The sequence below is a fragment of the Pongo pygmaeus genome, chromosome 12 (assembly GCF_028885625.2).
Source record: "Pongo pygmaeus isolate AG05252 chromosome 12, NHGRI_mPonPyg2-v2.0_pri, whole genome shotgun sequence".
Taxonomy (NCBI): Eukaryota; Metazoa; Chordata; class Mammalia; order Primates; family Hominidae; genus Pongo; species Pongo pygmaeus.
In genome coordinates, this window is record NC_072385.2 from 66556120 (window position 1) to 66700298 (window position 144179).

At 37.5% G+C, this 144179-nt stretch overlaps 1 long non-coding RNA gene across 1 annotated transcript; it reads right to left on the bottom strand.

Moving 5' to 3' along the window:
• Positions 1–26926: 26926 nt before the first annotated feature.
• LOC129030354 (uncharacterized) lies at positions 26927–65591 on the bottom strand. The gene is made up of 4 exons (XR_008500624.1): positions 65445–65591; positions 63478–63566; positions 52931–53118; positions 26927–27117 (listed from the first exon to the last, which is right to left on the bottom strand). It is a non-coding gene; the product is annotated as an uncharacterized LOC129030354 (long non-coding RNA).
• Positions 65592–144179: the final 78588 nt, after the last annotated feature.

The window sequence follows — 144179 nt, forward strand, 5'->3', positions numbered from 1 at the left end:
ATATATGTGGGAGCTTTCTTTCTTTTCTTTTTTTTTCCCCTTTACCTTGAATAAATGATCTTCTCTATAAAAGTGCTTTGAGTTTCTCACATGAGGGAAGCAAAAGACAGCTTACACAGCAATGGCATTGAAAAACTCCTTAGCCATTCCCATCTGTCTTGGTTAGTATGAATACTTTAGCATTAAGTGGAGAAAAGGAGAATCCATCAATAGTTAATAATTGACCTTAAGATGGGAATTCAAAGTTCACCACAATTACACCCAAGTGTCAGGGAACACACATGGGACACTATCAATATATTTGAGTACAAGAGCCTGGGATGGCAAATTTAAATACCATCAGAGAAAGAACTGAGCATTATTTCATGAGAAAATATTGTTACTATGTCTGCCAGCCCATGCTCAGATACTCAGAACCAAAATTCTCAGTTAGGAATAATTGTGGGAGGTAAGCATAATCTAAAAGAGCAAGTAAGAATCAAGCTGAAATTCCATCATGTGGTGAGGTTGTAAACAAAATGTTTCTTAGATTCAAAGGCAGATTGTATTTGAAAGGTGGAAATGAGATTCAGTAAAAGATTAAAAGAAAATATGTTTGTGCTGAGAGACTCAACATGGACTGTCATCAAGGATGTGCAAATTAAAACCACAATGAGTTATCACTACACTGGAATGGCTAAAATTAAAAAGACCATCAACACCAAATGCAAAACAACTAGAATTCTCTCACACACTGTGACGCTGCTGGTGGGAGTGTAAAGTGGTACAACCACTGTGGAGAACTACTTCCTAGTCTCTTACAAAGCCAAATGCACACATATTTTACAACCCAAGTATTTCATTTCTGGGTACTTACCTTGAAGAAATGAAAAGTATATGTTCACAAAAAAGACTTGTCCAAGAATGTTCATAGCAGTTTTATTCATAATGGCAAAAATTTGGATGGGAGCCAAATGCCCATCCAAAGAAGTAGTAAACCTGGCAGCATATTTGCAGAATGAAATATTAATCGACAGTACCAAGGAATGAATGACAGATGCAAGTACATCGATAGATCTCACCAACATTATGTTGAACAAAATCAGCTAGACACAAAAGAATACATCCTTATGTGATTCTATTTAAATAAAGTTCAAGAACAGGCAAGACTAGTCAACGGTAATAGAAATCAGAATAGTGGTTCTCTCTGAGGGTAGAGGGGGACACAAAAAAGAGACAGGAGGAAAATCCCCTCGGAGGGATGCTTGATGTTCCTTGCATGGGTGCATATAGACGAGTTAAATTTTGGACTTAAGTTCAACTCATTTTATCTATTCATTAATTTATGTAATTATACCCCAATTAAAACCAAGATAAATATATATGGATTAAGAAATGTAAAACTAATTGTCTTCCCAGTGCTCACCATTATAAAGGCTTACTACTCAAACGGTGAGCCACAAGGCTGTCAGCAACATCACCTGGGTGTTTTCCAGGAATGTAGATTCTGGCTTCAGACCCAACCTATTGAGTCAGAGTGTGAAATTTAATAAGAAACCCAGAAAATTCATATGCACATTAAAGTCTAAGAAGCATGGTTATAATAGCTTTGGTTTTTACAGAAAACCACAACACCCATTCATCCCATTTCAGACAAAAGCAGTACACTTTGAGGGAGTTGCCTGAACTCCATTTGTGTAGTACAAAGGTTGCTGTTAATCAAAGTGCACCGTCAAGTCCTCATTCAGCCAAGAGGTGGACATGTCCCTTAGCTAGGCCAAGCAGATTCTCTGTCCTTAGACATTATCTCTAAATGGAAGAAAGCAAACATTGAAAAACAGCTGAAGTTCATTCATTCATTCAATGGATGGTAGCAGATGAGACAGGTGCATTGTTCTTGCTGCCACCATCTCTTCACTCTTAGATTTGTCTGTGTTAGGAGCCTGGTTCTCTATTCCTGCACTGAATTCTGCGAGTTACCTGTTATCCTTCCAATAAATTCACTTTTGGTTAGGTTAGCCAGGCTTGGATTCTTTTGTTTGCAACCTAAATCCTTAACTGATATTCTGTATTGACTCATCCAAAATATTCAAGGACGCTAAATGTAGTTTTTCATTGCATGGCAAAAAAGCTGATTGTGATTTTGTTTTCTGAAAGCTTTTTTTGTTTTCAGAAAACTGATTTATGAGGCACTATAGGCCAGTACAAAAGATCACCTTAGAATATTCCATGCCATCCCATTTTATCAATACAACCTCAAGAGACTTAAGTCCCCAGAAGGTTCGACCTCTATAAAATAATTCTACTGGGTGTGGCCATTCACATTTATTCTTCTCTGTTTTGCTATATACCTGGGAATGACAAATGGGGTAAAAATCAGTGGGAACCCTTACAAATCAACCACCAAGAGGTAAAATTAATTTGAAATTCAGAGACTGGTAAGCTGTTGCCTGGGTGGCCTGCTCACACTTTAAAATATTTCTGAAATAAATATGACATCGCCAAGTTTGGGGGAACAAAAATTAGTCTTCTGGTAGAAGATTGACTGCTGTGTAATAGAAGTCCACTTTCAATTTTTCTTATTGCATATAAAAACAATAAGAATCTTTTTGTGTTAAAAGTGAAAGCTCATTAAACTTTTTCATCCAAGTAGATGCTGACAATAGCAAAATAAACCCTTTGCTTTCTTTTTTAATCTACAGACATTAGTTGTGAAAAAATCTATTGGTTTTTCATAAATACAGTTAATTTTAAAAGAAAGACTCAACTTTTGAACTTCCTGATTTTCAATTAAATATGACTTCCTTGTTAACTTTGTGTAAAAAAAAAAACACACTAAAAATGTTTATTTTCACTTTTAATGTCATCTACAAAAGGGGATTATTTTAAAAAATATAAATGAACTTCTAAATTTGCATTGTGATAGACTATATAACAGAATTCCCCCTACTTGGTTTTCAAGGAATAAGTGTCAGGTTGGATGGGATTTGATCACCCATCATCACAGCCATGGTCACAAAATGAAAATAAATTATTTCTTTGTTTTGGAGAGACTCTTTTCTAGGACCAGGGACCATAGTACAAAAACATTTTAAATGAAGGAGAAACGGATTACATGGCAGATACTACTAGTTGCCTGCCTAGAATCTATTCCTCTTTTCTTCCTTACTAATAGGACCTGGGTTTATTCTGGGCTGCAATGTACCAGTTAAAATACTCCATTTTCTGGCCTTCTTCACAACTGTGTATGCCAATAAGATATAAACAGAAGTCATTGGGTCAGGATTCCTGGAAAGTTCCTTAAAACACTGAGTATGGAGGTGGTTCACTCTTTCATCCCCAACCCGTATGTCTCCTTTTGTGTGGAATATACATGTGACGGCTGGAGCACCTACTTGCCATCTTGAACAATGAGGAGTCTTTGAGGCTGGAGGCCTTTTGAGGACTACCAAACCTTGCTAGAGATATGAGTCTCACTCTATATGGGGCTCTTCTGTTAGGCATAGCTAAATCTAAATCTAATTCTAAATGATACAGGTGGGTATTGCTTTCTTTATGTTATATCTCCTAGTTTGTGGGTTTGTCCTTTAGAATCATAAAATGTTAGAGTTGAAAGAAAACTCAGAGAACATCTAGGCAAAATTCCTCATACCATAAGTAGGAAGAGGCCCAGAGAGTTTCAATATTTGCCTGAGACCCTGCCAGAGTTATTTATCAAGTATCCATTATAATCAGAATTTATCAAGTACACATTTTTATGCCTGTCAATGCAACACTTTCCAGGACTCAGGACATCCGTCTTCTTTCCAGGATACTCAATGTGCTTCTAAATGCATCGCCTTTCCTTGTTGAAATCTATAAAGTAGTACAGATCTAATATATACTTTAATATTAAAAATATTAGGGAGAGAAGCTTGTCTTTTTAAGCTCTACCATGCCTCCCTAATAAATATGGGCTGACAGAGAGTCAATGATCATTTTGATTCCATTCCTATGTGTGTACAAGCACATGCACGCATGTGTGTCTGTTTCAAGGAGAGAGAGTAGTAGTGTGAAAGCCATTTTTAGAGGAAGCGACTCAAACCGCTGACGGACAATGATGCCTGACAAGCATTTCTTTTATTGAATAATCCAGTTTACAAATGCATCCAGACAAAGGAGACTTGACTAGGTTGAAAATACGACAGCCACAATCAAAGCCCAGATGGGAACTGTGATGTGAATCATAAGGTTAGGACAGGGAGGTTTCTCCTCAATGAACTCAGCTAATTATAGTAGATCCCCTGGTCAAGATAAACACTGTTTTCCTCTATAGCAAAATCCTGTTCAGGTAAAAAGGAAGAGAATTGAATTGCTCTAAGTACTTTGCAAGATCTGCTACTTGTGCTTGTTTGAAAGATTTGGAAGCACCGTGGCCTGGGTGCAGGCTGACAGCTGAAAGTAAATCAAGACAGCAGTTGGGGAAAAGGCACTTGAGTAGCCAACTTGCCTATTTCATAGATCCTTACAGAGAATATAGGCATGCTGGGGCATTTTTGTCTTAGCAATTACTACTGAGATTTGCCATTGCAGTGATCCATGGGGATTCACTGAAAAGGTTAATAGCATCTATCAGATTTACAGGGTACAACAAGGAAGATGGCGCATTCCCCCAGTGTAAGGTGTAATGTCACCTGTGTGGGCTGAGCAGTCCACATTCATTACCATTCATTGTCCAAATGGCCTGGGTTTTAACCAGCCTTGGAATGTAATCTGTCAACAGTTGAGCATTCATTGCATGAGAGGTAGCAGGAGAGAAGAGAAGAGAGAAGACAACAGAACTGGCATATTGTGCTATCAGCTGATAGACCTTCTGCAAAAGTTAAGACTAATAAGTGCCTGCAGTGAAAAGTTGAGACAGTGTAAGACCAAGGTGAAAGTAAATATACAGACCTTCTAGTGCAACTCTTAAAAATAACTTCATTAACACACCCACAGGCATGCTACCAAAGCTCGGTGTAAAGCTGTTGTTTCTCATCCACTCATTCTTACACAGAATTTTCAAAAAGCTGTTCAGATTTGTGTAAATATGTGACTGTAATTGGCTTTCTGATTTCACAGCTTATCAAAGGCATAAAGGGGGGCTCACCGACATTTCAAAGACAATAAGCACATTTGATGTGATGGTCTATGATTATCCCCAGTGTTTTTAACCCGCTATTGGAGAAACAGATGGTTAGATTTTCTAGGAAGCTTAAAACAGAAGCTGAGCTAATACAAAACAGCTCAGCTATCAGACGGGGCAAATCCATCCTGTCGCCTTTTTTTATTTTTTTTTAAATCACAACCACTCAGAAGAAGGATTTAGCTTCACAGAAAGATATTTACCAGGAAGCTTTCTGCAGAAGAGAAGGACATGCTTTGTTAAACCAGATGCATTTTATTTTTCCTGGAACCAAGATTTATGAAAGCAGTATGCTCATATTTCTCCATATACAGTAATTGGAACTCATTATGCTAATTGTATTTCCATTATCACTAATTAACAATCAGAGTGACCTGGCCCACAGTCTAATTTGTCTTTAATCTGTTTTTGTATAGGGAGTTTTACCCTGTAATTTCAAGGTGATAATTCTATTCAGTGCAACTTTATGAATTACAGAAGGTAACATTTTTGATACCCCATACTATCCTTTTGTAACTGTTTGGGATGAAATGGGGAAGCAAATGTATATACCTACATGTGCCCTCTCACTGATGAGCTAGATACTTAACCCATGACATCATAAGTGCATCCTTCATGATTCTTGCCCAGATTGAACTTTCAGTCAAAGAAAGACACAGTTGTCCATACTGAAACCCCAGCTTTCAATTTAAAATATGTAATACTTAGTATGAGAAGTTAGCATTTTCTGTCATCAAGAAGCAAAATGGGTGTTTCAAGTACCTTCTAATGATTAGTTAACGCCTTACAAATATTTCCATGTGACACATCTCTTGTAAAATGGCAAAGGACAGGTTTGAATCACGAAGAAACTCCCTTCTCATAAAATGAGATATCCAAGGGAGAGAGAAGACACAGTTTGATATTCTCTCTCAGAGGATATGTTTGTTATTTGTTGGGAAAATGTATAGCAGCGGGATGGTAGAGGGGTAAGAACTGGATTTTCAGCCCAAGCTTTTGAGTTAAGTCCCATTCCGATGCTTAATCAAGAACACCACCCTTTCTGAACTTTCGCTCCTTCAGCTTTAAGACTGAGATAATATATTTGAGGTAAATGTTCAAGGTGGCAAAGAGCAGTGGTTAAGAGTGAAGTCTTGGAAATCAGACTGACTTTTAAAATTTGGACTCCATCACATATTAGCTGATGGTCTTGAGGAAAGACTCAGTTTCCTTATACATATATTTTAAATGGGCATAAAACATAGTTCCTTCTCACAGAATTCTTTTGAGATCAAACTAAATAAAGACTAATGTATTTAAAAGTTTTGCAAAGCTCCTGGCTCATGGTAAGCCTATAACAAAGGCTGGTTCTGATGTCGGGAAGAAGTCACATGCAAGTGCTGAGTAAACAGGAAGACATTTCACAGGGATGTGACAATCACTAAGCGCTAAGATATTTTGTTTCAACCTGGGGAGTGAAAATGAACATTGTGACCCTTCGCAATTGTGAAGAAAATACTTCTATTGATAAGGACAGAGAATACTATTGAGAGAGAGAGGGATTAAAGGAGACAGAGCACTATGAAAACTGCACGTAAGAAATCCATTTTAGGCCATGTGTGATGGCTCACACCTGTAAGCCCAGCACTTTGGGAGGCCGAGGTGGGCAGATCACCTAAGGCCAGGAGTTTAAGATCAGCCTGGCTAACATGGCAAAAACCTGTCTCTACTGAAAATACAAAAATTAGCCAGGCGTGCTGGCAGGCGCCTGTAATCCTAGCTACTTGGGAGGCTGAGACAGGAGAATCGCTTGAACTGGGGAGGTGGAGGCTGCAGTGAGCTGATATTGTGCCACTGCACTCCAGCCTGGGCAACAAGAGTGAAACTCCATCTCAAAAAAAAAAAAAAAAAAAAAAGATAAATGAATTTGAGAGACTATGCCTCAGCTTATCCTAAAAAACCTGAAGGCAAGCATCTGAAGCATCCTAAAAATTTCTGAAGGCAAGCATCTGATACATTTTCTCATACACTGGCTTCTAATCTGAGTAAGCAATGCCCCAAATGGCACCTAGTCTGGTAGGTTTCGTTAGATCTGGCCTCTTTGCCTGATTGGCTTGGTTTTCCTTTATAAAGTCAGCAACGATGAGTTCTTTGGGGGGGAAAAAAAGAAGCCCCTCTGTAATATCCTACCCCACTGCTACCCAGCCGTCTGCCAACACTTTAGAACCAGTTGGATCACCACACCTTTTCTACTGCACTAGAAAAAGAGTTCTCGTGTTTTCAGGGAGCCTAGGTTCTTAGTTTGGCTTCCTATGCCTTGACAGGGAGATTTTTCTGAAGCTCCCAGGGTCTCAAACAATTGTAGCTCTATAGCATACCCTGGTTTCACAGGCACGCACACACAAAAGTGATTTGCTTTTCCTTGTCCATGGCATAAATCATGAGATATCACCTAATCAACGAAATAATCTTAATCAATGCTTCACCGTCTGGCTTTCCATAACAATTCTAACTCCCCGTTGATGTTTTCCATCTTCCCTTCTGTTAGACCAGATGGTGCATGTTCTAGCCTCTTTATTATCTTTTTCTGACCATAGTACTCTGTCCAAAGATTGTTGTAAGAAACCTCTTGTGCTGTCAGCAGCAGTGGCTCTGTTCTGCCTGTGATACATCAGGATGATTCAGGCAGCCTTTGCTAATGACTCCCCATTTCTAAATCCAAGTTTTTTTTCAAAGTCACTTTCTGACTAGCCCATAATTATTTGATAACACAACCACTTTGATCTTCACGTATCCATTGTGAGCTTTCTTTTCCAGGTAGCAGCAGAGTCCAATGGGAGTACTTCCCAGCTGGCATGATGCTTTCTCACTAGAAGAGTTTGCAATCAGCATCCACCCAAAATCACAAATGTCTTCTTTCTTATTAAGAAAGCAAAAAGAGTCATTATACCTCCATGCTGAAAAAGTTGGACCCGTATATTTTTCTCACATACATCACAGCTTAATTATATTAGTCTTCCTAGACAACTATTTTCTATTTGTTTTTATGTATAAGCCATAATGCATAAGAAAAAAACCCTTGAAATAACTGACATATCTGAATATCAGTGGCACAGTGGCTCAAAAAGAAGATGATGTTGAGTCAATTAAATCTGTGGATGATTTTAAATATTAATAGCAACAATCAAACCTATCCTTTTCCTGCTCTGTGTGTATATTTGTGTATGTGTTTAAAACTACCAGCACAAAATTAATTCCCAGACAGCAATATCCTCTCTCCAGAAGTCATTTTAAAAATGATATCCCCAAACAAGCTGTTTTTCTGGACTTTTTCCTGATCTCCTCAAAACATAAATTCACGTAATACAATGGGTAGGAAACATAATGGATATATTAAGTTGAAAGAAAACATCGGTATCTAAAGTCCAAAGAATACACATCAGTCACTGAGTGGATAGATATGCTCACTTGCCACCATTTTTCTGTGGTATCTGACAGAACTGAAAATCACAGTGTGGCAAGATTTTATCAGAAAAGTTTTTCAATTTGTTCTTTAGGAAGATAGATCTGCAAATATTCCCTTTATTCCTAATGATTATAGAATGTAAATCTTGTTATAACCCTATTTCATGTACGTTTTATCTCAGGATGAGGTAGATTTCCTTTTAGGCAATTTCTTTTTTGTTTGTTTGTTTTTCTCTGACCAGCAAGCACAATATATGCTTGATCCTTGGGTTAAGATGGAGCCCAAAAATTCAAACTTTGCATGCTGTACTATCTTACCATAGGGACATATTAGCCGTATTGTCTTACCCAAACAGTGTCTATCACATTTCCAATCTGACTACATGTAAAGAATTTCCTATAGCTCCCATAATCAGTATTTGAAACTTAAAGCATCTTCCAAACCACACACACACACACACACACACACACACACAAAAGGTATAGTCACTAGGCTATGGTCGAAGCTTCTCATTTTCTACTTATCCACATGACCTTAACTTATTTACCTAAGGAAAAATAGCAACCAGGATTGGGTTTTTTTCCCCTCTCTAGAAATTTAGGACAATACTATAGAATGTAATTTTATACCAAGCACTGTATCAATAGAGGTTAACGTGATTAAACATCTTTCCTAAGCCTTAGCAAAAACTTTACATGATTCTTACTTTACTGGTGAGGCTTCTAGGATTTGGGACATTTTTAGGTCCTTCTTTTCTGTTCAAGAGGAGAAATGGAAATGTTTCATTGTGCAATTGATTATATTCTTGTTCTCCAAGTGCATGCTGCCTGATGATTTGCATGTGGGGGCAGCCAGAAGGTCTCTGAAACATTTCCCTATAAAACCGTTTTGTTGATAAGCTTTCCCATAAGCATGGCTGAGGAAAATGGGTCAGACTATATTTCTGAAGCTGTTTAAAGAAACATCTTCCAAATTGAGCAATATACTCTAGGCTTTCATAAAGCATCTGAAGTGTTCAAGTTTTCCTCAAGTCAGGCCTGAGAAAAATCCCAAATTTCTCCCCTTTCTCCTGCTCTTCCAAATACCTGAACATAGCCTTTATCCTGAGCAAACTTTATTATCTCACCTAATTACAATAGGTGCTCTTTCAAGAAGAGGGCGTGGTTATTGTCCTTCTTTATTTTCTACATATCACAAAGTGTTATTAGATATAATCTCTCCATTTTTATTTCAAGCAGAACAAAATTATTGTTAATTAATTTGCAAAGACTTCTAAAGGTTTTTTAGACATGGTCTCCAGGTTGTTTTTATCATTCCACATCTTTTACACTTTTCATGATTTCATTCCTACTTCGAATAGAAAGCAAAGCTGAATTGAGAAATTTAGCTGGAATCCGTATTGCTGCAAATTGTGCAGAGTCCTAATGTTCTGTTTAATATATTCCTTTGGAATCTTGTTTCTTGTGAGGATTTTATTCCCTCTTGCCATTCACGCTGCCTGTGAAACCTGAGCTTCCAAATTCGAAGTAGGGTGGATGTTACGTTCCTCAATAGGAATCTCATGGAATGGTGTGTGACATGATTCTGACCAGGATGGTTGATTTCAACTTCATTCAAAACTAGTTAATGCTAACTTATTTGTGCCTAATGAACTAAGGTGTTCATTTCATTTTTTTCATTCATTCATGCATTTACTAATTTAATATTTATGAAATAAGTCTCTATGTGATAACCCTTTTGTAGGCTCCTGGGATACAGGATAATTAAGATATAGTTACTGGCCCCAAGAAACACATAGTTTAGATGAAAAGACCACACCTAAATGACTAAACAAGTTTATGAGAGCAGGGATTTTTCAGTCTTAATAAACAGCTGTCATAGTACCTAGAAGTGCCTGGCACATCAAAGGCCCTCAGTGAATATTTGTTGAATAAACCAATGACTAATATGACATAATGATGGCAGAGGTTTAGTCTATCTTTTCACTGTTACATCCCCAACACCTAGAACAGCGCCTAGTTTGTACAAGGAATTCAATAGTACAAGAAATTCAATAAATATTTAGCACTAGCAATGGGACTGGCATGTGATTGGTATGATGATGACGATGATGATGATAACAATGATAATAAAGAAAACATTAACACTTACTATGTGTCAGTACTTGCACCACCTCCCAAAAAATTATTTAATCTTTGTAACCATCCTATGAGATTGAAACTGTTACTATTCCCATTTTCAGGTGAGAAAAAGTTAAGTAAGTAACGCATCTAAGGCACACAGCTAGAATTATGGAGCTGAGATTTGAAAGTAAATGATCTGCTTCAACAACACACCCTCTTCCACACTTTGCTACATGCTCAATGCATGTCTGTTCAATTGACTTATGTTCAACTACAGCCAGGCTTTTGAGAGTCAAGAATAACAGGCTAACTGGTCTGAATGTTATTCTCTTGTTTTTTTTTTTTTTTGACAAATCTCCTCAAAACATAAATTCACATAATACAGTGAGTAGAAATACAATGGATATATTAAGTTGAAAGAAAACATCGGTATCTAAAGTCCAAAGAACACGCATCAGTCACCGAGTGGATAGATATGCTCACTTGCCACCATGGACTATGTTACTCATATTTTTCTAGCACTTCACTGCTTGAACATATAGTACTCCATGGAATCCTCACTTACTGAATGTAGTTTTTGAGAAATATTTTGGAAGGGTAACTCTACCTATGGTTTGTAAAAGATGTCAAAGGAGGAAAAAACTAAAAACAAGAGAGCAAAAAAGATTCCTGAGGAAGAGTCTGAATAATGGGGACTTCTCTGAACCAAGAAGATGGTTGTAGGAGTAGAAATAATGTGCTCAATAATAGGTAGAGATTGCCTAGCTATGGCCAGCAAAGGAGAAAAAGATCATGTCAGTGGTTGAAGCACAACTAAGGGACTGGAGGTACTATTTACTGAAAATTTTAAAAAGTATCCCACCACATAGTTTGGCAAACTACAGTCCATGGACCTGATCAGGTTGACCACCTATCTTTATAAACAAAGTTACACTAAAACACAACCACATCCATTGGCTTACATATAGTCTATGGCTTCTGTCCTGTTACAGCAGCATTGTTCAGTAGTTGCAATAGAGACAATATGACCCACAAGCCTTCAATACAATACTTTCCCTGCTTACTATCTTGGATTCCATGTGCATGTCCTTTATCCGCTTTTTTTTTTTTTTAGACAGAGCCTAGTTCTGTTGCTTAGGCTGGAGTGCAGTGGTGCGATCTTGGCTGACTGCAACCTCTGCCTCCCAGATTCAAGTGATTCTCCGGCCTCAGCATCCCGAGGTGCTGGGATTACAGGTGCCCACCACCCACACCCAGCTAATTTTTGTATTTTTGGTAGAGATGAGGTTTCATCATGTTGGCCAGGCTGGTCTCAAACTCTGAATCTCAAGTGACCTGCTCGCCTCGGACTCCTAAAGTGCTGGGGTTACAGGCATGAGCCACTACACCTCTAGAGGCAGAGAGAGCCCTCTGTCTGTTCTTGAAAGGGTGCAAGGATGTTTCAAAATGTTCAATTAATTAATCGACGTTGCTGAACTCTGAAACTGAGATAGACTTGCTTTCAAAACAAATCCCCTGATAAATAAATTATGCATATATTAACCTCACCTAGGCAGATTTCCAAGGCACTCACCTATAATTGAATCAATTTAGTTCACTGCAACTCAAAAATATTTATTTAACACTTTTCTCATGGCTAAATGGGCAGTGATAAAATGAGTACAGGCAAAGGTGATAGTTCGATGGATAAAATAAAGTAGTAGTTATAACCTCACTGAGATGTTAAAGTGGTCAGACACAAGGGGTTCCACCAAATAGAGCCCATTTTCCTTCTCCTACAATAACTTCAGGTTTATTCTTTTCTTTCCTCTTTACCTACCCCTTAAGGCCACCTTTAAGTGCTGCTTTCTCTGATAAAGTGGAGTGAAAACAGCACTTCTGTGGGAAGCCAGTGACACATACTGGCTCTCTTTGGTCACTTCCTGGATGATATTACTTGTTAAACTATTTAGTTTTCTTGACATTCCTTGTTTTTTCTCTTAAGTAGTGATAATTTCCTACAAGTTGAATGCAAGGAGGAGTCCTACTTTTCTCTAGAGATCATTCCCAGGTCTAAGAGCTCTCTTTCTAAGGTTTTGGCTTCATTTGGACACCTCACAGCTCTGACTCCTTTTGAAAAGTTACATGTACATTCATACCTTATGTAGTAGCTGGATGTGTCCCCCACAAGATATGTCCACCTGGAACCTCAGAATGTAATCTTATTTGAAATAAGGGTCTTTCTGGATATAATAAAACTCTAGATTAGCATGTGCCCTAAATCCAATAATAGGTGTCCAGATAGGAGACAGAAAAGAAGACACAGGGAAGAGGCCAGGTAGAGATGGAGCCAGAGACTATTGTTATGTCTACAAGTCAAAGAGCATTAAGGATTGCTGATAGCCACTAGAAGCTGGTAGATTGGCATGGCACAGATTCTCCCTCAGAGCCTCCATAAAGGTACCCACCTGTCCAACACTTCGATTTTTTTTTTTACTTCTGGCCTTCAGAACTGTGAAAGAATAAATTGTTGTTTCAAGCCACCGAATTTATGGTAATTTGTTATAGCAGCCCTAGGTAATCAATACACTTTATTATATAATTTGTCTGCTAATTCTCTATGCTCCTAAAAATTGGGATCATTGCTCCGTGCCATATTTTCTTTCTGTCTTAGATTGCTACGATGTTTTTGGAAATTTTACAATAGGCTCTTTGTTAAGTAACAAGTCACAGATCTTGAGAAAACACAATCACCCTCCCCTCAACTTTTTAGAATTTAATGTGAGTTCTGCATCTGCCAGAAAATACATTTTTTAAGCTGAAAATAATGTTTTGAAAAATATATCCCAAAGCTTCTATTAGAAACTTTTAGAGATATATGCTAAAAAAACGAGCTGCAGACAAAGATATAACTGTTTTTAAAAATCCTATTCTAGCATATTAAACACACACTTCCTTTCAATATAGACAATTAATGCCATCTGCTTTACTTTTGGACTCTAAAACCACACGATTTGTGTGTTCAGATAATCTTCCCCCCTTGAAATTAGGGTTTTAAAATAAGGTGTCTTCCCTTTCAAAAAGTAGCTGAATGAATCACTGGCTTTATTTTGGAAATCAAATGTCTAGTATTTATGAATGCTAACTCACATTTATTAGCAAAATTTCATCAATTACGTAATGGATTGCTAAAATGTCACTCTTATGCTTTACTCTCAAAGTAACTACATGCTATATGCTTAGGAAAATATCATATAATTATAAAATAATTCTGGGTTCTAGTAGATTACTCAGTAATTATACTTAATACTGTAGTTCCAATAGTGATTACTATGAAAGCTCATTACAAAAGGCAGAAACAGTCACATATGTATTCTTAATTATATCTGCCACAATAGAAGTTAACGTTAATTGAAGTGATTTATAGTTATTATGGTAACTCAATTAAAAATATGTACTTGTAGTGATAACCAACCTTTGAAAGAACACAGCATCAGATTAGTACCAGAAAACTTAAAGGAGAGTCACCTTGGCCTAATGCTGTTTGGTTTTATTTACTTGGGAAATGCTTCTAACATTCTCGTTCTATGAGCTTATTGTTCTTATCTTCCCAGCATCAAGGACAGTACTCGGCATCTGGAAGTACAGTACCTTGTGTGTACTAAATAAATGAATAAATAACTTGAAATATTTATAATAATCCACATACAATTTGATGATGAGATCCATCTGAAATTATTCATAAGTTGATTGTAAGATTCTAAATTGGTGCTTTTAATATTTTGGGGTCATTGGCCCCCCTGGAACTATGGTATGAAAGCTCTTGCCCTTCCTTAGTAAAATGTGTGTAAACACAAAGTTTTGCAAATGCTTTCTGGAGGTTCTAGGACCCCCAGAAGCTCATTATTGAACCCAAGTTAGTATTAAATAACAGTGACTCTGGAGAAAAGAAGCATTTTATGAGCCTTACTATGTACTCTCAGGTGGTTGATGTTAGGGACTTTCCTGAAAGAACCGGTAGTATCCTATTTTCTTATTTTTCCTTTCTCTGTCATTTTAAAAAGGTATATAGGCCGGGTGTGGTGGCTCATGCCTGTAATCCTAGCACTTTGGGAGGCGGAGGAGGGCAGATCACCTGAGGTCAGGAGTTTGAGACCAGCCTGACCAACATGGTGAAACCCCATCTCTACTAAAAACACAAAAATTAGCTGGGCCCGGTGGTGGGCGCCTGTAATCCCAGCTACTCCAGAGGCTGAGGCAGGAGAATCCCTTGAACCCAGGAGGCAGAGATTGCAATTGGCGAGATCACACCACTGTACTACAGCCTGGGCAAAAAGAGCGAAACTCCATCTCCAAAAAAAAAAAAAAGTATGTAGAAAATTAAATCATTATTTCACTCATAACTAATTTTGCTTCACAAACACTTTTAAATTGTCCAATATGGGAAATTATACAAAGTCTATTCCTTTGATAGGTGGCAACAAATAGCATACATTTTCACACATAAATATACAACTCATTGAAAAGACAAGTGTGACACATAAAATTTCTGGTTCACAGGAGATATTTGGCTCTATTGCTGAAACGTTGCTCATAACACTTTCCTAAATGCAGATATTTGTAAGATGTCATTGTGGTCAGCCATCATCTAAAATGATGACTGTTTGCCCAGTTCCACGGTATACAGAATCCTGGGTCAAGAATTGGGTGGACACAGGAAGTGTCAGACAGAGGTTCCGCCCTTGAAGAGCTCATTATCACACCTAAGAAACAGTAACAATGCTCAGCAAATATGATGGGACAATATCAAAGTGCACAGTCAGAAATTCTCCTGGGATCCAGAGGACAGGCATAATGAAGGTTGGAGTAGTGGATAAACTTCAGAGTCAAGGTGGCAAACAAATACAATCTACTTTTTATCTCCCAACTTTGTTTCAATGTAGACGTAAGAATGTGAATATTGACCAGAATGAAATAATTCAGAAGGTCTGATTGAGATCTCAGTTTAAAAGCCTGAAAGTCTGAGAGACTATGATATCGATTTAGGAGACCTGAAAATCTTACATGTTTTGGAACTTTTCTGGGGACCAAAATACCTGGGACCTCAAAGCATTACTCATACCTTTCCCATTTTGTCATCTTTGTATGGCTGACTGTGGCCTCAATGTAAGTTCTGAGAGAGTTAACCTAGAACAGAACACACCTGCTATTATGTCAACAGGGGATGTATTCTCACTCTCCATTCCTCAGCCATATAGTACACTTCCTGCATCTTTCCTAATCTACATAATCACTTGTCAAGAGGAGTGATTTCTACCCACTTGTCAATGTTGCTGAGTTTTTTGACACTACCTGCAAAATTGGTTTAACATATTTTAACTGACATTCTTTTCTATGTAAGTATATACCATGGATGCAGATATTTAATAGTCATTTCTCCCTCACTATAATCCCTAAGTGAGTTCAGGGTTCATGAAATGAGCTGAATTTCCCCAGAAAGTTAACTTTATTACATTCTTGCCTCACAGACCCAGGTGATACCTGGACACACAGATATCCCACCTAGAACTTTTTCATCATACCTAGAAAATCTGTTCTGAGAAGGAAAGAGAAGTGTGTTCCCACTGACAAGCATGCTGCTTAAGATGTCTTTTCATCCCAAAGTAGAACATTTTGTAAAACCCTTCAGCTACAAAACTGCAAAGCATTAGAGAAAATAATTAATGTAAGCAAATTATGATAAAGGTATTTCCAGCCATCTCTTGACCTAGTGGTAAATTACAAGTCTCCATGCTTAAATATAAAATCCAAAGGTACTTTCTTGGCAATTGACAATGGGAGAGATTTATGCATTACATTTATAGATGCTTAAAATCGAAATAGTAAACCAAGTTCAAGCACACTTCTCTTAAGTTTTGGGATACATGTGCAGAATGTGCAGGTTTGTTACATAGGTATAGATGTGCCATGGTGGTTTGCTGCACCTATCAACCAATTATCTAGGTTTTAAGCCCCACATGCATTTTTTTTTGTCCTAATGTTCTCCCTCCCCTTACCCCGCCCCCCGCCCCAACAGGCCCTGGTGTGTGTTGTTCCCCTCCCTGTGTCCATATGTTCTCATTGTTCAGCTCCCACTTATGAGTGAGAACATGCGGTATTTGGTTTTCTGTTCCTGTGTGAGTTTGCTGATAATGATGGCTTCCAGCTTCATCCATGTCCCTGCAAAGGACATGATCTCATTCTTTTTTATGGTTACATAGTATTCCATGGTGTATATGTGCCACATTTTCTTTATCGAGTCTATCACTTACGGATATTTGGGTTGGTTCCAAGTCTTTGCTATTGTAAATAGTGCTGCAGTAAACATACATGTACATGTGTCTCTATAGTAGAATGATTTATAATCCTTTGGGTATATACCCAGTAATGGGATTGCTGGGTCAAACGGTATTTCTGGTTCTAGATCCTTGAGGAATTGCCACACTGTCTTCCACAATGGTGGAACTAATTTACATGCCCACCAACAGTGTAAAGGTGTTCCTATTTCTCCACAGCCTCACCAGCATCTTTTGTTTCCTGACTTTTTAGTAATTGCCATTCTAACTGGCATGAGATATTATCTCATTGTGGTTTTGATTTGTATTTCTCTAATGACCAGTGATGATGAGCTTTTTTTCATATGTTTGTTGGCCACATAAATGTTTTCTTTTGAGAAGTGTCTGTTCATATCCTTCACACACTTTTTGATGGGGTTGTTTTTTTCTTGTAAATTTAAGTTCCTTGTAGATTCTGGATATTAGCCCTTTGTCAGATGGGTAGATTGCAAACATTTTCTCCTATTCTGTAGGTTGCCTGTTCACTCTGATGGTAGTTTCTTTTGCCGTGCAGAAGCTCTTTAGTTTAATTAGGTCCCATTTGTCAATTTTGGCTCTTGTTGCCATTGCTTTTGGAGTTTTAGTCATAAAGTCTTTGCCCATGCCTATGTCCTAAATCATATTGCCTAGTTTTTCTTCTAGGGTTTTTATGGTTTCAGGTTTTACATTTAAGTCTTTAATCCATCTTGAGTTAATTTTTATATAAGGACACACTTCTTTTTCTTCTATTTTCTATTCTCATTTTGGAAATCTGAAGGCTGTTTTTTCTGCTCTCATTCTAATTTCATATTCTGATATACTCAGCATTCCCAAGGCTTGAAAAACATATGAAAATTGTTCAAATGTTAAAATTTTTTTAAAGTAACATATCTCTATTCAGGGATAAAAGTCACCCAGTAGAAGCAACCCTTCTTCATTTGCTCCTCCACCAAGAGACTGTCAATGTCTTCTTCAAGGAATAGTTCCCTGCCCCTGAGATGTGGCACACTGAAAAGAATATAGAAAAAACATGCAAGTAGTTCCTCCCATTCTTCTGCAAAGAAACATGATTTTTGTTTTATGGTGAGTCTGTGATGGACAGGGAGTATTTTCTAAAATTGACCCAAGGCTAGGCACAGTGCCCCACATCTGTAATCCCAGCACTTTAGGCAGCCAAAACAGAAGGATCACTTGAGCCCAGGAGTTCAAGACCAGCCTGGGCAACACAGGGAGACCGCACCTCTAAAAAATAAAAAATAAGAATAAAACACCCAGGGAGCTACACCTGATTTCCAGGTGGATTAAAAAAAAAAAAAAAAAAAAAGCTTCCAAGACATTGTCAAGTTAAAGTGGATGTTTCATTAAAAAAAATTCTCATTCCCCTTTGACCACTGATTCAATATTTATGACTAAAGCTACTTACACAGTGATAGACACTCCCTAAATTTAATCGTTCAATAAATACTAACTAGCACTGAGTTGGTGTCAAGCATTGTTCTTGGCACTGGAGGTAGAGCCAGAGGCAGAGTCTGAGGAAGGCAAGACCACCTGAATGATGAGGCTAGCCCAGCAACACTCCCTGAAAAACCAATGGTTTTGCTTTTCAAGGTCAAAGAAGACAAGGTGTTGGGGCACTTTTGTCTTCCATAACAATTTTCATATACGTGGAAGTCTGTAGCTTGTTTTAACAAGAAGCCTCAGAAACAATGGCTCTGTTGAATGTCTTCCTTTGAGAAAGTCTACACCAATCTGTACATTACAAATTCTTTCTGACTTGGTTGCTTAAGTATTCTTTAGTTTAACTTTAAATAAGTAATACTTTCACATGGTTCAAGTTTTTTTTAAGTACTTAATAAAATGCATTCCCTCAATTCATTCCACCCAATGCCTCCCTACTCACCCAAATACTCCTTCTCTTTCAAGGTATAATGGTATAACCACTGTTATTGTATATCTTTTAGAGTTTCTTGATTCATACACAAATGAATGAGAATGTATTTGTCATTTTTCTATCCCCCTTTTTTTTTTTTTTTTTACAAAAAATAGCATTCATACATGCTATTTTACTGTTTTCACTTAACATTAAATCTCAGATTCATTTTATGCTGGCACATAGAGAATTACTTCATTCTTTTTTGAAGCTGTACAGTATGTCATTATATGAATGTACCATAAATAATATTCGTCCAGCCCCAGTGGACTTTCAGGATTTTTCTAGTCTTTTACTCTTCAAAACACCACTGAAATGAATAAACTTGTACGTATGTCATTTCTTATGTATGTAGTGTATCTGTAAGATAGATTACTGCAAATGAAATTGTTAGTCAGTGAGGATATTCATTTGTAATTATGATAGATATTGATAAATTATCTTTCATAGAGTTATACTAGTTTATATACATATCATTTTGAATTCCTGTTTCTACACAGCCTTACCAAAGAGTATGTTGTCAAACTTTTAGATTTTTGTCACTCTGGTGGGTAACAATGTTACAATAGGGTCATTTTAAATGTACCTTTCTTTCTTTTTATAAAGGAAGTTAAACATCTCTTCATATGCTTAAAAGAGATATTTTAATGAACTCTTTGTCTTACTTTTGATAAACCTTTCTTTTCCCATTTTCCTACTGGATGTGTGAACATTCTCTTAATTTCTAGGAGTCCTTAAAGTTGAGAAAATTAGCCTTTAGTTTGTCATGAGTTGCAGATTTTTCCAACTTTGTCGTTTGTTTTTCAATTTTGTTTTTAAAATTTTTTTGTCTTTTAAAAAAATTTAATTTAGTATAGTTTTTACTTTTCCAAAAAATTCTGTGAATGAATTCCCATATACCCCACACTTGACTTCCCCATTATTAACATCTTATGTTAGTGTGGCCCATTTTTATTATTATTATTATTAACTGAAGTTCATACTTTATGCTGATTTGTTTTGCTAAAACTTTTTATTGATGTGAAACTTGTGTAACATAAAATTTACTATTTTATTGTATTTTATCTTATTCTATTTTAATAATTATCATTACATTTCTGTACATTAACATCTCAGTGATTATGTTAACTGAAATAAGCAATGCAATATTTTTCTTTATATAAAATGACATATTTACTATTTACAAAGCTCTTACTCAGTGTTCTGAGTACATACATGGCCAATTGAATCTTCCAATGATCCTTCACAGTAGATATTTCATACTACTTTAAAATGTATAATTCAGTGGAACTTATCCAGTGTTGTACAACCACCACCTCCGTCTAGTCCTAACACACTGTCACCAACCAAAAACAAACCTCATACTCATTATGCAGTCACTCCCTATTCCCTTGTCTTTTCAGACACTGGCATCCACCAATCTGATTTTTGTCTCTGTGGATTTCCCTATTCTAGATGTTTCATATATACGGAATTCTACAAAATGTGACCTTTGATTCTGGATTCTTGTATTTGGTGTAATGTTTTTGAGATTTATCTATGTGGCAGAATGTGTCAGTACTCAGTACTTTGTTCCCTTTTCTGGCTAATATTCTATTGTATGTATTACCATATTTTTGTTTTTCCATCATCCATTGATGGACATTTGTTTAAATTTTTGAAGAACTACCAAACTGTTTTCCACTGTGGCTGCACCATTTTATATTTCCACCACCAACATTTCAAATTCTCCACACCTTCACCAACACTTGTTATATTCTGTTGTTGATTTTTTTCTAGTAGTATCTCACGGTTTTGAGTCCCTGATGACTAATGATGTTGAGCATCTTTTCACGTCCTTGTTCACTATTTGTACTGTATATCTTTTTTGGAGAAATATTTATTCAAATACTTTGCCTACTTTTTTTGTTGGGTTGTTTGTCTTTTTGTTGCTGAGCTGTAGGAGTTCTTTTTTTTTTGTTTCAGATACTAGATTCTTATCATATACATGATTTACAAATATTTTCTCCCATCCTGTAGGTTGTCTTTTAACTTTCTTAATGTTGTATTTGAAGCAAAAAAATATATATTTTTCCCTATGTTTTCTTCTAGTTTTGGTTCTTATATTTTGGTAATTGATCAATTTTGAGTTAAATTTTTATCTGATGTAAGGTAGGGGTCCAACTTCATTCTTTCACATATAGATATCCAGTTGATCCAGCACTATTTGCTTGAGACAATTCTTTCTGCATTGAGAAATTTTGGCTACTTTATCAAAAATTAATTGAAATGGAGGGAACTCAATGGTACTGCCATAAAAACAGACACATAGACTAATGGAACAGAATAGGAAACCCAGAAATTAATCTATGTATCCACAGCCAACTGATTTTTGACAAAGACACCAAGAACACCAGGGAAAAGACAGGCTCCTCAATAAATGGTGCTGAGAAAACTGAATATCCATATGCAAATGAAGGAAACTAGAACCCTACCTCTCACCCTATACGAAAAATCAGTCACAATGGATTAAAGACCTAAATGTAGAACCTGAAACTATGAAACTATTAGAAAAAAATATATGGAAAGCACATCAGAACACTGGTCTGAGGAAAGATTTTATGAATAAGACCTAAAAGCATAGGCAATAAAAGTCAAAATAAACAAATGGAATTATATCAAACTAAAAAGCTTCTGCACAGCAAAGGAAACAATCAACAGAATGAAAAAAATGGGTAAATTATCTCAACAGACATTTAACAGAAGAAGACAGATGAATGGCCAACAAATATATGAAAACATGCTCAACATCACTAAACATCAGGGAAATGCAAATCAATACCACAATGTGGTATCATCTCATCCCAATTAGGATATCTATTATCAAAAAGACAAAAAATAACAAATGCTGAAAAAGATGTAGAGAAAAGGGAACTCGTATGCATTGTTGGTGGGAATGTAAACTAGTATAGCCACTATGAAGAGGTTGTATTTTGGGAGGTTCCCCAAATACACTACCACATATGATCCAGGAATTCCACTGCTGGGAATTTATACAAAGGAAAGGAAATCAATATATCAAAGTAACATCTGCACCCACATGTTTATTGCAGCACTATTCACAATAGCCAAGATATGAAATCAACCTATGTGTCCAACAACAGATAAATGGGTAAAAACAAATTGGTGTATATTTATACAATGAAATACTATTCAGCCATTAAAAAATGAATTTCTGTCATTCATAGCAACATGGATGGAACTAGAGAACATTATGTTAAGTGATATAAGCGAGGAACAGAAAGTTAAAAACTGCATATTCTTGATGGGACGTATCTCAAAATAATAAGAGCTATCTATGACAAACCCACAGCCAATATCATACTGAATGGGCAAAAACTGGAAGCATTCCCTTTGAAAACTGGCACAAGACAGGGATGCCCTCTCTCACCACTTCTATTCAACATAGTGTTGGAAGTTCTGGCCAGGGCAATTAGGCAGGAGAAGGAAATAAAGGGTATTCAATTAGGAAAAGAGGAACTCAAATTGTCCCTGTTTGCAGATGACATGATTGTATATCTAGAAAACCCCATTGTCTCAGCCCAAAATTTCCTCAAGCTGATAAGCAACTTCAGCAAAGTCTCAGGATACACACTCAATGTACAAAAATCACAACCATTCTTAAACACTAATAACAGACAAACAGAGAGCCAAATCATGAGTGAACTCCCATTCACAACTGCTTCAAAGAGAATAAAATACCTAGAAATCCAACTTACAAGGGACGTGAAGGACCTCTTCAAGGAGAACTACAAACCACTGATCAATGAAATAAAAGAGGATACAAACCAATGGAAGAACATTCCATGCTCATGGGTAGGAAGAATCAATATCGTGAAAATGGCCATACTGCCCAAGGTAATTTATAGATTCAATGCCATCCCCATAAGCTACCAATGACTTTCTTCACAGAATTGGAAAAAACTACTTTAAAGTTCATGTGGAACCAAAAAAGAGCCCGCATCGCCAAGTCAATCCTAAGCCAAAAGAACAAAGCTGGAGGCATCACACTACCTGACTTCAAACTATACTACAAGGCTACAGTAACCAAAACAGCATGGTACTGGTACCAAAACAGAGATATAGACCAATGGAACAGAACAGAGACCTCAGAAATAACGCCACATATCTACAACTATCTGATCTTTGACAAACCTGAGAAAAACAAGCAATGGGGAAAGGATTCCCTATTTAATAAATGGTGCTGGGAAAACTGGCTAGCCAAATGTAGAAAGCTGAAACTGGATCCCTTCCTTATACCTTACACAAAAATTAATTCAAGATGGATTAAAGACTTAAACGTCAGACCTAAAACCATAAAAACCCTAGAAGAAAACCTAGGCATTACCATTCAGGACATAGGCATGGGCAAGGACTTCATGTCTAAAACACCAAAAGCAATGGCAACAAAAGCCAAAATTGACAAATGGGATCTCATTAAACTAAAGAGCTTCTGCACAGCAAAACAAACTACCATCAGAGTGAACAGGCAACCTACAAAATGGGAGAAAATTTTTGCAACCTACTCATCTGACAAACGGCTAATATCCAGAATCTACAATGAACTCCAACAAATTTACAAGAGAAAAACAAACAACCCCATCAAAAAGTGGGTGAAGGACATGAACAGACACTTCTCAAAAGAAGACATTTATGCAGCCAAAAAACACATGAAAAAATGCTCATCATCACTGGCCATCAGAGAAATGCAAATCAAAACCACAATGAGATACCATCTCACACCAGTTAGAATGGCAATCATTAAAAAATCAGGAAACAACTGGTGCTAGAGAGGATGTGGAGAAATAGGAACACTTTTACACTGCTGATGGGACTGTAAACTAGTTCAACTGTTGTGGAAGTCAGTGTGGTGATTCCTCAGAGATCTAGAGCTAGAAATACCATTTGACCCAGCCATCCCATTACTGGGTATATACCCAAAGGACTATAAATCATGCTGCTATAAAGACACATGCACACGTATGTTTATTGCGGCGCTATTCACAATAGCAAAGACTTGGAACCAACCCAAATGTCCAACAATGATAGACTGGATTAAGAAAATGTGGCACATATACACCATGGAATACTATGCAGCCATAAAAAAGGATGAGTTCATGTCCTTTGTAAGGACATGGATGAAACTGGAAATCATCATTCTCAGTAAACTATTGCAAGAACAAAAAACCAAACACCACATGTTCTCACTCATAGGTGGGAATTGAACAGTGAGAACACATGGACACAGGAAGGGGAACATCACACTCTTGGGACTGTTGTGGGGTCGGGGGAGTGGGGAGGGATAGCTTTAGGAGATATACCTAATGCTAAATGATGAGTTAACGGGTGGAGCACACCAGCATGGCACATGTATACATATGTAACTAACCTGCACATGGTGCACATGTACCCTAAAACTTAAAGTATAATAATAATAAAATAAAATAAAATAAAATAAAAACCAAAAAAACTGCATATTCTCACTCACGCGGAAACTAAAAAGAAGTCTATCTCATAGAGCTAAAAATAGACGATACTAGAGGCTGAGAAGGGCAAGGAGAAATGAAAGTTAGGGAGACGTTTGTTAAAGGATACAAAATTACAGGTAGGTAGAAGAAATGTTTTAGTGTTAAAGACCTACTACAGTGGTAGGATGACTAAAGTTAACCATAATATAATAAACAGTTTAAGGAGCTAGAAGTAGGATCCTGAATGTTCCCAAGACAAGGAAATGATAAATGTTTGAGATGATGGATATGCTAATTACCCTGATTTGATCACTATACATCATATCAAAACATCACTATGTGCCCCATAAATATGTATAATTATATATATCAATTTAAAAAATAAATTGGCCATAGATTTATGGATTTTTTTCCTGGACTCTAAATGATATCCAATTGGTTTTTCCATGAATAAACCAATAAACCGGTTTTTCCATGAATAAACCAATAAACCGGTTTTTCCATGAATAAACCAATAAACCGGTTTTTCCATGAATAAACCAATAAACCGGTTTTTCCATGAATAAACCAATAAACCGGTTTTTCCATGAATAAACCAATAAACCGGTTTTTCCATGAATAAACCAATAAACCGGTTTTTCCATGAATAAACCAATAAACCGGTTTTTCCATGAATAAACCAATAAACTGGTTTTTCCATGAATAAACCAATAAACTGGTTTTTCCATGAATAAACCAATAAATTGATTTAATTTAAACCAATAAAATAAACCATGAATAAACCAATAAAAGGATACATGTTTATCCTTTTGCCAGTACCACACTGTTTTGATTACTGTAGTTTATAGAAAGTTTTGAAATTGATAACATATCTGTCCTCCAACACTGTGCTTTTTCAGTACTTTTTTTGGTTATTTAGGGTCCCTTGTAATTTCAAACGAATTTGAGGATTGATGTTTTTCATTTCTTCAAATAACAGGCTCTTGGAATTTTGATAGGGATTCCACTGAATCTGTAGATGGCTTTGGAGAATATTGCCATCTTAATAATATTGTGTTTCACTCTTGAACACAGGTTATCTTTCCATCTTTGGGTTTTAATTTCTTTCATCAATGTTTTATAGTTTTTAGCATATAAGTCTTTCATTTCTAGGTATTTTATTGTTTTGCCATAAATCAATTTCTTAGTATATTAATCAAAACTATCAGTATCTTTTATACTTATAGATTTTGAGTTATAGTTACAAATTCCTCCTCTACTTTAAGATTATGAAGGAATTTCTTCATGTTTCTATTTTGAACTTTTATGGCTTTATTATTATTTAAATCTTCAATTTCGAATTTATCTTGGTGTAAAATGTGAAGTATATGTCAAAATTATTTTTTTATTTGGCTTTCCAATTGCTCTAACATCATTTATTGTATCGATCTCCTTTTCCTCACTGATTAAAGATGTCACTTTAACCATTTATTAAATTCCATATATGTTTGCACTGTTTACTGGACTTTCCATTTAGCTCGTTTATTTTTATCTTTATACCCCAACACCACACTATTTTGATATTTGAGTCTTTATAATATGTTTTAACATCTGGGAGGGCTAATCTGTCATCACACTTCTTTGTTCTCACAGTTTTCATTGTTATTTTTGTTTATTCTTTTTTCTTATAAACTTATAAAATGTCAGTTTGATTGGGATCATATTACATTTAGAAATTAACTTGGAGAAATTTTACATCTTTATGACCTGGAATCTTTCTATCCAAGAACATGCCATGCCTTTTTGTTTGCTTAAGTCTTTTATGAGGCTGTTAGTAATATTTAAAATGTTTCTTCATGTGGGAGTGGCTCATTTATTGTTCTGTTTATTCCTTGGTATTTTATCTTATTCATTACTCTTATAAATGGGACATTTTCTTTCATTACATCTTCTAACAGGTTTTTGTTTGAAATGAGTCTAATTCATGAGAGCAGCAATAAGTGTTTATTCTCAGGAAAGGATTCATAAATAATTACTAACTCTTCTCACTTTGCCCACAAAGGCATATTCTAAATTATGATTTCTTGATACTAGTATAAATTCCACCTTTTATTATAATTATAATTTATGCTCTAGATTTGAATTAAGAAAGGCTTAAAAACTATAAATGAATGACATTGAAGTAATGTTTTATGCTACCTTAGTATTATATATTATCTAAATGTAACATTAACGTATATATTTATGTACATATGAATATATATGTACAAAATATACAGGCATAAATATATACTCAAACACATACAAAACCTATACATATATTTCTGGAGTGAAAATATCTTTGAATTGATGTTCCTTTAGTTTATTCTGGTAAGCATGTAATATGTCATCTCAATATTACATTTGTAGAGCGAGGACTTCTTTGGAATAACTCTGAACCTTAAAACATGAGGACTTTCCTCAGCCATATATTTCAACACCAATTGTATTTTATTGGTAGATCAGCTTATTGTATAAACTAGTTACTTCCTGACTCTCAGAGAAATGGCTGATTTGTGTCGTTCATCCCTGTAGTCCTCATGACAGATATTGTTTATTCTCTTTCCAAGTAATGTCAGCTTCATTTTTTATTCTTCTTGAAGATAAGAGAAGACTCTCCTAAACAATGAGGAAATTGACAAAGTAATTGTTAGCACGTATATTTCAGAAAAGATCTGCTTGCCATTTTTGGCCTGTTTCATTCAAAAAATTTGGAACTTAGAAATTCACTGGATATTTAACAAAGACAGTTTTTATTCATTTGTTTGCTTATTTGTATGCTTATTTATTTGTATTCACTGAACAAGCTCAGAAACCGTAACATTTAATTTTACATGTATATGTAGATGTATATATATATATACATATACACACACATATATATGCATATATATGTGTATATGAGTGTGTTCATGTATATATACATACACATATAAACTTAAATGTCTTATATATATACACACACATACATATGTATCTTACTTTATATATATATATAACTTTATGTATTATATATACACACACATTTTTTTCTGGAAGATATAAGAAATTTAAAAATTAAACAATCATGTTTAATATAAATTGGTACACAATAGATATTTGATAAAAAGTGAATAAATGAATGAATGATTCAAGTTAAGAATTCACTTTCAGAATCAATTTTCCATTTCTTAATTTTGGTTTTCTTACCAAAAGAAGGCACCTTTCTTTACTGCTGCTAATAAAATCTGGAGGGATTACAGGCATGAGCCACCACACTCAGACTTGAATTAGGCTGGTGGTGGTCAAAGAATGGCAAAGAAACTTTCCTTGACCACAGGAATATCACATGGCCCTAGATTTCCAAGGGCACAGGAAATGTCAAGCCCACCATCCATGTAGTCATATTGGGTGAATCTAGGCCAGTTCCTCTAGTGAAAAAGAGTATCATAAATGCCTAGTTCACATTTTGTCTCTGAGAAGGGGGCAAAGAGTTGAGGCAGTAGTGGAACTTGATTCTCAAAAATTCAGATCTAGTAGGGAAAAATCTGACTAATAGACAAGAGCACAATAGAGAAAATATATAATTGTTTTAATGGGTGGCCTTCTACCAACCCTAACTTCAACAATTATTCAGACATTACGAATCTTACTAAGACATTAAAAAATAGATCTACATTAGGCAATAATTTTCATGGTGGAGTTATAAATGAGAGACTTGAGATTCATGGTTTCTAAAATCCTGAATCATCCCTCCAAAATCTTGAGGTCAAGTACTAACCCACACCTACGGTACCTACAAGGCACCTGCACCAAGTACATAGCACACATTATCTCATTTAACCTCAAAACAACTCTATAAAATACTCCTTCTAATATCCTTATTTTATCAATGAGGTAAGAGAGGCAAAGAAAGACTCAGACTTTGGCCACCTGTAAATGGTTAATCTGGGATTTGAACCTAGACCTCTGCTGTATAGTCCAAGCTCTTTAGCCACTGAGCCTTTTTTTCCCTTTTTTTTTTTTTTTAACTAAAACAAATTTGAGAACTTTTAAGCAAGATGAACAAAGAGGCAGATAAGGGAACTTTCACTTGCGTACAAGTTTTATTTTTCCTTTTTCTTTATTTTTGTTCTCACATTCAGCTGAAACTCTGAAGTCTCTCCCACCCACTCTCCCATTCAAAACCTTAATACAAGTGCAACAAAACCATTTCATTACAACAACCTATAGACCATGTAGGTCAATCTTCTTACAGGCTAGCTCTACACGTGCACACAATAATGTACTATGAAAGAGGAGATCAGCTTCCCTGGGGCAGCTGCATGGATGCTGCACGCCAGGGCCTGGAGGTCACCAGCAAGGTTGTCCCTGAAAAGTACAGATGACTGATGACCCAAATGCACAAGGGACCTTGGAATGCTCTTTTATCTTAAGTCCCCCAGTGCTCCCCAGTCTTCCATTTCTTCCATACCTTGTTTTTCATTCTTCATGCCTACGGATTTACTCTTCTTCCTGGCTTTGATTAGCCTATCCCACAACCAACCTCCACTCTGCTTTCCTGTCCTCCCTAAGAGCCAAAAGCACACTGACATGAGGGAAGCACTCCATCATCATGATGGGAAGTGTCAGGTGCACAAGATAAATGCAAATTTCATGGCACCGCTGCCTCATTCAGCCAAGTTTTATGAGACTGAGAAAACTTGGAACCTTATGCTGTGGGGCCATTTGGTTGGCAGGGAGCAGAACAGACTTTATCCAGCACTGTCTGTTGGCAGCTCTGGTGCTAGATTTATACAGTGAGTTGGAGATGGCTTTGGCGAATGAGGCTGCTGCTTAGCCAGCTGGGGGCCTCTCAAGTGAGGGAAGAGTAATGGCGTGAATCCTGGGAGAGAGCGTTCCACCTAAGCACTCCCACTGGCATCTTCAGCTTCCTACTTCAGACTGGAGAGCTGGTCCCAATGAGACTAGCCTCACACATGGAGCAGTCTCCAAATTTCAAGCCACTCTTCTCTGGTGCACACCATACTAATAAAACACGGTTCCAGCAAAGCTGGAGCAAGAAAAAATTTCTCTGGTGAGAAACTAGGTCTGTTTTGTTATTTGTTTTTGAGTTTGTATTTTTGTATTATAAAGGACGTTAATCTATCTGCTTCCAAATCTATTATCCAGAGGAGGCATACACCTGGAAGAAGAAATTTCATACAGACTGTGGCAGAATGGCAAACAAAAAAACCAGCTAGGATTCTGGGGCCAGACTGCCCAGAGTTTGAATACAGCCTTCTTCCCTTACCAGCTCTGTGTGACTTCAGACATATTTTTAATCCTCTTTGCCTCTCAGTTCTCTCTGTTTAAAGTAAGCATAATAACAGCACTTATCTCATGATGTAGTTGTACAGATTGAATGAGTTAATAAGAAGCAAAAATGTAAAGCACTTAGAACAAGACATAGCCAATGGTGACTTAATACTCATTGAACTTTGGCTACTATTACTTCGGCAAATGCACTATCCCACTTCTCGCATGGTTTGGTTTTCCACCTTCTAGGAGTCAATCTGAAGAGCTGTGACCACAATGAAGAATTTCAAAGGGGATCTTCAGTACTGCCTGGATATTTTAAATGGACAACCAGATAGCACAGGAAGCAGCCCAGCTCCAGATTCTAGGCTTGCAGGTGGTGATGCTGGAAAGGGGAAAAGAAACGTGAGTATCTCTGTAATCTTTGTTTGAGAATTGCAGGAATGTGACATGTCCTCTCCACAGGGAGAAAAGACCTATGATGGAAGGTTAAGTATGTAATTATCTTTTCTAATACTCTGATATACCACAGTATATAGGAACATATGAGACCAAGACCAATTCTTTAAAAGTGGAGTGAAATTCTTTGTGGAGAGCAGTTCAGATCTTGAAGAACTTGGCAATAATTCGCAAACAAGGAAACTGACATCTAAAATGAACATGTTCCTCACCTGCCAGACAAAAGCAGAGTCAAGATTAGAACCCCAATTCTAAGCTCTTATTTCAATGTTCTTGTATTGTAGCTCTCTAGGGAGCCCAGCCTTCCAGCAGGGTAGCTCCTTTTGAAATGATGTTCTTTTCCTCACCAAAATCCTCTCTTCCCTAGGTACTGTCTCTTGACAGTGGCTAAACTGTCCAGGCATTTAGAGTCATAGGTTAGTAATCATCCAGTACATCAGCACATGTATTTAGAGAAGATGGTCTTCAAGGTCTTGGTATAAAGGGGTTATGAATTAGAGCATCAATTTTGGGAGGCGATTACAATTCACACAGTTGTTCCTCTTATCAATGGGGTGAGGCAGATTTGTTCCAGAACTCCTGCAGATGTTCAAGTCCCTTATATAAAATGGCATACTATCTGCATGCAACCTATACCCATCCTCTAATAATTTAAAGCATCTCTAGATTACTTACAATACCTAGTACAAAGTAAATACTATGTAAATAGTTGTTATACTGTACTTATAATTTGTGTATTTTTATTCTTATATTATTACTTATTATTATAATTTTTTAGTATTTTCTATTCCAGGTTGGTTGAATCTGCAGAGGAGGGACCCACAGATATGGAACACCCACTGTTTACCAGACACTCAGCTAGATATTTGGGATGCTACAGAAGAGTATCAAGAATCATCCCTGCCCTCAAGCAGCTTTTAACCATTGAGCAGACACCAGGGAAGGGCCAGAGGAGCAGAGTGGGTGGAAAAGGATGTTGTGAGACTCTGACAGAAGTAGGAGTAGGAGGGATATGGGAGGAATTGGACTTGTTTGGCCTTTTAGGGTTTTCAGCATAAATCTTTGGAATTACTGCATCAATAATTTATGTGTACTTACTTAAGGTAAACTCTATTCTGATTTTTTTCCCTAGATTTTTTGGAAAGCATGTTCAGAAAGCCTCTTATCTTCCCTAGCACAAAGATTGTTTTAACTCTAGCTTAAATAACAATAGTAAAAGTGATCAGGGTAGCTATCATTTGTTGAAAACTTACTGTGTGCTTGACCCACTGATAAGAACTGTGAGTTAACAGATGATTCATTCATGGCCCAAAGGAGCCCTGTCTTTCCTGAGTTTTCAAGTTCTATACAGAAAGGTCTCCTGTTTAGCCTTGCTAAACTTCGCGCTGAGGAGGGGGCCTACCTCAGGAGTCCCAAATGAGTGATACAAAGCACAATTCATAAACATGTCCGACAACTTCCTGAGGAAAGAGCTTTCCAGAACCCACACACCAACTCAAATAGTTAAGAAGAAAATGAGAAAAAGGTTTTAATTTAAATCAATTATACTTTTAAATTATTTTCTTCACACAATTTATTAGAAGAAGAAGAAAACCTCCTAAAGTTCTGAAGAAATATTAACATAACATGCCTGTAACTCATGCTGTGTTTAATGAGAGGTGCTGTTTTTCCTGCCATGGGGCCATAGCCCAATGAGTGATGGCTCTGAAAAGGGTCACATACATATTCATCAAATTCGACATGCACATGTAAACTGGTTTTAATAGGCCATGACAGCAGAAGTTGTGTCAGGCAAATAGCTGCATATGTGCGCCTTTCCTCCACTGGCACATTTAGCCATTAACACTCTGGTATCCATGGATGAAATATTAGCTTGTTAACTTCAGGCCGTCAGTTGTTGTTGATTCTCAGTAGCAACTGAGGGAAGAGATCCCCTCTGCTACTTTATTAAGGGAGAAGCTTGAACTTCAAGATGCTCATTTTACTTTCATGGTGTCATTAATACCATTTTGTTCCTTGAACTTGGAGTCCAGAATATACATGAAAATTGTTCTGACAAAAATTGATATTATACCCAGTTCAAACCCACAGATGGCATGGGACAAAAACTGATATTATATCCAGTTCAAACCCACAGATGGCATGGGTTTTAAAACTTTTTCTTAATACATTTCAATGCAAGATCCATTTTCTTCAACTGTCAACCATTTTGAAGGTCATCAAAGCATGCATGGTTGTTGGTTAAGTGGACATTAGCAGCAAATATGCATCCTTCTAAGACTCTCTCCTTCGTTTTTTGATGAATACATTGTCAAGTTCAGAAGTGAACTAAATTATCACAGTGCAACCGAAGCTACACTCGATTCACTTAAAAAAAGAGGACCCTCAAGTAATAAAGTGAGACGTCTATGCTTTCTAGAAGCTACCATAAAAGAACAAGACCCAAAGCCCATTATTTCAAGACACTCAGGCCCTGAGTTAACATTGATAGATTATCTTTTTGCAACCATCTGGAGGCCCCTGGCTACCTCAACCATCAACTGTTGGATACCTATATTTAGTTAAACAGAAGAATCTTTCATGGACCATTTACATTTAGCCTGTTCTGTCAGTCAAGTTTCTTCCTAGATTGAATTGGTGTTTTGTTCTACTTTCTGTTAAACAAACAGCTGTACATTTGAATCACCAAGGTATTGGGTCTAACCAAAGTGACCTTTACATAACATGTTGAGGAAGAGTTTCATAGCTTGGAAACAAATCTGTCATTCATAGTCAGTCACATTTTATTATTGCTCTCTTCTTCCTCATCCCCATCCTTTCCTGCTTCTTTTCCAAATCAGCGATGAATCTTTGCCAAAAAAAAAAAAAAAAAAAAAAAAATTCTGCCCTTTATTTACCAATAAGTGTTCCAGATCTTCACATGCTTAAAATAGGATCAACTTTAGTTGCCAAGATAGTAAACAACACAATACAATAATTTATCCACTAATAAAATTACACTATATGGTGAGAAAATACATTTAAAAAGTAATTAGTTGAATAAATTAACTGAATATTTGTCTCTTTGTCATGAAGCATATGTAGGACCCCTGTTTTTTTTTTTAGCTTCCCCATATTTAGTTGTGAATGAAGAGTACATTGGATCCAACCCTATGGGTATTATATAGGGAACAATTTTCTAAAAAATACCTACAAACACTCCAATATCAGATATTGTACTTTTCAAGTTAGAGGTGTCAGACCTATTCTGGCTTTTTCAATGGAATATATTTGTCTTCATTCTCAGACTTGGTGTCTTGGGACAAGATAATTTAAGGGAGATTGCGATTAACTTAGGCCAGCTTTCCCTTGTAATATATGAGTAGGCTCAATACAATGTATTCTAATGCTGCGTTACAATACAGTGATTTTTATGCCCCACCTTCCATACATTTAAGAGTTGTGAGTGACTTTACGTGTTTTGAGCTACTCTCAATTGAGAAGATTATCACCATGTCAATAAGTGACATAATGTGTGTTCTATATTTTCCCAGTTCTGGCTTAGGCTCATTAGACCACCACTGCCAAAGAACACAGGGCACAATTTGCTTGATTTCTGCTCTTTTAGAAAAAAAGGCCCTCCATTTCTAAATGATCTAATTACATTTCAGTGCAATTAGGAAACTCATCCCTAGAAAGCAAAGTTGCTTTCTGTGACTGGCGAGCAGAGGCAGAAAATGAAAGGCTGGCTCTTCCTTGGCACTGCTGCCCATCACTAAGAGGTAGGAATGACTGGTGCACTTGGCTGATTCAGGAAAATGCCATCTGGTATAGATTCCCTTTCAATTCATTGAGAGGAATTCAGGATCATGGGCAATAATTGAAAGCTGTTGTCTTGGGGTGATATTTTATTTAGCTCCTTTCTTTCCACTTAGTTTCTGGAAACCAGGCTGTCTGCGCTAACACACATCTACTTATTCTACCTGTATTCACAATCCTGACAAATCCCTCTTAAGCTAAGAGTGCACACCCATAAATAATGTGCAGTTTGCATTTATTCTTCTCCAAAGTGCTGTAAACATCAAGGCCTACTTATCGGAGGTATATGCGTGGTAACAGAGGGTCATTGAGAACTAGGGCCAAATGAATTGAAGTAAGCAGAATGAATGGCATTGTTGGTCATGACTGAACGCTGTGTCTGAATTGAGTCCACTCAAAGTAGATCACATATGACTTTAATCCACTGCTCTGCCCAGCTTTCTCAGAAGATAAATCTGTCTCCAGTTGTTATTTACATATTATCATTTTACTGTATGTCACTGTCATAGTTTCAGACTTGAGTAAATCCACATTTAAATAGCGATTTGTCTTCTTTTGATAGTAAATATTCTTGTAAGTGGTGGTTAGGATTAAAGGGAATTTGTCGACAGTAGGTAAAAGGGGCTATTTAGGATTAAATGAAATTATACACTCAGCCAAGAGAGCCTTCATTGGGAAGCCCAGTCCAGCAGGTGCCAGTTGTCCCACAAATTCCCCCTTTGAAGGTACAGTGATAATTGCCTGAAAGGAGAAAAAGAAAAGGAGGGGTGCAGGAAATGCATATACAAATGTTCTCAGCTCTCCAGACTCCCTGGGAGGGGGCAAATCGTGCCCCAAATAGCCCTGGAGACGCCACCACTTAAAGGTTAGCAAAGAGTTCTTTTGAGGTGACATTTAAACCTTTAATAGCTCCCAGCCAGCTTGAGCAGGAATAATTTTCTCTCTCTGAAAGCTGGAAGCCAGCACTGCTCAGTTACCTGTCTACAGAGGATGTCAGGGTGTGGAGGAAACCCAAGTGGGGCAATTTGGGAGGAGGGGGCGGAGCCCGCCGGTGTCTGTGGGCCTTGCCCTCCGCCCTAATTGCACCAAAGGCCGAAAAAAGCTTCAGGTTGCACGTTAGGCCCTTGCTGAGATTAGCAATTATAATATCAGTTTCCCCCAAACAGGGCTTACAGAATGGCTGGGGGAGCAGAGGTGACTTAAAGTTTAGTAAGTCTCAGGGAAAGTTTACTGTCTCCTACTGTTTTCTGGCCCACAAATTTGGCCTTTCTACTACCCAGCACTGGCCACAAACAGTAGGAATCCTTTTCAATCACTATTAGCAACACTTCATTTCTGTCATATTTGACCCTTGGCAAACTACACCTCAGTGAAGAACATTCTTTCCAGAAAGGAACCAGACATCATTCAGCTAGAGACGATTTACTGTGGGACATGGAGCTTATTTGCTTTTGTTGAGCCCCTGGAGCTACTCAGTCTGTTAAAATGGATTGTCCTTTTGCACAGCCCTGCCGGTGGGAGGGTCATTCCTGAGAGGCAGAGAGAGGGGTGGAGGCCAGCCCTGGTCTTTATCAACTTGTCATCTGGTCCCATTGCCCTGAGCCAGGATCTTTGGAGTGCACTGCCTGCCCAAGTAACCTATTCTGCAGCTTGTCTTGAAAGCAAGGCATATGTTAGGTAGTCAAGAACATCCCCTTTCTCCTCCATGTCAGGGCCATAGTGGTGTCTCCTCCAGTTTTTGCTTATATTTAATTTGCTTGGATATGAAGAAAGAAAATAAAAGCTAACCAAAACACAAAATCTTGAAAATGACTTCAATCAACAGAAAGGCACATTTCCCCAGCTTTTCCTTATATACTACATGAGACAGCATTTGGATTTTTAGTCTACTTTTTTTCCTCTCCCATCCATTGTCTACCATGGGAATTTCTAAGCAGTGCTAAGAGGACACTGACTCAACAGTCTCCTCTCCCATCTGGGTATCTTTCATTGTTATTAAAGAAAGTGGGTAAAGGGGAGTTACTATTTAATGGTACAGAGTTTCTGTTGGGGATGATGAAAAGTGTTGGGTGTTGATAGCGGTGATGATTCTAGCACATTGTGATTGTACTTAATGCCACTGAATTGTACACCTATGAATGGCTAAAAGGATAAATATTATGTACATTCACAATATAATATTAATGTAATGTTAATATTAATAATTAATATTAACTCAGCCCCTATATGGCTGAGATGTCTGACTGGTGCTTTCTTTCCTAGCATCTTCTCCTAGGAAGCAGGTGGTCTGCACAGTGACTCGTATAGTAAGGAAGGTTAAGGCAGGAACAAAGAACCAACCTGGGCTTGCTTCAGATGGAACTAGAAACAGAGATGGGACAGCCAGAATTAGAATGCACGTCACTGGGCAGAAACATGGACAACCCACTAAAACATGACCTTCCTGGGCATGGAACACTCAGATGGCTTACAGGCTGCAAATTAGGAAGAAGATGGGCCTAAGTAAAAATGATGGGAACTGTCTTCTCACAATAACCCACAGACATTTAAAGAGGCGAGAGATATGGATTTCCAGAAAACCACACATATTTGGGGGAAAATAGGGGTCATTCTCCAGAGGCTTTGATCCGTTAGTTGGCATTTCACAAAAGGTGGCCAGACCATGTTGATTCGACAACAGAGGTGCAAGCTGGGACCAATTAATTTACTCTGCTTCATATGGGAAAGGCAGCAAGGCCTGATATGTCCATTGCTAGTCTTAACAAAAAGTATGTGTACAATGTTAACACAGTTTATACAATTTATGAAATCAACAAGTGATTTGATCTTTTGTAAGCACCAACACCCCTTGAATAAGCTTTTTTGAATTGCCCTGGTCAATCCTTGTGACTTGTGTTTTAAGTACTCTTTTTAAGTTCAGAACAGTGTAAAATTTAAAATCCAAGCCGTATTTTTCTTTTCTTTATAAGAATTTAAGCATTGGGCTGATTTTAGGCCTGAAGTTTTCAGTGATGCTAGAGTCAATCATGAATGACTAACCTAGACCTTCCAGGAGGATTGCTAATTGGTTGCGACTCATTACCTGGAGCTATAACAATGGCTAAAAAGAAGTAGCCCCATCTGAGGAGAGCCTTCTATGGTCACTTCAGCCTGGAATTCATTCCCTTTCTCTCAACACTTAACAGTGTTTTGATTATTTATTGGCAAATAATCTGCTAAACTCAGGGGAATCTCTGAGGTAGCCCATGGAACATACTGCACACAGAGAATCTGGATTTCCCAAGGCATCAGTGTGCTTTGGGGCCATACCTAGAAGCCATGCACCTCAAATTCTGTGGTTTATAAAGTTCAATAAATTGTCTCTACCTATCTGAGATAGAGGAATGGACTAAATGTGAGGTAGACTTACAAGGGACAGGACTGCATAAGTAGCAGATTTATTTTATTCAGAAAGGGCGGCCCCTCATATATATTAGAAAAATTAAATCACTCATTTCTCATATTCCAAATACTACCGCAAATGAAAGCCGGCCTGGGCCTCTCCCTGCCCCAGTCTTCACCGAGACCCTAATGTGATAGATATGATGCACAAAGGGGTGGTAAATGGACCCCCCCTCTCCTGTGCTTATAAAGACTGATAAAAAGAATGATCTCAGAAACTGTTTCAGAACTCTTTGACCACTCAACCAGATGCAGCAGATAAAAGAGATTATAGAGGAAAGAGGATTTTTTTTCAAGAAGAATGCGGAGGATCTTTTTTGAGAGAGAGTTTCCAGTGTTGTCATTTCATCTTCCCTTCCTGTGGATGAGTGGAAGGGGGTGTTCGTACTCACATAAACCAAGTGAGCAGAGTTTCAGGAAACTACTTAGCACTTGAGCTGGGTCCCTGACTAATGCCTCACTCTTGGGATGGTGAATTTGGGTCTGCCTGTAGCCTCAGGCATCCGAGGGCCCTTTGTGATCGCAGGAATGCCAGCACCTTTCATGTGATCTGGAGAAGGCTGGCTGCCTGCATTGGTGGTGAAAGGTAGTGGCGGAGAAACTGGCCTGCACTTTCTGAGTTGGCAAGACAAGAGATGCAAGCATGTCTCCCATGAATCATGTGAGGGACGTGTGGAAGAGAAGACCAGTATGGCATTGCATTGGGTTCTGTCCAATATGATCTCCTGGAGCAATGACACACTCAGCACCCACAAGGTACAGGTGTCTCACAAGGGGCCAATAAAGTCCTTTGGGAGGCAGACTAGGTATTAAAAGTAGAATTGCTACTTTAAGAAACATGTGACAGTATAAATGTCTAATTTAATTATTAATAAACTTATGGATCAGTCTACTTTTACTATGTTTGATTCAATTTCAAATAATTTCTGTTTTTCCTGATGTGACAATTATATAATTCCATTAAAGTGTTGCAAAATAGAACTAACCTGAAATACAGCAGTTTAGCAATTTTCTTCTCAAGAAGTTTCAGTGACTACCTGGAATACAGTTTCATCCACCAGACTTAAGAGAACTTCAGGAGAAAAAGCTCTAGCGAGGAATCTCTCAATATGATAAATAGGTGCCCACAAGGAAAGAATGAGTTTAACAGTACTCCAGATCCAGAGAGCATGGTACTTCTCAGCAAAGTGGCTTTTTCTGTCCCCTTACCTCTCCCCACTCTCTGTCACTCCTACCTTCAACCCTGGGGTAGGAGAAAAGCCACAGGTGGAGGGTGGGGGAAGCTGTCTGTGTAAGCTCAGACAGAGTACAATAGAAAGACAAATTCTTCCCACATACTCACTGTTGCAGGGTCTCAGCCTTAAGCAGGTACAAGCTAGAGTTGAGAGGCAACTTAAAGGTAAGTCAGGCTTTGGAGTTCTGATGTGATTGGGTCTTTTAATTATTTTGTGACTTGGTTCTGTGACTTAATGAATTGAAGTGACCCAACAACTCTTTATTATTAGACAGTGACCAGAATTGTTGCAAGTAGCCTGAGTTTTCATTCAGAACAGAAAAAGTGAAATAAAGTTGAACGGAAACTGCCACTCCATCTCAACTTACCAGTTATTCTACCAACAGTAGTACCATTAACAAAGATATCTGTATTAATGAGGATGTTAGGGCCTAAGACAGCAAGTCAGGGTCTGACAGAAGAAAGAAAAGAAGACACAAGAATAAAAATGAAAGCACTGACCAAGCTACAAATGGCTTATAAGAAAATGTATAAAGTCGTTCAGGAGGCAGACTTGGTGTTAAAATTAGAATTGCTACTTTAAGAAACATATGAAGGTATAAATGTATAATTTAATTATTAATACATTTATGGATCAGTCTACTTTTACTATGTTTGAGTCATTTTCAAATAATTTCTGTTTTTCCTGATGTGACAATTATATAATTCCATTAAAGTGTTGCAAAATAGAAGTAACTTGAAATACAGCAGTTTAGCAATTTTATTAGTGCCAGTCGGGTACTATTCAATAGTCAACCTGCCAGATCCAAGTGACAATAAGCATGTAAAGATGATGTCTTACATGTGTATCCAGTCATCCTAACTCTATTATATGCTCTGTAAGACAAAGAACCATGTTTCATCCTTTGGCACTTAATAAATATTTGTCAAATGAATGATTAAGTAAATGAATGAATAAAATATGCAGCCAATTATGCATATCATTTTGATTCCCATTCTTTAACAAATACAATTCTACTTGTACCTAAATTACCAAATAATTGCCTTATTTTACTACCTGGCTAGTAGAACACTAGCTATAGAAATACTCTTACTTGAAATTGAATTATTTGCCAATTGTCAATTTTGTTATATTACTCCATCTGTATTAGTTAATGCCATTGAAATAAATGCAAGTCACAGAGCCAGATGAAATGAAAAGTGGGTAAATTGAGTAGCAATATACCTTACCTAATTATTACACTAAAAGTAAAAAAAAAGTACTGTAAAAACTGTTTTTATGGCTTTAAAGACTATAGCTAAATATTTTTTACTTTGTAATTTACATTTGTCACCTATAACAGAGGTGAAGGAAATGTAGGAAAATAATTCATTTTTCAAGTGACAAAGTCATCTTCCTAGTCCCAGGAAACAAATAGGAGGTCAGTTTTCCTATTCCGTGGACTAACTTGCCTCCCAGTGGGCATGGGAACCAGGGAACCAGTTGCCTCCTATCCAAACAAACCATGTATCAGAAGACTTAGTGAATAAGTTAGATTTTCAGAGAGGAATAATGTTGAGATGCTATTTTGCTTTCCCTAGTTGGATCTTCCCTACATGGATAAGCCAGCATCTCTCATTTTCCAGAACAGGCCTTTCCAGGAACAAAATATTAAAGGGTGAAAACCTGCCAAATATAATTGGTAAGAATCATTTTAGTCTCAGATATCTGTTTTTTTTTCTCTAATCTTTCTCAGTTGTAGCAATATGATTTTGTCAAAAACAACATTGGTCAGATACTCTAAGAATACTTTTGGGTCCCCATTAGTGACACTTTCTTTCCACCAAGCTTGACCACAGCAAACTGCAACCGTACTCTCAACATTCCTTTGAGAAAGCAACCCAACATTCAACTACCACAGATTTATGGTATGAAAAATGGCATTTCTAAGGACCTTTGAAAAATGTTAAAAATGAACATGGCTTTACTGTTATTTTCCACAGCAGGAATCTAAGTTTATAACTACTACTTCTAATCAATTTGGGAACTGCTCATAGAGCTAGAGAAAAAATAAGTTCACTTGCTGCACTCTTCAGTTATCATTATATATTACAACTGGCTTTCCACATCACATTGAATAGTTGCCACTGTAAATGTGTAATTTTCCACATGCTTTTGTTTTAAATTTTCAAAGGATCCTATTACCATCCTATGCCTAGGAGCTAACACATTTGTGTCCAGGGTGGAAAGCTGTTTATCTTCTTCAAAGCAATTTTTGTTGCTACGTTGTGTAAGTGTAGATGGTTTTTTGATTGGTTATTGAAAGCCAAGAAATATGTTTTAAAGCAATTTGTTTCTTAGATCATTTTGTCCGCCTCATCACAGTGATATGTCTATGAATGCTTTATTTGCAATACTAAGAAAGATAATTTATATTCTACTAGTAACTTCATCCATTGCAACCCTTTATTGCCAAAGTGGGTCAAACATTTGGCACTTGAAATGTTTAGCACTTAAAATTCCAGATAGACTAGTGATAACATGACTTAAACACAGACAGTCTTTTGAAAAAAAATTGAAAGAAAAAAACTTTAAAGTTTCAGCAACACTTCATAGACATGAAATTGATCCCCAACCCAAACAACTCTATGCTCCACTATCATAGAGTAAATTTCAGAGCTATTTAGGTAGAACATAAAGTTCAGAGAGTCATGTGACCAAAAACTCCAAGAGCAAGTAAATGCATGAGAGGTCAAAGGGCATGGAGCTGAAAGAAACATCTGGATTCCATCTTTTCAACTTTTAATGGAAACACTGATCACTTGGTGCACATCTGGGGGTTTTGACAAGAAGAAAAGGTGGGTTTTTATGTAGGGGCTTGCTGTAGTTTATCATCCTTCCCTTGTGTTGCATATTAATCTATCCTGTTAGTTATAATGCTGGTTATAATATTTGGGATATCTTAGAACATTACTGAAATTATGTTGTTTGATTATTTCTTCCACAGAGTAAGATTTTGCTTTTTTCAGTTTCTTTACTTCAGGTTTTTCTCTAACAGGAACATCCCAGAAAAAAAGTTAGGGAACTCACTCGTCTGTGAAGACTGTACTTTCCCTGGGGAAGCTGTTCTTATCCCTCAGCAGGAAGAATCATTTCTTTTTTTTTTTTTTTTTGAGACAGAGTTTCGCTCTGTTGCCCAGGCTAGAGTGCAGTGGCAGTGATCTCGGCTCACTGCAAGCTCCACTTCCCGGGTTCATGCCATTCTCCTGCCTCAGCCTCCCCAGTAGCTGGGACTACAGGCGCCCACCACCATGCCCAGCTAATTTTTTGTATTTTTAGTAGAGACGGGGTTTCACCATGTTAGCCAGGATGGTCTCGATCTCCTGACCTCGTGATCCACCCTCCTCGGCCTCCCAAAGTGCTGGGATTACAGGCGTGAGCCACCGCGCCCGGCCAGGAAGAACCATTTCAGAAAACCCAGGGAAGTGGCCTGTAGCGTCCAGCCAAGCTAGCTCACTGCCTACACCCCAGATTAACTCTCTAGGACATCTACATATAAAAAAAAAAGTCTCAGAAAAATCTCAAAGAGCCTTTAAAGCAAGTGACCTGGCTTTTACCACATTGTTCCTGGGTGAAAAATGTGTCTCAAGCACAAATAAAAATAACACAGATCCCTTTGCTGGAGAGTTGCAGGGTTTTACTCCCTGTCTATTACTAACTGGGATACCATGAGCAAGTCACTTAAATTCTTTAGACCCTAGCTTTCTTATTTGTAACATGATGGTCCTGGACTACTTGTTTCAGACTAGCTTGTTTTCAGCAGTGATATTTTATATGCATTGATCATTGTCCTGGATCTGGCACTAAAAATAGCTTTTAAAATTTCTGAGTGTTTAAGGATGTATTTTTCAATTTCTGCAGCACTATCCCATGCCTTATTTCCCTTGATCTTGTGGGCAGATGTGGCAACTATTATTCTCCCCATTTTGAAAGGAGACCACCAAGGCTTACAGAGAGATGAGGTACCTCATTAGCACCCATCTACTGGCCACAGAAAGGTGATACATTTCCTTCCAGCACAGCACTCTTTCCAGGATGCAGGGTGACTTTCATTTCCTGTGATTAACTTTATGAAAATGAAATTCCTCATCAGCAAGATCCATGCCACAGAAAAGCTTATCAACTGATGGATGTTAACCAAGGAAGTGCTCCCAGAATTCTGAGCAAAGGCAATGGGGCAACTGCTATTTTTTGAGAAGGAAATAGACAAATACACAAGAGAAATAATCAAGCTGTAATAGGACACCTTTTTAAACTGGAAAAGAGCCTAGTTTTCAGATGTAAAAAAAGGCTCACCATTAATCAGTCAAATTTAATAAAACTATGAGCATCTGAACATAATGTGCCTTTTTAAAAATTTTTTTTTTAAGTAAAGAAAGATCTTATACTTACAGGTATTAAAATAAGGGACTGTAAAACATAGGGATTAAGAATTCAGAGTTTGGGATCAGAAATGTAGCTTTGCCATTTACTCACTGTGAAACCATCAAGTTTAAAAAGGCACTAATTGGTATTCTTAATAAGACTTGTGAGGATGTTGCTTTTATATCTCAAGAGCAGGCAATCATGCAAAAGGAAAATTTTACTACCTGGAATGTTTCATTGGAGATGAAAATTATGATTCATAAATTTAAAACACATAGGATTGTGTCATCAACACATTAAATACTACTGAAAGCTGAGTAAGAGAATTAGAAGGTAAGAGGGGGAACTCTTCCCAAAATCAGAGAAAACATGAGTATATTTACATGATGAAATAAAAGATACGTGACTGAGGGCAGATATAAGAACTCCCTAAGGATTCTACAAGTGGTGAAATAGTAAATGGAGGAAAAGCAATAGACAATGAATTAATAGACAACTTTCTTGATTTAGAAAAAAAATAAAAAAATTATTTCAACAAGATGCATCAAATATTAGGTAAAATTAATGAAAAGTAATCCCCCAGTTAGCAATCGCTGAGTAAAACTGTTGATTTTTGAAGATAAAACATCCCATTACCGTTCTGTTATCTTCAAAGAAAAGATTATATAGATGATAGATAGATAGATAATGCTCACCCATATATGTGTATATAAATATATGAACTGTAATAAACATGTAAATATCACACACATATGTATGTAAAATTTTCATCAGATTTTCCCTTTGAAATACTAAATGCCCAAGGATAATTGAATTACTTCTATTTACAGGAAAGACTATAACCTAGAAATTCTAAATCCAGACAATCATTTATGTGTGTGCAATACTAACAGAAACATGTAGGAAAACAGATATTCCAACCATATGTCCACATGTAAAAACATTACTTAGTGATTGGCTTAAACTCACTGGTGAAAGTATAAAGTATCTGGAAAGGAAAATGTGAAAAAAAAACGGTAGTAAGTATTTAAGATAAATAACATTTAAATAAATGTTATTATGGTTATAAGCCAATACAAATGTCAAAATAATTCTTTATAAAGAATACACATCATATAAAAAATGAACAACCATTTATATCTAAGATTATTTAAAAAGAAAACTTGTAAGTTAGGCAGGAAATTAAAGAATATAAAAGCAATTTATTTTTAGATATCTCAAAAGAAAGCTGAATATCTACCTTTCGTTTTTGACAGGTGAAAACATGGAGCTAAGTCAGACTTTAAATATGTAGAATTTAAATTACTATATGTAAATCATTAATAGCATAAAAAGAATATATAGATTTCAAATCTCTAGAGAAAACTTAAGGGACAAACAAGCAATAGTAAAAGACATTTAAAAAATAGAAGAAGAGAGGATAATAAAATAGCACACAATGAAATAGTGGATGATATTACTTCTACTCTTTTACGCAACTACCATGACTACTACTATTATTGCCATTATCATATAATGGCTAATACTTAGTGAGTATCATGTGTGAAGGTCTTACCTAAACTCTTTGAACTGCTTATAGATATTGAGAAACTTCCCCAAGGTCGCATAGCAAGTAAGTATTAGAATCAGGATCCAAGATATAGTGTAACCTCAGAGCCTAGTTCTCAATGCAGTAAACATGCCCAAAACAAATGATAATAAAAGTTTTAAAGTACGTGATGGGTTAAAATATGCAACCGAATGCAAACTAAAAGAATACAGAGGTGGAAACACCAATGTAAAATAAAGTTGCATTTGAGAAAAAACATATTAAATGGCACACAATTTTATATTGATAGAACATATAATCTTTTAAAAATTAAATATTTTTGACACATTACAAGTGAAATTTCAATGACGGTATTAATATACGTACATAAATAACAGAAATCTAAATTCAACCAGAGAAAATCAAAAGTGACACTGAAATTTTAATATACTTTTCTCATTTTTTCACAAAACATGTACTCGGAATAAAATAATAAACTGACTTGAATGATCTCATCACTATTTTTATACCTTTGAATCTTTTAGTAATCAAGTGCCAATGGTACATATGCAAAAAAAAAATCACATTCTAGTCACAAAGAAAATCTCAAGAAGTTCTTCAAAGTAATAATTATTTATGCTTTGTTTTTTAATACCATGCAATAAAACTAGAAATTAATTGCAAATCACAATTTCAGGCACATTATGATTCTCATAAGCAGAAGAAAAGCTAAAGCATCTCATGGTTTGAAAGATTTCATGACTCATTTACCTTCAGGACATCTTTGATAAGAGTCGAAGAACTTCAGAAAATTCTGGCAACTGAGCTTGACTACAGAAAGCCCCGGAGATTTCTAAAAATACATATTCCTGGGCCTCAGCATAAATTTACTGAATCAGAATTGCTTTGTGTAAAGCCCAAGAAGCTCTACTTTTGCCAAGCTCCCAGCAGATTCTTCTGCAGCCCATTAGCACCAGCCATTGCACCAGGTATTTATTTGAGAATTACCAGTCCAGGTAACTTCTAAAGAACCAAATGGTAAATCTCAGAGGCACAGTGGCACAAAGAACTGGAGGGACTCAATAGATTGGAAATGCTCCAGGCTTTTCATTGCAGTGTTTAAATACATGGCAACTATCCTAACAAATTCCTCAATGCAGAAAGAACTAAGTTACTGCAGCCTTTCAGTCGTCAAGTCTCCTCGGGAAGGAAAAGGCTCAGTTCAACCCAAGCTGAAGTCTTCCCTGAGGGAAGCTGAAGGATTGGCTTAAGATGAGGCTGGTTTAAATTCAGATTCACAAATCAAGGGAAATGTAATGGTATGAACCCAAGGTAACTAAAACAGAGAGAGTGTGCATGAGACACTTGTGAGCTGACGTATATCCGTTTTGCCCAGCACTAAAACTATCCTTATGGTAACTTGACTGATAAATTGATGTCACTCTATAGTGTTTTCAAGGTCAAGCCGCAAATCTGGGCTGTGTGGCTAAAGTGCCAGAGTGCTAAAAAATCAGCATTTTTATTCTAGAAAGAAAATAAAGCAGGGGAAAAGTGGTGTGGCAATGGTGTTTTACATGAAAATTAAAATTCAGTAATTATCAAAGTATTTAATCTGGTAAAAATTAAAGACTGCCCATTTGAAACAATAAAAAGAAGTAGTGCATACAATTATAAAGATGAGAGTTCCCAAATTTGGAATATTACTTTTAAACTTTAAGATGTAACTCTACTGAATGAAAAAAACCAATATGCTCTCTTCCCCCAAATCAAATAAATCAATATAAGGAGCCTACAAAAGAAAGTTCTTTCCTGTTCAATTTTAGGTAACTTCATTGATATAAGTTAAATATAAATAAAAAGTTCTATAAGCACTGACATGACAGAAGGCTAACAGAGTTTGGAGTTTCCCATAATGTGTGATTGTATGCCATCTCTTGAGAATCCACAAATGTGTGAAGAAAAACCTCTTCCCTCAAGAAATGTCATTCATTATACCAGGTAGATATGATTCCCGTTTTTCTCATGCACAGGGATATTTGTCAGCTTTACCTTAGGCATAGGCACCACTGGTAACACCTGTTATGCCCAGCGTGAAGGGTAGCCTAAACCATCTTGCCAGGAGAGCTAGGTACAGATGGTGGCATTAGAGCAGGAACTTGGGAAACCAGAGCTCAGCATGAAGACATTGCTTTTCCACCCTGGGGAGGTGGTCTGGGGAAACCAGATTTCAACAATACTTGGCTTCTCCCTATTACTAGAATATACTTGTTCTTACATGCCACTGTCACCCTTCTACTCACGGTGCCCTCCCTCATCTCCTTTCTTGACCCACTACTACTCGTCCTTCCATTTTCTGTTCCAGTGTCCTTTCTCTGAGCTGTCTTCACTGCTTCCCTGGGCAGTCAGTACCCCACTCCTCTTAGCAGCATGGCACTTGGTATAGCATCTCCCATCACTCTGTGACTATTTAGGGTCTGTTCCCACTGCTAGACGGCGAACGACTGCATTGAATTCATTTGTATGTATTCCTAATCCCCAGTCAGGGCCACTGATTCCCCAGAGGAGAGTTTAGCAAGCTTCTTGGATAATGTGAGGAGGAGTGAATTGCTACATGGATGCTACTAACCAGGGACTCTGGGATAAGGTAGGCAGTGACTATAATAAGAAATGTATGTAGGAGAAAGAGAAGACAAAATATCCAGGGTGAGAGTTGGGCTGCTCATGTTGTTAGAATTCTGTAAGATTTTTTAAAACTGAAAATTCCTATGGGAAGATTTTATTTTTAAAGTACCTTGGCAGAGCCTACTATTAGAGTTTGTAGGTGCTTTAGTAATAACTGGTAGGAATTCTGGAAAAAGATTTCAGATATCTTCTAAAGAGAAATTCAGCAAACATTTATTGGACACACTTTGAGTGAACTTTAATACAAGGAAGATGTGATGAGAGGTGTCTTAAAATGAAAGAAGAAAGAAAAATTGAATGAGTTCTTTGACCTAGGAGAACTTCAAACAGACCAATGATTACTTGTTACTCATCCATCCATTTATCAAATATTTACTGAGGACCCACTATCTATCTGCCAGGTACTGTTCTAAGAGTGTGGGTAGCCCCCATCCCAGCATCCTTTTGATGTCAGGTACACTGGTAGGGGGTGATTGGTTTAAGTGTCTCGTTCTGAGACACATGTATCTAGGGAATACTTTAACCAACTTCCTTTCGCATTTTGTAGTGAAATTAAATAATCAAGTCATTTTTTTTTTTGAGATCACAGTTTGTAGAAGAGTTAGAACTAATATCTGTGCCTCCAGGTAGCAGTGTTTATTTTTTTCCGGTTGCGTCTTTTAGCTGACTCCATTTTTTTAATGATTCCATACAGCAGTCACCCATGGCTGCAGCAGAAACTGCAGACAAAAACCACAAGGAAAGAAAGCAAAGAAGGAAGAAGTAAAATTAGATGTAGAGTTGCAGTGCCTCTCTTCTAAATGCTGCATAAATGTGCATTTAGCTCAGTTTATTTTTACATACTTCATCAGAAAATGGCAAATGCAACGTCTCATTCCTCATGGTAGCTTCAGGCAAAGAGAAGGCATAAGGAGAGAAAGATGCACAATAAACAAACAAGCAACAAGCCCTTTCTACACAATGCAGATTTCAAAACTTTCACCCTGGTTCTCAGCTACAACAGTCTCAAAGATTTGCAGCAAGCTCTAGGTGATTACTAATGGTTTTTCCTGAATTCCAAATGTGAGTTGGGATAAATTTATCTCCACTTAACTAAGAAAATATAGTTTTGTTCTCAAACCTAAAAGTATATTTTTTGCACTATATGCCTTAGAAAGTCCCTTGTGATAGAGAGTCTTTGTTTCCACCCCACTGAGTTGGTTTAATCACTTACTGATTTTATTAGACTATAAGAAATATTTTCTCGTCACTTAACAAAACTGAAGCATATGTGAAGAGAAGATGGATACACCTCGACTGATTTCAGCTACCAGGCATCCCTCACAAATTTTCATTCTAGATTATTCCTTTGAACAGTCAAGACTTATAAGTGTTATTTGACGGCTTCTCTTGATGTCTCAAAGGCATGTCAAACTCAAAATGTGAAAGGCTAATCACATGGTTCATACTTCCATTTAAAAGATCCCAGAAGAATGCTTCCAGTTCAGTGAGTGAGCTACCAGCCTTCCATGTTTAGAAAACCAGGGGGCATTCTTAGTATCTCCACTAGTTCAACTCTCTTACTCAGTTCACCACTGATCCTACTGATTTTACCTCCCAGCTATCTCTTGCATCTATCCACTTCTGTATCCACTGTGATTGCCACCGTAACGCCTACTGGGGTCTCATAATCGTGAGACCAAGCCATTTATGTCCAAGCCACTCTTCCTACTGCGGTAAAACAATCTTCTCAAAGTGAAAATTGGATCATATTGTTCCTCTATTTAAATATTTTAATGACTACATTTTGTTTTTAATAGTAAAGAGGTACTCTCAGGGAGGTCTTGAAGATGACAGTCAGAACCATAACATGACCTTGGTCTGGATCCCTCCTGCCACAGTGCCTTTACACATGCTGGCTCCTCAGTCTGGAAAGCTAGCTCTTATACCCTCAATTCTTGTTGCCCTGTTAAATCCTTCCTCTCTTTATACTTCTTAATTATCCCTTATTTAGGAGGAGTCTTCCTTGACTTCTATGGACTGAATAAAATATCCCTATAATAGACCAAACATTTAGAATACTTCTCCTTCACAGATATTTCTCCTTCACAGTTTTTACTACAATAGTAATAATGTAGTATTTTTGGTCTTATTTGAGTAATGTTTCTTCTTTGCTATTCTCTAAGAGAAAGGCTCATATAAGTTTTTGACAGATTTTATATCACTAGGATCTAACTTCTTTTCTGACATAAAAGAGGCTTTCAATAAATATTGGTTTAATGGATGAATAAGTAAGTAAACAACATACCCAAAGTATGAGTAGTCAATAGGCACTATCAGTGAAGTCATTCAAAATGAGGCTAATTTTTCATGTTATGATCTGTGCAGATAGAAAGATACACATTGCAGGAGTAGTTGCCTACAAAGTCAGAACATGTGGCTTCACACTAGCATTTCTTCTTGGTCACTTAGTGGCCTTGTGCAGGGGCCTGTAAGTGCCTGATATTAGTTTCTCATCCATAAAGCCAGGGAACAATCCATTCACTGGGGTAATATGAGAATTACATGACATATGTTGAAAAAGACTTTATGATCTGGAAACCCCAGTCAATCTCGCTTAAGAAGCCAGAGGACTGCAGAGGCCTGTAGGAAACTGCAGAGAAGTGGGTGAATACAGCCCTGATTCCTTCTTACAAAGGGCCAGTGAACTGTTCTCTAGAGTTTTATTGGAACACCGCCACTCGGTTTGATTTCTTTCTTGTCTATGGCTGCTTTCATTCTACAACTGAGTTGAGTTGTTGTGACAAAGACCATATGGTCCACAAAACCTAAAATATTTACTATCTGGCCCTTTGCAGAATATATTTGGCAACTCCTTGCTCTAGAGTATTGTTATTGTGACTGATATTGTTTGGATTTGTGTCCTTGCCCAAATCTCATGTCGAATTATAATCCCCAGTGTTGGAGAAGGGGCCTGGTGAGAGGTGATTTGATCATGAGGGCAGATTTCCCCATTGCTGTTCTCATGATAGTGAGTTCTCATGAGACCCGGTTAGTTTCTGTATGCCTCACTTTGCAGAGGGAAAAAAAGTACATACATCATAGATATATTGTGAGGATAAAATTAAATCATATGTGCGAAATATTTAGTCCAGTTTCTGGCCCATAGTAAGCATTTCTTAACCATTACTATTACTATTATCCTTGTAGCTGTAAAAATTATAAAATATGTCATTTTAAATAAAATTAATGTAAGTGTTCCTTTTAAAATAAATAAATTACTTAGGTGCTGAGCTCTGAAATATCTCAAAGAAGTAGCATATCTTTTAAAAATCCCCAGCTACTTTTAAATAAGAAAATCAGAAGCAACCCAGTATGTGCCAATATAAGGTACAACAAATATATGAAAGGAGCACAAATGATTTCAGAAAAAAAACCTCTACAATAACAATTTTACATTAAAGGACTTTTTTTAAATCATGATTCCCTTCGCTTTTACAGCTATGAAGCTTGGACACAAATTTGTCTCCAACTTAATAGAAAATTTCTATGAACAAATTTGTCCTCTAGCCTTACAATTCATTTCTTTGCTCTAATTATCTATAAAGCTTCATAGATTGGATTTATTGTATGCTACATTTTCTTATAATATACCTCAAATCCTCTTTGGGTTGAGGCAGCAGATGAGTAAATTAGTTCATGTTGTTCTACAAATGCATGTGAGTGATTGAACCTGATAATATCACTTTCTTTACCCATCAAAAGTCTACCCAATGGATGGTAGTGATGGTAGTACAACATTTTGAGGCTATTTATTGTCACTGATTATACACTTAAAAATAGTTAAACTGGTAAATTTTATATTGCGTATATTTTACCACTATAAAAATGTCTACTCAGACTTCTGGCTTAATTAAATAATACTTTTGCTATAAAAACCCACCCAGATCCCCTAAGTCTGAATTAATCAGCCTTTCCTGTATATGTTGGGCCCTTGTTTGTTCTTCTGTTATAGATAGAGCTCCTCACATTGCAGTTATATCCTCTGATGTTTTAATCCTCTTCTGGGCTATATGTTCCTTGAGGGCAGGTACTCATCAGTCACCTCTGTATCTCTCTCACACTGCTGAGCACACACCAACTGCTTTGTAAATATTTGCTGAAGATGGGCAGAGAGGAATGGAAGAGGGTGGCAGGGGCTTTCAACATCTGCCCCAGTGTCATGGAGGTGCAGCAGAAACAAAAAGGTAAGGTGATTTCCATTAGACAGTCCTGTCCTCAGAAGATGCTCCAAACAACTGCCCCCCATTCAGTTTTGCTCTCATCTGAAAATTGACATATGTGGTCAACAAGTAAGTACATTCAAAGCTCTTCGATAACAATCCATGCAGAAGATTTTAATCATTTATGGATCTTCGTCAAAACACTGACAAAGACATGGGAGAAAATATCACCAAGCAGAACAGGCCAGAGCATGGCTATGGCAAAGTAGGTATCACAGGCTGTGGAAAGGGCATCCTTGCTGTACTCCAGCCACATGGTGCAATTCTGGATGTAGGCCCACTGTTGCCAGAGTTTCTGACTTTTCTTTAAGCTGGAAATTGGCTCAAAATTTTAAAAACAATATTGCAGGCCAAACAAAACATGTCTTTGAGAAGTGTGTGACTTGATTCTAACCCTTCACATATGATCACAAATACATTCAGAGTATCTGTTGTACAAATTCCTGAAGACATATTCTTTTGAATTCAAAGAATAATCAGTACCTAATGCAGAAGACTATTTTTAGAATTAAATGAGTTAACATGTAAAAGTGCCTATTAAAGTATATGTTTCTGTTTAGATGCCCAATAAATATTCATTTCCTCTCTTCCTTTCCTCTTTCCTGCTTTTTTAATTGGGAGAAAGGGTTATTTGATTTAATAAGAAAACAGGTAAAAGGGAAAAGATGCACTATTTTACATAAAATATGCTTTTTTTTATATCAAACTCCATACCAACTAAGCCAATACATTCCACTAAGGCCTTCACCAGTTTAGATCTCTGCAGACTTGCTTCAACTCAGAGAAGGCTGATTTGTAACTGGCAGTTGGATTTTTATATGAAAATGATGTTTCCAAATAAGTTTAAAGATGCTTGAAAACATCCTTTTCTCTCCAATTATTTAAAGAGAAAAAATTCTCATATTTTATTTGTACTATCAAATTATCTACAGATAAAGTATTTGCTGGACAAAATAAAGCTTTGATTCAGTTTCCTCTGAATTGCTGTGAATTTCTCATCCAATTCTATGCAGTTTGAAGGTATTCTCTAAAGCAGCAAAAAACCCACATAGTCCCAAGACCAATTCTTTCCCAAATCATTAACAACTCTGTTGTAAGCTATCAATTGTAGTATGTGGGCAGCATTACCAAAAGGAGATACCATTAGAGTCAGAGTGCAAACTTCAAGTTTATTTCTCTTTTAGAGCTGGTTAAATATAGACAAGTTATTTAAATCCTAAATAGCTCATTCCTCATCCGTGATATGGGGTGGACTGTACCTCTTTCACAAGTTTATTGTGAAGGCCAAATGAAATAAAGTTTGCAAAATTATCATATAAGCTGAATAAGGTTAAACTAATACATACTTTGCTTTAAGTGGAAGAGACAGCTAGTTATTTAGGATAGGTGTCCTGAAATAGCTCTGTTAGTAGTAGTGTCTTGACATGTGCATGAAACTCATTCTGTTTGTGATTTCCATTGAGTAGCTGGTCCAAGTGTCATAAGACTTCCTGCCCTGCAACTTCATCCTTTATACCTGCAGCATGGACACAAACTAAAGTAGAAGGGGAAATTATTGTTATTATTACTGCCAACAACACAGCAATAACAAATATTTATTGAACATTTCCTAAATTTTAGTCACTTAGCTAAGCACTAGACACACATTGGTTCAAGCCACTAAGACTTAGAACAGCTCTATGTGGTAGATATTATAATCTTCAATTTACAAATGAAGAAACTGGGATTAGAAATGGGTGGTACCTTGCCTAGGGTCATTCACTAATACATGGTAGACAGGAGATTCTAATTCTGGCAAAGCCAAAATAAGGCCACATCAATGGGACAGCAGCATGGTATAGTGTTCCCAGGAAGACACCTTTCCAGATAACTGAGATTAATGCTTCAACTGCCAACAGTTTTGGGAGGAGGAGGGGCCCATATTTTTACACCATGTCTGAATATGGTCTTTGCAGTGAAGATAGCAATCAAAATCTTTTTTGAAAACATTTTTTTTTTTGGAGGGGCCTTGGAGATTGTTTGGTCTAACCCTCTAAATCTTCAGATGCCATGACTGATGCAAAGTTCCTTTGGCTATGATATAAATCAGCAATGCCCCAAAGGAGCAAAGTGATATGTAGGAACTTCTCTGCAGTAAATGACAACACATCACTATGGTCTTTTTTATTCTAAGTTTCTTTTGTTTATTTGTTTCCTGGCTTTCTTTCCTTCCTCTCATTTTCAAGTTGTCATGTGTCACTTGCTCTGGTCCTAAAGAATGTGCCATTCATACCTTATGTTGCACTACTTATTATTTGCTATGAGATAGGAAACCAGGTAACTCTTTAAGACTGGGTGTCAAATAAGAGTGAATGAATTCTGAGCAAGGACCTAAGAAGAACTCTTAAAGAATGAAGTGTATATGCTTTTGCCAACAGATGTGGCTTCCATTTTGGTTTCCCTGATAGTTTTAAGTGATATCTTAGATAATTCAGTTTGTCAGAGAAATAAATGCCATATAAGTGAAAAACTGAATACTTTTAGAAGTGCACATCTCAAAAGAAGACATAAGTCATGCTTCCAAATAAATCTATTTCCTCTTCCAGTTTCCCCATAGCAATTCTTAGAGTTAGCCAGCTCTACCTGCTCTCTTTACATTACTCTCTCCTGTCTTTTGTATAAGTATAGTCAAATCATCCTTTACCCTTTTACTTCAGCTGTCATTTTCCAGCTGGAAAACAGCAAATTTGATCATTCATACAGAAACGGCGTCTGTTGCTAACCCCTCAAGCTGGTGTACTGGTTTCATTTCTTGCAGCCAAACATTCAGGAACATGTGTTTATATGTATATCTTTCCCTTTATATTAGTAATAAGTGGGTCATTAAGGACTATATAATGAGAGAATGCAGTTTTCTGGCCTGATAAGTCCCCGAGCTTCATTACCAAATTCATCTTACATGTCAGCCATTAAACAGCTTGGCATTTTCCTCTCTCATCCATGCAGTATCATTTAATTTCATCTAAATGGAGTTTTCTCTATGGCCATAAACATCATCATCTTCATTGCCACCACCATCAAGAAGCATTTATTACCTGCTGCAATGCATATGGTGCTATATTTGGTATGGTTCTACACAACTCCATCATCATGGCCCTCACCCATGGGAGTCCATGGAGCACAAGGGGACTACTCAAAATAGTGAGATTTGAGTTGAAGTCCAGATCCCCTGCCTCCCCTCTCCCCCCGCACACACTTGAACAGCTAGGTTAGCTGGAGCAGAGCATTTTCCCTTTCTGGGTCATGCCTTATCTGCAAATAAGACAATGAGTTACATTCTCTCTATGATCCTGCACACTGTAATGCAGATTCAGCTGCAGCCATTTTAAGAGGGGAGAAGATTGGTAGAGGAGGGAATTGGTCTGCAACTTTAAACAGCTGGCTGTGCTCAGAGAGGTAATTAGCCACTGAGTCCCAGGTCAGAGTTGTCTATACAGAACTTTGATCATTTCCTTGACCTCAGTGTGGTTTCTCTATGTTCTCAACACCATCTGTCATTCTTATTCCACTATTTTTTTTCCTGACCTTGGCTCCCTTTGCATTTTCTCTAATTCCTGGCCTTCTTCACACCAGGTCCTCAATCTCTGTTTTCTTACTTTTCCCAGGTACACGCAGGGACTGTGTCCCAATTAGAAGACTAGCCTTAAATGGTTCTAAAAGGAAGCTGCTGAGGCCTCTGGGTCTCTACTCTGGAAACTATGTCTGATCCTCTTGAAAGAGGGCTGGGACTGAGCCTGGTACATAGGTCATTCAGTTGAGTCACTAATCATTGCACTGAGGATTGAGGACTGAGGCTCATCACATAGAAAATGATCCTGGGCAAAGAAGTAGAGGAAATGGGAAAAGGAATCCCAAATGATTTTGAGAATAAAGAATAATAGAGAAACACAGACAAGTCCAAATAGTGATTATAGAGACAGAAGTGGAAGCAAAAACCCAAAAAGCATGCCTACAGTGGGCACACACAGGAACACAGGAGATGTGGGCAGCAGGAGAGAGAGAGAGCAAGGACTTAATGGATCCAGAAAGGAGTTCTGAGATTTATGTCCCAAAATGTACCTAGGGGCCAGGAGAAACATTTCATCCTATCCCTGCTTGTGTATGAATTAGACTGAGTCAAAAGGCATAAAATCAGGTAGATAGTCCTGATGTATAAACCATAGCCGAATAGTAATAGTAACCAAATTATCCCCTTAATAATTGTAGTTAATTTGCATTAGTTCTTCATGACTTTGTGCTAATTGCTTGCTATGCATTATTTTCTCACAGAAATTACTCAACTACTTTTTTGTTGTTATTGTGGTAAAATATACATAACATACAATTTACCACTTTAACCAGTTTTAAGCATACAGTTCAGTGGTATTAAGTACATCCACAATGTCATGCAGCCATCACCACTATCCATTTCTAAAACTTTATCATCATCCTAAACAGAAACTCTGTGCCCATTAAACAATAACTTTCCATTTCTCCTTCCCTCCAACCTTTGCTAACCACTCTTCTACTTTCAGTTTCTATGAACCAACTACCTTTTAAGAGTAGCCGTAAAGGTGGAGCTACATCATACTTAGTGAAGTTCTAAAGTCAACATGTAAAGCAGAAAACATAAACCATCTATATTCTTAACGAAAAGGCATAGGGAAGAAAGGTATCATGTTAATGACAGATAAAACATTTCTCAAAAAGAAGGGCCCGGACAGTTGACCTCCATCACTGGTCAGTGGATCCCCAGTTATAAATAGCAGCTTATGCATTTAGGATCCTATTGCACAAAAGTGTACACTGTATCTTTAAACAGTAGAAGCACACTAAGCTAGTTGAAATGCTTATATCACAAGAGGACCTCAGGAAATAAGACAAAATGAGGAAAAAGCAGATTCCTATCTCCTGTCTCATGTTTACCAGGGAAAATACATATTGAGTTCAATGGCAGATGGAATCATTCTTGCAATTTAAATTATTGTTCTCTTCCCTCCTCTTTTAACAAACATATAGTGTTGAATTCTTTTACACTGAGTGTGTAGGGTTTAATTCATTACTATTATTACCCTTTTTATACTGGTGAGGCATAAATAAGCTAAGAAACTTCCCCAAATTCACAAAGCTTCATGGATACTTAAATTTGTACCTTTAACCTTTGCCCAATATTGCCAGATAAATGGTTATGTATTCAAGCAAATTAATTTTTTTCAATATTCAATTTTTTATTTTCTTTTTAAAATTAATCAGGGAGTCTATTGACCAACAAAGCTTATAAGAGGCACTTTTGAGTGTTACTCTAAAATTTCACATCAGTTTTTTCAAACTACACAATATGTAAATCTCTGGACTCCAGGGGCCAATTGTAAATTGGTTTCAAATACCACAGAGCACATAAATCTTCCTTCTCCCTTCTTCATCTCCCGCACCCCATAATCTACTCACTCTTTGACCTCCCTACAAGAAGCATGACTGCCTTAAATTTAGAGTTTTCCCTTTCATTAAAAAATGCACCCTTTAAACTCTAATCTTATTTCAGAGAGGGGGTTAATCAGCCTTCTTAGTGAGCTTGGTTACTGCCTCAGGTGAGAGGCAGCCCACAAGGAAGTATACTGCCAGGCAAACACCACTTATTGGAAGTTGGGGCTTAGAACATTCAGGAATGATTTAGGAATGCAGACCAATTTTACTTATTTGAACTAGCCAAGGGGAAGGTCAGGCTGAAACATTAAAAAATCTAGATAAGGAAATATTTTGAAGAAATACTGTTTTATGACTCCCAAATACCCACAATAATTTCAGCTCGTCTAGGCCTATCCATTCATGCTATTGCTGACTAAAAGTTCTTAAGGAACTGCTTTGAGAAATAGATGAGACTAGTTTCTAATTAATATAGCTGTTATAAATGAAGGTAGGTTATTTAAGTGCTTGAAAACAATTTTTTCCTAAGTAATCTTATTATGCTACTAATTTGTACTTTTTGTAAAAAAAAATAAAGAGTATGCTGAGTAAAGGTAAATTTTAGCCAAAAGTAATATAGTTTCATCACTGCATAATTAACCTTAGCCCAGTGCAGAATAGCCTTGCTCCAAGTTTCAATTACATTATCGCTAAAGTCGCATAAGTAAACATATGATTAATTAAAGAGCAAAATTCACTTCTACAAAATAATGACTTATTCTGGAGAAAAACAAAACAAAAAGAAAGGTGATTCTTGGGGTGGTGTGTATAAAATACACAGAGTTAATGATTAAATAAAAAACTTTTTCCCAAAGCAAGAGTCCCATCTTCAGCCAAAATGAGAACAATACAAAAGAGTTTAAGCATATTCATTATTTTCCCATTTGGAGAAGTCCTCTCTTTCATATTTTATTCCATTTTCAAATGCCATGCTCCAAACATAAATGTGATTTTCACTGATGCTCTTCAACTTTGTCAGGCCACCCAACCCCCCTTCTCTTCCTTCCTAAATTTAATTAAAACCAGCATTCAGGCATACTGGAGAGAAACATAACACAAAGAAAAACAATTTTTAAAAGCTCACATTAATCATGAGCTTTAGAGAAAGTCACCATAAATAGGATGTATCTAGCCAAATGACAAGCTCCAACCACTTAAGAAAAATGTCTTTCCAGCTGCAAGGATACCAGTGTTACTGAAGAACATAGTTCTTTTGTTCTATAAATTCCTCATTTTCATATGAAGTTACCATGTTTCCTACCTTGATGTAGAACAATGTATATTCAAAGTTGCTTCATCTACCATATAATCTCATGAAAGCTGAGTTTTATTTTATGGTGTTGCCAGGCACAGAGGAAGGAAAAGCCAGTACCTACTATGTGCCAAGCAAAATGCTCAACATTCTAGATGTTACCTCATTCAACAGTCCCATCAGCTCTATGAAGTTACTCGAGTGTTCTCACCTTGAGCTGGAACTTTGAACCCACAGAGGTCCTACTATCCCAGAGGTAGGACCTATTTTTTTGCCTGCAGAGTTGCAGAGACATACTTAAGAACATCAGACCCCCACTGTCTCCTTCCACATTTTTCACATAAGTCTTTGTGGTTCTTTCATTTCAACCATTCCACTAAGAAGCATTTTGATCAAAATGAATATACCTAATGCTAAATGACGAGTTAATGGGTGCAGCACACCAGCATGGCACATGTATACATATGTAACTAACCTGCACATTGTGCACATGTACCCTAAAACTTAAAGTATAATAATAATAAAATAAAATAAAATAAAAATATAAAAAGATTGCCAATGGCAGAAACCTCAATGGTCAACCTCAAATGGTTGACTAAAATGGAAAGAAAAAGGCAGATTAATCAAGATTATTACAGAAGGCTGTCTGATGAGCAGAGATCAGAATTATTCATGGTCAAAACATTCACCCAACCGCTCTTTGCCTTGGTTTACCTCAAATGTAAAAAAGGTAATAACATGGCCTATATACCATTCTTAAGAGTATGGGAGAAAGTTATATAATTGTCATAGATAACTAGGTTTGTCTGAAGTAAAAGGAAAATATATAAATTATAAAGTTTTTACTATAAGTCACCTCCTGTGGAGCATTTTGTATGTGATTTCTTACTTAATCTGTACCACAGACAAGTGAGATGGGTGTTCTCATCCTCATTTTACAGATGAAGAATCTAAAGCAAAGAGTTTAATTCCTTGACCAATATTAGACTACTAATAAATGATAGAGCCAAGATTTGAATCCAGATTTTTCTGATACCATTTCTCTGCCTACACCTGGCTCTTCCTCTCTTACCATCGATGGTTCCGAAGAGAATTCACAGAGTCATAGTGAGGTACCACATAGAGTGTGTGGACTGTCACATTGCTAATTCTCACCTATGACTCATGTTTACTCTCTCCTAAAATGTCACAAATATATTGTCACCTTCATTGACACCTCACTGGATGTGAGCTACAAAATGTTAAGGATTTTAAAAATTTTCTTTTTTCTTTGTTATCATTTTGTTCCCTTATGTATCTCAAGGATTAACAACAATGCCCAGCATGTGGCAGGTGCTCAGTATGTTTTTATCAAATGGATGCATTGAATAAACTCCTAGTCTGACCTGAGCTCCATGACAGTATTTGATATTGGTCTAAATCATATTGGTAACTCAATCATTGTATCTGTACATGACTTGCGTTTTTGAGCTCTGAATCAGGTAAGCTATTCCTCATTAGCCTTCCTATTTCTCTCTTTCTAACCTTCCCTACAAATTCCACCAACCTTGTTTAAGATGGTTTAGACTCCAGATTCAAGACTGTACTTGTTCACATGCATCAGCAGCCCTTCAGGACCATGTTTCCAATAAAATATAAGCTCCCTAAAGACAGATGTACTTTGTAAGTTTAGGAGCCCAGATGCTGTCTTGGGAAAAGTCATATACACATTCTACCTCATACAAGAAATGTGAAATTAATTTGGGGTCCTAAGATAACCTAAACTTTAACTCTTTCTCTTATGACTTCTAAGCCTTAACGATGACACATTACACTGTCTTTGGAGAATAGCTGAATAGCTGGAACACTGAGCCTCCCCCAGCTGCCCTCTAAAACTTAGTCCATTATTTCTGATTCCAGCCAGCCTCTTTTCAATCTTCTCTAATCTTCCTTCTCCTAGCAGTCAGCCAGCCAACCACAAAGTGCCAAACTTTGCAGGCATGAACTTCCCCACTGTCAGTCCTGTGAGGTCTCTTGTCATTTGTTTTCAGACATACACATTGTGTATGATTGTCTCACACTTATCAATTTGCCAAACATGCATGCATGAAGAGTGGAGGTAAAAGATTAAAGCAGCTCAAGTAAAGAGAGGACAATCTGACACAAATAAACTCTATCCTATGGCCATGTGTTTGATCTTTCCCAACAATGTGCCACATGAACTTACCACTTCCAGTTTGAGAAGCACAACTTATAAACAAAATCATATGAATAGCAAGTGCTTAGCATGGTATCAGGCGCACAGCATATGCTCAATAAACACTCAATTTATGAATTTATGAACATCAAACTATTTGATCAAAATTGCAGCCCATTGGGACCAGCGTTGCATGCTATATTTATCCAAAGAGGTGGCCTCCAAAACTTTTTCATTAGATACCCAACCAAAATAATGTTTGAGCAGGCAGTACCATAGGTACTACTGTACATAACAATAATATATCATGTTCTTTATAAAGCATAAACAGAATTATAACAGTAGAATTGGATAAAAAAACATATAAATAGAAGTTTTAATATTGACTCCAACATATAAAGTGTCCTGAAATGGATGATACTGTCATATATCACCTCAAACCCATGGTATAACCTCAAAATCTGCTATTTTTGGAATTTCCAAATCAATGGAAGAGAAACATTAAAAAATGAATAAAAAGTCATCAAAATGACTAAACACGTCATATTTTGTTTTAGAATGTTTTCAACCTAATATTTATGCTATAAAGATGCCTAAAATTCTAGAAATTCACTTCAAACTAATAAAATAATATTGTGAAATCTTAATTTAGGAAGAGCTGGGAAACTGACCATTTTCTGTATTCCTCTCATTAGATTCATATCTTTAAGCTACTAATTTTTAAAAAACAGAATAGCAGAAAAATGAAACTTTTTTTAAAAATTCAGTATTTCTCTATTGCAAGTGAAACCAGTTCTTAATTTTCCTTTAAGTGGTGGAATTCATGGACAACAGGAATAAATAGAGGAAGCAAGATGTCAAAAAGGGAGGAAATTAGTGCACCATTTTATGTCAAAGGGTCATATGCTGACTATCAATCAGTTCAAAAGCCAAAATTCTTAGCAATCCATTGACCCAAATAGTTCAGAACTCTGTAGACTGTTAGAAGTACCTTCAAATTCAACTGGCCCAAACACCCCTTTTCACAGGTCAAGGGACCAAAGTCCCAAGGCATTAACAGACACATTTAGTGGTAGAATTAATTTACAATTTTTTTTGAGTGCCAATTTTCCAAGTGCTTCATAAGTTTGGGTTTAATCATTCCAACTACCCTATAAGTTGGGTTATATTACCGTATGTATTAGTTCATTTTCACCATGCTGATAAAGACATACTCGAGACTGGGTGATTGATAAAGAGGTTTAATAGACTCAAAGTTCCATGTGGCTGGGGAGACCTCATAATCATGGTGGAAGGCAAGAGGCACATCTTATATGGTGACAGTCGAGAGAGAATGAGAATCAAGCAAAAGGGGGAACCCATTATACCATCAGATTTTGTGAGACTTATTCACTACCATGAGAAAAGTATGGGGGAAACTGTCCCCATGATTCAATTATCTCCCACTAGGCCCCTCCTACAATATGTGGGAATTATGGGAGCTACAATTCAAGATGAGATTTGGGTGGGGACACAGCCAAACCATATCCCTGTATTATTCCCCTTTCAGAGATGAAGAAACTTAGGTCCAGAGAAGCAATTTGTCCAACGGCACACAAGTGAAAGAGCCTAGACATTTACTAATTACCTTGTCATTTTACTCTCAGAAAGACAAATTTTCAAATTCTAACCAAATCCAAATTACATAACAGTGGGTTTTCAGAATAGGTGTTTTTACTGGCTAAAATATTACAATGACTTTTATTCCTTTCTGACAAATATTTAAATAATATTATTCCAAAGAACCCTGTCATGTACAGTCCTGAGAAAATCTAGGCTCCAAAGTGATATCCATCATCATCATTTTTAAAACCAAAGTGGCAAAATCTGAGGGTGACACTACCACTGTAGTTCACCACTTTCCTCCTGCTCTCATGACTGCCTGCGTGGCACTATCAACCAAGACTTGGATGTTACAACCTGGCTCTGAGAAATAGTATAGTAGAAACATGACTTTGCTGTCCAGTAGATTTGGAAAGTTTAAAGAACAACATCAAGATACCAACACTGTACTTCCCTCTCTTCTGCAAAGCATTCAGCTTATCAAAAGAATGTTGATTGTTTACTTCAAGTTAATTTCATAACTGACTTCATTGAGATACTGATAAACAAGGTCCAATCTGTGATGACCCCTCATCCAAACATTTTATATTTAAATGTGGTAAGTCTTTCCCCAGGGTTTAATGCAGAAAACACTGAAAGAAAAAAAAATGTCAGCTCTCCTTTCTCAACCAACCAAAAGAATTGTTTTGAAACTGTCTTTTAGAATCACAGCACTGACGGGAGTAGCTCAGGGACCCCTGCAAGAAGACTAAGGAAAGGATTCAGGGACTCTCAGCACCCCTAAAGAGAACAGCATTACCTATATTTATATTTTGTGCTCTACAATTTGAAAAAATGAGTATGAAAACTCCTCCTAGTAGTGCCTTGGAATCTTCATCCCCCTAAGCAGTTAAACTGCATTTTCTGTGTATACGTCTGAGGCTCATCTTTAATGTACTTAGCACTGTCCTGTATTCATGCCCCATATGAGGAAGCAGATGTTGGGCTAGCATATGGTGCCCACTCATACATTTCTCTAACTTTCCCTGGTGTATCAGTCACAGGCAATGAAGGGTTCCAGTGACCAGTCTTCATAGCTCTCCCCAAGGAGCTCTGGAGCACTGGTCCCATTTGTTCACCTCGGGTGGATAAGCCCATGCTTTGGGCATCCATCCACTAATAGCAGGCCCAGATGGAGGCAGTTGAGAGGCCAGCAGGCTGGATCCAGCTCTGAGAGCTGCACCCAGCATCCCACCTGGGAAAGCCAGGGCTGCAGAAGCATTTGGTCCTCCATAGCATGCAGATGGTGTTGGGAGGGATCGAGCCAAAGGTCTCAGCTGCATGGGGTATTCAGAACTGAGTTGCAGTGAAGAAAGTAGGTGAATGACAAAGAAGGGAAGTACCTGTTAGTAGATCCTGATGTGAGGGCTCACAAATCAGATAATGAAAAACCCAAAGGTGGCTATGAAGAGCAAAGGAAGGGAGGCCTCTCCTGATATAAAAATGAAAGCATACCCTCATTCACCCACTACCTTCTGAAAACTGCAGTGGCACAAATGATCTGATTGTATGTGATCCTGTACTTGCATATATTTTGTCTTTAATTTGCTTGAGTTTTTTTCTCTTATCTGTATCGAAAATAATTTGAGAACAGGAACCACATCTTCTAAAACTTCTCCTCCTTTCCAAAGCACCTAGCACCATACCAGGCACACACTATGCACCCAGTAATCATGTATGGGATGAATGACAGCTTGATGTTCACTACCACTGACCTCCCGCACATCAGCAGCAGCAACAAGTACTGGTGTGACACTCCATTATGTCTGTCCAGTCCCAGTTGATAATTTGCTTCCACAAGCATTGCCTGATAGACTATTATGCCTATTTTAAAGAAGATAGCACTAAAACCATTGTTTAGGTGGTTTTTGCCCAAAGCCATTGAGCTTTCAGACACAAAATGGTAGAATTCTTGTTTTCTGACTCATATCCCAGCTGTAGCTACATTTCACCTGAACTTTGTAATTCTAGAATAAAGTAATTCTATAATTTTTTGAAAGTTTTTTTTTCTTTAAAAAGGAATGTCAGGCAGGTAAAAAATCACATTTATGTATTTTAGAGGTAGGATAGTATCGTAAGTACTGCTGAAATTGAGCTCAATTATGTATGGATCCCTATTCATCCCTCTATCCTTCTACCCATCTGTCCTGTTATTGTACCTCCTCTGTGCTGGAAGCCGAACCTGTGAAGTCCCATGAGAACAGAGGTGTATGTGTTAAAGAGGAAAAAAGGTGTTGAATGACAGAATAGTCAGTATGATCAATGAGATTGTAAAGGAAGACACTGCCATCTCTGACAAGCCAATGAGGAAAGGGCTATTCAGGGTGTGACCACTGGGCTGAATCCCGTAGGAAGCAGAGGAAGCAACGCTATGGAGTTGCAGGCAAAGGAACAGCATATACCAGAGGTAAGGTATGAAGGAGAGTGGCATTTTTAATTAACTATGGGTATATTTCCCGTCCTTCACTTTGACCTTTTCCCTCTTTACCTGTCAATTCTTCTTAAAATTCAATCAATCAACAAATATATATTGGATATTTACTCCATGCTAGATATTGGTATTCCCTTGTTTCCTACCTCAATTTCTTATCACCCTACACCTGGATAACTGCAATTGTTTTTCCTAGGGAGCCCACAGCCCCTGGTCATTGAAGACGGAATCAGTGAATAAATATTGATGTTTAGTTACGGGAGTCGCACTATGTTAGGTACTATGCAAGGCAAAAACTACACAAAGCAACATCCCTGTCTTCAAGGAGCTTGAATTCTTATAGGGGAGATAAAGCAAGTATGAAAATAACAGTGATTTATGGCATAATATAAGTGCTGCATGAGCAGTATAAAATGAATTACATGCATTTGCACAGTGTAGAACTCCATTATGACATGGTTCATTAGTACATGTATTTGGATATACTATGAATCAACTCTTGATACAAACAGAAATAATGAACAAATCAATCAGAAGGCAGGAAGCCCTTTTTCCCAGATAAAGCCCAGATAGAAGAACTGAGTTTCAAGTTAAGCATCATCTTTGGTAGCTTCATAGCTCTTCTCAAGATTCAAGACAATGGGACTGTAGCAGCTGACGGAAGAGGGAGCTGAAATGGTAAGTTCACCAAGTCATTATCCATGGCAGGGTCCAAGGAATATGTGAAGTTTTCCTACAGTGTCACACATGGAAGGTCTGTTCTCATGTTCCCTAATCGTTCCATCATCCATTACTCATTTATTTATAAAGCGAGACACCCAAGAGACATTCTTGCCACTGGCTTATCCTTCTCCCACCACAAACTATTACCAAACTTACCTCTGAATTATGTTTTGACTTCATTCACTTTTTTCCCATCTCTGTGGCTACTCCTCCTATTTAGAATACTGAACTGTAATTTCTTCCTAAGAGGTCTCCCCACAGCCACTCTGATTACTCCACAATCCATTTCCCATACTGAGTGATCTTTAAAAATGGAAATATGACTATGTTACCCCCATGGTTATGACATTTCCATAGTTTCATGTTGCTCTGATAATAAAACCAAAATCATTAGCATGACCTCAGGTCTTGCTGTATATCTCACTTAACCTGTCTCACTAACCTCATTACCTTTCTCCCCAAGCTTCCTTTAATCCAGCCACAATGGCCCTCCTTTGGTATCAAACACGGCAGGCTCCCTCCTGGTGCAGGGCATGAGCTCATGCTGTTCTTTTGAACTGGCAAAGTCACCACGTCCCTCCTGGGACCATCACTCCATGACTCCTGGCTCACCTAGACCCATTTTTGACATCTCAGTTCAACTAAAGTCTCACTTGCTTAGAAAGGCTTCCCTGATCTCAAGCATCACCCCTCATCTTCAGTTTCAGATAGATTCTCTGAGTTTATGTTCTCCTTAGGACTGTGTCTATTCTCAGTTTGTAATTAAACATTTATCAATATGATTATTTAACATCTATACATCCATCTGTCTTTCCATGCAGACTGTAATCTCTATGAAAACAAGAGCTACATTTACTTTATTTTATTTTATTTTAGACAGTCTTGCTCTGTCGCTCAGGCTGGAGTGCAGTGGCCCAATCTCAGTTTACTGCAACTTCCACCTCCTGGGTTCTAGCGATTCTCCTGCCTCAGCCTCCCAGTTAGCTAGGACTACAGGCACATGCCACCACACCCAGCTAATTTTTATTGTATTTTTAGTAGAGAGAGGGTATAACTATGTTGGCCAGGCTTGTCTCGAACTCTTCACCTCAAGTGATCTACCCACCGTGGCCTCCCAAAGTGCGGGATTACAGGTGTGAGCCACCACGCCTAGTCTACTTATGTTTTTGCTTCCCATTTTATCTCCAGTGACAATCACAGTACTTGGCACATTGCTGGTGCTCAATACAAACATGTGAAATGAATAATTGAGTCTTAAGTGAATGTAAGCCCAAGAAAGAGAAGATTACGAGAAATCCTGTTAGACGTGGTGGAGTCCAGGTAGACTGATCTGGGCGAGGATCTGGGAAGGACAGCCTTCTTTGAAAAGAGGTATTTGTTTTCTTCTTTTAATTGCATCATCTTATGTTACGATGACGGTCACTAAAAGGTTATTATGAGAGCGGACTCCTGACAGCCACATTTTATCAGGCATTTCAATGCATGTAATTATGATTTAGGGGTATAATTGTGGCCAAAGTCTTGCCAAATCCAGGTAATGAGGAATCACAGGTTCTGGTGCTTAACAGGGAGAAAAAAGCAGCTGCAGACCACGCCACAAGCACTCCATGTAAGCATCTCTTCACCCAAACCTCAAGGACATGAAGAGATGCTTCTTTTGCAGTAACTTACTGTTTTGTTTTGTTTTGTTTTTCCATTCCTTTTTTTTCTATTATTAATTATTATTATTATTATTATTATTATACTTTAGGCTCTTAGGCAATTCAAACAATACAAACAATCATAAATAAGAAAAATGCACTGCTCAGGGATGCTACTGCTAATGTTTTGGTAAACATCTTCCTATAGATAGATGTATATGTTTTAACATAAATAAAATGACATTTTGTATCAATCAACAAGCTGTAAAATGGATGGATCATCCATTTAAACATGGCACTGATTAGTTTTACTGAAAGTCATAATGGATATGGTTCTGAAGTTATTCTGAGGATAAACATGATGGAGGTAACATTCTTAGCCAAGTCAAGGAAGCTGTAGATTTTCTGACTATTCTGATTCAAACCCTCCAAGTAGTGCAACTTCTAAAGAAACTCAAACTCTTTATAATGGAAACATCCTGAAGTGGTAAAGAGATAATAAAAGAGTAGGGAGATCCTGATGTCACCCGTGACAGGCCTTCTGTTAATGCCTAGGCTGGAAAAACCAAAGCTTGAAAAAGATTCTGGGTGGGTGGCGAGGAAGGCAAAGACCGTAACAAAGTTCTGTGTGCATATTCAATTTGAACATTCCCCATGATCACTGCAGAATTTCAAGGCAAGAAGCTTGAAGAAAAATTAGCAATTCATTAGCAGCCAAGTTTGAAAAGTCACTATACTCACTGTCTAATGAGGCTTTACAGTCTAAATCTCCAAGAAAGAAACAAAACATCTCCATTAACTGGTGACAAACATCCCTGTGCAGTTCTGGCACCGAGGTTGTGCTGATTGCTGACACTTGAGAGTGGGTAGTGATTCATATTATGAAAAGAACTAGATTTTTTTTAAGAGATGCAACTTGGTAACTAATTTTTGTCTCTCCCTGCCAGTGTAACCGTTTGAATGTTAATTTAATTTTACAGAATATCATTTATGTAAATGTAATTAGAAGGGAAACATGATCTGGAGATGCACAGCACCAAAGAAAATTTATTACTCCAAGGGGTATTGCTCTAATCATTCAACTGCAATATTGAGTTTCCCCAGATTTAATCTAAAAGCAATAAATTACAAAAGGCTAATGCCCTGCCCAACAACAAGCTGTCATGAACCCAAGTTGCAAGAGGAAACCAGAAAGAGGAAGAGAGGGAAAAAAGCCTGAAGTTTACTTCAGCAACAGGCTATCACCAGGTGCATATTTCCTGACATAAAACTCAGTAGAGATAACATAACTAGAAATAATTAAAAGCTTCATTTCCTAAACAAGAAGAAAATGGTGACTTCCAACCTCTCACTGCTTTTCCCTCCAGAAATTTGACCAGAGCTCTTTGCTTGTTGTTAAACATTATTATAAGTGCTTGAAGTTCAGGGCTTCATGTTCCTCAACAACAGAGAGAGAGAGGGGAATCCAGCCAGGATGAAACTGCCCCATCTTTTCACCTTATGGTTGTGCTGTGCTTTTGCAGAGAAGAGGAAAAGACACAGTCTGATTAATGTCAAGGTCCATATTGCATTCCATTGCGTGCATGCCTGAAAGCCAGTTCTCCTGGGGCACCTTGCCAACACAGAGACACCAAACCTGCTAAAAGGAAACGCTCTTCAGACTCCTCTCCTCTTCATGCTGAGTGAAGGGTTGTGATGGAAAGAACTTGGGGTCCTAGGTGATCTCCCTGTTGCATAAGCCCCACGTGTGAACTTGAACATGGTTGAGACTATCTGGTCCTTTGAGGGTGCTCAACAATTGCCATGAGAGAAAGAGAAATAAAATCATCAACCTGGCTGTGCACAAAATGTTGCACAACCTGGCTGCACCTTAGTGAGGTGTTCTTAAAATACCATTGCCTGGATTCTACCACGGAACAATTAAATTGGGATTTCTGTGGTTAGGATTCAGGCATGGACATATTTTAAAAGCTCCCCTGGTAACTTTAATGTGCAGCCTACAAAGAGAATGACAGCCCTAGATAAAGGTTGAAGACATGCAATGGAATGTGCAGTTTTAAAGGGAGTCTCTGTTCAATAGGTCACTGTGTCACAAAATCATTCTAGTGGGTGGGGATTTCTTACATGGGACAAAGGTAAAGAAGGAATGTATTTACTCATAGAAAATAGATAATTGCAGCTGGTCAGATATGTAGCTGAGGTTATCAGGTAAAACCATATCATCTCAATGAGATTTTAAAACCTAAATTATAAAATCCTTTTATTGTTGTCACTATTTTCTTTATCTAACAAAGGACATAGTAGTATCACCTACCTCATCTTTCTTAAATTGGGAATTTGAACATCATAATCACAATGCATTTCAAAAAAAAAAAATCCTAATCCTAAAAGAAGTTCTACATTTCTTTCATTATCCGGAAACCTCTTGGCTCTGTGTGTTTAAATATTTTTTTTGTCTTAGTATTCTATATATGGATTGGGCTGTTTAATTCAGAGAAAGGTACGCAATCTAAGGTAAATGAATATTTTTAGAGTTCAAAGATAGAACATCCTTTTTACCAGACCTGTTAAGGCTGTGCCTCAATTCTTTTATTCTCCATTCTATCTTAAGATAGAAAAAGTACCCTTTTTCTATGGTTATTGAGAAGAATTATGGCCATTGAGAAGAAAAAGAGAAATGTCAAGGTACTACAAATGGGAAACACCCAAATAATATAAACAGACTTTGTTATCTTAAATCATTTTTGGAATAATGAAGGATAAACATGAATACATCCATCTACAATTATAGTACAGATAGTCTTAACAAGTTGCCTAAGTAGCTAGTAAATAATGGATTTGTGATTTGAGACTCAAGAAATGCATCCACCCAAAACTCAAAGGTAACTGAAAAGTTTGAATGGTTAATCACAGAGAGTAGCCTTTGAATGGATCCTTAAGTGAAAGAGGCCAGCTGAATGAAGATCATCTGAAGAACAGTGAGAAAGAGCCTTCTAGCAAAAGCAACTTCTAATGCAAGGACCTGAAGTGGGAAGACACTGGAAGTGGAAGTCAAGAGAGAAAGCCAGCAGGCTGGGGGAAGCCCCATTTATCAATGCCATCATTGTCCACTTGCAGGATAGCACCAGAGACTGGTAAGGGCCACATCCTCCAGAAAGTACAGGTGACCACCTTTCATTCCAAAAGGAAAGGCGTTTTGATTCTTTTGGCATTTCAACTGTTACTGTGTAAGGTAATTACTAGCTGGCTAACGTTTGAGCAGGATTGATAGGTTCCATTTAGGTCAGCATTTGGCTTATGTTTTCCTACCCCAGAAAACCTGTCTAGGTCAGTAGGTTATAGGGCAAATAAATGCCACAGCATGTCAGAATTTTTTATTCCTTTTGCATTCTTGGCCTCCTTATTTCAGGTACAGGAGTCAGCCTGGGAAGCTGATGATGTGGCCCCTGGTCTGGTGCTGCACTTATTAACATTTAGTGACTAGGTCAAGGTAACAGTAGTACTTGCAGTATCAAAAGATACCTCTAAACACTTTATTTAGGACAAGAACTAAAAATTTTAAAGGTACAATAAAGGTGTTTATTTTATAAATTGTATTGCCTTTTAAAAAGGTGGAATTAATAAAAACAAGGTATATCTTGGGGAGATGGAGTTGGGTAGAATTTTTAAGGAATAAAATTTTTGTGTATTGTTTTCTTCTATCAAGGAGATACATTTTGATATCATAAAAGTAAATCCCTAAATCTCAAAATATGGGGGAAAAAGCAAACTAGGAAATATTTCACTTTTCAGTTGATGTGATATACGTTTGATTGAAGTCCACTAGCAAGTTTATTTAAAACTACCAGTAGGTTGGGCATGGTGGCTCACTCCTATAATCCTAGCACTTTGCAAGGCTGAGGTGGAAAGTGGGAGAGGATCACTTGAGCCCAAGAGTTAGAGACCAACCTGGGCAATATAGTGAGTATCTGTTTCTATAAAAAAAAGAAAAAGAAAACAATTTAAAAATTAGCTAGACATGGTGGTGCATGCCTACAGTCCCAGCAACTCAGGAGGCTGAGTGAGAGGATCACTTAAGCCCAAGAAGTCAAGGCTGCAGTGAGCTGTGATTGTGTCACTGCACTCAAGCTTGGGTGAAATAGTGAGACCCTGTCTCAAAAAACAACAACAACAAAACAAAACAAAACAAGAAAACTACCAGTAATCTGAAAACTCCACCTGAATCTCTAGAGCTCATTTTACCTGATCTCAGAAGTTCAAACCTAATAAAAAGTTAAAATAATCCTGAAATTCAAGTTTAATTGTTAGAGCCTAATCAATCTTTAGGTTATAAAGGTAGCCAAAGGGATGGCATGTGACCCAGATCTAGAGGTTATTGACTAAAACTTGTGCCAAACACTGTAGTTTTCATTATCCCAGGGCCTTCCTATAATATAGTTATTTAATTTCTTAATTATTCATTCTAGCAAGGTTTATAGTGATAAAACAGCCACTAATGAGAAGGCAAAATGTAATTCTTTAGGAATCTCATTTTTATCTGATGTTAATTAATGCCCACCTATAAATTGTGACTTAACCATAAAATTCACTGGGTGCTTGAATTTAATCTTTCATATTTATTGAAAAATTAGAAAAAAAATATCTGCTCTAAGGTAGCCAGGTAAGTCCAATATGCTAGGTTTATAAACATTTGAACCTATAACAGGTTTATTTCTTGGTGTGAATTATCTGAATTTCCTCCATGAGTAATATTTGTGGCATGGCAACAGATAAGAGTCTGAAGGCTGGAGAGATAAGTATCACTCTTTTCTTCACTCTAAGAGGCAGCTCTCTGTCAAGACTGCAACATTTTTAAATGTTGACAAGCATGTACACTCTAACACATGCCTTTTGCCTGGCTCATTATGTAAATTATATTCATGTAATGCATCACTTGGGTATTCAGGTGCAAGCCCATGGTGTCTAATACAAGTCCTCCTTGTCAGGAGTGGCAGCAATGTACATTTTCAGTAAGATAACCGATCAGGGGGAAAAACAATTGCTATTTTCAATCAGAACCATATAAAATGCCCTTAGTCCAGAAAAGATGTGATGCCAGGCTAAGGCTGTAAAATACGTCTCTGACCTTATTATCCAGGCTCCTGTGTTAAATATAGTGGCTATAATAGAATTTGTATGCCCCAGTTTCTGACAGGTTGAATGTTGCTTAGTGATCCAGGAGTGGAAAATGGCTGCCTGCATTCAAAGGAGATCATAGATTACAGACACTTCCTGGGCATTATGACCAGAGGATGCTGTTGCAATGCCTCACGAAAGAGAGACAGCCTCCTAACCCCTGTAATTGGAGCAGGGCTGCATTCATTACCAATTGCAGTATAATGAAGTACCACAAAACTATTTATTTATCTGTGGATAAGGAATCTGGGCTGGATGAGCTGGGTCTTCGGCTTTAGGGTCTCTCTCAGGAGGCAATCAACTTGTCAGCCAGGCCTGTGGTCCTCTCATCTTTAACAGAAAAGATGTGCTTTCTAGCTTACTGTCTCAGTTGTCAGCAGGATTCAGTTCCTCATGGCTGTTGGGCTGGGGGTTTCTTTCCTTGCTGGGTGTTGGTTGGAGACCTCCTTCAAGTCTTTGCCATACGATGTCACGTGCTCTAATATGGGAGCCTGCTTCATCAAAGAAAGCAAAATGAACAGAAAAGAGAGGGTGCCTTCCAGATGGAAGTCACCATCATTTCTGCATTAGAAGCAAGTCACTAGCTTCAGACCACATACAAGGGAAGGAGTCTATAGAAGGACAGGGATGCCAGGAGGCAGAGATCACTGGGGCCATTTTAGAAGCTTTCCTACCAAAGGAACTGAGAAGATCTCTCAGGTGCCCACAATATCGCTGCCCTAACATGACATGCTTATCATGTTACCTAGTGAAACATACAAAACAACGAAATGAAATGGTAACACTTTGGATCTCCTCTTATGCCAGGGTAGCTGACAGAAAATTTAATGGTGTTATTCATAGAGAGCACCTTGTCGTAGTACAAAAAGGGAACTTATTTTCAATTCCAAATGCAAGCAAAAAAATTTTTTTTTGTAAAAGAAATGTTTTAATGTCCTTTTTTTCCTGCATGGCTCCAATACCCACCAAGCCTATTTCAAAGTCCATAGGAGAACCTATTAATCCAGCAATGGAGAGGCAGACATTGCAGGATGGCTTTAAGAGCTAGAGAGGTACAGCAACCTCCTAGAGCCAGCCACAGCTAGCAGTCCACAGAGGATGATGGATGCAGGCAAAGCTTTCCATGAAAACAACCTGATCAGGACTCAACTTGATGACTCTGCTCTTGTGAAGGGCCTAAGGAAGAATAACACTCAATAATAAAGCCTTTGAAACCAGAAGCATACCTTGCCCAACCAAGAGGTGTAAATGATGTGGGATAGGAGCCAAATTTGGCAAATAAAGAATGAGGAGCAGTTCAGGAATATTCTCTTGACCACACTGGCTGAAGGTTATCACTAAATCCTAAATTGTGAGGAAGTGGAAAATCACCACCCAAGCCCACTGTGTATCTGTTATATTTTGTAAAGATGTGGGTAGGATTTTCTAATAAATGACCTCGGAGCTCTCTGACAATGACCTTGGCTTCCCTTAAAATGACCTAGCTGGGACTAATGGCCTCCTTCTTTGGTAGGGGGGTGTGAGACTGCATGAGAGACTACACGCAAATCACTTCCTAAGTAACCAGAAACCCTAAGATTTCCAGATGCTGGTCATCTATATTTTTTTCAGAACATCCTTAAAAACATTGGTCCTAAGCTAAGTATTCTCACACAATAGCCTTATAAAAAGGAATAGCAGTAGAGATTCAGGTTCCTTCAATGGAGTAATTGCTTCACGGTACATCCAGTAGATTCCCTGGCCAAGCACAGCCCTGCAGGGTGAGTAGAGAACTCAGGACATACTGACCCTTCTGCCCCTGAGTTTCAGCCTGCACCAAATGTCATTGCTGGTGTCCATCCTGAGAACTTTGCCCAGAATAAGTGCATATGTAAAAATACTTACAAAATATCATATGATTCTCATTATAGAGTGAGTCTTACTCATAGTTTTTGTTGTTATCATCATCTTCATTTTATATGGCTCAAATTATAAAAACCCTCTAACTACCATAATAGAAATGCATGAGTCCAGTGTGGTAACTGACTATGATAATGAATATTCCAGTGCCCAGCACTGGCAATGTCATGTAAGTCTCATACCTCATAAAATGCCATTGTAACTACTGAAGCTTAGGTGTATTGTATATAGCACAGAATCTCATCATCAGTAATGCATTGATTTCACTCCTTTTTGAGGCATTAAAGCTTAAAGGCTGTTTTCACCTAGATTCCATAAGAAGCAAAGTGTAAGAAAAAGGCCATGTGTGTGATTATCTCAATAGATGCGGAAGAGGCCTTTGACAAAATTCAACAACCCTTCATGCTAAAAACTCTCAATAAATTAGGTATCGATGGGACGTATCTCAAAATAATAAGAGCTATCTATGACAAACCTGCAGCCAATATCATACCGAATGTGCAAAACTGGAAGCATTCCCTTTGAAAACTGGCACAAGACAGGGATACCCTCTCTTACCACTCCTATTCAACATAGTGTTGGAAGTTCTGGCCAGGGCAAATAGGCAGGAGAAGGAAATAAAGGGTATTCAATTAGGAAAAGAGGAAATCAAATTGTCCCTGTTTGCAGATGACATGATTGTATATCTAGAAAATCCCATTGTCTCAGCCCAAAATCTCCTTAAGCTGGTAAGCAACTTCAGCAAAGTCTCAGGATACACACTCAATGTACAAAAATCACAAGCATTCCTATACACCAATAACAGACAAACAGAGAGCCAAATCATGAGTGAACTCCCATTCACAATTGCTTCAAAGAGAATAAAATACCTAGGAATCCAACTTACAAGGGACGTGAAGGACCTTTTCAAGGAGAACTACAAACCACTGCTCAATGAAATAAAAGAGGATACAAACAAATGGAAGAACATTCCATGCTCATGGGTAGGAAGAATCAATATCATGAAAATGGCCATACTGCCCAAGGTAATTTATAGATTCAATGCCATCCCCATAAGCTACCAATGACTTTCTTCACAGAATTGGAAAAAAACTATTTTAAAGTTCATATGGAACCAAAAAAGAGCCCGCATCACCAAGTCAATCCTAAGCGAAAAGAACAAAGCTGGAGGCATCACGCTACCTGACTTCAAATTATACTACAAGGCTACAGTAAACAAAACAGCATGGTACTGGTACCAAAACAGAGATATAGATCAATGGAACAGAATAGAGCCCTCAGAAATAATGCCACATATCTACAACTATCTGATCTTTCACAAACCTGAGAAAAACAAGCAACGGGGAAAGGATTCCCTATTTAATAAATGGTGCTGGGAAAACTGGCTAGCCATATGTAGAAAGCTGAAACTGGATCCCTTCCTTACACCTTATACAAAAATTAATTCAAGATGGATTAAAGACTTAAACGTTAGACCTAAAACCATAAAAACCCTAGAAGAAAGCCTAGGCATTACCATTCAGGACATAGGCATGGACAAGGACTTCATGTCTAACACACCAAAAGCAATGGCAACAAAAGCCAAAATTGACAAATGGGATCTCATTAAACTCAAGAGCTTCTGCACAGCAAAAGAAACTACCATCAGAGTGAACAGGCAACCTACACAATGGGAGAAAATTTTCACAACCTACTCATCTGACAAAGGGCTAATATCCAGAATCTACAATGAACTCCAACAAATTTACAAGAAAAAAACAAACAACCCCATCAAAAAGTGGGTGAAGGACATGAACAGACATTTGTCAAAAGAAGACATTTATGCAGCCAAAAGACACATGAAAAAATGCTCACCATCACTGGCCATCAGAGAAATGCAAATCAAAACCACAATGAGATACCATCTCACACCAGTTAGAATGGCAATCATTAAAAAGTCAGGAAACAACAAGTGCTGGAGAGGATGTGGAGAAATAGGAACACTTTTACACTGTTGATGGGACTGTAAACTAGTTCAACTATTGTGGAAGACAGTGTGGCGATTCCTCAGGGATCTAGAACTAGAAATACCATTTGACCCAGCCATCCCATTACTGGGTATATAACCAAAGGACTATAAATCATGCTGCTATAAAGACACATGCACACGTGTGTTTATTGCGGCACTATTCACAATAGCAAAGACTTGGAACCAACCCAAATGTCCAACAATGATAGACTGGATTAAGAAAATGTGGCACATATATACCATGGGATACTATGCAGCCATAAAAAAGGATGAGTTCATGTCCTTTGTAGGGACATGGATGAAATTGGAAATCATTCTCAGTAAACTATCGCAAGAACAAAAAACCAAACACCGCATGTTCTCACTCATAGGTGGGAATTGAACAATGAGAACACATGGACACAGGAAGGGGAACATCACACTCTGGGGACTGTTGTGGGGTGGGGGGAGTGGGGAGGGATAGCATTAGGAGATATACCTAATGCTAAATGATGAGTTAATGGGTGCAGCACACCAGCATGGCACATGTATACATTTGTAACTAACCTGCACATTGTGCACATGTACCCTAAAACTTAAAGTACAATAATAATAATAATAATAATAAATAAATAAATAAATAAAAGAAAAAGGCCATGTGTGAGTAATTTATTTGGAAATGTAGTTCCAGGGAACCAGAATAAAACAAGGGAGGAGAGAGAGCCCATGCAAGTATATCAGCATGGGTGACCAGTTGTTCAGTCCTGTGAGCTCATCTGAGAAGCAGAATGAAATGCTTTGCAAAATGTTCTTGAGGCAGGAAAAGTCAAATGAAGCAGCATTTACCCATTGATTTCCAGTCCCCATTGGTGAACATTTCTTCTAACCTGGTATTAAGCACTCTCACTTTCAGGATGCATATTCTTGAAGACTAAGTTTCTATAGTTCTCAATGCAGTGGCATCGGTAAAGAAACTCCACACCTGCCGGAGGAAACAGTTGTGCATTTTGGGCCTGAAGCAAAACCGTACCTACTGGAAACTGACTGGAGCCTACACAGAACTGTTGGTTGCAACAGTGGCTGCCACAGGATATAGGTGTGGCTTAGAAGATCAGATATGATGCTTAAGAGTTATCTAATAAAAAGATTTTCAGATGTGGAAAACCCTTATGGAGAGGAAATTAACCTTCAAAAGGGTAATACCTCATGTCTTTAGTTGCTTGTTTCTTAGTGGAAATTAAGAGATAGAACTTGAAGGTATGAGACACAGAAAATCAACGTATGAAGGCAGAAGTTGGCTTGTAGATTTTATTTATTAAGCATATTATTGTTGGGGGAGGATATTTTGGGCCTCTGAGAGACATTCTCAGATCCTTTGACAGAAATCTCTTTAAAATGGCTTCCAAAGACCACCAACTACTGGTACACATGCCCAGTGTAATCCTCTCTCCTTGTTTGTGAGCTAAACCTAGTGACTTGTTTCTAATGAAAAGAACTGTCATAGAACACCTAGTGCCACAATTCATTATTAAAATTATTTTAGGCCTCACTCCATGAGAATGCAAACTCTAGAAAGGCATGATTTGGCTAACAATCATATTCCAAGCCATAGGACAGTGTTTGGCACATAATAGATGCTCAATCAGCATTTGTTCAATAATATCTCAAAAAGTTATTTATTTCCTGGGACAGTAAAAGGGAAAAAGGAAAAAGCATTAACCCACTGACTTCAAGTCCCCATTAGAACTGGAGTGAGTGAGTGAGCGAGCAAGCGAGTCGTGGTCATTATTTAAATCAAGGAAAGTTAAAGCCTACATGATTTTAGAGTCCTGGCAAGGGTGCTGAGGATTTCTCCTAATAACCAGAGTGAGGATAGGTTAAAAAATCCCACATTACATTGGAGACATCATGGTATCTCAGAAAACCTATAAGCTGTTTGCTTAATTTATTTGAGACATTTTGTTTTCTGTCAGGGGAAACAATAATCATGATGTTAAAAAGCTGTTGTAAGAAACAGTGAGTTTATCCATAAAAGCACTTTGCAAAATCACAAAGCACTAGACAAGTGTTAGTTGTTATTTGTCCTACCTCCTCCGGAGTTGCCTCTCTTGTAGGTTGTAGTAAAAGAGGAAGGTTCAAAATCCCAGGAACCATTTCTATCTTTTCATCAGATTCCAAATGAAATAGTTTGGCTTTGCTCCTAAACCAAGGTGAAACCAAGGTAGAGAAGGAGAAGAGAACAAAGGGAAAAGACTTGGACCGAGGCACACACAATAATCTGCCATGAAGAAGTATCATGAAGCCACACAATGCTGCCAAGGACAAGAATGTGATGTTTTCTCATTTGACACGTTTATTGATTAATTTATTTTTGTTATGTGGTTTGACAGAGCCTGAGAGGGAATGTGAAAACCTTTCACCCAAGTTCTAGAATGTCTGATATTGTCTCACAACTTCACATTCCTCTGTGATTCCAATGGACTCATTCAGCCCCAGGTTTGAATTTTTTCTAGTTTTCACACATACACACCCACAAAAAGGCGTAATACCTGTAAGAAGGAAAGTAGTCCTGTAGAATTGAAGTGTTTGAAAAAAATCTATGAGCTCAATGTTTTGGAGGAAATCCCTTCTATAGCAGTGGAAAGAAGGCAGCTCATTTTGGATTAAGTGTGGATAGAACTGGAAATAGGAGATATGGGAGGGACAAGAGAAGGCCAATAATCTATGAGTTTATGTCCTCAGCTTTGAATGGTAGGACTGTATCTGCTATTCAGCTTTTGAAATACAGCTGTGCCATGTGGTAAGTATACACCACCCCCTCAGAGCCTACCTCCTGCCTTAGTCCTTCTGACCCCTCCCCCAGAAGTCTACCCTACTGGACTAGCCCAAAATCCAGAAATTGGACAGTTAATGCCAAGCTCAACATGGCACCTCCTGGACCCTGCTCTAGAGGGATGGCCTGTTGTTAAATCTGTACCACATGGTCAGGTTGCACTAGATATGTTCAAGGAGGCTGATATCACTCCAGTATTGGCACTACTCTATACTTCCTCCCCATCCTGGTTCCCACACCCCATAGGTGCACACACACGTACGTACATGTGCACAAATGTGTACACACAAGTCTACATTTGCACACACCTGTGCATACATACATGCACACAAACATGCACATGCAAATTTATGTACAAACATACACATCTGCACGCACATATATCCTCACTTTGCCCCAACTTCACCAACTTCTCCTTGCTCTTCTTTCTGCTAGCACTGAACCTTCACGCTGGCATTCAGCTGCCATGCTTCACCTTGGGTATAATGATGACAGAGGCTGAGAAAGGTGACTCCCTCCATTGATGTATTTCCCCATGATTACCTTCCATCAAATGATACTAATACTCCTGAAAATACTTAACATTTACAAAATGTTTATTTTCTGATTCATGCCAAAGTACTTGTAAGCCTCCTTTTTTCTTCTATGCAAAATGATACCAACCATATCTAGTTCACAGATTTGTTGTGAGGAATAAATAAGGGACTGCATCTACAGGATTAGGACAGTGCCTGGATATAGTAATTGCAACAAATAGTAGCTATTGATATCATGGTATTTGTTATTAATATTAATCTTATCATTTAGTTTTTGAGTTGTGAGTTCCTATATCCTTCTAATTAACTCATCACATTTTCAAAAAGGTGTCCTAGTAAAGTAGAAAGAATCTGAGAAAATGTTTCTTCACTTCTTTTTTTTTCTTTTTACTAGTAAAGCAACGGAAAGGGCAGAGGCAAGTGTGCTTAGTATTTTGTGGTTAAATTTAAATTAACTTAGCAGCTGACATGCATAGAAAACCAAAATAAGCTAAGACTTTTTAAAAACTATTCCTTCACAATGTCATATTTCACTTAAATTGCAATTAACAATTAAAATAATTCCAAGAGTTTTAATTTGGGAGGAGGATGATTTGCTAAAGCAATTCAAGGTGCAGCCTCCTTTCAGGAAGGTCATTACAGACTTTGCTTGTACCTCTTTTGCAACACAAAGGCCATGTAAGACACCTATTACCTTTCCAAAGAGGACATTATCAAAGTCTAAACTACGTCCAAAGTGTATTTTACTCCTAATAATTAGAACTGGATGAGCAGCTAGGAAAAAAAATATGAACCTGCTTAAACTAAATTGGTTCAGCTCTAACTGATCTAATGCAGTTTTCCAAAGAATAATTGATATTATATAATCGTAACTGCCAGTTTATGTCAGAAAAGTGACATTTGATACTTTCTTGCTAACCAGCCTAACATCATCAATTAAAACATCACTTCTACAATGACATTTCACTAGTCAGCTTAACATCATAAATTATGACATCACCTCTTTCATGAAACCAGAAGATTGAAGAAAAGGGACTGACTGAGAAGCTATTCCTACTGAAAACTAAGATTCCTCTTTGATTTGTGCCTTTAGAATCTTTTTTTGCTCTGATTATATTGCTGAGATGATTACTAAAAATAGTAATAATAATAAAAACCTCACAAGATCATAGTGGAAGTCATAAGAGCAAATTGTACATTTTCTAGCTCCCCTTAGTTATGGTTCAACATCCCTAGATGGTGATATGAGGATTTTATTTCACAACTGAACTATGAAATGGCTATTCTTGGAAATCCCTGGAAAATAAGAAAGAGAAAAGAAAAATTTTGAGTTTGGGTTTGAATTTGGAATGGTATATTCATGCCTCACCAAACCCATTTTAAAACAATTTATATGTCAGGAAGGTTGTGTATACCTGTAGCCCTTCCAAAGGCTAACTACTTGTTTTTCCACCTGAGGCTCATAAGCGCATACTATAGAAAATGTGATGGGAAATAGATCTTTTAAGATGGAAGGCCCAGATCCCAAAGAAGGAACATTCATTTTTGCCCACCTAAAACACTATATTTTAAGGCAGAAAGGAGTCATTTTCTAAACTGTTTCCTGAATACCTGCTGGACCAGCAGCTGTAAGAGTAAGGAAACTGAGTCCAAGAGGAGGGGAAGCAACTTGCCTAAGGTCACACATAAAGCAAGCATAAGACGACATAGTCCTGTTCTACAGCCGTGTGGTCTTGCCACAATCGAGCATGAAAAATGCGAGATATGGCATCACATTTATAAGACCACTAAACACATATGTGCTGTCTTCCTCTTTCTTTTACAATTTGGTAGTGGAAGGATGAGATGACCTTTTAGTGTGTTAATCAAGAAGGTAATCAAGTAGACTTCTTCAAAGCTATTTATATAATTACATATAGGATTACCACAATAATTTGTAAAAAGATTATTTTTCTTTTTATATCATGTAGCAGAATTGAGAAAACAATAAAGAACAAGGTAAACATCCTTGTCTTCCACTAGCATTTGGTTTGGAGCATACTAGAGCCACATGCCTCCTTCTAAGCTAATCTATGCTTAAAGTGTTGCCAAAAAAGAGTGCCACCAGGGGGATCATAGCAGACCTCTCACAGTTTTATCTAGTAGTTGTGATTTTATTCCTTAAATCCAATCATCAAATTCATTGGATTAAGGGAGTTTCCCCACACTAGTCAATGGTACAACAAAGAAACAAGTGAACAAAAATAAGACAAAACAATTACCTGTATATCAATATTTTAACAACTTTAATTGCATAGAATTAAGAAATTCTGCTTTATCCTGAATTTGGTTAATTATGACAGGCAAGTTTACACTGACTGCTACTGGGCAAAGTCCAACAACGAAAGACCACAAGGCATAGCTACTTGCACGGTTTGATGATCAAACGCTAAAAAGAACCAAAATTTCTGGTTCCTCCCAGTATGATTCTTAGTGCATAGCTCATCTTGACAAGGAAAATTGTTACTAATTTTCCCAAGGCATAAGAAGATAAAGTACAAAGTAAAGTGTCATAAAAGGTCTTCCCCTTACATATTGCTTCTGCAACTGTAGTCACACCAGGAGTTTTCTGTGTGTTGATTCTTGAAGGAAAGGTAACCTTTTTGAGAGCATCTTTGGGTTAAAGAGTATAAAAATTAAGTCTGGTGTTTGTGATTGTATCAGTCCATTCTCACACTGCTACAAAGAACTACCTGAAACTGGGTAATTTATGAGGGAAAGAGGTTTAAGTGACTCACAGTTCTGCAGGCTGTGCAGGAAGTATGACTGGGGAGGCCTCAGGAAACTTACAATCATGGCAGAAGGTGAAGGGGAGGCAAGTATGTCTTACCATGGCAGAGCAGGAGAGAGAGCAAAAGGGGAAGTGCTACACACTTTTAAACAACCAGATCTTGGAAGAGCTCACTCACTATCATGAGAACAGCAAGAGGAAAATCTACCTCCATGATCCAATCACCTTCTACTAGGTTCCTCATTCCACACATGGGATCACAGGTTGACATGAGATTTGGTGGGGACACAGAGCCAAACCATATAAGTAATAAAGAGAAAAGCCATTGCTATTACTAGAGGATGGCTGTTTTTTATAATAAAACACAACTCACACCTACATACATATTTTTGGATGGGAAAGGGGAGCAGGGTTATTGACTTAGTAGAATTTATAATTTGTAGAATACATTAGAATCAATGTTTGAGTGTTGTTCAGCCAATTTTGGCAATGAATGAATTCTATAGCAGGCTTCACAGTGTATAACTAATTCCAAGCTTCCAAGTAATTTTATGTTAGTTGAGGCATATTTGTCCGCATTAGAAAATGTTTAAATCTTTGAATTATTTTTTTAAGGACCAGAACTATAGAGAAGGAATAAAGTGTCACAGGAATAAGAAGAATTTGAGAGGCTCCAAATGCACTTGCTTTCTTCTTCAATAAGCCAAAGCATAAATGTGGTGCCCAAATACTGGCCCAGGGGATGTGTCAGTTGCCATGAAAATAGTTCTTAAATAACAGAGCAAAGATTTTAAGCAAATCCATGCAAATTGTCAGAGCATATCTTAGTCACCTCTAGAGGTGGGGTGTGATTTACTTAGCCTCATTTCTTGACTTTTTTCCAAAAGTTTTTGCCATGAATATTTATGTCTAGGGTTCATTTACCGACTGAATTTCCACTCCGTTGGAATTATGCATCCCCATAGTGCACCCAAGAAAGGTGAGCAGTTAGAGGTGAGGAAAGAGATTTCCTGACCTTTTGGAAATAGCAAGCTACACTGGATTAAGTACAGCTTGAGCGAGGTTACTTGTGGGTTGGTGAGGTGTAATTACCTCAAAATTATCTCATTGAAACAATTAGCGTGCAATAGATTTGGTGCCAGATCTGCCGCTGTTCTGAACTTTTGTTAAAGCATCTCACTCCATCCTGAAAGTGGGCAATTTATAATTCTTACAGAAGGTGCTAGGACTCTACATATTCCTGCTCCTGAGTGCAGACTTATTTACATCTGGTGCTTGTCAAATGAGTTGTACATGTGAAGGTGCTAGACTTGATGTGATGGAAGTGTTTCTTTGGTGATGAAGTGTTCCCTAGACAAGTTCCCGGAACCATCAAGTGTACAGACAACAGCTAGCTCCCCTCTCGTTACAGACCTCAAGTCCTCAAGCTGAAGGTGCTAAACTTCTGGTACCCAATCATCCACAGCTGGTTCTTTTTATTTTTTCATTTTATTTATTTGAGACAGAGTCTTGCTCTCTCACCCAGGTTAGAGTGCAGTGGCACAACCTTGGCTCACTGTAACCTCCACCTCCCGGGTTCAAGCGATTCTCCTGCCTCAGCCTCCCTAGTAGCTGGGATTATAGGGGCCCGCCACCACGCCTAGCTAATTTCTGTATTTTTAGTAGAGACATTTCACCATGTTGGCCAGGCTGGTCTTGAACTCCTGACCTCAAATGATCTGCTCATCTTGGTCTAACTGGCTCTTTTTAAAATGAACACTAGGCAAAAAGGACTCAAGTTTGAGCATGCAGCAAAATAGTACATTTTTGGAAATAATTTTCATTTCCTCTTTCCTTTTTTACAAAACTTCCTCAAATGGAAGGGGCAGTTTTATTACACTTTATTTATGTTTCCGACAAAATTTAGAAGATATTTCTTAAGCAAAGCTACTGTCTAAACCTCAAAGATCAGTTAGTCATAGGCAGGGTGGTGACTGTATAGAGGAAAGATCTAAATTTTTGTTAGAAAGCTTTTAAGTAGCCTTTTGAAAAATAGCTTAAGTCATTTAAAAATACGTGAGAAACCACAGTGAAATGGGATTTTTTTCAAAATTATTTTTTCCTAAATTATGTACTATATACCCTGAAGGTGGTGTCTGTGCAGTTAGGGTGAAGTAAAGGTATGAAATGAATTCAGATTTATACTCTATAAAAGCAACTCTTTCTTTTACTCAATAGAAGGAAAACAGTATTTGTCTTAAGTAGTAAGCAGACGTATGCTGATACATAAACAAGAGCTACTTATTCTGTAACTTGAATGGAATCACGAAATACAAAAAGAGATCAACTAAAAAGGTGTCTGAAGGATTGTAAATGTTTATGATTCTTGAATAAAAAGAAACACAACATTATAAAACATATTTGTATTGGTTTTTACTACCTATGACAATAAGGTAAATAAAACAATCTGATCTGGACAGACTAGAAAATAAACAGTGGCAGAGATGTTGTCCACAGGAAGAAAAATGACTAAAACAAACATTTACCGTGAAGCCATTTTTGGATATTTAGTAAGTACCAAGTGCTGTGTTAAGATTTCATATATCTTAACTAAGTCATTTATATTGCACAGCCATCTTTACAAGTGAATAATATCATCCCAATTCTCAAATTAGGGATGTCTGAGCCCCAGAGAAATCAAGAAACTTGGAAATGTCACATAGCTGATCAGTAATAGGCTAAAATATGAATTCAGGTCTAACTGCAAAGCTTCAACTTTTTTTTACTACTTAATTTAGTGAGTAGCTTTTTACTGAGGAACTTTCTTTCTCAGACAAACGCACACACACACACACAGAGAGAGAGAGATTAATCTTTATTATGGAAGTGATATAAGTTTGAGCCTATACCAAATTGAAAGTGAAAGATATTGATAAAATTTAAGGGTTATTCACAAGGAGGGGTGATCATATTATTTGGAGAGAATGGTCATATTTTGATACGCAAATAATCTTAATGTTTATTAATTATTGAGACTAACTGAACAAGACTTAAGCATTTGCCTCATGGAAGTCTTTTCAGTGCCCTCTTTGCCTTTACATCAAACTGCCCTAAGTGGAGGATGCAGCTTTACTTTATCTTATTTTTGTTTCTAACAACATTTAAACTGAATTTCTCAAGCTAAGTGACTGTCCAATGAAACTCTAAAGATCCATGAAGTGGTGATAAAATATCCATGGCATTCCGATATGCAACTGTGATCTTTATACATTTTTACTTTGTTCTTACTGGAATAAGGCTTTGATTTGTGTTTAAAGTTATGACTCTTCTCATAAAATTCTCTGGTGCTTTTTCTTTCAATTGTGTAATGATGCAGTGTGCTAGAAAGCACATTGAACTGGAAGTAAAAGGACTCTGTTGGCCTTGGGTCATGTCCTTTTAGGTATGCCGTCTTAGCTGGGTTAGTCCCTGGGTAGCTCCAGACCTCCCTTTCCTCGTCTGTCAGCAGGATGTTAGAAAACCACACTCAACTCTAAATTCCATCACAACTAGAAAATTTTACTTTTGGAAAACTTACTTGTGTGACTGTATAATCCAAAAAATTTTCATACATTGTAACTGAAAGCCTGCCCACTTAAGGTTAGACTCTTTTGCACTATGCAGAATCCATGCCTATTTTCTTTTATTCTTTAGTGAGTTTTAATGGGATGTTCTACTGAAATTTAGCACCACTTATCTGACTGTGTTTTTGAGAGTAGTTTTTATTTAGACAAATTGACTTAGGAATATCTACTCAGCCCTATTCTCTTCCGTAACAGGCATTTTAAAAAATTAGTTCAAAGCTCTTCTAAGGTTGGCAGACTCATTATAAGTTCCACCTACCTGAGGCACTAGAACACATCTTCCCAATATGACATGTTGACACTTCTTCCACAGTTCCCAACTTCTAAATGACTTCCGATTTCATTCTGTTTACACTCATTTTCTGGTGATCTCACCCAGTCTTATTTATACCATTTAGAATGCTCATGACTCCCACATTTTTGTCTCTAGACCAAACCTCTCTCCTGACTTTAGACTGCCTCGTTGACATCTGTCTATTTGACCTCTTTACTTGGAGGTTGTTATGGACCGACTTGTGTCTTCCCAACACCTGAAAGATATGTTGAAGTGTCAGTACCTCAGAATGTGGCTTAATTTGCAAATAAAGTCTTTACAAGTTAAAATGAGGTCATTAGGGTGGACCCTGATCTGATATGACTGGTGTCCTCATAAAAGGGAAAATTTAGATACAGAGACAGACACAAACAGAGAGAAGATGAAGTGAAGATGCAGAGGGAGAAGAGGGCAATGTGCCTGGAGGCATGCACGGACAAGTCAAAGAATAATGAGGCTTGTGGGCAAACACCAGGAGCTAGAAGAGGCAAGGAAGTGTTCCTCCTTAAAGTCACCAGAGAGAGCATGATGACAACTTTATTTCAGACTTCTAGCTTCCACAACTGTGAGGCAATAAATATCTGTTATTTTAAGCCATGCAGTTTTAGTATTTTGTCACAACAGCCCTAGAAAACTAACGCAGATGCCTAAGAAGCATCTCAAATCTTACATGCCCCCAAGAAGGGCTCCTGCCCCACTCTCCTCCCTGGAGAATTCTCCCTTTCTATGTGACTGGGAGCTCCAGGTTATTGGTTGCTCTGACAAAACAGTTTGGAGTCATCCTTGACTCTTTTCCTCTCATTCTTCTCATTAAATCTACTCTCAAAATACAGTAATTTATAGAATCTAAGCTACCAGCAATTGTGAGGTACATGATTATCTTACCCATCCCTAAAAAAGAAAAAAAAAATCTAGCAATCTGTGACAAGTGCTATTGCTTAGAATTTTTATTTTATATGCATTTGAAGACCTCTCCACTTATGTAAACATAAGTTTGCCATATATCATTATTCAGTATGAGGAAAGTGTATGTGAAATAAGTTGGTTAAAGTTTCCAAAAAGATTGATTTGAAAACCTAGCTTCTTAATTACTTTCGATTCAGAATCATACAAGTACATGGTTTTCCACAAAATATCATCCATAGTGCCATTAAGAGTAGTGGGCAATGCAATGCTCTGCTTCCTGCAGATTTTGAACTGAAGCTGCAAAGCTCCAGGAACCTGTGATGCAATTGAGTGAGAATAAAAATGCGAAACCAACTATGTGTGTGTGCAGAAAAGTGGCAACTACATCTCTATGTCTCCTGTTCTGCAGTGATGGTAAGAAGCCATCAATCACAAGACGCATACCAATTTCAAAGATGCTAAAATGTTTAAAAAAGAGAGAGAAAGAGAGAGAGAGAGAATATTAAGACCAAAACACATATACTCTCTACCATTATCCCCTAGTCCAAGCCACCCTCATCTCTTGCCTGGCTTCTCATTGAAGCCACCTAATTAGTTTCTTTTTTTCTGTAGTTGTCCCTCTATAATCTATTCTCCACATGGCAGGCCATGTGATTCTTTCACAATGGGAATTCAATGGAATCTTTTCTGTGTGTAAAGGCAGGCGGGTATGACTGGCTACAGAATATCATCCAGTTGATTCTATCACTTGACTACATGCAGATCTTTCATGTATGCAAATATTTTTCCCCACAACACTGCACATTTCTGAAGAGCAAGTACTTCATCACCCATCTATAGAGGGTCTTTCACAGCCTCTACTAAAGATCTATGTCCATCTAGAAAGGGATAAAATTGCAGAGAAAAAAATGAAATGTATACAAGCACTTAAAGAGGGTATCAATTAGATAGGGCCTACATCAGGGATAGAGTCCTTACAGTGGTGAGCCTCAGGGTATTTGGAAAGTTTATTTACTAAGAATCTCATTGGGTTGGCGGTCATAACATCTATGGAGGAAGTAGTGAATGTCAATCAAATTACTTTGTAGAAAGTTAGGTTTATCCACGCTTGTCTTTTAATTTAGGGAGTAAAGGAGCCTGCCCTCAGTTCATTTACCCTCAGAGGTATTCTTTAGGAAACTGTCGTGTATAATTACAGAGTAAGACTTGGCAAGTATTCAATAAAATTGTGTTTCTTTTGTGTGTGTGTGTGTGTGTGTGTGTGTATGTGTATGCGTGTGTATCATTCATCACTGGTGGTGCTGCCTTCCTCTTGATAACACTGTCAACCTTAATTCCAGCTTTAGTCAACTTGATTTTTGCCTTCAGTCTATACACTTAGAGAATTCTTTTTTTAATTCTGCCTGTAAGAAGCGTCTATTGACAACTGCTTACCTTTAAGGTAATTTGGGTCATTATCAAAATTAAACTTAAATGACATATGCTATTTAATTCCCATTTTTAACTTTTAGTTCCATATTTTTATCTTGCTATTCTACATTGTATCCACTTTTTTAAATAACATAAAAATATTGGAATTTTTATAAATTGTAAAGAAAAATGAAATAAATGAGTTATTTGAGAGCCCTTTCTGGCTGGAAACTTCCTATACAATTTCTTCTTATAATATGCATATTATTTACCTCTTGTCCAGTGGTTGTACTAAAAAGAGATCATCAGTTTAAATAATTCATATCCCTATAAAGGATTTGGATGATTTGTGATGTGAAAAGACAACATCATTTCAATGGTTTGGCTGTGCTGTGACTGAATGCAGGATTAATGTGATCTTTGGAAAGAGAGATTGACCCATGCAGCTATTGTTTTATTCAGTTGAAAGACTTTAAAATGAAGTGTATCATCTTTGCAAGGTGGCCAGTATCACTGTTGTGCACCTTCAGAGATTATGCACATTGTATTGCATGCAAATGTGAATGGAATTCTGGAGCAGTTTCCTCCTAACATTTACATGGAACACAAATTTGAACAGTGCTTCTTGCAGTGCTGCAGCCCTGAGGAATATTGAGGTGGGTTTGAAAAATCTACTGAAGAGGACCCTGGGAAATGGAAAGTCTTCCAGCCATTCCTGCTTAATCTATAGATAGTTCTCACAGATCCCACCCTCAAGGCAATGATTCTTGCTTTCAATTTTGAAGTAAGCTGAAGATAAAACAAATAGTAAAATGTTAGATTTTATAATAAAAATCTTAGATTTAAGATTAAGTAGACAAGATGAAAATTCTCTTAAATACGTTTTTGAATTTTTTAAGTAAATAATAAAAAGCTAGATGGCATTAAATAAATGTAAAAGCAAAATATTGGCCGGGCACAGTGGCTCACGCCTGTAATCCCAGCACTTTTGGAGGCCGAGGCAGGCGGTTCACGAGGTCAGGAGATCGAGACCATCCTGGCTAACACGGTGAAACCCCGTCTCTACTAAAAATACAAAAAATTAGCCGGGCGAGGTGGGGGGCGCCTGTAGTCCCAGCTACTCCGGAGGCTGAGGAGGAGAATGGCGTGAACCTGGGAGGCAGAGCTTGCAGTGAGCTGAGATTGCACCACTGCACTCCAGCCTCGGCGACAGAGCGAGACTCCAACTCAAAAAAAAAAAAAAAAAAAAAAAAAGCAAAATATCCACTTAACCAGTAACATGATGAAGTGGATAACCATTTGTAAAAGCAAGATCAACTAACATGGTAGCAAAGGCATAACATGATAAATACGATGGAACACTGGCCAACTCGTGGTTCTAGGAACTTCCTATTCATTGGATTAGAGGCTAGAAAAAGAAGTGGCCCCTGTCTAGAAGTCCTTGCAGGTCTGCTTCCCTTTTCCTTCCCTGTTCATTCTTTCTCCTCTTTAGCCAAGTAGGAAAGGCTGGAGTGAGCAGAAAAGCAGTGAGCACTTCTGCAAAATCTATTTTATATAAACATGAGTTACTCTCAGGACCATGAGACACAGGCTTTTGAAATTCAAAAGCCAGGAATTGATAGTGAAAAAATATTTGACCAAGCTTGAGAATATTTATAGGAACACATGAAAATAGGATTAACTTTTTGATAAATTAGGAATAGAAGGAAATTTCCTTAGTCTGATAAAGGGAACTTAAAAGAAACTTATAGCAAACAATAAACTTAAAATGAAGATACTGGAGGCTTTTCCCCTTAAGATCAGGAAAAAGACAAGAATGTCTACTCTCAACACTTCTACTCAATATAATATTAGAGGTTCTGGCCAGTTTAATAAGGCAAGAAAAAAAAGACATCCAGATTGGAAAGAAAGAGGTAAAACTGTCTTTATTAATAGGTTACATCATAGTCTATGTACTACATCTTATATAATCTCTTTTAAAATCACTAATGTGAGTTTAGCAAGTTTGTAGATTTGGGGAAAATTGTATTCCTATGGACTAACAACATTCAGAAAATGAATTTTTAAAAAATCAATACCATTTATATTAACATCAAAAGGATACATAAAATTTATATAATAAAATTCATAAGACAATGCTGAGATAAATTAAAGAAGATCTAAGTAAATGGAGAAACATACCACGTTTATAGACTGCAAGGCTTAATATTATCAAGGAGTCAATTCCCCCTAAAATTATCTAGAGAGTCAGTACAATCACAACTAAATCCTAGCAAGATCTTGTAGAAATTGGCAAGCTGATTCTAAAATTCACATAGAAATACAAAAGACCTAAGATAGACCAGAAAACTTTCAAAAAGATAAAATTGGAGGACTTACAGTACCTAACATCAAGATTGATCTAAAAATTAGAGTGATTGTGGTATTAACATCAACATAGGCAAATAGATCACTGAAACAGAACTGAGAAGAAACAGATCCATATAAATATGGTCAACTGATTTTCAACAAAGGTGCAAAGACAATTAAATAGAGAAAGGACAATCTTTTCAACAAATGGTGCTAAAAAGATGGGAGATTCATTGGCAAAAACTAAACCTCAACCAATACAGCTGTATACAAAAGTGAACTCAAAATGAATTACAGAGCTAAATGTAAAACCTGGCACTCTAAAACCTCTAGGAAAAAGAATAAGAGAAAATCTTTGTGAATTTGTGTTAGGTCACACTTTCTTAGATATAATACCAAAACATTACGCACTAAACAAAAATTTGATAAACTGGACTTCATGAAAAGTAAGAAATTCTGCTCTTCAGAAGGCAATGATGAAAAGACAAGACATGGACTAGGAGAAAATATTTGCAAATCACATATCTGATAAAGGATTGAAATCTAAAATATGAGAAATCTCAAATGCAAACAACTGAATATTTTAGTGGGCAAAATATTTGAACAGACACTTCAGCAAACATGTATGGATAACAAAAAGCACATGAAGATGCTCAACATTATTAGTCATTAGGAAGCTGAAAATTTAAACCATGATGTGATACTACCATACCTTTTACAATGGCTAATATTGAAAAGACCGTTCATACCAAGTGTTGACAAGAATGTGGAACAACAGGAATTTTCATACACTGCTGGTGGGCATGTAAAATGATACAACCACTTGAAAACAGTTTGACAGTTTCTTAAAAAGTTAAACATACACCTACCACATGACCCAGCCATGCCATACCTATACATTCACCCAAGAGAAACAGAAGCATATGCCTAGACAAAGACTTAAGTGAATGCTGAATGGAAGCTTTATTTGTAATAGCTAAAAACTAGAAACTTAAGTGGCTATCATCAAGTGAATGAATCAACAAATTAATGTTTATATAATGGGCTATCACTAATAATAAAAATAGCAATACTTGAAATAACATGGATGAGTTTCAAAATAGGTACACTGAGTGAGAGAAGCTAGAGAAAAAAATCTTACACACTGTCTGATTCCATTTATATAAAATTCTAGAAAATGCAAACAAATCTATGTGAAAGAAAGCAGATCAGTTCTTTCCTGGGAATCACTGGGGGATAAGGTAGCGGGTAGGTGTGGAGAGAGGTGGGAGTGAGAAATGAGAAAGGGCTTGAGGAACCTTCAGGAAATGATGGAGACATTCATTATCTTGATTATGGTAATGATTAATTTCACAGGTTTGTATATGTCAAAAACTATTATACTGTACACTTTGAATACATGTAGTTTATTATATGCCTTTTGTACCTCAATCAAGCTGTTAAAACTTTATTTTAAAAGTGTTTAATTAGAGGAGTAGTATGTTCAGTTCATTCAGTAACTATTTACTGAATCCTGTCTATGAGTCAGGTGATTTAAAAGTAAACTTTAGGAATATTAACCAGGCTGGTTATGTGACAGATTTGATGTTGAAGAGACTAAAAAGGGAGGGACTGAAGGAAAACACATACATTATGGAGTGACAAGGACCTAGGTTCAGATCCAGGCTCTTCCACTTAACACCTCTGTGACTTTTGAAAAGTTAACCTCTAAGCTTCAGTCACCTCATCTGCAGGAGGAGACAGCATGTATCCTAGAGTCAAGGCAATTTGTCTGGAAATCATGTAAATAAGTACTTTCTCCAGGGTAGCCACTACTTTACAAGACAGCAGGTATTAATAGTATTTTCTTAACAAATGAGAAAGATATTGCTTTTGTTCAGACTTGACGTTACAGAGTCCAAAAGCAAGGAAAAGAAACAAAATGACCCATGTGAAATAATTTTGTTTTTCTAATAAACAGACAAGAATTGGTGATTGATTAGGTTTTGGAAGCAACGGAGTGGCAAGTGTCCATGATAAATAGAAGAATGATAGTTTCATCACTAGTCGCTGTTTTAGTAATTGGGAAGGAAGATCAAGAGTTGTAGGATGACGACTAGTATAGTATAAACTAGCATTACAACCATGTGGATAGGTCCTGATAGTGGTTTTTGATGCAGGCCCGAGGTCGAGTCTTTTATGTAACATTAAGAATCAAAATCCCACTTTGGGAAGCCGAGACGGGTGAATCACTTGTGGTCAGGAGTTTGAGACCAGCTTGGACAACATGGCGAAACCCCATCCCTACTGAAAATGCAAAAATTAGCCAGGCGTGGTGGCGTATGTCTGTATCCCAGTTACTCAGGAGGTGGAGACAGGAGAATCACTTGAACCTGGGAGGCAGAGTTTGCAGTGAGCCAAGATCGTGCCACTGCACCCCATCCTGGGCTACAGAGTGAGGCTCCATCCCCACCCCCCAAAAACAAACAAACCAACAAAAAAAAAGAATTGAAAGCCCAAGAGTAGATCAGTCAAGACTCAGTCAGGAAACCACCATCCACTCTGTATATTTCACACTTAAGGGCACAGAATTGGTTATGACAATATCGAAAGGGCTAGAAGAGTAACAGGTGGGGTTGCCAATAGCCAGAGGATGCAAGTGTTGAATGTGCCTGAGCTGGAGCCTTCAGCTTCACTGGCTTCTGTGCTATTGGAAAAGCTGTCAAAATTTAGTTCCAGACTCACCATTGACCAGGCCTGGAGCTTCTGGGAAGACACGCCCCTGCCCAGGCTTCTGGAGACTAGAATGCCCTACATTCTGTTGTGCCATGGCAACTATCTGTCCCTGTGAGTGACTGCCACACTGCTGGAGTCAGGAGAAGGAGGTTTCTAGTTTCTCCTGCCTTCTGACCTCCCCCAGGTGCCTCTACTGACAGAGCCAAATGGCAAACCAGCTGGCGAGTGAACCCAAGGAAATAAGAATTTGCTAACTCCCAGCCCTGGCAAGATAAAGCAGAGCATAAAATGCAGGACTGAGGGGCAATAGGCAGATTACCAGCAGAGTCTACAGGAATAACTGCAGAGAAAGAACAGGCATGCCTGCTGGTGGAAATTCAAGCAATGGAGAGAGAGACATGGTTAGAAAGAAGAATAAGAAAATTTCACAGCTCTAGAAATCAAATGAAGAGAGTTCAAAAAAGAGATGTATTCAGTCGTGTTCAATGCTAGAGAGAGGGCAAGTTCTAAGAGAAGGTCACTGGATTTGACAATTAGCAATCCTATCCACCTTGAAAATCCAGGGTTAATTTCTCTGTTTTTGTAGGAGCAGACACCAGATTTCAGAAAAAGTCAAATGACAGAAAATGAGGGGTGAGTATCAACTTATTGTCGCCATTTGGCAAATAATGTGAGAAATCAACTGGCATGTCACACCTATAATCCCAGCACTTTGGGAGGCCAAGGCGGGCAGATCACTTGAGGTCAGAATTTTGAGACCAGACTGGCCAACATGGTGAAACCCTGTCTGCAATAAAAATACAAAAATTAGCCAGCTGTGGTCCAGCTACTCAGCAGGCTGAGGCAGGAGAATCACTTGAACCTGGGAGGTGGAGGTTGCAGTGAACCAAGATCATGCCTCTGCACTCCAGCCTGGGTGACAGAATGAGACTGCTTAAAATAACAACTTGAACCTAGCAGGGTGACCAACACATCCTAGTTTTTGCAGGTCTTTGACAATTTTACTCAGGAAGTCTCTCTGGTCCCAGAATCTCTCAGTCCCCAACAAGCTGAGACAGTTTATCACTGTAACCCTGTGTGTCTTAGAGAATGTTCACAAATTAGCTACATTCAGACTTCAACTAAAGGATGCAGAAGATTTGTTACCTGAACGTACTGATGTACTTCCAGAATAACCATTGTTCTGCTCCCGGGTTCACTAATAGTGCGGTCATTTCACGTAACTTTAAATGTGATTCTTCTCCATCCGGGTCTCACCCTCTTTAATCCATCTGCTGGCCGCAGAGATATCCCAAGAGTAGCATTCTCCTACATGGCTTTTTCAGCTCAACCTTCTCACAACACCCCAGTTAATTAATACCTGCCCTGGGTCAGCCTGGAGGAAAACGTGTTGAGCTTGGAGATTTCCATTTTAATGTTGAACTCCAGGAAGGAGCAAAGCAAATTTATACCAGTGGGTCTAATTGCTAGAAAGGTAATTCTGCAAAGATGGAAATCAGCTGAAAGATTAACACTGCTATACCAGCTTGAGTGCCCTGGCTAACAGAGAGAAAATAATGTTTCAATTAAATGAAAGGATACTGAATTAGGTAGATTACTCAGGAGACTGGTAATGGAATACAGAGCCTTTCACCTCCAGGTCACCATTACTAATCCGGTCTAGGGCAGTTCTAGACCATAGTTTTGAGGGCCTGATGGCTCACCCCAGCCCTCGCTGTCTGCAGCACTTGATGAACTGGTCTCCCAAAGCACCTGCATCAGCCTCTAAGGTCACTGTGGTGCATTGAAGATATAAGAGGAAGTGAAGTCCCCTCTTCGCAGAGGAGGGGCTGGTCATGAGGATAGCCAAGGGCTGAAGGCAGACAACAGAACCCGCTGCAGGGAAATTAGGATGGGGAAAATGATTCAAAATGGTGAGCCACGCGAGAGAAGGAAAATCACATGTTAATTTATAGCAGCAGGCGTTCATTGTTTCACCTGAATTTAGAGTTGGGCTGGGAGAGAAAGTGGTGATTAAGGGTTTGTTCTTTGTGTGTGTTCTGAGGGGGTGGTATGGGAGGAAGGAGATTTGCATTAGAAGTCAAATAGTCCATGTTGAGCAAAACTGACTTATAAAATCACTTGTCACCCACATCTGAATATATTCCAGGGCTTATCTTATTCCACAAAATATTACCACAAACAGATAAAATCTGATACAAAGAGATTAGCTTAATTCCCAACACTGCTGTAACAAAAGTCTTCTCCCATAATGGAACCCATATGTCAGCTGGGGTCTCCCTGCCCTTTACAATGCAGATAAGATAGTCACAAGCTTCACATTCCATGCTTTATGGGAGCCTGAAAGAGTCCCTGAGATTCTTGCAAATTCTCAGAAGTGGTGTTCTCATAGTTACCTCTAGATTGAACTTCTTCCTTTTCCTAGATCAGTTCAGGGTATGGGTGATCTTGCCATTCTGGGCCTGCTGTGCCCAAAGAGCACCTAAATGGAAAACTCAGCTGCTTCCTCCAGCTCTACAATCATTGTATTAACACAATACACTTGTGTGCACAGAGACTTCATTCCAGCTGAGATGTGGCATGCAGAGAGCAGGAGGGTGTTTATGTCACAGCAACACAGACCACCAATGGGGGCAGTCCCTGTTCCTAAAAGTCTCCACACAGCACAACACTAGCCCCTTCACCCTAGCCTGTTATTATCCAGTTGCTTCCCTTTCTTCTCTCATTTCTCTTTTTCTGTTGACTCACAAGATTGCTCCAGAAACTCCATATTCTTCTTAATTTCCTTGTATTCTCCCCTTCCAAATATCTCTGAGGCCAACTCATTGAGTCTCTCGTCAAAGCAAAAATCCTGAGGTCAAGAACCCACCCTCTGATGGAGGCGATTTGGGTTTTAAGATACAATTTTTTCTCTCCCCACTACAGTAATATACTAAAGAACTATTTCAATAGCCCAGGAAAAGGAACTTCCTATTTGAGTTCATGTCTTAGGATATAAAACAGAAATATGGGCATGTTTTAGTGTTCAAATACAAATTTTCAGGTGAGTTTCCCCAAACAGAAGACTTAACTAGAATTTTGGCAATTTGATGAAGAAGTACACCATAGAATATTGACCAAGCAGGAGTAGGCTGTGGCCATGTGAAAAGAAACAAACAGTCCCACAGCAATTCTAAATGGATGAACCCCCTCAGAACCCATACCACCCCCTCAGAACACACGCAAAGAACAAACCCTTAATCACCATTTTCTCTCCCATCCCAACTCTAAATTCAGGTGAAACAGTGAACGTTTGCTGGTATACATTGACATGTGATTTTCCTCCTCTCACGTGGCTCACCATTTTGAATCATTTTCCCCATCCTAATTTCCCTGCAGCATTGTACAAACTTTGGTTTGGACAGCTCGGGGAAATTTGGTGTGAGGGGACCTGCTTAGGGTCTGAGTGCCTTGGAATATGTTTCTGACAGTGGTGGGAAAAAAAAGGATTTGTTATCTCACTATAGAGTGCAGGTTTAACCTGCACCAACTGCAGAAAAATCTGTAGGCCTCAAAGCTGTTTTCTATAATTGTGATAGTATAGTACATGTTTTTTTACTTTACTATTAAATGTTATAATGATATACCCTAAGCATAAGATACTGCTTGACATGCCTTAATTTTCACTGAATACAAATTTTCATTGTACAAACAAGGAAAGTGAGGCCCTAAGAGGTCGGTGGCCCTGGAGCAGGAAAGGAAAGCTTTTCTCCATGTCTGTCCATGTACCCTCCCCAGGGTCTCATGCATTAATACCTTGTAGATTTATAAGAGCAAAATGATGTATAAATCCTGGGGAATGACAACGAGGAGAATTTTTTAGACAGATGTTTAAGTCCTCTATGCCCTTGATTTGGTGGGAAATGTAAGCAGGCAGGAGAAAGTCGACCTATAGGTCATTGGTGTAAGCTGGCTGGGCTAAATAAGACAGCTTTTCATTAGCTGGGTATGTTGGAGTAGCCAGGGCTATTTTTATTATGGTAATGGAGAGACAGATATGGCCTCTGGGAACAGTTCTTAGAAGTCATACTTTCTCCAGATGCTCATTTGGGTGTGGAACAGATTGACTCCAAGGCCAAGAGCAACAAATATTACCACAAGCCCACTGGTCAGAGAGCTGAGGACCTTCAAAGTTCTGGGGTCTTGCCACAGGACCCATGGGTTTTGTCATTATTCTCCACAGCAACCTTAAAATTCTTTGGACAGCAATAACCATCAAAGTTGATGGTCAGTGGAGCCTGCTCAGGCGGGAGTGAGCCATAGTTGGTGAGCTCTAGGAGTAAATGTCCCTCTGTAGATACTCCATCTGGCTGCAAGACAGCCATTGAGGGAGAGTCAGTTATTTACCTAATGGTCCCCTAGCACTCAGTGGGAGGTAATAAAGTTCCTCCTACCCCAGGCTGCCACACTTACTGGTAGAAACTGGCTGAACAGAAAATATCTGTGAGTATTTTAAAATATATAATCTGGTCCTGAAAACTGTTTATCTCCATAAAGGCATCTATTATTAATTTTCACTGAATGTTCTCAAAACATTGCAAATCTCAATTTTGGAGGTGGGGAGCGTGAGGAAGTCAAGATATCAGAAATGGATTATATCAGCAAATATCGACATCACCAGTAGACAGGCATCAAGGGTCCACACTTTGGAAATACAGATATAGTATGGAAGATGTAAAAAATCTTTACCCACATCTGTATAGCAAGTCTATGAAGAAACAGACTATTTGCAAGTCCATAGAAATAGGCTCTATGTAGCAAAATATACACTCACAAAATATGACAGTATGTGTCAAAATGCCAACAGGTAAGAACTGCCCACTTTCTTGCTTGACTTCCATATGCATCAAACTTTCACTTATACCATGTAGACACTTACCATCATTGGCAAAATCTGAATTACAGAATTGGTTGAAGAAGAAAAGCAATTTTGCTAATTTCAAGAATGTACTTATTTGTGTATTTCAGTAAACTTATTTGTAATTTGAATTTTAAAAGTAAGATGCTTGTCCTTATATAGAGATTTACTTCAATATGTGTGCCTATAAATAACCAGCCATTGTATAATCTAATTTAAACTTTAGTTTACTCTTCAGTGATACAAAAATAAGTCTCAGCCTATCTCCTAATCATAGACATGTCAATTCCACTGAATTTCCTTCTCTCCCTCAGTATGATCATTGCACTTCTAAATGAATAACTTTTATCGCTCTACTTAACTTCTTCTTTATTTTCCTTTGTTTTTTGTTTGTTTGTTCATTTGTTGTTTGTTTTTGGAGGTCTTAAAATTGAATTGCAATGAATTAAATGAAGAATGTCAAAGCCAATTATCAGTTAACTGGAAATGACAGACAATTGAAAATTTGATAGGTATGATATACAGGAGGTTTCTTTCACAAACAGCATGCAATTTTTCCAGTTGTTTCCATTGCAAAGATGGCACAATAGCCATATAATTCATTTATTTTATAGGCAAGACCATAAGCTAAACCTAAGGACTAACTGTTTTTATCATTGTCAAATATTCTCCTGAAAAAAAAGCAAAGAGCTCTGATCAATTGGTTTGCAAAAGAAGCAGATATGTGATTAACACTTAGCTTGGTCTGATGGGCCAGGTGTAATAAACACTGGGCCCAAACTGTTCTAACAGTGAATGCCCAACAAATGAAATGATTGCATTACCACTCCTAGGCTCTGCATCAAACTCCATCATTTAGCAGAAGCCTAGGAAGAAAAGGCCACTCATTGCTAAGGACTGTAAACATTAGCACACATCAGCATGTGCAAACATAACCAAAACATTTGGTCAATGGGTTCATCTAGAACAGAGTTTCGTGTACCTAGGATATATTTCATTCATCCTAAAGTTTGGAGGTGTTAGGAAGAGTGTGTGGCTGAAACTCAGAAGTCTGCATCCAGTCTGGCTCTGCCAACACCTAGTTGTATGACCTAGATTCAGTAGAGTATACACCTCCAGGAGTTGCATACATGATACAACTACTGAGAAACAGAAGGTATTAGTGCCCAAGAGATGGAAACTTGTTTTCCCTTTCTGGCTCTTGCTTTGTCAGAAAAGAAAGATGATCGTCATTCTTGACCCTCCCATATGCCTCTCTCTTTCTCAGTTTCACCACCTCAAATCCTTCCTTTGCTATCTATAAACACAGAATTCTAAAGAGATAGGCTTTCAGGATATACTGCGTCAGTATTGTCATTATGATGTATTAACACGATGCATCATCATAGACCTGTCAGATTCATGATTTATGACTCAAAAATATGTTGTGGTATAGCAAGGCATCAGGGGCCCTATTGACCGAATGCTTGTTTATTTTTACATTTAAGGGCTTTGAAAGTAAGCTTCAGACTACTTTTCCTCAAAGAAGGACTGGGGGAAGAATTTAAAAGAAGGACTCCATTTCAAAACACTGGAGGGGCCACTGGGTCACATTTCAGATATCAAGGTTTATGCTTTCCCAGACCACTTTAAGTTCAGAATCAAACTTCCACACTCCAGGTCATTTGGCTCCCACTGGAAGAATTTGGCCTTTTCCATGTCTTTCCATGCTTCCATTTAGAATTCCCTTAATAGTTAAGTGTGTGAGGTGTGGTAGGAAAGGTATACATTAGAGGCTTTCTTTTACTGCCAATAGTAATAAGGATAGTGTTATATTTTATGAGAGTAATAAATGTGATTATGCAGGGAAAATTTCCCGCAAGGTGGTTGGGTGCTGGCTTTCTACATTTTCTCTTTCTGAGCATTAAGTTCTTTCATAATGCCCTCAACAAAGTATTAAGCACATATTGTATAGATAGCATTGAGCAGTGCCAACAGCAAGGCAGAAGATGTGGAGCTATCATAGAAAAAGAAAAACAAAACCTAAGTAGGAACATAAACCAAGTTGAAAGCAATATTGTATCATTCCAATTGGAATAACCCTATGAAAATAATTAAGATGGAAGTAGATTCGTCAGGAAAGGCCTCTGGAAAAAGGCAAGTCATGAGGAAAATTTGGAAGGATATTAGGGAGGAAATAAGAGGGACATCTGACTGCTCTCCAATTCGAGGATGACAACTCTTTCCCTAATGCACTTTCCCTCACTTGTTCACCAGACCCCGGTTTCTCAAGCAACTTTAAAGCTGGAGTCTGAAAACTTGGGTCAACTCAGGTTCTTCCAGCTTTCTCTGAACCACCCACCTCTACCCTTCAATTTGTGTAGCCAGGAGCATTATCACTTACATTAATGACAAAATCTGTAATGATCAGAAAGGTAGAAAGTGTCTTTGGCTAAATGTTCTCTATTATTGGATCCAAGAACCTGGGGCATAGTCCAAAACTTGGCAGGTCAAAGCAAATGTCACCTTAAGGATAGCTTTATGCTGTGACACACTTTTTCTTATTGCAAAAAAAAAAAAAAATGCTTAATGTAATTACAGCCCTGCCTGGTTTTTCCAGGCTTTAATTCATCCCCATGTCTGGGGAGCCGGAAATGTGACTAGTAAAGAATTCACTAACATGAGAGGCAGGGAATTTGCCAAGAGTTTGTTAATCTGAAGGTTTTTTTTTTATCCAAATATAAAGGGAGTTTGCAAACTGATTCAGATTAACCAGGTCAAGTTGTATATTTTATTAACTTTAGAACATTTTTTAATCCTTTTCACATTAAAAAATGTACATAGAGTAAGACAGGAGTGGTGGGGGTGAGGGGAGGTTGTCTGCTCAATGAAAGTTATAAGGAGATATGTGTCAGCTGCTTAATTTTCACTTTCTGGCTTCAGCCAGACACAGCTGCACAATATCTACTCTAACTCTAGTCCTTTATGACTTTTACTAACTTCTTATTCAAAAATGTCTTTTATTTATTTCCTAAGGAATCTCACCAAAGAGAGATCCATGGAAAGAACAAAAAACACTTCTGAACACTTCATGCCACAATTACCACCACAGATGAGTCAAAATCTTCAAGATAGTTTTGTTATTAACTTCAGGCATTTCTGTTAGCTTACCATGTTTTCCAGAGAAGCACAATTACTTTGTTTTCCCATATATACCACATTATAATGATTGAAATGGCTGCCATAGTTAAAATTTGTCTGTGATTTGCCATTGTCCCCAAAATAACATCTAAACACCCTGGCATGAATTCAACTATCTTCATGAATCAGCCTTTCTTTCCCTCTCCACTTATATCCTCCACAATTTGCATGTCTTAAATTCTAACTTCTTACCATACTGAGCTATTGACTGTCCCACACTTGGCCAGCCTCTCTTGTTTCCAGTCCTTGTACATACTGTTCCCTCCTTCCTTCTTGCCCTCTCCCCTCCACATTTGGCCTGGCTCACTCCTTATCCACCAGGTCTCCCTTGGGCATCACCTCCTCCAGAATGCTTTTGTTATCACCTCAAGACAAGGTCTAGCCACCCGACCTGTGTGCTTTCATAGTAAAACTTGCCCGGATAACTGATTTTTCATAGTCTTAATCCCATTTTACTGGAAGCATCATACTGTACCTCTGTTCTTTACCAAAATATTGGCCCTTGGAGTTCAGACTGCCTCTGTTTCTCCATGATATCTCCCAATGTCTAGCATGGTACCTGGAATATTCTGCCTTCATATAAATTTTTGTCAAATGAATAAACTAATAAATGGGTATATAATACATATATCAATTCCATGTCCTGCTGCAAAACCTCACATTAAATTACATGGTTTTGTGAATATATTCAATTACTTTAAGCCCCTTATATGTTAGCAAGACCCTTTATCTCCACCCCAGCACAAGGCCTTGGACACAGCAAGTGCCCAGAGAGCATTGGATGATTGATTAATTAATAGAAATTCTTTGAGTACAATGAAATCATTGACATCTTTATCATGCAAAGGCTGAGATCACATGGAGCCTAGTCTAACTAACAAATAGTTGCTGCTATTTGTGTCCTGGTGGAATTCTTTATTACTGAAACATTAAAGTTCCTTTTTTGTGTGTTCCAATTAAGCCAGCTTAGACATATGCACCCAGACATTTACTGTCTTGATCAAAAAATAGTTTATCATCAGGAAGAATTTGGTCTAGTAGAGGATATGTTTTAAGAGACCCAGAAAGGCCTAGTTGTTCTTTTATTGCCCTTCTTAAAATCACTATCCTGAAATGTCTTATCAGTTTTACCACTTGAGCTCAGGGCTTTAATCTCCATTAAAATGTTGGTAGCCCTGTTAAAGAGGTGACCTTCCTTCTTAATCATCAAGACCTTAGTGCCTGATATCGGCAGCATTACTCCAACCTCTCTCTAATGCTCTTGGGTGGATTTGTATCTCAGTTAAAATGTCTGGTCTCCTGGAAGGCTAGTTAACTAACCCAGCAGAAGGCTGCTGTGTCTGCAAAGCCATGACCACACATCGCCACCCAGCAGAGAGCAGAGTCCTAAGAAAATGAAATTCGAGACAAGTAACTCAGGAAGGAATCCATGAGAACTGTTCTGATGAGATATGGTGCTATGGAACTCATGAACATCTGGAAAGCAGTCTGGAGATACTGATGCCAAGAGTAGAGTTGGATCTTTAAGTGTGCAAAGAATGAAGAAAGGGGAAGGAGAGAGAGAGAAAAAAGAAGAACCAAACACAAGTTGCCCAAACTTTACAAACTTCCAACTGTGTCATGACCAGAAGTTGGCCACACAACAATTCTAACCCTGGAACCAACCTCAGCTAACCTAAGGGTCTCTTAGTATAGACCCTTACTGGAAAGAGTGTGGACATGAAAGAGTGCTCATTGGAAAGAGTGTGGACATGCTAACCAGAAAGATTCAGGCTCCCATTGGGAGTTAAGTAAAGTTGGGTAAGTCATCTCAAAGACTCAGTTTCTTCATCTGAAAGTGGGAATGACAATGCTGACCCTGCAAGACATTCTGAGGATTAGAGTTAATGTATGCCTGACATACAGTAGGTTTTTAGTAAGTTTCTTTCTCCTTCAACAGGATTGCAATGCTTTTTTTAGTTTGGCATTTGATTCACAGTTATCACCATTGACCAATAGACTGCCTTCAGTACCTATTGATAGCTGAGGAAAGAGAAAATAGGTAATATCCATAATTGAAACCTCTTAGATTTGGAGGTGTCTGTTGTCTCCATATCTAAGAGGGATAAGTCAGCCCTATCTTTCTTCTGTCAAAGCTACTGGGAAAAAAATGTGAAATTTCAGCCAATTATTTGTAAGCTCTATATCTCTAAATATCCAAGTATTTATCTGTGTGGGAGAAACAGCTTATGACTTGCTTGCTTTTTCATCTGTCATCCATGTGGTTTGGCCTTTTAGAGGAAGAGTCATTGATATAGATACTACTCTCATTTTAAGTCAAGTTTTCTGTTCCTCATCATCCTGATTATGGCCAAATTATTGGCTCACTCTGCTCCCCAAAAAGGTCCAGGTATATTCCTTTGTTATTATGCCAAGGAGACTTTTTTTTCTCAATTTCTGAGCTGGGTTCTTACAAACAAGAGTTTAAAACAAATTTAGATTCTGTTAAGCAGCAATTAATCTGTTTTTCTAACTCCAGTTGGGCTACTTAAAAATCCTCCGAATGATAATTTTTAAATTAATGTCAATGTTTTTAAACTCATTTTATACTTTATTAGTATATTTGAGGTGTCTCTTGCCAAATTGCATATAGAATTGCCAACAATTGAACAGATTTTTAAAGAGGTGAGTCAGAGAGAAATGAATTAAAACCTTTCAGAACTGAAGGCACTTCAGATTATCTAACCCAACCCTTCATTTTATGCAGATGCAGTTGCAGCCCAGAGTCATGAAAGGATTTGCCCAAGGTCACACAAGTAGGTTATGGAAAACCTGGGCTAACATGCAGATCTTCCAAGTTCAATGTCCTTCCTCTTAAAACAGATGTCCAAAAGGTTTGAAATAAGCTAGTACGGTCACGATTGGCTACTGAAGGAAACTAGGATGCTGGGGTTCACCATGTAACCATGAGCAGCAATTTCAAAGAACATAGCCAAGGCTTTCATCAATATGTAATGGTGGAATGAAAAAAGGAGCACATCTGACAATTCTAGAATTCTTATCGTCTCTCATACTAGTTCAGTGATGCTCAACCAGGGTCAATGTTGTCCCCCAAGGGACATTTGGCAATGTCATAAGACATTTTTGGTTGTCTTAACTTGAGGAGGACAGGGAAGGAGGCTGCTACTGGCATCCAGTGAGTAGAGGCATGGGATACTGGTGAAGATTCCACAGTGCACAAGATAGATCCTCACGACAAAGAATTTTCCAAATAGCAGAATAGTGGTTACTAAAGGCTGGGGAGGGGGATAGGGAGAGATTAGTCAATGGGTACAAAGTTACAGTTACATAGCAAAAATAAGTTCCGGTGTTCTGTTGCTCACTAGGGTGACTATGGTTAACAATACTGTATTGTATATTTCAAAATAGCTAGAAGAAGTTTGGATGTTCTCACCACATAGAAGTGATAAATGTATGAGACGATGGATATGCTAAATACCCTGAGTTGATCACTGCAGAATGCATACGTGCATCAAACATCACACTGTATCCCATAAATAGATACAGTTATGTGTCAATTTAAAACAAAATTTTAAAAAAAATTAATTGAAAAATTTAAAAATCAACAAAACAACAACACAAAAGAATACTCTAGCCCAAAATGTCAATGGTGCCAATGTTGTGAAACTCTGAGTTAGTGGCTCTCGACTGTATCAGAACCAGCATCTCCTTGTTATAACCCCCTTTACTCTCCTGAAAGAAAATAAATAGGAATTGTAAGCTGCCAACATGCATAATCAAATATAAAGGAGCAATGAACGTAAAATAGTTCATAAGAAAATAATCTCTAGTTCAGCATGTCATGCTCAGAGAGAAGTCCCCTAGAAGATGCTTCTACTGTTCTTTGAATCATCACTAAGAATGCTACACACAGAACACTAGCAGTGGAGTACCTGCCGTAAATGGTTCTGCTCTCAGTGACATGACATTCTCAAATAGGAAACAGATCTCAATAAAACTGTGAACAAAATAAAGTTAAATCTCTTGCTAATGTTTAGTGTCAGTGTACATTTAAGTCATTCAAAAGATACTTTGTATTTATGTATAACACAGAGTAGGTGTCTAGTGGGATATCCACAAGTCCTGCAGGTCATGGGTGATGGGTTGTTTGAAGGACTTTCTAGAGCATCACAGGACATGTAGCACCCATGCCCCCATTCACTAGTTTCCAGTACCACACTGCAAACACTAACAATCTACAAGCACCCCCATATGCTCCTAAACTGCCATCTGTGAGGACAGTACTGTCCCCTTGAACACCACTGACTTAGACAGTAATGTAGATGTGCATAAAACACAAGTAAGTTTAATAACCTACTTGAATATAAAGTAACTTTTTACAGAGTTACTTTTACACAGCCAAAAATAGACATTGTTATGTATTCTATTAGACTATAATTGGAATTCTTTAGGTGGTGAGTCCTTATTTGTTTTTAGCAAATGCCAAATTGACTCCTAAAATTATCCATACCCATGTTCTTTTTGTTTTCCTTTGAAAAAAAATGGGCCCCTATTTCACAACAATACAATAATAAAAAAGTGTGATTTTTAAAATAATCTTATTTCCAAAGATACATCTTCTCTAAACATTTTTTTATTTTTCAATTTATTTATTAAATAAAGAACTTCTGATCTTATTTTTCATGAATTCCACAAAGTTTACTTATGGATATGACAAGCAAAGCAAAACAAAAGAAACAACAACAATAAAATAAAGCTATCTACTTTCTGAAAGCCTATTTCTTAAATGACGGATTAGCATAGATGTTTCCCTCCCGTTAGAATGAAAGTATGTGTGCTATAATAATGCAGGGAAGAGCTGTATTTCCATGCTAAAATAAGATCTTAGGGACAACAGCATAACCTCAGTGGTTGACTAGCTTCTGTTTTTCAAGCCAAGACACCACTTAAAAACACCAAATTGTTATTAATTCTCAAATTCTTAACTGATGTACAAATTGGAAGATTTAACTGTATCTTAAAAAATGAGTTAGTGAAGGAAAATATTTTCCAGAACTGTTTCTTATTATTTACTACATGGGATTTAAATGTTACTAAAAATAAATCATTTACAAGGTCTTAAGCCATGGCTCAAACATACATATGTACTCTACACAAGTGGGTGGGGATGGGAGACTAGATGAGCTGTGGGGTTTGAGGGTTACTTCTACTCATCATCTTTCACCTAGAGCCACATCTGTTTTATTTATTTGTATGCTTCCACAATATTTTATTCTAATGAAAGTTTTCCCCATCTAAAAAATTTTGAAAACCACTGCCCTAAGGGAAATTAGGCAGCAGATGTAAACAAGTATAATATAGGTCAAATTTCATCACAACAAATACTTTTGTGACAAAAATCTCTATATAGAAAAGATTTTGAAGCCCTAGGCAATAACCCATTTGTCTTAAAGAATATACAATACAACAAAATAAAAGAATCCAGGCAATCTTTCTATTATAATGGCCTCTGACCTGTATTCCTTGCTTGGTAGAGTCTTTAAGATGGAATTCAGTGTTGTTAGTTTCCTCTAGGTATAGCCCCTTTTCTTTCAATCCACTTGCTGTCTGACCAATGTTTATAGTGAAATAAAAGACTTGTGTAGTTAGAAGAGGCACCTAGAAAAGTGTTCCATAAACCTGAAATGATTACTATTCAACCTTGATTCCAAGAACAAGAGCAACAGTAATCATAAAAGTAATATCAAGTCCTTCTGTGGTAGGGTCAGCTCGTGGCTACCCAATGCCAGTTCTCTTCTTCCTTGTTTTCCAAAACCTGCTTTTCACTTGTACGCATTGGCATCTGAAAACTAGTCTACCTTCTCCACCCTCCCTTGCCATTAAGTGCAGCCAATGAAATATAAAAATGTCATGTGGGTCTTCAGATAAGGCCACTTCAAAGGCACAGTCTTAGCAGAAAGGGTTGCCATCCCTCTTCCTGCAGTCGAGAAGTCAATTGTAATGGCTGCAACTCCGTCTGTCATCTGTGAAAATTAGTTATCCTTGAGGATGGGAACCATGTGTTGTGAAGCAGAAAAAATAGAAGAACCTTGAGTTCCTAACACTTTTGGAGAGAGCTGCCCAACAGCCTTGGAATGCCTATTTCTGAACTACTACTGCATGGAAGAATAAATACGTGTGTGACTTATCCACTGATCAATATTCTGTTCCTAGCAGCCACACATAATTAACACATCTTCCTATCCTAACCAGCATATCCTTCTCTCTGCTATATTCTGGGATTGTATGGCTTCTATTTAACAACTGTTCAAAATATACTATGTACCTTTACTATATACCAGGACCTGTGCCGGCACCCGAGGTTTTAGCAATTGAGGTAAATGAGATGTACATCTTACCTTCATAGAAAGCTTCTTAATTCCAGGCATTCTAATAGGCAAAATGACCTCCTTAATTTCTTTAAAATTATAATAGAGCTAATCATGTGTTAGTTTTATCTTGTAACAATTAAAATTTGTGTCAACTTTATTGAGGTATAGTTAATACAATAAGCTGCACGTTTTATGGTATAATTTGATAAGTTTTGAAATATGTGTACATCCATGAAACCATCACCACAATCAAGATGGTACATATATCCATCATGCTGAAAACTTTTCTTATATCCTTGCGAAACCCTCTCTTCTGCCCTTCCCACTTCCCATCCCATCCTCAAGCAACCATTACTCTGCTTTCTTTTCCTTTAGATTAGCTTGAATTTTTTTTATAGTTTCATATAAATGTATTAGTTTTTGATCAACAATTCTGATGGAAAAGCACATGGCTAAATATAAGCATGTTTTTTCTCAGTCTAGAGACCTAATCTGTTTCCCAGATTTCGAAGATGGCAAACTCTTCTGCTATTGTTTGTTTTTTCATAACTTACAGGATTTTATCTGGATTAGCTACATATAGATAAGAAAGGAGTCCCTTGATGTTCACCCTTTCCATTGTATCCTTGATCAAAGAAAAACATTTTTACTTGTGGGTATGGATGGATGCCAAGCTGAGATTTAAACATATTACAGGATTGCTGGAACAGAGAAGTTACTTTAAAAGATCCTCATTTAATTCAAGATAGTTGCTGGCTTCTAGACTCTCTATATGCATCTTAGGGAATAAAGAAAGAACACACCCACACCACACCCCACCCCCATACCCCGCCCCACACCCAAAAACTTTGAAAAATTTCAAGTGTTCCAAGTATTTGGAGTTTTTATGTTATCATACATTTTTCTGTAATGATCTCAACTGATCTTACAAGGCAGTTTCCACTTAAATCTACTATAAATGTTGATACTTTGTAAAGGGTATGAGTGGGGGTAGAATTGCTAGATAAAATATAGGATGTCCAGCTAAATTTAATTTTTACATAAACAATACATAATCTTTTAGTATAAATATGCTTCAAATATTGCATAGAATATAGCTATGCTAAAAGAAAGGATTTGTGGGCTTTTTAAACCTGAAATTCAAATTTAACAAGGTGTTCTGTATTTTCGCTTGGTAAATCTGGCCACCTTCAGAGTGTGTGTGGTGGGGGTTGGGAGTCGTGATGAATTTGGGAGATATGGCTGGGCAGAAAGGAGAAAGAGGGAGGCCAAGGTGATGGCCGAGATTGGGATAGATGCCCTGTGTGGAACCTATTGAATGGACCCACTTACAAAACTAAAATAAACAGTTTCTAATTGTTACGGCCTAAGAGTAAAAAGTTGTTTATAACCTGTGAGTAGGATCACTTTATGTCAACTTTAAATGATTTTAGAAGCCTGATGTCTGGATCCGGAAGTTGCCCTCCTGGGAAACTCTTTGGACTTGGGTAGCTCTAGCCCTGTGGTTTTTCTGTTGAGTGTCTTACATACAAACCAACCCTTGGTTCAACTGATAAGAAGTTAAACAATTCAGTAAACATGGGATAAAATTTCCCAAGACATCCTTGGGAGAAGGTATTTTTTGGAGGAAAGATCGTGTCCAAGGAGGCTTTTATATACATTACACCCTGGAAATTGAAAGACATCTAATTCCCAGAGGTTTCCAGCTCCAGATAACTTGCATAATGCTAAGTTACAAAACCCTATCTGTATGAATGTGACTCAAGCTCATAAAAGTTTCCATCCCATCCAACTGGGGAAGCAACTTCAGAAAGCCTCCTTATTAGCTGCCAAAGATCTTCATCACATACGACCCACCCCCACTTTCTGCTTCTTCCAGGTCATTCACCACTAATGACTGCTATTAATGACTAAGCTATGCCAAAGACAGTATAGGAGGGAGTAGGGGTGGGGCGGGCAGAGGACAAAAGTAAGCTTTAGGAGTCCCTGTTCTCAAATACATTTCCCTTCCTACTCTTGGACACCATCCTGAATTCCTCCAAGCAGTGCTGTTTAGATGTTTGGATTAGACTCCTAGTTTGCCAGCTGCGCATCTGTTTCTCCCCCCACTAAGGGAATCAAGTGCAGGTTGGAAACAGCTCATGGACTATGTAAGAAGATAGGCCCCTGCAAATCAAGGCAGAGCCAAAACCATTAAGCCATTAGGTCCTGTGTTCTCAGGTTTTATAGCTCTCTTATTCACCAGCCCTGGTGGAAGGCTTTCTGACGTGCTTCTGACCGCTCAAGGATAAGGTCACATGGCACCCCAGGCCTGTGTAGTGAGCACACAAGCCTCTTTCTTCCATCCACAGGCAGTGCTGCCTGCATGGTCTGGGCTCATGTAGGAAATGAACTAGATGTTGTGATTTGAGTAGTACTGGGAAATTCTCTCCTTCCTCCTTCCTTTGCCTCCACCCAGCCACAACTTACCCAAATATTCCAAATATCTTTCAGGTGACTGATATCTGATCCCAAAGCCATCTTGAACTGTCAAGAGTGCAAGTGAAATTCATGTTGGGGGATGTTCACCATTAGTTTAACATGGTTCTCCCAGATTAAATGAAAATTCATAGGTTAAGAAAATGGTGACTATAACTCTTAGAGCTGTTGGTGTTTCCTAGAGAATCATCCACTGCCACTTCTTTAATAATTTCAAAATGCCTTACATTTATAAAGTGATCAATAATTATTTGCTTATTTGACAAAAAGAGACATAAAAAGAATGCAATAAAACATGGACTGGTAACCTCTCATATAGGACACATAGGTACTTACTTATTTCCTGACCAAATAAATATCAAGTATGTTATTTGACCACGTTTGCCCAAAAATCTCTTCCCATTAATGTTTTGCCCTAACTCTCTTAGTGTTTCTGATATCTTTCATGTTCCTCTTAAAGTTTAAACAAACATCTCTGATTGTGTCAGCACCCACATGGGCAAAATAATTTCAAAATTATGTTTTAAAAAAATCTCAAAATTATTATTATTATTATTACTCGAGACAGAGTTTTCACTCTTGTTGCCCAGGCTGGAGTGCAGTAGTGAGATCTCGGTTCACTGCAACGTCAGCCTCCCGGGTTCACGCACTTCTCCTGCCTCAGCCTCCCAAGTAGTTGGGATTACAGGCACACACCACCATGCCTGGCTAATTTTTTTGTATTCAAGATTATTTTTTAAAAAATAATTTCAAATTCCTATTTGAGAAACAGAATAAGTTCCAGCACACTTAAGGAAAAAACAATAGTAAAGTAGTGGGAGAAGTGGATCTGAAGAGCAGTCTTAGCCCTGCTGCTGCTGCTGCTGCTGCTACTGTTGGTGGTCGTGCAACGTATTGTTTAAACAAGACACTTGTGAGCGTGAAAGGAAGGTGCGAAGGCAAATTAAGCTGCAGCGACAGGAACTCAACAAACGAGGGTGCGAACTCATCCTACAAGTCAGTTTCTCTCAGAAACTCAGTTTCATGGTCTATGAAATTGAGAGTAAGACAAAATGCAGTTCATTCAACTCCAAAGCCTTTAGCTGAGAGCCAATTCTCATTTCTTCTTCCTAACTTCACATCTATTTTAAAATAGAAATGCATACTTTGTTTATTCATGTCTCCTCTCATGTCTCTATTCAATGAACATTTCTGGCCACACAAAATCATTCTGGAGATCAATTTCAGGAAATTCAGTTTTCCTAATAGTCTTAAAGACAGCCACAGCTTTCAGCACTCTGTCAGAAATGCTGTTACTCAAAGGGATGTGTGGACCACTATATCCACTCACTCTTCCTTGGATATAATTTTCCTTTTAATTAGAGCAGGAAAACAGTGATGGACAATGATGGGAAGACCAACGCAGAATACTTACTCTTCATAGCTGAGCCCGTTTTCTCCAACTGCCCCATTTTCATTCACAGATCTCCTTTTGCCACATGGATAGATTTTATAGCTTCATTCTGAAATGGCCAATAGATTACACAGGCCCCTTTTTCCTGGCTAACAAGAATAACAATTTATTACTGATCCATGTATTATTTCAATTGATCCTCATAGCCATTCTTGAGAGATCTGTATTTCATGATTCAGAGAGGACAAGTGACTTGTATAAAGAGAGGCAGCTAGCAAGCATCAGGAAGAAGTGGAACCCATTCCAACTTTGTTATGCCACACTTTCCCTCGGAAATCCTATCATTAATGAAGTGAAAAGACTAACAACACTGAGTAACATTTGTGTTTTAATATATTTAAACTACTTAAATACCAGAAGTAGGATGGCATCAACACTGCAGTCAATTACATGTCCATGTATGAAACTCTTATTCAGCATTTGGCATGACTGTCCTTAATCCCCAGCTAAGGGAAAGTTAAGGATTATTCTTTATGAAAAAAAAAATCACAGGATGCCCGAATGTTAGAGCCAACACTTGTGGATTGTTCAATGATTTTATGTCTTGATTAAAACGACAACCACAAAAACTCATTTCATCTAGCCAAAAGGAAATGGACAGTATGAGAGAGAGTATTCTTAAAAGGGGTATCCATAGAACAGGTCTCAATCTTTGCTTTAAAGGACAAAGTAAACACCTCATTTAAAAATAGTGAGCAACTCAAAAGATCTTACATGCTTATTATGAAAAAAAAGTTGATGGGACTAAAGACTCACTGGGGAAAAAAACACTGAGCTATTTGGAAGTGTCCTCTTATTCCTTAATATGACTGCCAAAGAAACTAAGTTAACCATCCCCCAAAAGACCCAGGATTGGATTTCAAAATTTAGGTGCTCTAAATAATCACTAAGTACTCTTGAATCCATGTTAAATGCTGAAGTATTTATAAATATTTCTTTTAAATACACAAAATTTTAAGTTCATCCAGGCAGGTGCAGGAATATATCATATGCCAACAAACTGTCAAAACTTTTGACAAAGAGTCAACAAATTGTGGCAATGTTTTTAGAAGAGCACACGGCTTTGTGTGACATAAAATTCAATGCCAAGAAAAATCACCAGCCCCATCTGCAGTAACTCATTTAAAAAAAAAAGATTTAAAAAATTCCCATCTTTCTACAGATGTCATTTTCCTTGCCAAGGAATTTAGTCTTGTAAACTATTACTATGCCTGACTTAGCCTTAAAAGCCTTTGGACCTAGTAACTGATCAAGGTGTGGGAACCACAGTCTAAATTCTGGTTCTCAAAGTTGAGTTGAAAGACAATGACAAGCCTCAAGCAACCTTTGCCAGAGAACAATGAAGCTGCAAAAGGGATTGGAGTCAGAAGAGGGAGGATGCCAATGCTTTCTTAAAGAGCCACAGTTTAAAACAGGAAATTAGAATAATTTTTTAAAGTGCTGCTGAACAATTACCTTCATTACACACTGGTAAGTAATTTCTCTTACAAGGTGCATTTTGTTTATGCACTGATTTTGACATTGTTTTCTGAATTTTTTTTTTCGTTTTAATAGAACAATGAGAATCAGAAATAGATGTGTCTGAGAATGATGGGTAAATTTCATGTATATCAAAAAGCAAATATCCATCGTAGAAACAATGAAGGCTAGGCTCTCAGCTAGGAATCAGAGGGTTTTAACCATGTAACAACAACAGCAACAGCTACAATGCTGTGACCGTTGTCTTCAGAGTCCATCCTGTAAACGGGGAGATCAGATATCTACACCTACCAAAATAACCAACAACTGCAAGGTAATAAAAGAGAAGTGCCTGATGAAACAAATAAGTAATAAAAGACAGGTCATTTCAGGATCCAGAAAATCTGTATGCAAGAGGAAGAACTGAAAGTGTGTTCTGAAGACTACGCAAGCATTAAACAGACAGGTAAGGGTAGAATTTCTGATAAGGGAAAGAGCTGGGTAAATTAGCAGAAATGAGTAACTATATGGAATGGGTGGAGAGTGGCAAATGAGTTTCAAAATAGAGCAGATGGACCATCCTGGCTAACACGGTGAAACCCCATCTCTACTAAAACTGCAAAACAACAACAACAACAACAAAAAAAGCCAGGCTTGGTGGCGGGCGCCTGTTGTCCCACCTACTTGGAGGCTGAGGCAGGAGAATGGCGAGAACCCGGAAAGCGGAGCTTGCCGTGAGCCGAGATCACGCCACTGTAATCCAGCCTGGGCGACAGAGCGAGACTCCATCACAAAAAAAAAAAAAAAAAAGAGCAGATAACTTCTATTCTACATACTGCTGGAAGTCCTAGCCAGGGCAGTTAGGTAAGAAAAAGAAATAAAAGGCATCCAAATAGGAAAGAAAGAAGTGAAAATTTCTGTGTTTGTTGATGATACGATATTATATATAGAAAAGCCTAAAGATTTTACCTAAAAAACTGCTATTACTGGCAAACAAATTCAGTAAATTTTCAGGATATAAAATTAACATTGATGAAAGAAATGGAAGACAACACAAATAAAGGGAAGTTATTGCATGTTTAAGGATTGGAAGACTTAATATTGTTAAGATGTCCATACTACCCAAAGCTATTTATTCAATGCAATCTCTATCAAAATTCCAATGTCAGTTTTCATAGAAATAGAAAACAACTGTGAAATTTTTATGGAACCACGAAAGACCCAGAATAGCCAAAGCAATCTTGAGCAAGAATAAAGCTGGGCAAATCACATTACCTGACTTCAAAATATGCTTCAAAGCTATAGTAATCAAAACTGCATGATACTGGACTAAAAACAGAAACACCGACCAATGGAATAGGGCAGAGAGTCCAGAAATAAACCAATATATTTACAGTCAGTTGATTTTCAATGAAGGTGCTAAGAATACAAAATGGGGAAAGGACAGTCTCTTCAATAAATAGTTTTGGGAAAATTATATATCCTCATACAGAAGAATAAAACTGAACACTTATCTCACATTATATAGAAAAGCCTACTCAAAATGGATTAAAGACTTAAAATTAAGATCTGAAACTGTAAAACTACTAGAAGTAAACAGGGGGAAAGTGCCAGGACTTTGGTCTGGACAACGATTTTTTTGAATAAGACTCAAAAGCACAGGCAACAAAAGCAAAAATAGACAAATGGAATTGTATTAAATCAAAAAGCTTCTGCACAGCAAAGAAAACAATTAGCAGAATTTGTAGACAACCCATGGAAAAAATATTTATAGAACAAACATCTGATAAGAGGCTAATATCTAAAAGATATAAGGAAATCAAACAACTTAATAGCAAGAAAACAAACAACCTGATTTTAAAATGGGAAAAGGGCCTATATATGTGTGTGTATATATATATATGTATATATATACATATATATACACACACATATATACATATATACACACATATATACACATATATATACATATATACATATATACATATATACATATATATATACATATTATATATATTTTTAAAGCTCAACATCTCAAATCATCAGGGAATGCAAATTAAAACCACTGTAAGATATCACCTCACAACTGTTAGGTGGCTATCATCAAAAAGACAAAAGACAGAATGGACAACACCCGCATTGGTGAGGATTTAGGAAAATGGGAACCCTTGTAATGTTGACAGGAATGTAGATTAGTACAGCCATTATGAAAGACAGTACAGAACTTCCTCAACAAACTAAAAATAGAATCACCATAAGATTCAGCAATCCCACTTCTGGGTATATACCCAAGTAATTGAAATCAATCTATCAAAGAGATTATCTGCACTCCCATATGCATTGAAGCATTATTCACAATATCCAAGATATGGAAGCAAACTAAGTGTCCATCAACAGATGAATGGATAAAGAAAATGTACTTATATACAATGGAGTATTATTCAGCCTTTAAAAATGAAGGAAATTTTGTCATTTGTGAAAACATGAATGAATCTGGAGGACATTATGCCAAGTGAAATAAGCCAGTCACAGGAATACAAAAACTGCATGATCTTATGTACATGTGGAATCTAAAAAAGTCAAACTAATAGAAGCAGCAAATAGAATGGTGGTTACCAAAGGTTGGAGGGGAGGAATGAGAGGGGAGATGTTGATCAAAGTGTACAAAATTTCAACAAGACAGGAAATAAATTTTAGTGATCTATTGCAAGCATGGTGACTGTAGTTAATAATAATGTACTGTACATTTCAATTGTTAAAAGAATAGATTTTAAATGTTCTTAAGAGAAAAATATATATATATTATGAGGGAATTAATATGTTAATTGGTTTGATTTAATCATTCCATAAGGTATACATTTATCAAAATATCACAATGTACACCATAAACATATACAGTTATTATCAATTAAAATTTTTAAAAAGCACTTATCAGCCTTTGGCTGAGATTAAGTGTAGTAAAAATTTTTTAAATCATATAAAATAAAAATAGAGGCAGATAATGTAAGAGTTTTTAATGCCAGGTTAAGCAGTCTGTACTTTACAGGTATTAAAAGTCAGTGAGTATTTTTGAGCTGAAGAAAACAAGTAATGTAGTATGTATATGTAATGTATATATGAGATACATATATATACACATTACATTATATATAATATACATAATATATGCATATAACATACATAATATGTATAATATGTAAACATTATACATACACATCACATTATGCATACTATAAATATACATTGTTTACATATTGTCATATTAATATAATGTCTGTATGTACATATACTCACACATAGTCAGGAGCCACGAAATGACATTTCAGTCAACAACGAACTGCATACATGACAGTGGTCCCACAAGATTATAATGCTGTATTTTTCCTGTTCTGTATCTAGATATGATTAGGTCATGCTCTATAGGTTTGTAGCCTAGAAGCCATAGGTTACACCATGTAATCTAAGTGTGTAGCAGGCTATGACACCTATGTTGTGTATGTACACTCTAGCATGTTCACATGACAAAATCACCTAATGATGCATTTCTCAAAATGTATCTCCATCATTAATATATATTTATACATTTAATATATAAATATATGCATGACTATATATTCAGTCAGAATATGAGGTTCAAATTGGATTTAAGAATAAAAAAGCTAGAGTTGAGGGTACAAGGTAAGAGCTTATGCTGAATCCTAATTTGAGGTTATAATTCGAAGAACCAAAATTATTGAACCCCCAGGATATCTGAAATACAATGGCAGGTGTCATAAGGCATAAAAAATTAACAAGAGAGAATTTTGCTTGCTTTGAAAATTAGAAAAAAATCTCTGGTTATTTCAGTAAATTATGTAGTGTGCTTATTTGAGTGCAAAAACACAGAAATTCTATGAAATAAGAGATGAAAAAATTTTAAGAATGAAATAGAGTAAAATAAAAAGGCAGTACAATGAAAAGAGGGATAGGTACAATAAGGACAATATCAAGAAAATTAAAAATACAATAGTAGTAAAAAGCATTTTGAAGATTAAGAAACCAGTATAAAAAATAAAAACGGAAAATTAAATTTATGAAATCAAACAAAAATTTAATAACTGAAATGATTTTTAAGAAAAAGATACACTATAGAGTAAAACTTCAAGAATAATATTGATTGCAAACACCAGATTATATTAGTAGAATCCAAAATCCAAAAATTGGGAAGACCTGGAAAGAAATAAAAGCCTGATAAATGTCCCCTCTTCGATAGTGGGAGATTTTTTTACTCTAAAATTGAAACAAAATAGATTAAAGAATGCTTTTGAAAACTTGGAAGGTAATCAGTAATTGAATGAAAACAAAATATATTCGTATTATTACACTAGAAAAGGATATAGCAAAGAAAGCATGACTTACATTGTAAATTCAGAAAACAACAAAATAATAAGAAAGTAATACTAACAAAACTATAGAAAGTGACAGGCGTAAGGCTAAATATATCAGTAATAACAATAAATATAAAAGAATTAAACATTCTTTTTTAAAAAACACTCAGGTTGCTTTAGAAGATACAACTTTTTCGATTTTAAAGAACATATCCAAATGAAGACAACACAAATAAGTTAGTAGTGAAAATCTAGACAAATATAGATAAAAATAAATAAAAATGCTGCTCTCTCGGCCTTAGCGCCATTTTCTTGGAAACCTCTGCACCATGAGAGCCAAGTGGAGGAAGAAGCGAATGCGCAGGCTGAAGCACAAAAGAAAAAAGATGAGGCAGAGGTCCAAGTAAACCACTAGCTTGTTGCACCATTCAAGAGGATCAATATCAATAATGGGAAAGGAAAGGAGGCAGGATTAGACAGAAGATGTAGTACAGCTGTGATATAATGACCCTTTCATGCCATCCAAGGTTCTGGTGAGAGAGTTGGGTTGTAGGCCAAACATGTCATTCATAGCAATACATATAAAAAGAGTTAAACTGGCCTTGGGTCACCAGGGAAAGGAATGTGGCATTGGGTAGGGTGGCTCTTCAGTGGAGGTAATCCCCAAATGTTTTGATAACTGAGGGCTATCTACCTGCTGCAAATGCAGCAGAAATGAATATATATTTTATTCCTGAAAGAGAATCTGAGCTGTGCATCATAATAATCACTTTATTGAAAATGTTAGAAATAATTAAGGTCACATTTTCTGACAGGAAAAGAATAAAGCCACAGATTAAAAATGAAAATATAAATTAATTTCTAAAACTGGAGTACTAAAAGTCTTATTCTTCAGTAACTTTGTATTCAAAGAGAAAACCTAAATTAAAATTACTTTATGTTAATTATGAATAAAAAAGAATAATCTACCTGCTAAAATAGAAAGATATGAAATATTAAATAAGATACATATTTTTAAATGTCTTACTTAAAACTTAATTATTATGCCAAAATGTTAAGAAAATAAATAGAGCAAGCTGAAGCCAGGAAGGAAATATTTATAATACATTTATCTAACAAAAGACTCGTTTCCACAATATGTAAAGAACTCCTGCAAATCAATAATAAAGGCAACCCAATTTTAAAAATGAGCAAAATATTTGGACAGACACCTCACAAGTGAAGATAAATGAATGACCAAAAACCACATGAAATGATACTTTAATAAAATTAGTCATCAAGAACAGCAGTCCCCAAACTTTTTGGCACCAGGGACCGATTTCGTGGAAGACAATTTTTCCTTGGACCCAGGAAGGGATGGTTTCAAGATGACTCAAGTGCATTACATTTATTGCAGACTTTATTTCTATTATTTTTACATTGTAACATATAATAAAATAATTATACAACTCAACAAAATGTAGAATCAGTGGGAACCCTGAGCTTGTTTTCCTGCAACTAGATGGTCCCATCTGGGTGTGATAGGAGACAGGGACAGATCATCAGGCATTAGATTTTCTTAAGGAACACACAACCTATATTCTTCACATGAACAGTTCACAATAGGGTTCACATTCCTATGAGGATCTAATGCCGGTACCAGTCCACGGCCTGGGAGCTGATGAAGAAAATGCAAATAAAAATCCCGACCTACAGTCACACCCCAACAATAATGGTGAAATTAGAAAGATTGACAATACCAAATGTTAGTGAGGTGTGGAGCAAATGAAGCCCAGATACTTTGTTGATAGGACTGCAAAAGTTACAACCTTTGGGAAACTGGCAGTTTTTTATAAAGTTGAACTAGTTAACTACCCTATAACCCAAAAATTTTACTATTAGCTATTCAGCTAAGAAGAATAAAAGCATAGAGCCATGAAAAACTTCTATGAAACTTGTATTGAAATAAATTTATTTATTCTTATCAAAAATTTTACTATTAGCTATTCAGTTAAGAAGAATAAAAGCATAGAGCCATGAAAAACTTGTATGAGACTTGTATTAAAATAAATTTATTTATTCTTATAAATAAAAAAACTTTATAAGAGCCTACAAAATTACAGACTCTTGGATAAATAGATAAACAAATTGGAGTATGTTCACACAATGGACTACTACTTGGCAATACAAAGAAATGAATCATGGATATACGCAACAACATGAACAAATCTCAAATACATGATTTAATTTATATGAAGTACAACAATAGACAGATGACAGACATCAGAACACACATCTTTGGTATGTGTGGTGGAAACTGACTGGCAAGCAGCATGCTGGACCCTTCTGCAGGGATGGCAATGTTCTATATCTTGCCTTGGATGTGGGTTACATGAGTGTATGCATTTGACAAAACTCATTGAACTGTCCATGAAAGATCTGTCTGTTCCATTTTCTGTAGACAATACTGCAGAAACACACACACACACACACACACACACACGAAGTTTGTTCTTTGTTGTCCTATGTGGTTTAAGTAATTTCAGAGCACCAAAAATATGAAAATCTCTCTGATATATTTCCCAAAGTTTCTATATCACTGATTACAAAAGCCAGTAATAATAGGGTATAAGTAGAGTAGAAAGAAACAGAATACAAACAGTGTGAATAAAGCAAACAAACAAAAAGACCCCTGGCAAATTGAATCTAACACTATGCTAAAAGAATAATAGATTTTGAGAAAATTATTTTTATTTCTGGCAGATGAATTGTATAATGTAACACAGCAATGTCAAAGTATTTAAAAAAACACTACCAGTTGAGAGGTGTTGTAAAAGAATTTGATAATATTTAATAATCCAATTCCTTAAATACTAAAAACATCGATAACAGCACACACAATACTTAATATCATAATAAATGTGAAATATTGGAATCATTTGCATTAAATTCAGAAACATAATAAGCCTAATGTTTAATAATTATTTATTTATATTCTAGAGGTTCTTATGTAATAACACATGTAAGAAAAAGGAGCATAAACAATGAAAAATTTGAAAGTGTACACCATGTAATAACTTTCCTATAAGTGTAATAAGGATGGATTACTCTATAAGTGGATGGGTACAATTTCCTAATATTTAGAAAAAATAAATTTCACAGCATACTCCAAGTACATTAGCAATAAATTAAACTTTATATTAAAAGTAAAGCATAAAGCCACTCAAAATAATAATAGGTCAAAATATATATAATTTCATGGTGATTAAAAGTTTTGTAAATTCAAATCCATAGAAAAGACCTTTAAAAAATCTAAAATTTAGAACAACTAGAGATCTCTAAAATAATTAAAATTTATCAAAGATTCTATATTCCTAATGCATAAAACCTGTTGAAAAATGTAGACAAAAGACAAATACATCAATACCAAAAAATGGGCAAATGTCATCAGTGAGAAAATTGCCAAACAAAGAACAAAAATGGCTAAGTTTGTTGTCTGCAAATTTAATTAGTTAATCACTGCTTTTACTAGACAAGTAAGATTGATAACATTTGAAATAAAAATGACAAATATTTATATCTAGGGTTTATAAGATAAATGAATGCTGCTCATAGAAGAGTAAATTGGAAAAATGATTTTGGAAGATTGTGCAATATCTATTATAAGCTTCAAAGTTGGAATGCCCATTAATACAGCAATTCCACTTCTGGAAATTTATTCTCAAGAAATCATTATTGAGGCTGAGGCAGGAGAATGGCATGAACCTGGGAGGCAGAGCTTGCAGTGAGCCGAGATGGCACCACTGCACTCCAGCCTGGGTGACAGAGCGAGACTCTGTCTCAAAAACAAAACAAAACAAAAAGAAATCATTACTGATATCTGTAGGTCTCTATGCAAGTTATATAACAGTTTCTAATATGCAAAAGTTGGAAGCCATATATTCAACAACATAGATGGATTAGGAAATACTGTACAGCCCATAAAATGGAGAAAAAGTTATAAATATATATTTTAGTAGAAAATATGGTTTACAGAAGGCAATGAAGAGTATGACCCCAATTTTTTTTAAAAAAAGTGTCTAAAATTATGTATATTAAAAAGATAGGATTGCCAATATAGATATTGATATAAGAAAAGTAAATATTTTTGAATGATAAATTTGTGGTGGAGTTAAATTTCTTTATATTTTACATTTTCTAAGTTGAATGCAAAAATAATTATTTTAAAATAAGGAATATGGAAAATTAAATGAGTTTTTTTGTGTGCAGTCAATAACCAGTTAGAAATATTTGAAGATTCCATACAAATTAGCAAAAAGTTCAAAACGCTATAAAATAAGTTGAGAGAAATGTGCAGAAAATGAAATTTCAAAAAATGAATAGCTATGACATATTGCCAGATTGACTCACTACATTAAAATATCAGTTATATAAAAATGAATGTGTACACATAATGAAAATCCAATCACCCCTGTATGTACTTTTGAAACATCACAAAACAATTATAATATTCATCAAAAAGAATAAATTGGAGAGACTAGAAAATACTTTTTAAGTAATAATAATTAAGAAAATTTACTTAGCAAAACTTTAAAAGTAATAATATATGTTATACAATTAAATATGGATAAAGAAAAACATATTTCACTATATAAAGAAATAATTTCTTTAAGTAAAAATAAGTTATAAAAATTAAAAGGTCACATTCAAATTGGAAAATTTTTAGTATATATCACAAATATATACACCAAAACATTAATATCTTTAAGATGTAAGGATCTTCTACAAAGCAGTAAAAATACAGCTATTCCACAGAAAATCAACTCAGAATTTGCACCAGTGAGAACTGAAAATGTTTTAAATGAACAAAAATAGGTAATTGGGTAAACAAATTGTGATACAACTGTGTCATGAGATAGATACTTCAATTATAATTACGTTGTAGAAGAAAATATCATGTGAAAATACCGACAATTACTGTTTAGTAAATAAAATAGGTTGCCTAATATCTTGGGCAATTTAACATAATTTTTGAGACTACAGCATATACAACAAAATATTTAAAACATTGCTTTCTCTGAGTAATAGAAATATGAATAATATTTTTGCATTTGTGCTTTTCTTGCCTAATTTGTCTACATTAAAGAGAAATACATTTGTTTGCAATCAAAAGTGTATAAACAAATTATATTGATGTGTGCCATAATTTTTAAAGGAAACAATAACCCTTTGTTATTATTAATGCCCTAATTTCATTTTCTGCACATTTCTGAAGGAAGGAAGTAAGGGAGGGAAGGAGGGAAGGAAGGAAGGAAGGAAGGGAGGAAGGAAGGAAAGAAGGAAAGAAGGAAGGGAGGATGGATCAAGCTAAGCACTGAGCATAAGATAGACTAATTTTTATTTTGGAATTTAATGGGTTCATAATAACAAGAGTCAGAATGACAGTAAGTTTTCAAACTTAATTACTGGTGGTGTCACTCTCTGACAGGAAGGAGGAGAATAAGAAGATAGCTACCCAGAGTTAGATCCTGTAGAAGTGTGTCTCCCTGAAATATAAGTAGCAGATACATTTCATTAAGCTAAGTATCATCAGCTGCTGTGAGTCAGTGAGAGTTGACATAAAGCATAGTAGTGTAACACAATCACTAAAGTTTTGAAAACATTTCGCCCTGGATCCAATGTGGGCTATCAGTATAGATACCTGTGCTGGGCTCAATTTTCTGTTGGCACTGAAAAGTAGAAAAATATTCCCTGAAGCTCTGGCAGTGTTTGCAAGGTGGTAAGTATAGAAAATAGGAAATAATTTAATGTGGTTCAAACTGGTACTCCTGAAATGTCTCTAAAAATAAATCCCTTCTGACTCTTCATTATGTGGCACAAATGAGAGGTCCAAAAATTATGGCTTGACACCCATCTTACATTCAAGGTCAGATAGGCAACAATCAGGCGATGATATTTTATTCTTCTGCACATATGAAATTCTGTTTGAACTCATCAAATTGAATTTATAGATGTCCTAAACTATCCAATGAGAAGATTGGTTGTAAGTAGGACAAGTTCTCTACTTGGTTTCTTAATGCAAGTAAATTACAAGCCAGGCATGATTTTATTTGGTATAGAGGAGAGAAGTTAATAATTTTAGCCCCAACCTTGACTATAACACAGGTCTCCATTTTTAAGAACAGCAAATTTAAAGACCTTGGCAGTGATCATTCAGGAAAATTTCTGAATAGGACACATTCACATAAAGCTTTTTTCCGTCTGCCAGCATCTCTATAACTACTAAGAAACTTGGGAGGAAGAAAACAAAACATTTGGGTATAAACCAAATGAGAGTTTTTATTCACTAAATTTAAATCTGAAGAGCTGTTCTTCTAGCATTGAGGGTTTGCTTGAATCCCACAAAATCCAGCAATAGTTAGAGCTTAAACGGATACTCTGTCCTTAGCTCACCTCCCAGTATCAGACTTCTGTGGGTGTAAAACTCATCATGTCAAAATGAAATTTAACATCTTCTTTGTGGTTGAAATCATATTGTATTTTTAGTTAGAGGTTTTCTTCTTAATATTTTAGAGGTGTAAGTTTATATATTCCAAAATATGCCTCCCCTGGGGACGGGAAAGAGGCACTGAACAGGGCAATGCCACAATCTTACAAAGGAATAACAGGCCAAAAAAATGTTTAGTTAATCCTTAATAGCAAAACAATAGAAGAAAGATTTGAAGATACCCTATATAATTAATAGAGTAGAACTAAGCATACCCTGCATGCTTCCAGGAAGATCACACAATGCACTGTGGAAATAAGCAATACAGTAGTTAATCACTTCAGATAAATCATGCAGAAAGTACTATATGTTCCACATCCAAGATAATGATCAAACCTCTTCAAAATCATCCCATCTGGTAAATCTTTTCCAAAGCTCAAATTGCACCAGGCCATCCTTAACCATCTTCCACCATAAGGGGCAAAACGCTAATGTGGCTGTAGTCTGACTGCTTCAGCAATTATGGCTACATGCAAATAAACATTATCATCAAAAATAAAATCCTGTGGCACATCTAAAAGACTTAAAAATGTTTGTAAGCTTAAGAATGCAATAGGCCATGGGTGACAAACCACCAGTTGGAATTTTCAGGAGTAGAGGGAGGCAATGTGTTTCAGGTCATTCTGAGAGCACACCCAAACTGTGATTTCTTGCACAAGGGAGGTGATCCAAACTCAAATAAGAACCGTGTCATTCAGAAAAGCACTCTCAAGAGCAACACATGATCTTTTGGAATAATTATAGAAAGAGCAACTGCATTTGAGTCATGTTAAATATTTACGTGTTTAAGAAACAGACTTTTCAGGCTACATTATTGGTTAAGCCAACTGCTCAATTTTAAGAGAGATTTTATGTCTCTTTCGTAATTCCTGAAATCTGTGCTGATATCCAGTGTTGTCCAAACTCATAGGATTGAGCTGTTATGATTTTAATTAAACTTGCAAAGCGGCATATTAAAAGCAGATCTGACCAAAGATACAATGAAGCAAGAGGGTGAGGCTTAAAACAATATTAACAACTAGTGTTTTGTGGTTTCTCTTCAAATACCAAAGGAGGTTGAATTGGAGTGAGGGAATATTGGTTAATAGATTTCCAGAGAAAAAAGAAACCACCTCTATTTGTAATCTTTAAGCACCAGGGAGAAGGAAGAACCTTAGTTAAGTATTGTTTACAATGTTTCTCTAAGTTCAATGCAGTGCAATGAATTTGTTGACACCTCAAGCAAAAAATATTTTATGTATAGAGTACATACTTAGAGCTGGATTTTCAAAAATATGCATAAAAATTTTCAGGAGCAAATGCTGACAGATTCTTAACTTTTGGAAGGCTAGGGAGACACCACCATCTACTTCAAAATATAGTGTGTAAGAATTGTTAAACAAAAGGTTAATAAGTCGATTTTACTTCCTTTTTCCTGCAGCTCTAATTTAAACAAGTTGTACACACAAATGATGCTACACGCATAGGGTTTTGCATTAAGTTTGCAATGTCAAGTTTGTTTATAAAAACCATATTTTTTAACAGCTTGCCCCTTAGCTCTGTTCTGAGCAGTTACAAGCCCTAGCCAATTTGGTATTGATTTTAGAGAGACAGCTCTCATTTCTATGAACTCTTTAATGGAGATATTTCAGACCTTGGAAAAAAATTCTTGGTTTAGACCTTCCATGGTCTTACAAACGTACAATTAAGTTTATTTACTTAGCACAGAAAGAGTACTCCTGTTTGCTATGACTGGTGGGTGGCACCTGCCAGCTCTTGGAAGACCTGCGGAGTTTTTATTCCTTCTCTCCTAGCATCATTTATGTGTGCAGCTTGTTTAAATTTCATCTCTTTCTCTCTCTCTCTGCGTGGTCTCCACTACTGTAAAGAAATTTCCACATAATGCCTTCGAGGGCATTTACCACATTTTTGTTCCTGTTTAGAACTTTTAACTCCATCCATAAACTCAGTGGTTACACAGTAGTTAATAAGGGAAAGAAATCTTTATAGACTTTTCCACCATGGTTGAAATCCTGACTTCTGTAATTTATGCCCAGCCATAACAATGCTCGTAAGCAGCTGTGGAACAGAAGACCTCCCACCCATGGATTTGCTGCCACTTCAAGGAAAATGCTGAGACTTTGCCGAATATTTATGAGAAAAAATTGAGGGTATTTGCTTTGTAGTTCATTCGCACGTGACAATACTATAGTAGTTTTTGCTTTGTTCATACCACAGAACCTTAACCTGACATTTTTCTCCAGCCATTTTTTTTTCTTTTCGGCTGAAGAGCACCTAAACATAAAGTAAATGCAATCATTATGAGGTTCTAGAAATACACTGTAGCTGGGCTTCCCAGATAAGATATTCATTAAGAGGCTAACCTTTTATGGTATGAAAACTATGTGGGTTTCTATACTATGTCTTGAAATGTCAATATGGTTCGGGGGCCAAACAGCAATGACCCTCACAGCTAATTACTCATGCTTCATCCAGGAAGTACCATTGTTTGCAATGTGGCTTAGGCTTATACAAACTTAGTTCTTTGATATCAAAGAAATTATCCTGGGCAAAACTGTGTGTTTAGTGCAGTTCAGCAGGGCAAGCTTTTTGCTTGAGTTCACCCAGGGAAATAGGCAGAATGAAGACCTTTCTCTGGGCTGCTCACAAAAGTGCTGCTCTGCCACCACACCTCTTGTTGTATTTCTCCTAAAGCCCATTCAGAAAATGGCAGAAGTTACCTAAGATCTTGACCAAAAAGAAATGTCATTTTTATATGGCAATTTCTATGAGCTCCAGGATTGAATTGAGTCACATTTGGCGGTGGTAACATTGAATGAGGCAACATCCATGACTTCACGACACTGTAGTGTCAGTCCTCAGAGATGCATAGGAGAATCACAGCAGTGGGAAGGCTGACAGAAGTGTACCTAGGTCCTGGAAGGACTTTCCCTAAGTATGGACAATTGTGTATCATCTTAGAAAAGATCAGATCATCATCAATATCATCAATAACATCACCGCTTTCAGCCACAGCATCAAAGACCATTCACACAGTGCCTAATTTTGATAATACTGATAATACTAGGATAGCCCTCTTAATCAAAATACAAATTCACTCCTACACATTCAAAGAGCCCAGTCTAAGACATTTTAGCTGACATTTGTAATTTTATTTTTACAATTTTTTTATCTTGGGTCTGTTTCTTCTCTTTGATAGTTCTTGGATTTCTTTGGGGTAGTTATCTCATTCCCTTTGTGAGTAGTCTTAGTGGAATGGTAAAGCATCCCACTTGACAGCTGAAGAAATCTTTGGATAATCTTTCCTCCTTTATTCTCCTGGATTTTGATAATGGTCACATTCCACACTAATCTCCTTGGGTATTTATAGAAAATTTTATCACCTCTTGGTGATCACCATACTCACTTGTGATCCAGTCATCCCCAACATCTCAATGCTCGTAGTCAAAAAAAAAAATCAATTTCTTTCAATTGCAGTCTATATATTTCTTTAATGTCTTCTTCATCCCCTCTTCCCCTACTATCACAGTTTGGGCCCTTGGCATGTGTCTCCTAGCTTCATGTGATAGTCTCCTCACCAGTATGCCTGCCTCCCATTTCTCTCCATCCCAATTCTTTGTAATAATAAAAGTAATTCTAAATAATTGATGCCTTATGATGACCTAGTTATTATGATAAACACCTTTTTTTATTTGCTTTTTTGATTGTTTTTGTTTTTTAAGATGGAGTCTCACTCTGTCGCCCAGGCTGGAGTGCAGTGGCGTGATCTTGGCTCACTGTAACCTCCGCCTCCCAGGTTCAACTGATTCTCCTGCCTCAGCCTCCCGGGTAGCTGGGATTACAGGCACCCACCACCATGCCCAGCTAATTTTTGTGTTTTTAGTAAAGACGGAGTTTCACCATGTTGGCCAGGCTGGTCTTGAACTCCTGATCTCAAGTGATCCACCTGTCTTGGCCTCTCAAAGTGCTAGGATTACAGGCGTGAGCCACATCGCCCAGCCTTAAACACTTTTTAAAATTTAATCTTAACAGCTCTCCTGAAGAAGATACTTGTTTTTCCCAATTTATAAACAAGGAAATCAAGGCTAAGAGATATTAAGAGGGTTATATATGATCACCCAGCAAATAACTATTCTAGGTGGGATTTGAATTCTGTTCTATATGACTCCAAATTCCAGAGGAAGTAGAAATAGCTACCTCCCCTCACACTACTGGCAGAGTAATCTTTCCAAAACACAAATGCCACTTTTTATTTCACTGCTCATAACTCTAATGGTTCCTCCTCTATTGTTATACAATAAAGTCACCCACAAATGAGGCTTTCCATGCTTTAGCTTTTCTGGCCACCTCTTGCCAATCACCACGCTCACTTGTGATCCAGTCATCCTCAACAGCTCGGTGTCCTTAAAACAAGCTACATTCTCTGGTGCCTCTTCCTTTGTGATGTGCTGCTCCTCTGTGAGTCAGGCTTTTTCAGTTTCTTGTATCTGAAAAATCCCTGCTCAATCTTCAAGATGCATCTGACATGTAAATTCTCTGTGAGACCATCCTTGGATCCCCTGGCTAAGCTCATTTCCACCTCCCTGGTGTTCCCATTGAACTCCGACATTCCTCTACTTGGGTCCTCATCACACTGTATTCAAGCACTTGTTGCCACTTCTGTTTCCCTATTAGATTGTGGCTTCTGCAAAGCTCTGTGCTTTATTGGTTTTCTATCTTTTCAGCTTTCATCCCACCCCAACTTATTCTGCATATTGTAATGTATTTGTTCATATTCCTTTAGCCAAAACTCTTCAACAGTTTTCCATCATATTTAGAATAAAATCAGGAAGACTTAACATTGTCCAAAAGGTCTCATGTGTCCTGGCCACCTCTGACCTCATCTCCACCTTCTGCAGGTTCATTCATGTGGCCTCCCAACCGTTCCTTGAACAGATCATGGATATGTTGACCTGAAATCTTCACGCTGACCATTTCATCTGCCTGAAAGGCTTTTTCCCCAGAGGTCTGCCTGGATGTTCCCCTTTCTTCATTCAGGTCTTTGCTCAAATGCCAGCTCCTCAGAAAAATTTCCCTGGCCACCCATATGAAATAGAAACATAAAATCACAGCCACCAGCATGCCTGTTACCCTTCTTCCTATTCATAACACTGGCTATTATCTGTTACTGTCTTACACACCTTGGTGTAAATTTCTTTATTGTCTCCATGCCCACTGAAATGGAAGCCACATGAGGGCAGGCTTCTGCCTGCTTTCTTCAGTGCTATCCCCCCAGGGTTTTCACTTGCAGCTACTTAATAAATGTACATGAGTATATGGACCTCTTTTCCTGATTTCCAGTGTTTACAGCATTGTCAGTTATACTGCAGTACCTTAAAACATGCTTACTATATCCTGAGCAAACTGTTTTATAAATTAGAAGGAATTGCCATGGAATTTTCCCCTAATAAACTTGACAGGTTAAAGAAACATATCAAAAGTTCATTAAATAGCAAGAGGGTGCTAATTTGATGAGTAGTGAAGCAGGAAAGAAGACAAGGAAGAGAGAATTCCAAAATATAATTCATAAAATTATTTAGTGACCTTGCCCTGGCCTAATATAGGATGCTTTCCTGACCTTACTCTTTCTGCAGTTCCCTCCTCATACTTCAAGGCCCAGGATGAATCTTTCCACCTCCAAGGCCCATCTCTGAGCAGCCCCACTCTTTCTGAACTGTAAGGGCTCTAAATGTTGGCCACAACCACATGACTCACATGACTATTAATAGGATCATTCACCACATCTTTCTGTCTCATCAAAACTCATTGTTCCTATCTAATCAACTCCATAGCAGCAACTCAGCCCCTGACTTTTTTTTTCCATTTTAGCCCAGTCTGAGTCCATAAAACGAGCCACTAACGTACTCAATACAGCCATTTGTATCAAAGATGACAAAGGATTTATATTCTGATAGAATTAACCCAACATAAACTCCTCCTCAAAATGAGCTGTCAGAAGTGAGAGTCTCACACTGGATAAAAGGGAGTAGGCTGGGTGGACCTGCTGGGGGCTTTCCTTCTTGCATGAGCAGCAGGAGGGCCAAGACCTCCTGTACATCCCTGCCTGGACCTGGAGATGGTTTCAGTAGTACCTAGAAAATAGGACCCAAAGCAGCTGTCAACCAACAGCACAGGGTGGCTCTTTGATACCCCTTTTTCATCAGTTTTCATCTGGGTCCCCAACCCAAGAGGTTGCAGAGTGAACTGTGACTTATGGAAGAAAGGGGCACTTGTGGAAGAATGCTCCAACACACTCCATCTCTACATGGTCCACTTCAAGATTAATTGTTTACCCATTTCCTTAGCTCAAGCTTACTCTATACCCAATCTATCTAGGTGCTTCCTTATTCTTTTTTAACTCAGTCCAGTAGGAAAAGGCTGTAGACCATTTTGACCCCCCAGGAGAGTCTCCCTCCTTAATCTCCACCTATCCCTTGTGATTAGAATGATCTGTCTTTCCTCTCCTCTCTCCTCTTCTCTACTTATTCCCTTTCTTCCTCTCTCCATCTCTTTTCTCTCCTCCTCTCCTCTTCTCTACTCTCTTCTATTATTTTCTGTTTTTCCTCACTTAGTCTTTACAGCTTGTTTAACTCCGAAGACCACTTCAAGAAATTCTTACTTCCTAGCTCCAAACCCAACACTCTTTTAGCTCACTTTCAGTACAAAGACACTTTCTTCAGAATGGCATTGATTAAACTTTTGTATGCCTTTCCCACCTGTTTGTTGAGTTGCCCACATTGGACTGAACTCACCTTCTGTTTTCTTTTGCAACATTATAACAGACACACAGGGTGAGACGAATGACTTGGCAGCAGCCCCCACAACTCAAGGAGGAAATCAGCTAAAGACTGGCTCCTACCAGCTGCTCTCTCTGTTGACCCCATTCACCTTGACATCAGGACACTGGAAGAAGAAAGAGGAGAAAAAAATCACATGCATGGCTGTGTCCTTACATACTTCTGGGAGGGAGTGTGTCTTTGTGTAGTGGGGGTAGGGGAAGATTTTTGTGCATAGAGGAGAGGGTTATGCAGTGGGGAAAGAGATAGATACCTCTCAGTGGTTATGAAGAAAATAGAGAGGAAATATTCCACTCGAACTATCCTGTGCTTAAACTGGAGGATGCTTAATTCTATCCCAAAAGCATTAAGTTGGTTCATTTTTGCTGGGTTGTAACTGTAGAGGTGTGGGCATGCAATTAAGATTTTCCTAGTATCACCCTACTTAACCCAGTGATACTGGGGAGCAGGATTTCCCCATTTTAACAGCTAGTTCAGAGCTCAGGAGGCAGCCCAACAGCAGCCACAGTGAGGAGAGGCTGAGTGGCAGTTCTAATTGACCATTTCTACCCATGTTCCTCTTAGAAACATACAATAAGAGCTGTCACAGCTTCCTGCCAATCACAAGAAATCTGACCTAGACAAAGCACCATCTCAGAGCGAGGGCTGTTTATATATCCAATAAATTCTGTTTCCATTGCATTATCTTATTTTTAGGCCATTGCAGAGAAGAGCATGCCTAATCATATCATAAAATCATGAATTTAGTAGATTATAGATGATGACTTCAAATCTAATTATGTCCTCTGGCTGCCCAAATAAGACACCATTTAGCATTTGACACCATCAAGTCTTGAAGTTGCAAGTTTGTTCTTTGGGGATACTCTGGAGCTTTTGCAGAATAGAAGCTTGTCAAATACTTGGGAGGCATTGCTGTTTTATGACACAGAGGAAAGAAAACAATGAATTTCTGTTCTGATGTGCAATGAACAGAACTTCAGGATGAGCTGTTTTATTGCATAAAGGGTTGAAGCAACAGAGGAGATTTATGCAGACAAGTTACATGCCACATTTGCCTGTTTTTTCTCCTTTTACAGTCGATGAGAGATTTTCACTCTGACACAATTTCGACAACACTCTTGTCACAAGCAATGGAAACTGGAAAGGCAAACTAACTAGACAGACAGCAGCTCATCAGTGCCACACACTCATGCTCAGCTCCTGTGGAATGATCTTGCCGTAATAAAGCCAGACATGTGGATTTTAAATGCCTCTACAAGTGGTTAGTTAGCAAGGTGGTCACACATCCATAGATGCACTGACAGAGAAACTCCATGAGACAACATGGTATTTCAGCTTGCAGCTGCCATCCCCACTCCATCAGGGAACACAGCTGGTGCCTTCTCTCTCAAAGATAGCAGGGGGCTGTGAGAAAGATGACAGGGCTTCAGATTCCCCATCCAACTCAGCAGGAGAAAGAAAAGGTCCTCAGACAAAGAAATGCTGATCCAAATTCTACATCATGCATGGGCACACACAGGTGTTCTCCCATTTTTTAAGTTTACATGGTTCAGCTTGTTGCTGAACAGTGATTAATTCCACAGGAAAAGGGCCATGAAAGCTCATAATACTGAAGCTTGAATGAAGGAGAATTACATTTCTCTCCTCTATTGGTGGGGCTTGGCCACAGGACTTTCTGCAGTCAGTAAAATATGCAGGAAATATGTGTCACTGACATGCAGAAGCTTTGAGAACCAGTATGTGGTTTCCAAGCTTTCTTTTCCCCTCTGCTCAATGACCAGCAATGTCCCGAAGAAAAATTGCTCTGTCAACCGGGTCGTGGAGTAAACAGAACATGGAGCAGTACTGAAGTAGACCCAAGATGGCTAAGAACAAGAAATAACCTTTTATTGTTAAGGGACTGAAATTTGGGAGTTGTTATTGCATTATAATCTAGCCTATTCTAACTGATACAGTCACTTTAAAATGCTATTGGACCATCTATTATAAATCTAAAAGTGGGTGACATCCTTGCTTGAAAAGTTCAAGTATTTTCTTCCTCTTGCCATACTCTCTTTTTTATCTGTAGCCTCTTTGTGTTTGGACTGGTTCCGTCTTTGATTTATTTATTAGCCTCAAGGAGGATATCAGATGCGGCAGATCTCTGAACTACAGATGTGGATATATTTTAGGCAGATGATGTTATGGTTAATTCGGTAGGAAGAGGTGAGCATGGATCTAACAATTACAGAACATATTATCCTCTTTCAAAAGCAGTTTGTTGCCTTTGCAATAGACATATTCATCTAGCATTACATGAAAGTGTGTAGATACTATCTCCTAATATTAGAAAGACTTGGTCATTGAGCTATATGGCAAGCAATACCTGTGATAACATAATATAATCCTATTAGAGACTTCACATAGAAAATGAAAAGTGTCCCAAATTTAAAATATTTGAAAACCATAGCAGTGTTAGAAGACATACAGTAAATGCTGAATTTTCAAGGCATCAAATCCACTACATGGAAGGATACTTTATTTTGTTAAATTCAAACACTATACGTTGATTATCTCCTAGGGCACAGCATCAGGGTTTTGCAGAAAATAGTTTTGAGACTCAACCATGTTCCTTATTTGCTAGTGAAAGGCAGCATCTACCTGTGTATCAGCCAAAAATCTTGAGTTTTTATCTCATTCTTCTCCTTCAGGTTTTAAGATCTAAGCACCTCAGCAAACAGAATCTCTAGATCTGAGTCAATGAGAGTTCCTCCAGATTGTCAATTAAACCATAAACTATAAAGAAGAAGCAGTGACAGGGAACTTTTCTGGTTTGACATTACAGTTAGGAAACAACATTCCAGAACCATGAAATGTTGGATTTGAATAAGAGAAAGCATCTGGGATCCTTATGCCCAGTGAAGTTTAGAAATTCACAAATAGCAAGTCACAAATAGAAGGGGATCTGAGATCAGACCTCCGGTGTCCTCTTTAGATGTTAGTCCTCTCCTTATAACTGCTTGGTAAGGATGGGCTAGACCATCTGAAATGACAGAAATTTATTTTACAAAGAATGTAGAGTTTGAGAGAATTAGAAAGATAGAAATAATGAAGACCAACCATCTTCCCCAAATGAACACTCTATTTAGGAAAACCCCAGCAACTTATCAGCCTGTGATTGAATGCCTCCAGTGACCGGGAGCTCACTGCCCTCTAAAGTGTCTGTTCTGTTGTGGGAACTTGCTGGATAGTAGTAATAAGGTCCTCCTTGGGATCAACCAACAGCATCCTTGTGGGCATTTCCATAAACTGATCATAGCTCTGCTCTGTTCTATAAGATTAATCTAGTCCAGTGGTTTTCAAACAAAGGGATTGGCTCCTAGAAGACTCCCAGATTTTGGACTCTCAGAAGACATTTGGTAAAGTCTGGAGACATTTTTGGTTGTTACAACTAACAAAAACGCTACTGAAATGTAGAGTATAGTGAGGCCAGTGGTACTGTTAAACACCATATAAGTCACAGGACAACACCACACCCCCTTAACAAAGAATTATCTAACCCAACATGTCAGTACCACTGAGACTGAGAAACTCTGACCCAGTTCAATCTCTATTTGACACTGTAACTCCTCACATGTCTGAAAGGGGCTGTGATATTCCTCCCAAGTTCTCTCTCTACTGAATCTCCTCAGTTTTCTCAGTGTTCTATATATGACTTAGTTTTACTATTCTGAAGTAATTCTGCTAGTCATACTTCAACATGTCCATCCCTCTTGTTAGGCTCAACCAGAAGGATACACTATCCTCGAGATCACACATAGAGCTTGGGACTCTTAATTCCCATGATCAAAGCACCTCATGTGCTTAGAGCATTGACAAGTACCAATAAACTATCGCTAGAAGCATAAAAAGAGTCTGGTGTCTTAGATGAGAGTATGGATTCAATAAGAGTTCATGGTAGCTAGATGATGGTAGCAATAGCTATAGCAGCAAAAATAACACCTACTATTTATTGAGTGCTGATGATATATGCCTGTCACCCTTCTAAGGGCTTTATATATATTATGTCATTAAATCTGTCTTGTAATTCTACCTCATAGCTTGTGTTATCATCATTTTACAGATGAAGAAACCAATGCTTAGATAGGTTTAAAAAACTTGTCTAAGGTCATGGAAGTTGTGATTAGATTGGCCAAACCTGCCTAACCTCAAAACCCATGCTCTTAATCCCACAATATGTTCTAATTCATCCTCTTCAATACAGGGATAACATGGTGTATTTTTCATAACAGTAACAAACTACAGTGAATTAACCAATGCATCAATCGTAACATGCATGCACATATCTTGGCCACAGTTTCATTACTTTGCAACCTAAGACCAGTACCAACTTTGCAAGTAAATAAAGCTATTAAGACAAACAGGCCTCACACTTAAGTTTCCAAAGCTTTGTTTTTAAGGGTCTCTTGGATAAAACAAATCAAGAGCAACATGAACAGAGAAGATTTTCATGGCCCTCTGTTCAAGAAAGTTGTCCCACTGAAAATTGATAACCCTGGTTTGGGCCATCCCAGACTCATGAGTGTGCTGGGACCTTACATACGTGAGTGATGGCTATAAATCTTTGTGCCTTCAATATATAGGGTTTCTTCCAGTTTTGAAAGAGTTTGGATATTTTCTGCTCACTGCTTCTACATTTGCTACCTAAAGGCTGGAGATTTTAAGCTTGTGACTCATGGATCTTTCCTTAGGAGGAGGGGAGACTATATTTTTTTCTTTTGGCAGCTCTTAAATTATTAGTCAAGTTACCATGTAATCTTTGAGTTTCACCAAGTGGCTTCAAGGATTAGATATTGAGAGCTGGAGAAAAGTTCTGGGATTACAAAGTTGCACTGTGCTGCAACTTGAAGCTGAATTTTTTTTCTTTCTCTTACGACCCAGGAACATATTTCTGCCATATTTATATAGTACTTTCCAGAAGACAAGGAAAACTCCACTAGCAGAAGTAAAGGAGGAGTAACCTGACATTTAGAAAGAAAAGTTCTTTTGGCATGAGAGCTCGCACCAAAACTCATCATAATTTAACTTTTTAAACTTGAGAGTCTTTGATACTGATCTCTATTTGTCAGCATAAATGTCTCCTCTTTCCTTACCCTTGGGAAGACTCCAGTTCTCTGCTGCAGCTGGAATACTCCTGTCGTAACTTTCTTATGACGCATTTGAAAAAGAATGCCTCTTGCTTGTACCATTTATCTGGCCTCACACCTCCAGATGTTTCTTAAAGCTGGCTTCTCCAAATGTCATTTCTACCTGCCCTGTAGGGAATGAATCTTACCCTTTCAAAAATAAGGGCTGGATCAGCTATCATGTAAGGTGGAGCTGATTCAGCTTGGAGCCATTAATAAAGGCAGATCAGAAGATCTCCATCTCCCCTAAATAACCCCATCCCTTCAACTTGCTCAGTGGGATTGAACACTCTATAGGCATCAGAAAACCTCCGTTTTAAATGCATGCTGAAGATGAGACTGAATGGATATTGCTCTTGGATCTTGTGGTCTCTTTTACCTGTCCTGATACCCAAAAAATCAGATGGATTTTTTGATAACTAATTAAGATAAGGGTATAAAATCTCTTTAATCATGGTAAAGCAACTCAAAAATTTAAAGGATGAATACTATTGCTAGATGTGAGGCTCTCAGCAAATTAAAAATAAAAAAACCAAAACCCTGGCCAGGCGTGGTGGTTCACACCTGTAATCCCAGCACTTTGGGAGGCCGAGGCGGGCAGATCGTGAGGTCAGGAGATCGAGACCATCCTGGCTAACATGGTGAGACCTCGTCTCTACTAAAAATACAAAAAATTAGCCAGGCGTGGTGGTGGGCGCCTGCAGTTCCAGCTACTGGGGAGGCTGAGGCAGGAGAATGGCGTGAACCCGGGAGGCGGAGCTTGCAGTGAGTGTAGATCGCGCCACTGCACTCCAGCCTGGAAGACAGAGCGAGACTCCGTCTCAAAAAAAAAAAAAAAACCCTGCCCAGGTAAACTTGGAAATAAGACACACACAAATGAAACGCATTTCAAATGCATGAAACAAGCATTATCATCTCTTGGGAACTGAGTATTTCCTGAGCCCCCCAGATTTTATTGAATCCCTCTCCTCTTGATTTTCCCAAGTTCATACAACACTCTGTGTATATCTTTTAAAGCAGTGACTGGTGATTTTCTGTTCCCCTCTGCACTGAAAGCACCTTAAAATAAACAGGAAGTTCCTTTGTTTCTATCCCCAGTGCCTAGTCCAGTACCTGGTACATTACAGAAACATAACAATGGTCATCGATTTAATTAATTAATTAATTAATAATTAACAATACGAGTCAGTACATGCTGAGTGCTAAATAATAGGTAGAGAAAAGTGGTCTAAGATTCAAAGCAAGGATAAATAAATATAAAATATGTTAGTAAAGTAAAAGCTTTGTATAAGAGTTAAGGTTGGAAGAAAAGCAAGGATGAAATCTATCTGTCCATCCATCCATCCATTCAGCAAGTATCGCATTTTACTATATGCCAGGTCAATGCATGGACTAGGAGATGCAGTTTTAGGAAGGGGAGATGGTCAAAGCCTTAAAGAGTATTAAATATGAATATAATTATAAAGGAATGAGCTGAGAGGATTGTCTGGAGTGGAGAAGTTAGAAATTAGGTTTTAGAAGCAGGTTGATGTCAGATGATGCTAGGCCTACTTTATCAGCAATGAAGAGCTAGTGTGTAGACAGACGTGATAGATGAGTTGCAGAGGACAAGACCTGGAGGCAGAGCGACCTATTAGGAGGCTGTTGTAGAAATTCACATATGAGAAGATGACAGTATTCACAATTAGGCTACTAGAGAATTATCCCCAAAGGGATCTCTCTCTGCCCTAATTTAAATTGTAGATGCTCCTGTGAAGATATCAGGCATAAATTGCTTTGTAAGGCAGGACCTGGACAAGAGAAAGAGAAGGAAATGTGTGAGTATCAGAGTTAAGCATCATCTACTTCAAGGTTTTAGACTATTTCAGCTTTGGGGCCAGTTTCACTCAAGTGGTTGAGGAGATGCAGCCTGTTATATCTTCTTCTAGGCTTCTCCCCTCATAACAATGAACTTGTGTTTGGCAGGACATGGTGCTTACATCTGTAATCCCAGCACTTTAACAGGCCAAAGTGGGAAGATCACTTGAGGCAAGGAGTTTGAGGCTGCAGTGTTGAGCCACTGAACTCCAGCCTGGGCAACAGAGCAAGAAAAGAAAAAAAAAACAAACAACTTGTGTTTTACAAAGATAATGCCAAACCATTTACAATTACATCTTTATCTCTGATTGGAATTAGATTAGAAATGTTCCGAAATATAATTCATCTACTTGCTAATTCATGCATTCTCTACTGGAATGATGAAGATGAATAAAACATAGACCTACTAAATTCTTAAGTTCTCAAAATTCGAAAAACAAGAATTGATCCTAATGAAACACTGACATTATTATTTGTAGGATGAAGTTTGTTTATACCCAATTAAAAATTTTTCTAGGATATTGAGATTCATTCAAGAAGCTTTCAATATATTTTAAAGAAACCAATTTTTTCTTCCACTAGCGATCAGGTCAAGTGACAGAAATACCTAAAATCAAGTGGCAATCTTATCTTCCCAAACATTTTCCAAGTGGCTCTTCCATTTTGGGTCCAACAGCAAGCTGTCTGTGACTAGTTCTCCCCTATCATTCCTCCATTCCTATTTTTACTTTAAATGCAAACTGTTTTTGCTGTTTCCCACAATAGTTTTAGCCTTTCTTGGCAATCTGGTGCCCTAGCCAATTTCCTGAGGTAAAGCTGTGTTTATATAAAAATTACTATTAGAAAAACAGCTCAAGCAATGAAAGAAGTCAGTGTACATTTTAATTGACAACTACATAAATAGATGGAGTCACATTTGGGGGTTTTGGATTGTTACATGCATTTCCTTGCTCCCTTGCCTGGACCTAAGAATTGACTGTATGTACACAAAAACTTATTTTGCAAATGTTTATTGAGAGCCTACTACGTGGTAGGCCTCGTGTTAATGAGCCTACAACAAAGAGCAAAACTGCAGAATACCATGACATTTGCTACTTGCTAACTTATGCTTTATCTACTGATACATGGGGCTTACTTTCCCAATTGGATTATAAGCTCTGAGTGGGCAGAGACCATGCTTCATTCATGACTTACTCATCTTTGCCTTTCCTGGGCCAGGTATAGACTAGACATCAACCATGAAAATCAGAAAATTTTCCTCCCTGGTAATATATCTTGCTTTGAATTCCTGCAATATGTCCACATGTACATGAATGATCAAATCTAGGCCTTGACACGGGAATTCAAGTTAGTTATTTGAACTTGCAGGACTCCAGCTTTCTCACGTATAAAATGTGTGCAATTCTATCTCGTGGTTATTCTTAAGTTCAAATGAGAGAATAGCATATGAAAGCCCTTTGTAAACTCTTCATAACAACACACATCTAAGGGTTTATTATATTTACTCTAAATTGTGCTGTTGTTTCAGAAACGAAGGTCTTGGCTCTTTAAGTTAAGCACAAAGCTATTCAAAGAGCCCCATGTTGCCTAGGACATGTTGGGCCTATAACGTAAGGAAGACAAGGATGAATGGATAATGCAGAGCATTGGTTCCAAAGCACACAGTCATATCTAGCGGAGAAACACATGCATATTGTGCTACTGACAGGAATATAAGCACATGAGGAGAGCAAAACAGCGGTAGTGAAATCTATCATCTGTCCCATCCCTTATGGTAGCCATTAAATACATGTGGATTATTGAACACATAGAATGTGGCTAGTGCAACTTGAGGAAATGAATTTTTAACTTTATTTACTTTTAATTAATTTAAATTTAGATAGCCACATATAGCCAGTGACTAACCCATTGGGCAGGGAAGTTTGTGGGCAGATTTTTGCCCTTGGTTAGGTACTGTGTGACCCCAGGAATGTCTGTTACCTTATCTGGCCCTTAAATTCTGTCAGATGGAGAAAGATTAATATCTTAGGTCCTCTTTTCAGTAAAATGTTATATCAAAATATAAGAATAACTGTTAAGACATGGGAGTCCAGTCCTGGCTTCATGCTGATTTAATTCTCCCATGTAGCATGTGTAAACATGTAAATGCTAGCTCTTAGCCTCTCTGTGTTTGAATTCCTTCTTCTATAAAAAGGAGATGCTCTCTAGATTCCTTCTCTCTGGGCAGGGCATCTCTGAAAGAAAGGCAGCAGCCCCAGTCAGGGGCTTATAGATAAAACTCCCATCTCCCTGGGACAGAGCACCTGGGGGAAGGGGCACCTATGGGTGCAGCTTCAGCAGACTTAAACATTCCTACCTGCCAGCTCTGAAGAGAGCAGCAGATCACCCAGCATAGTGCTTGAGCTCTGCTAAGGGACAGACTGCTTCCTCAAGTGGGTCCCTGACTCCCGTGCCTCCTGACTGGGAGACACCTCTGAGCAGGGATCAACAGACACCTCATACAGGAGAGCTCTGGCTGGTATCTGGCAGGTGTCCCCCTGGGACGAAGCTTCCAGAGGAAGGAACAGGCAGCAATCTTTGCTGTTCTGCAGCCTCCACTGGTGATACCCACACAAATAGGGTCTGGAGTGGACCTCCAGCAAACTCCAGCAGACCTGCAGCAGAGAGGCCTGACTGTTAGGAGGAAAACTAACAAACAGAAAGGAATAGCATCAACATCAACAAAAAGGACATCTACACAGAAACCCCATCCAAAGGTCACCAAAATCAAAGACCAAAGGTAGATAAATCCATGAAGATGAGGAAAAACCAGCACAAAAAGGCTGAAAGTTCCAAAAAACAGAATGCCCCTTCTCCAAAGGATCACAACTCCTTAGCAGCAAGGGAACAAAACTGGATGAAAATGAGTTTGATAAATTGACAGAAGTAAGGCTTCAGAAGGTGGGTAATAACAAACTCCTCTGAGCTAGAGGAGCATGTTCTAACCCAATTCAAGAAAGCTAAGAACCTGGATAAAATGTTGCAGGAATTGCTAACTAGAATAACCAGTTTAGAGAAGAAAATAAATGACCTGATGGAGCTGAAAAACACAGCACAATAACTTTGTGAAGTATACACAAGTATCAATAGCTGAATCGATCAAACAGAAGAAAGGATATCAGAGATAGAAGATCAACTGAATGAAATAAAGTTTGAAAACAAGAATAGAGAAAAAAGAATGAAAAAGAACGAACAAAGCCTCCAAGAAATATGGGACTATGTGAAAAGGCCAAACCTATGTTTGACTGGTGGACCTGAAAGTGACCAGGAGAATAGAACCAAGTTGGAAAACACACTTCAGGATATTATCCAGGAGAACTTCCCCAACCTAGCAAGACAGGCCAACATTCAAATGCAGGAAATACAGAGAATACCAAAAAGAGAAGAGCAACCTAGCAAGACAGGCCAACATTCAAATGCAGGAAATACAGAGAATACCAAAAAGAGAAGAGCAACCCCAAGACACATAATCTTCAGATTCACCAAGGTTGAAATGAAGGAAACAATGTTAAAGGCAGCCAGAGAGAAAGGTTGGGTTACCCACAAAGGGAAGCCCATCAGACTAAGAGCAGATCTCTCTTCAGAAACCCTACAAGCCGGAAGACAGTGGGGGCCAGTAATCAATATTCTTAAAGAAAATAATTTTCAACCCGGAATTACAGATCCAGCCAAACTAAGCTTCATAAGCAAAGGAGAAATAAAATCCTTTACAGACAAACAAATGCCGAGAGATTTTGTCACCACCAGGCCTGCCTTACAAGAGCTCCTGAAGGAAGCACTAAACATGAAAAGGAACGACCAGTACCAGCCACTGGGAAAAACATACCAAATTGTAAAGACTATTGACACTATGAAGAAACTGCATCAACTAAGGAGCAAAATAACCAGCTTAGCATCATAATGACAGGATCAAATTCACATATAACAATATTAAACTTAAAAGTAAATGGGCTAAATGCCTCAATTAAAAGACTCAGACTGGCAAATTGGATAAAGAGTCAAGACCCATCGGTGTGCTGTATTCAGGAGACCCATTTCACATGCAAAGACACACATAGGCTCAAAATAAAGGGAGGGAGGAATTATTTACCAAGCAAATGGAAAGTAAAAAAAAGCAGGGGTTGTAATCCTAGTCTCTGATATAACAGACTTTAATCCACCAAAGATGAAAAAGGATAAACAAGAGCATTACATAATCATAAATGGGTCAATGCAACAAGAAGAGCTAACTATCCTAAATATATATGCACCTGATATAGGAACACCCAGATTCGTAAAGCAAGTTCTTGGAGACTTACAAAGAGACTTAGACTCCCAAAAATAATAGTGGGAGACTTTAACACCCCACCCCTACTGTCAATATTAGACAGATCAACAAGACAGAAAATTAACAACAATATTCAGGACTTGAACTCAGCTCTGGACCAAGTGTACCTAATAGACATCTACAGAACTCTCCACCCCAATCAACAGAATATACATTCTTCTCAGTACCACATCACACTTATTGCAAAATTGACCACATAATTAGAAGTAAAACACTCCTCAGCAAATGCAAAAGAACGGAAATCATAACAAACAGTCTCTCAGACCACAGTGCAAACAAATTAAAACTCGGGATTAAGGAACTCACTCAAAATCACACAACTACATGGAAACTGAACAACCTGCTCCTGAATGACTACTGGGTAAATAATAAAAGTAGGGCCGAAGTAAATAAGTTATTTGAAACCAATGAGAACAAAGATGCAACGTAACAGAATCTCTGGGACACAGATAAAGCATTGTTTAGAGGGAAATTTTAGAACTAAATGACCATAGGAGAAATCAGGAAAGATCTAAAATCAACACCCTAACATCACAATTAAAAGAACTAGAGAAGCAAGAGCAAATTCAAAAGCTAGTAGAAAACAAGAAATAACTAAGATCAGAGCAGAACTGAAGGAGATAGAGACAGGAAAAACCCTTCAAAAAAATCAATGAATCCAGGAGCTGGTTTTTTGAAAAGATTAACAAAATAGATAGATTGCTAGCCAAACTAATAAAGAAGAAAAGAGAGAAGAATCAAATAGACGCAATAAAAAATGATAAAGGGATTATCACTACCAATCCCACAGACACACAAACTACCATCAGAGAATACTATAAACACCTCTATGCCAATAAACTAGAAACTCTAGAAGAAATGGATAAATTCCTGGACACATTCACCCTCCCAAGACTAAACCAGGAAGAAGTCGAATCCCTGAATAGACCAATAACAAGTTCTGAAATTGAGGCAGTAAATAATAGCCTACCAACCAAAAAAAGCCAAGGACCAGATGGATTCACAGCTGAATTCTACCAGAGGTACAAAGAGGAGCTGGTACCATTCCTTCTGAAACTATTCCAAACAATAGAAATAGAGGGACTCCTCCTTATCTCATTTTATGAGTCCAGCATCATCCTGATACCAAAATCTGGCAGAGACACACACAAAAAAAGAAAATTTCAAGTCAATATCCTTGATGAACATTGATGCAAAAATCCTCAACAAAATACTGGCAAATTGAATCCAGCAGCACATCAAAAAGCTTATCCACCATGATCAAGTTGGCTTCATCCCTGGGATGCAAGGCTGGTTCAACATACACAAATCAATAAATGTAATCCATCACATAAACAGAACCAATGACAAAAACCACATGATTATCTCAATAGATACAGAAAAGTCCTTTGATAAAATTCAACATTCCTTCATGCTAAAAACTCTCAATAAACTAGGTACTGATGGAACGTATTTCAAAATAATAAGAGCAATTTATGACAAACTCACAGCCAATATCATACTGAATGGGCAAAATGTGGAAGCATTCCCTTTGAAAACTGGCACAAGACAAGGATGCCCTCTCCCACCACTCCTATTCAACATAGTATTGGAAGATCTGGCCAGGGCAATCAGGCAAGAGAAAGAAATAAAGAGTATTCAAATAAAAAGATAGAAAGTCAAATTGTCTCTGTTTGCAGATGACATGATTGTATATTTAGAAAACTGCATTGTCTCAGCCCCAAATCTCCTTAAGCTGGTAAGCAAATTTAGCAAATTCTCAGGATACGAAATCAATGTGCAAAAATTACAAGCATTCC